The following is a 144,179-nucleotide window of genomic DNA, read 5'->3' as shown; positions in this document are numbered from 1 at the left end:
CAAACCTTTCCCCAATAAGTCTAGCATAGGCACCCTTTGTCCACCTTAGATTTATTACATAGGTTTTTTTTTATTTTGTTCCCCTTTAATAAAATGAGCATTTTAATTTCTAGCATATGATCATTGCATTATTAAAAAAAAAAAAAATCTATGTCGAATTAAACACAAGGTATACCAATGATTTGAGGCACCCTTTGTAGCCATGTCATATCACCTCTCACCCTTCAAATATATAATCCTTTTTTGATAAAACACTTTGAGCCTCGTCTAACGATAGACCTTCCTTTCTTCAACCCACATCTACCTCACCTTGGGATGGGATGGTATGTAACTTATGCAATTTACAAATATGAAAGCTTGAGTGATCTCAAAAGAATAAAATAAAAAAAATATATAAAAATAATAAAAGTGTACAAAAGGGCAAGTGTTCCAATGTCTTTGATATGAAAATATCTTTGATAAGAACATGTCTTAGATTGCGTCTCTTATCGAGTGCTCGGTACCGTGCCTGAGAAACATGAATGCCAAGTGAGTGATAGACCGCATGATCGAGATTGCCCACACTTATAAAAAAAATGCGAATATGAAAAATGCAAAAGCAAAAAAAAGAAGAGCAAAAACAAAAAAAGAAAAAAGCTCAAAAATGAGAAAACTCAAGCATAAAAATATAAAGATTCAAAAGCAAGGTTGCACACCTTGGGGGCTTATCTAGGGTCTTGAGCCTTTATCCCCTTCTTCTCTAAACTTTAGCCTAACCACGTTACAACCCTTAAAAAGACCTTTTTGAGGTATACACACACTTGTGCGAGGTTCGGCTGGAGCTACGTTTGGCCTGATTCCTAACGGATATAGATGCAGGTACATTCATACACTTACACCATGATCATATCAAGGGATTTCCAATGCTCATCCCTATTTACTTAGAGCTAGACTTGGGGGCTTGATCCTTACATCATTAGCCTACCTAGCCTAAGAGTCATCATTATTTGACTCTTATCAAATAATACTTTTCCATACACTTAGCCTTTGCGGCCTAACCTTAGTGTCACTTTCACACACTGCACGGATACATGACTAAATAGACTTCCAATTAGGAACCCTTTGTCATGAAATCTTAACATAACGTTGAAGCATGCTTTGTCATATCAACATCACTCATCACTTATAATCATCATTGTATCAAAGTATGAAGTGTTTAGCCTCCGTGCCTAAGTTACCTAAATACTTTCATAATCGAGTCAACTAAGATAGTTTAGGAGGAATTACTCCTTGCACCTTGAGAGACAACATTGAACGCATATACTAGATTAAGCTCATTCAACATGCACCATTAAACACTTCGATTCTTTTTCGCGTCTTTCTTTTTTCGGGAGAAAGTCGGTACCCTCTACAAAAATGATGGAAATTTTTTTGATTTTGAGTCATGTACACATCGAGTCGAGTGCACACACGAGTCACACGCAGTTGAGTCATCATTAAGTCAGAGTTCACACCTTGAGTCATGCCAAGCCACATGTGTCAAACGCTTTGAGTCGAGTCATGTCAAATTAATGAGTCAAGCAACCCTAAGATAATAAAAGATGAGCAAAGCCCTATAGTCTGAAATATAGATGCAGGTACATTCCAGCGAGCAAGAATATTTCCGGATTTTTTCGAAAAACCGCGAATATAGATGTATGAAACTTTTCCAAGGCAATGAACAGCAGCAGCAGCAGTAGAAATGGAAAAGAAATCTGTCGCCAAACGACAAGGTTTGTCGCCTGGCGACAGAACGATATTGCAGCGACAGAAGGTTCTGGAATGCGCCAGTGCAACGACAGAATGTGTGGCCCCATATTGGATTATGCGGACCTTTTACAGAAATTTCGGGTTCCTTGGTACGCCAGTTAGCCCCTCTAAGCAATTTGACATGATTTAGTAATCGGCTCGATTACAATCACAATGAGTGATCGACCTGACAAAAGATCGTCTCACTTAGCTTAAAGCGCCTAAGTATTGGCTCATCGCAAGCACCGGAATAACGGTTCACAAAGATTTCCTAGGATGGAAGATGATTTGAAGGTTCAAGAAGACGAAGCCTTCAACAGGGGGCTTTAAGATTAAAAGAGTCTATTACTTGGATTTGAGAAGGGCGGTTTGAGATGAAGCGACCTTCAATAGCTTTCCCTATGATTGGGGAGGTTATTATTAGATTTGAGAAGAACGATTCGAGATGAAGCGGTCTTTGATAGCTTTCGCTAAGATTGAGGAAGTTATCACTTGATTTGGAGAAGATAGCACGAGATGGGCGATCTTCGACGACCTTCGCTAAGATTGTGGAAGTTGTCATCAAGATTTGAGAAGATAGCACGAGATGGGCGATCTTCGACGACCTTCGCTAAGATTGTGGAAGTTGTCATCAAGATTTGAGAAGATAGCACGAGATGGGCGATCTTCGACGACATTCGCTAAGATTGTGGAAGTTGTCACCTATATTTGAGAAGAGCGGTTCGTGATGAGGCGGTCTTCGACGACATTCGCTATGATTGGGAAGGTTGTCACCATGATTTAAGGAAAAGCTCGAGATGTAGCAGCAATGATAGACAACGTTCCCTAGGATGTGGAGTGTTGTCTCAAATTTTGAAGATGGCGAAGCAAGGTCACCTTCGACGGTCCCTCAAGGTAAAGAAGAGATTGTCTATAGTGGCGACGTACTGCCGTGGCGACATACTGCCACAACCTGGAAGATGACGACATACAGTTATTTTCGACGATATTCCCGAAATACTGTGGAGGATTGTCACCAAGAATATTGAAGGCGACGACATACGGTTATCTTCAATGATGGCGTTCACGAGGCACTGTGGAGGTTGTCACAAACAACAAATGAAGCAACAGCAAATGGTTACTTTCAGAGACGTGTGCTCGACGGTGCAAGATACGCGTTTCTTAACTCTTTTATCTGTTTAACTAATGATTGTTTTACAGGTATCGGCGTTATAAGAATGATTTGGAATCGCAGAACGTTTTGAATCATTCTCCGTCCCTATAAAAACGTCCATTTCAGTTTATTTTGGTCCATGATAAGGGTCCAATAATGGTATAGTTGGATGGGGCTTGAAAAGATCTTTTCAACGATATATTATAAGCCCAATTCCGATGAATAATGAGGAAGTTATGGCCAAAATACTAAACTGGGCCCAAACCGGATTTTACCTACGACCCAATGATCATGAGGAGGGTCCAAAGGTTTAATCCTGTTCCTAAACTAATTAGGATTGATTAGAATCTTCTATAAGTTTCTAAAATATCTTAATTATCCTTTTTTTGAAAAGATAAGATCATGGAATTTGATTTAAATAAAACTTTCCTTTTTTAAAACTTTACTAATTCTATTCGGATTTAAAGATGTTCAAAGATAGTCAGATATTATTTTCGTGCCTCATATTTTTTATCCAAATTTTATATGGTCGGATAGATCTTGAAATTATCTTTCCAATAATATATTATAATATTAAATCCGAGCTATAACGAAAAAGATATTAAAGATATACGAAACTCTATCCAAAGTCGACACCCTTTCACTATTTCGGCCATATCTTTTTATCTACAAAAGATTTTAATCTGATTCTAATTGCATTAGAAAGTAGACTTCAAGATCTTTCCAACGACATATTATATGACTTATTTGGACTTCTATATCAAAAGATATGATAAAAACAAAATCCGCAAAAACTGTCTCTGTCGCCAAACGACAGGCTTGTCGCCTGGCGACAAGGTCGGTTTGTTAGCGACAGAGTGGAGTTTTATTCCTTATCAAATTCTATGATTTTCCGGACTATTTTCCTATAATTAGGGTCCGAACTTCTGTTTTCATTCATCAACAATCAATTCATCAACTTTCATCAACTCTCATCATCAATTCTCTCTATCAACTCTCATTAAGAATTACTTAATTCTCTCTATTCTCTCTCTAAGCAATATATGCTTTCTTTCTCTCCCTATTTCTAAACCAACCTTTTTATTAAATACAATATTCCGCATTCACAAGACTTAGAGTCTCTTAGCCAAGTTCAAAGTTGCCTTCGCCCTAGACGTGCAAGGTTGATAATTTCTGAGGGTTTGGTCCAAAACTAGTCAAAACTTTATTTAATTTGATTTTAATTTAGTTCTTTAATAATTCTTTATTATTTTCATTGAAGTTTACTAACTTGTGTATTTTGTTATTAGAAAGAGGTACGAGGCTTCAAAGTAAGTAGATTAGCTTACTTCTTATTTCTTTCACAATGTAGATTGCATGCTTATTATTGTTTATGATTCCTAGTATCATGTTAGGATGCTTTTAATGCTTTCTAGTATCATGTTAGGATGTTATTTTATGCTTTCTAGTATCATGTTTAGGGTGCCTTTATCCTTTCTAATATCATGTTAGTACCATGTTAGGTTTAAAGCTTTGATCTTTATTGTTTAGTGACATGCTAGGATTTGTTATTAATCTTGTTAGTATCATGCCTAGGATCTTGCTATTGTATTTAAGCTTTATTATGCCTTATCATGTTATTATCATCATGATTATTATTATTATTTATTGCTTATTATTATGTTGCTTGATATATTTTATTGTTATTGCTTGATTACACCTTTTATGATTGTTAAAGAGAATTTGTACTTGAAATCGTGCTTAATAAGATAATTATTAATTTGGTTTAGGCTAATGTGATTTTAATTCAAGTGATCGCCAATAATAGTTTTGTTTGTGCATTAATATTCAACCAACAAAGATAAACAGGGTAGGTTTAATATAATGTTTGTATGTTATTCGAAAAGCGCACATGAATACGAGCAGAACAAAGTAGAGGCTTATTTTATAGGGCGGGTCCTTTCTTTTGTAGATTGGATTCGTACCCTCATCCCCGGACCCTGTTTGGTTCAAGACCTTATGGAGTAGTTGATGGTCCTTTTGGATTGTCTTTTGGGTTTACAAGTTCCTAAAACTTGTTGGCGACTCTTTTTGCTCTTTTTCTTTCCCTTTGGAACGCCACCGTACTTTAGTGTATGATCACAGTGGGGTTCAAGTTTGGGGTTATCGTAATTCTTGAAATATTCCCTACAGTTTTTGGCGACTCTGCTGGGGAGGATTTCTATTTATATTCCTGAAATTTATTTAATTTTGGCAATTATTTAGAATGAGCGGATGAGACTCGAAAAATTCTAAGTATTTCATGTGCGCGATTTGATTAACATTATTGTCATATGCATTAAAAGGTCCTCATGGGAGCACCCCATGAGTCAATCCATAGGAATTTTATACGTAGGAAATTTGAGAAATATCTTTCATGACTAGAATCGAAAAGATGATGCGAAATCTGGAAAATTCGAAGAACACAGAAACTTGCCAAGGCATGTAGGAACTAGCGTCTAGAAAACAGGGCTTGTCGCCCGTAAAAAGTTTCTGTCGCTTGGCGACAGGAGCTTTTTTGCGGCGACAGTCCCTGTAGTCTGGCGCCAAGTTCTTCCAATACCGAGCCAGGGGTCTGCCTTCTTGCTTTGACCATTTCTAGCATTGTTGGCTTGATTTTGCTTATTGATTGAGTCCTTTTCTCACTTTTCTGAACCCATATGTGTTCTACATATGGAAATAACCCTCTGGGGGTTCCTGCTTCACCTGCCCAATGGAATATCCCACTATCATGTGCAAAGTTCAGATTTGGGTACGTGCAAAGTTTGTGAATCCACCAAACCATGGAGTCGAGTTCGATTTCATCACGAACTCGCGGAATCCTGTCCATTCGCTTCAACCCTCATGGTAGGCTTGTGTGCAATGCATATGGATTCATAACCATGGACCTTTTTGACTTAACCCATATTCTTGAACTTTAGAGAACTAGAGCCATGGTTAGGTTGCAAACTCATTGCATCATATTGCGACTATGTGAACTACTTGTGCATCCTTGCTTGTACATATTATATATGTGTTAACCGTTTGTTTGACTGGTGGTTAAGACTAAATAAACTAACCAATGACTAAAGGACTTTGTTTAATTAATTAATTAATTAATTTGAACTAATAAACAAGCCTAAAGTCGAGTCATAGTTCCTTTGAGTCAACCCGGATTTTTATTCCCGTATACTGCACATGCGTCAACTTGTTTTGGTCATAGCCGAAGTTCTAGGAAGAACCACGAGTCGTATAACCTATAGATCTATAGACCCGAGTTTTATCTTTAATTAGGCGTTGGTTTCGTCCCAATCAGAATCACAGATTAAAAGTTACGACTAAAATACCACAGCCTGTCCAATTTAATGCACGTACGTGAAGTCTTAATTTAGTCTTTGCTTAAGTCTAGTCACATAGTCTAGCCACATGGTCATGACACAAGTCTTAACATTTCACCTACACTCACTAGTCTTAGCACACACTTTGTACATGTTACCATGACCATGTCTTAGGTTCATGCATGAGTCGATTTTAACGTCATTTGAGTGGGGGTCCATTCTATTCCTATTTCTTCAATATTTCTTCATCTACATCTTCTTCCTATTCTCCACACACTTTCTTTCATATTTCTTCATCTACATCATCTTCCTACTCTCCACATACTTTCTCCACACATATCATTTCCTTCATTCTTTCATGATCTCTTCCCATCTATGCATGTTGAATCGAGTTCGAGTTATGTGATTGACAATAATAATAATAAAAAAAGGAGTAATGATGAGACAAAACACAAGGCAAGCTTCTCACTAAGATTTCATGCTTTCTTTTTCTTTTTTCAAACCTTTCCCCAATAAGTCTAGCATAGGCACCCTTTGTCTACCTTAGATTTATTACATAGGTTTTTTTTTATTTTGTTCCCCTTTAATAAAATGAGCATTTTATTCCTTGCATATGATCATTGCATTATTCAAAAAAAAAAAAAAAAAAAAAAAAACGCCGAATTAAGCACAAGGTATACCAATGATTTGAGGCACCCCTTGTAACCATATCATATTACCTTTCACCCTTCAAATATATAATTCCTTTCTTGACAAACCACTTTGAGCCTCGTCTAACGATAGACCTTTCATTTTTCAACCCACATCTACTAACCTTGGGATGGGATGGTGTGTAACTTATGCAAGTTCCAATTTACAAAAGCTTGAGTGATAAAAATAAAAAAATATAATAAAAGTGTACAAAAGGGCAAGTGTTCCAATGTCTTGGATATAAAAATATCTTTGATAAGAACATGTCTCAGATTGCGTTTCTTATCGAGTGCTCGGTACCGTGCCTGAGAAACATGAATGCCAAGTGAGTGATAGACCGCATGATCGAGATTGCCCACACCTATAAAAAAAAATGCGAATATGAAAAATGCAAAAGCGAAAAAGAAGAGCAAACAAAAAAAGAAAAAAAGCTCAAAAATGAGAAAACTCAAGCATAAAAAATACAAAGATTCAAAAGCAAGGTTGCACACCTTGGGGGCTTATCTAGGGTCTTGAGCCTTTATCCCCTTCTTTCTTTAACCTTTAGCCTAACCACGTTACAACCCTTAAAAAGACCTTTTTGAGGTATACACATACTTGTGCGAGGTTCGGCTAGAGCTACGTTTGGCCTGATTCCTAACGGATACGTAGGCAACCTCACATTGAGGTGCGGCCATAATAAAAATGCATTCATTTTAACATTCACACACTTACACCATGATCATATCAAGGGATTTCCAATGCTCATCCCTATTTACTTAGAGCTAGACTTGGGGACTTGATCCTTACATCATTAGCCTACCTAGCCTAAGAGTCATCATTATTTGACTCTTATCAAATAATACTTTTTCCACACCATTAGCCTGTGCAGCTTAACTTTAGTGTCACTTTCACACACATCACGGATACATGACCAAATAGACTTCCAATTAGGAACCTTTTTGTCATGAAATCTTAACATAACGTTGAAGCATGCTTTGTCATATCAACATCACTCATCACTTATAATCATCATTGTATCAAAGTATGAAGTGTTTAGCCTCCGTGCCTAAGTTACCTAAATACTTTCATAATCGAGTCAACTAAGATAGTTTAGGTGGAATTACTCCTTGCACCTTGAGAGACAACATTGAACGCATATACTAGATTAAGCTCATTCAACATGCACCATTAAACACTTCGATTCTTTTTCGCGTCTTTCTTTTTTCGGGAGAAAGTCGGTACCCTCTACAAAAATGACGGAAATTTTTTTGATTTTGAGTCATGTACACATCGAGTCGAGTGCACACACGAGTCACACGCAGTTGAGTCATCATTAAGTCAGAGTTCACACCTTGAGTCATGCCAAGCCACATGTGTCAAACGCTTTGAGTCGAGTCATGTCAAATTAATGAGTCAAGCAACCCTAAGATAATAAAAGATGAGCAAAGTCCTATAGTCTGAAATATAGATGCAGGTACATTCCAGCGAGCAAGAATATTTCCGGATTTTTTTCGAAAAACCGCGAATATAGATGTATGAAACTTTTCCAAGGCAATGAACAGCAGCAGCAGCAGTAGAAATGGAAAAGAAATCTGTCGCCAAACGACAAGGTTTGTCGCCTGGCGACAGAACGATATTGCAGCGACAGAAGGTTCTGGAATGCGCCAGTGCAACGACAGAATGTGTGGCCCCATATTGGATTATGCGGACCTTTTACAGAAATTTCGGGTTCCTTGGTACGCCAGTTAGCCCCTCTAAGCAATTTGACATGATTTAGTAATCGGCTCGATTACAATCACAATGAGTGATCGACCTGACAAAAGATCGTCTCACTTAGCTTAAAGCGCCTAAGTATTGGCTCATCGCAAGCACCGGAATAACGGTTCACAAAGAGACGTGTGCTCGACGGTGCAAGATACGCGTTTGTTAACTCTTTTATCTGTTTAACTAATGATTGTTTTACAGGTATCGGCGTTATAAGAATGATTTGGAATCGCAGAACGTTTTGAATCATTCTCCGTCCCTATCGATACTTTGACTTTCGTTTTCGAAACTTAAGTTTCTCCAAACTCAGTCAAAGTGGGGGCTTCTGTAGACACCAAATTGTGTCTCCCCAAAACCAAACCCAGTGATGAATACCTTTTGCGTCGAACCATAATCGAATAAGGTGAAAGTGTGAAAAGTCAAGTGATGCGGTTAGTTTTTATTAAAATCCTTCTTTCTGTTTTCGAAAACCAATTCTATTTTATAAAAACGTCCATTTCAGTTTATTTTGGTCCATGATAAGGGTCCAATAATGGTATAGTTGGATGGGGCTTGAAAAGATCTTTTCAACGATATATTATAAGCCCAATTCCGATGAATAATGAGGAAGTTATGGCCAAAATACTAAACTGGGCCCAAACCGGATTTTACCTACGACCCAATGATCATGAGGAGGGTCCAAAGGTTTAATCCTGTTCCTAAACTAATTAGGATTGATTAGAATCTTCTATAAGTTTCTAAAATATCTTAATTATCCTTTTTTTGAAAAGATAAGATCATGGAATTTGATTTAAATAAAACTTTCCTTTTTTAAAACTTTACTAATTCTATTCGGATTTAAAGATGTTCAAAGATAGTCAGATATTATTTTCGTGCCTCATATTTTTTATCCAAATTTTATATGGTCGGATAGATCTTGAAATTATCTTTCCAATAATATATTATAATATTAAATCCGAGCTATAACGAAAAAGATATTAAAGATATACGAAACTCTATCCAAAGCTGACACCCTTTCACTATTTCGGCCATATCTTTTTATCTACAAAAGATTTTAATCTGATTCTAATTGCATTAGAAAGTAGACTTCAAGATCTTTCCAACGACATATTATATGACTTATTTGGACTTCTATATCAAAAGATATGATAAAAACAAAATCCGCAAAAACTGTCTCTGTCGCCAAACGACAGGCTTGTCGCCTGGCGACAAGGTCGGTTTGTTAGCGACAGAGTGGAGTTTTATTCCTTATCAAATTCTATGATTTTCCGGACTATTTTCCTATAATTAGGGTCCGAACTTCTGTTTTCATTCATCAACAATCAATTCATCAACTTTCATCAACTCTCATCATCAATTCTCTCTATCAACTCTCATTAAGAATTACTTAATTCTCTCTATTCTCTCTCTAAGCAATATATGCTTTCTTTCTCTCCCTATTTCTAAACCAACCTTTTTATTAAATACAATATTCCGCATTCACAAGACTTAGAGTCTCTTAGCCAAGTTCAAAGTTGCCTTCGCCCTAGACGTGCAAGGTTGATAATTTCTGAGGGTTTGGTCCAAAACTAGTCAAAACTTTATTTAATTTGATTTTAATTTAGTTCTTTAATAATTCTTTATTATTTTCATTGAAGTTTACTAACTTGTGTATTTTGTTATTAGAAAGAGGTACGAGGCTTCAAAGTAAGTAGATTAGCTTACTTCTTATTTCTTTCACAATGTAGATTGCATGCTTATTATTGTTTATGATTCCTAGTATCATGTTAGGATGCTTTTAATGCTTTCTAGTATCATGTTAGGATGTTATTTTATGCTTTCTAGTATCATGTTTAGGGTGCCTTTATCCTTTCTAATATCATGTTAGTACCATGTTAGGTTTAAAGCTTTGATCTTTATTGTTTAGTGACATGCTAGGATTTGTTATTAATCTTGTTAGTATCATGCCTAGGATCTTGCTATTGTATTTAAGCTTTATTATGCCTTATCATGTTATTATCATCATGATTATTATTATTATTTATTGCTTATTATTATGTTGCTTGATATATTTTATTGTTATTGCTTGATTACACCTTTTATGATTGTTAAAGGGAATTTGTACTTGAAATCGTGCTTAATAAGATAATTATTAATTTGGTTTAGGCTAATGTGATTTTAATTCAAGTGATCGCCAATAATAGTTTTGTTTGTGCATTAATATTCAACCAACAAAGATAAACAGGGTAGGTTTAATATAATGTTTGTATGTTATTCGAAAAGCGCACATGAATACGAGCAGAACAAAGTAGAGGCTTATTTTATAGGGCGGGTCCTTTCTTTTGTAGATTGGATTCGTACCCTCATCCCCGGACCCTGTTTGGTTCAAGACCTTATGGAGTAGTTGATGGTCCTTTTGGATTGTCTTTTGGGTTTACAAGTTCCTAAAACTTGTTGGCGACTCTTTTTGCTCTTTTTCTTTCCCTTTGGAACGCCACCGTACTTTAGTGTATGATCACAGTGGGGTTCAAGTTTGGGGTTATCGTAATGCTTGAAATATTCCCCACAGCGTCTAGCAGCTTTTTGACTTCGGCAGCTGCCGCCTGACTTCTTTCCTCGCCATGGTTTCTTTTCTTTTGCCGGATGGGCTTCTTTTTAGGATCCACGGCGAGTTTGTGGACAACGAGATCCGGGCTGACGCCTGGCATCTCTTCCACTTCAAAGGCAAAGATGTATTTTAATTCTTTCAGCAGAAGGTGCAAGCTTGCACCCAGAGTAGCATAAGCAACCGTCCAACCTTCACAGTACGCTCTGGTCGGCTGTCATCCAGAGCGAGATCAATGTTTTCACCAGCCGGTTGGGGACGGAGCTCGTCTGACCGTTCCCCGGTCAGTGATTGCTATTTTTTCTCTTTTTTCACCTTCACCAGCAGAGGCGCTTTTCTTTTCTTACCAACGGCTGGTGGGGCAGGATTGGCATCCTTGACATCGTCAAGGTCTATTGATTCCTTCTCTTGGCCGTCTGAGGCCACAGTGTCTTTAACGGCTGAGAGGTAGCACTCCCGAGCTGTCTTCTGATCCCCGTTCAGGGAACCAACAAAGCCATCATCCCGCTCATACTTGATGAGCATGAGAGACGGGATGATTACCGCCTTAGCTTCGTTGAGGGTTGGCCTACCAAGGATGATATTGTAGGCGGTCAACTCCTCAACGACCAAGAATCTGACGACAGTGTGTCGTCCCTAGCCTTTTTCTCCCAGCCGGATGGGCAAGTCAATTCTTCCGGCTGGGTAGACCATCCCACCCCCAAAACCAACCAAGGGGTGGGTGACCGGATGCATGCAGCTGACATTGTATTTCAGCTTCTGCAAGCACCGGAGACTGATAATGTCCGACGAGCTGCCGGTGTCAATAAGGATCCGTCCAACCAGCTGGTTGGCAACCTTACATTCAATGACGACCGGGTCATTATGCGGACGGCGGACGCTGCCCCTGTCCTTCTCAGTTATGAGGACGTCTGGGAAGGTGGAACCGGCAAACGCCTGCTCATCATCATCATCCCTGTCCATCTTTCGAAGATGGCTCTTGGTGCCCCGGATGGTAGGGCCACCACATGAAAATCCGCCTGCTATAGTGTAGACCGGATCCTTGTCGGTATCCGAGCTACTAGTAGGCTGATGGGTAGTCTTGGGGGACTGACCCTTGTTTTTCTTCTTTGCCCCAGCTGGGGACTTAGAAATGTAGGATTTTAGAAGCCCTTTGTTAGCCAGACGATCCAACGTCCGCTGTAGACTGAAGCAGTCGTTGGTGTCATGGCCAACCTCCTCATGGAACTGGCAAAATTTATTTTTGTTCCGTGACTGGACAGAACTCTTCATTGGATTCGGCTTCTCAATGGACAGCCGGTCCTTTACCTCCATGAGGATGGAGTTGCAGTCTTTGTTAAACTCGTACTTGGGGACGTACGGTTTAAACTCTCTCTTTTTCTTCTGGGACGGCTGGTCAGAATCACTAACCGCCCAGACTTCTTTTCTCTTTTTGCTCTCTTCTTTCTTGTTACCCGGCTAAGAAGACCGGCTTTCTTTTTGTTTGTCAGAGTTCTTGGAGTCTGACTGACTACTAGGCGTGCAGAGGTCGGTAGCTTGAATGTAGCTCTCCGCCTCCCTCAGGCAAGGGCGAAGGTACGCGGGGGGGGGGGCTGGTGGAGGCCCGGCCTCCCCGGCCCAAATTTGCGGCCCTTGATTATTTACTCTTGGCCCCCTAGATATTATTATATATGGTATTGAAGACACATATAATACAACAAATGAAGCCTGTCATATTGGTTAGGTGATGATACTCCTTCCCAAGCAGCCTAGGTTCGATTCCCCTCACTCACATGTTTTTTAGATTTTTAGATAAAGTTTCTTATTCAATTTGGGCTTTGATTTTGATGATAAAGCCCAAAGACTTAAGCGTATTTTTAAAAATTCTTCTTCATTAATTTTTTTTCTAAATTATGTAATATCATTTAATTAATAAATTTCTTATTGTTATTTACATGATTGTGATTAGTTGTTTACTTGGTTAATATGTTTATTTATTAAATAATTTTGGCTAATTTTTAATTTATTGAATGGACCATTAGATCAAATTTAGGGTTATATGCTACTTAATTTGATAGTTGTTGTTTTGTATTGATATAGGTTAAATCATGAAATCAAAAACACTAGATTTTTTTTACAAAAAAGTTAATAATCAACAAGAAGAGGGTTCCACGTCTACGTATCCTCTTGTTGATCGATTGATTCGTCTTGTGCTAACTCTTCTGGTCTCTACAACAACTTGTGAGCGTGCCTTTTTTGCAATGAATATCGTCAAAACTCAACTAAGGAGTAAAATGGAGGATGATTTTCTTAGAGATGTTTTGGTTGTATACATAGAAAAAGAGATTGTTGTAGACTTTAGTGTTGAATCTTTGATTGATGATTTTGCTACCATGAAAATTCGTAGAGTACGATTCAACTAATGTTTTTTGTAACAATAAAATATTAGTACATTTTAATTTTTTTCCATCAATCCCTTGTTTAACAAGTCCGGCCCCCATGACTTGAAAATCCTGGCTTCGCCCCTGCCCTCAGGGCCGCCTGTAGCGTAAATGCCCCCTTTCTGACAAGGTCGAACTTAAAAGCCGACCCGTCTCTCAGACCCTTGAAAAAGTCTGTAAAAGCTACCTCGTCAGACAGTCCCTGGATCTGGATTTCTGACCAGGTTGAACCGCCTGACATATGAGCGTAGCCCTTCCTTCTCACCCTGCTTAACGGTGCTCAAATCAAGGCTCGTTTTCTTAGCAGGGATATTCATTGAGAAGTTGGTGGCAAACAAGAAGGCTAGCTTCTTGAAGCAATCAATTGAGCCGGCTGGCAAGTTGCCAAACCACTGTTGGGCAATGCCCTTCAGTGTAGCCGGGAAACATCGACACCAGGTGGCATCGTCCTAACCCTGTAAGCACATGAGGTTGGTATATGCCATCAGGTGGTCTTCTGGGTTGGTGGTACCATCATAGGTGCCCACCAACACATTCTTAACCTTGGACGGCTGAGCCGCCTCGGTTATATTCTTGGCAAACGCAGAGGGTTGTTCACCAAGCTTAAGCAGCCGGAGCTGCCAGTCCAAAGGCTGGACGGAGGTGTATGCCGCCTGTCCTCCAAAAGGAGGAGGCTGCATGAACTGTAGGCCATATTGCCCATTCTGCGCCTGAGGCGCATATGGGACAGACCCAATCATCAGTTGAGGCTCGGTATTGACGGTTTTGCCGCCTGTCCGACTCTCAAGTAAGGACAGTGAGTTCCCTACAGAAGTTTCTTTGAAGCTGTCTGGAAAGCTCGAAGTAGAGGCTGACTCAGACAGCTGCTGGTTTCTCCTCCGCTCGATAATGTGTCGAGCGTCGGAGGCTGTTTTCTTGCTGGTCCCCGGCTGTTCATGCCGAGGCTGCCTCTAAGGACCAGTAGGCAGTAGAATGTTCGACCAGTCAAGTCTGGAGGCCATCCTCTCCTTCTCCCTTTCTTTGTCTTTGGGATGGGGAGTTGGACGCCTGTCCTTAACGGGCTTTTTCTTCCCAGGAGTGGGAAACTTCTTAGCCGGCGGACTCTTGCTAGAGCCTGCCTTGTTTTTGTTGATCATGGCCTTGATTTCACCCTTGAAAGAGTTCATGAATTTCATGAGCTCATCCCGGGTGACTGGGGCTTGACCTCTGGCCTTCTGGGTTTCCCCTTCTGGCCTCTTAGAGGGGCGCCTGCTTGGGCCCGCCTGGTCAAGATTGTGCTCCAGTTTATCTTTGGAACGCTTGTACTTAGACACGAAGGACCCATCCTTTGTGATGTAGGTCTCCACGTCATCATCATCTTCATCATCAGCTTCATCCTCAGTGACGACCTCAGGCGGAGGCCGAGGGAACGACTGAGGGATTCCAGAACCTCCCGGCTGAGATGCCGGTTGAGGGTTTTCTTGGTTCTCCGTTTGTATAACCGATTGTAAGTTTGTAAGATCAGGAATGGGTACAGACTCTCCAACCATCTTTGAGGTACTCTCCCCACAGACGGCGCCAAATGTTTTGGGTGTTTTTGTCCCTCGGGAGAGTTACAGCTCGAAGACTGGTCCGGTGCGGTATGTACCTGCAAGACAAACGGAGACACCAATTGGTAGGTGCTCCGCCTCTGACGATCAAGTTAGTAACTTGAAAGGAGAGAAAAAGGTGCGGAAATTTAGGTGGGGATCTGCTCGGGTTCCAAGCTCAGTTGTCTCTATCAAAGGGACAGTTTGTAATAAATGGTAGAACGTGCCCTCCAAAAGAGGGGAATCTCCCTATTTATAGGGTCCTTGGGAATTGTGCCCCTGATTAGGTCACAAAACCCTAATCAGTGGTGGGCTGCGCCGTTTTACGGCTTTCTCGGGATTTGGGCCTAAAGGCCGTCATCCTCCAAATATCTGGGATGACACGTGTCAAGCAGGGATAGGTCCACTTTAGACCACCCTGGGGCTGACACGTGTCACCCTCTGGTTGGTCCACATGGCGGGGTAAAATTACCCTAAACAGTTTCCAATGTATCAATTTAACCATTTAGTTTCGTATAAGTAAAATTTATGAAAGTTTAAAACTATGAAAATACAAATAGCAATAAATATTTTTTTCTTAAAATTAATTACAAAATTCAGTCAAAATTTTATAATGACCACATCAATAATAAACCCACTGATTAATTTCTGGTTTATCTAATATAATAACCATTATAAGATAGCATGACTGCAAGTGGGCCTGGTTATTAGGCACTTCAGGTTAAGGTTGTTGCGGGTCAGGTCAAAGAGTGCCACATTTTAAAGGCCAAAAGTGGGTCGCAAGTCAATAAAGGGTCAATAATGGACGGGTCATTAAACTGTCAATTATAATAAAAATAGAACAAAGTCATCAATCAATCAATAATCAATAACTATATACTATTTCGTCAAAAAAAAATAACTCTATACTAAAAGACCCGCCACCAATGTCACGTGTTATCTCCTGGTGTGTCCTTGTGATTTTTTTTTTTTTTTTTTGACAAACTTTTAAAAAAAAATTGACCTTGATGATACTCTATTTCTTTGTAAGGAAATTACAATGTTTTACTTAATTTAAAACTTCTTCCTATTATATTATATTGTGTATAGAAAATAATCACATAATTTGATGCTCCTTACTTAATATATAACTAGGTTAAACCCCGTGCAATGAACGGATGTTAAATAATCATAATTAAAATATTATATATTAAAAATGAATGTATTAAAACAATAAAAACGCGTGAGAGAAAATATTTAAATATGTAATATTAAACATATGCTAGTTATTATTTTTAGAAAGTTATTTTAGGTTTTACATAAAATAAAAGTCATAATCTAAATGTAATCTCATTTTAATAAAATAATGATTTTTTAGAAAGTAATTTTGGCGGGATTTTTTTTAATAATATATTGTCAAGTGTCCCCTTAAATTCGCTTTAAAAAGTATGTACATGATTGATAAATTTGGTTAAGATAGTAATCAAATAATTCATCATAATATAAACGCACAAGGGATTAATTAGTCAAATAGTGAATATATATTTCAAAGAATCCTTGCATATATTTTGTTAAGAAGGTATTGAAATACTTTGTATATATCGTCAACAAAAAAAATAAAAAATTATGCAAATAAGTTACTATGATAATTTTCAACCATGAACATTTAGATATTTTACTTACTATAAAATAATATGTATGTATTTCATGCCCAAAATTTGACATTTTGTAATAGTTATTTTTCTTTTTTATAAAAAAATCTATTGATTTAGGAAACAAATTATTTACAAAAATAATTTAATAATTTTTTATACATATACCATGTTGATGAGCATAATTATTATTATATTTAAAATAAAAAGATTTCACAAATCTTTCTAAAAATACTTCAAAAACTATAAATCCAAAAATCATATTTTTAAAAATAATTTGTGACCTACTTCACAACAAGAAAAAATATTACTCAGATTTTTTTTGTCTACTTTTGTTTTAGTTGTGTATTAGAAGATACAACTAAAAAATGCAAATATCAAACCACCATATCACATACTTATATTATTTCTCGACTAAAGCAAGAAAAAAAAAAAAAAAAAAAAAAAAAAAAAAAAAAAAAAAAAAAAAAAAACCTATAACTATGGATCATCGTGCTTGGCACGGGATCTAACCTAGTAATTAAGTAATATGAGTATGAAAATATTTATGTTATTTTCTTTCATTTTTTTTTCTATTACATTGGACAAACATTTTGGCCTTATAATTGACTCTATTATTAATCTTAACTAGAGTGTACCCGTGCAAAATACACGGGATATATATTTATAGAAAGATATTACAAAGATCTAATAACAAAAATATATTTTAAATACGTGAAGTTGTTTGTGATATAGTAATTTGTTCTTTTATGTGGCTGGATACACCGTGTAGCTAGCTATTATGGAAGTTATTTTGTCAATGTTATAGGGATTATTCAGTCAATATTTTATGGGTTACTTGTTCAGCGTTATAGTTGTTATCCCGCCAGTGTTATAAGGGTTGTGCGTTTTGTGTTATAGGGGGTTACTCTGTCAATATTATAATGGATGATTCCAGTGCCACTGCTGGCTTGTTGGGAAAAAAAAAACGTGTTGTCGCACAAAAAACATTATGTATATATTTTTTTTCGATGATTATTGAATCAATAATAAGGTAGTTAGCTGATTTTAAAAAATATAAATAAAAAATTAGAAGAGTTTTTAAAAATGAAAATAGTGGAACTTATGGTGGCGGTATTATTTAAAAAAAAGTGCACGTAATTTTGAAAAAAACAATGTACCATTATTGTAATATTGGTGTTTCTATAAAAAAACAATTAGACAACGTAGGTAGTTTTTTGGGGTAGTGTGTATTATTAGGAAAATAATAGTGGAAGTTTATTTGGAGGGTTTTTATTTTTTTACAAAAAAAAAGACAGGTGGTAGTTATTTATATGGCAAAAAAAAGGGGGGTGGGGGGGGGGGGTGTGAATGAGAATTGAGAGATTGAGTTTTGGAGTGTTATGGTTAAAAGTAGGAAAAACCACTCTACAATTATAATATAGATGTCCATTAAAGGCTTTGTTCATCAAGAGCTCTTTAACCTTAACCTTGATCCAATTGTCATTAATTGGGCTACTCTACCTAATAACTAGGCCCAATTGCAAGAATGAGTGTGACTCTATTCTCACAAAATTAATTAGTCCAAGACCCATCTAACTCTTTTATAAAATAAATTATAAGTACCAAAATAAAAGAGGACACGTTGATCAAATGAGCCTCGGAAGGTCATTGATGCCACTATGTATGTACCTTAACTCATAATTGTCAATACTCTAAAAGTACACCTTTTTCTAGAGTTTTATTGCTTATCTACTTGCACTTTACATGTTTACAAGTTAATTTATAACTGACTCATTCAATTCAACCATACACATAAAGCTATACAAGCATATCCACTTTTAATCCTATTTTAGGACAATAATGATCACATCACAGATCGATCTTAATTCCTTTTTTTTTTTGAATTATTTTATTCGAAAAGTGTGTAGACACCAAATTTTGATCCCCTATTTTCCATTTTTTTTCCTTTCAATTAACTAATAAAATTTGTGTAATTTCATAATTATAATAACAAATTTAATATTGCTAACGACAATCGCAATAATTAGACATAAGAGACAAATTCAAGTAGTGTTTATTTATAATTTGGAGTATACAAAACCCTTACAATTTGTACTCCTAATTTACGAACAAAACACGAGATTAATTTGTAGCATAACTCGAACCTTGTACAGTCCGTGTCGGAAACTTCAAGTCGTCATTTATTCATGATTATGAAAATCATTAACGCCATTAGTAGCACCAGCCATAATCAAAGCTAAATATAAATTTAGCACTCGAAAATGCTCGTCGAACGAAGATGGAGCTTGACGGTTTTGGTTGCCAAGAGCAATGGAAACTGAAGAGGAAAAGGCAAGGGGTGTGTTTTATTTGGGTAAAGCGTGATTTCGGATAAGGGAAATCTCCCTTTTATAGGAGATAAATCTAGTCCGTATTTTTATCATATCCCAATTGTGTAATCGTTTAATAGTAGTAAGTGTATCTTTTAAAAATAAAATGAAATATAAACAATGTTGTTACGTATGTAACAATTACTTAGTTTGACATATCCTGACCGAGAGTATCAAATATTGACCCTTTGTACAATTTTAAAACCGTGACCGTTCATATAGTATCACTTTCTAACCCCGGATGAAGTTTAGCACTACTGATTTCATGTATCCTATTGTTATTATTACTCTAATATTTTCAATCACCTTTTAAGACATAATTAATTAATTAATTTTAAAAAAAAAAGAATTTAAAAATGTGCATGAAACATTGACTAAGAAACGAAAATGCATGAAAAAATACATGCATATAATTACCAATGCCAAACAGTTCCCCCCCCCCCCCCCCCCCGTCCCAACTTCTTTTTTTATTATTTTATTAATTGTTTACTTTAATTTTTTTTATCTTCACTAATAAAATGCCTTTCTTATTAGATTTCACTTTGTTAATATCGTAATACTACTACTTCATATTTCATCTTGTTCGTTCCTTTCAACTTCCCACCAAAACACCATTACCACTGTACCTTCATGAGTCATCTTTTTTCTGTTTCATACACTCAAAAATAACAAGTGTAAGTATGCATGCTATTTCTCCTCCTGGTTATTGCAATGACGACAATATTTGACAGTGAAAGAGTGTCTCTAAGCAAAGATACTTCTGTCATTACCACTCATTTGATATGTCAAATCTCTACAGAAAAAGAAAACGGTAAGCCTATAATTTAACAACGAAAATCAGAAAATGGTGTGATATGACAATACGTTGTGTCACTGAGTTGTGTTTCTTCCCAAACAGTAAGGTGATATGACCACCCAGAATCAATGACAAACAACATTTTTTCTCCTTGTTATTTTCTGATAAGTGGGTAATAGTGTGATTTTGCTAATGGTAAGTCTAAAATACGAAGAGTAAGTACAAGGAAATACACTCTTCAAAGGGAAGTAGTACCAATTAACCATTGTATTAAAATCATAACAGTATTTTTTTTTTTTTGACACTAATAATGTATAAAGACTTGGCTAAAATTAATCGATCATTTTGACACTACTTTTACTAACTCCTCAAGATAGCTACTCAAAGTCAAAGGTAATATTTTCTTTCTTTTTATTTGTAATTTCATATTATTTTTTACATACATTTACTAACTTTTCTACTTTTGTGTGTTCCATAACCTCCTAGGGCACTATACGCAGGGCGGAACTAGGGAGGTACATGGGGAGACAGTTGTCCCCCCACTTTTATTTATTTTTTTTTTAAAAAAAAAGCAGCTTATAATATGTAGTAGATAAATATAATTGCTTGCACAAAAATGAAACAACAATTTAGAGGACGCAATGGTTAAGCCTCTTTTTATAGAGCTTGTTCAGTGTGGACGCCGGATTGAAACCTGATAATTCATTTCTTACCCCTTTTGCAATTTGCATGCAGCTTTTGTCCGTCTTTTTTTTTATTTTTTTTTTTAACAATAAGTGATGGTTGTAAATTGTAAGGAATCATGCTAAGTACATTTAATTATTTATATTATCTATTTATCTTATGTAGTTATGTTAGAATTTGTCAAAATTGGAACTCAGCCGTAAGTAATTTTTCATAGATTAGTCATTGTTCAGGTACTACTGTACTAGTATTGTATCATCGGAGGAGGAAAAATTAGTATATGAAGTTGGATTTTTTAGTAAGTGTTTCGGATTTTTTTAGTTGTAAACTTTAATTATTTAATTAACTACCAGTTCAAGTATTTTTTTTTTCCTATAAGATGTTCACTTGTCCCCCCATTACAAAATTTCTGGCTCCGCCACTGACTATACGTGTCGGTTTTCTAATTTGGAAACCAAGTAGAATTTGACCGACCGCGAGCGAGTTTGAGAGTGAGTATACATGGTTTGTTTGATTTTTTTTTTTCTTGTATGTATCATCATTATGTAGAGTATGAAATGGAAGAAAAGATAATTGTACAAAATGCATAAAGAAGCTTTAAAGAATGAATGATGAACTCTAGCAAAATACCACAATCGACCACTTTATTTTTTATTATGTTAAAAAATCGTGTTTCATAATAAAAATTAAGAGATAAAATTTTCACAGTAAGCTTATGTATTTAGGAGTGTATGAAACTTGGAATTTTATAAAAATAAATTTTAACCAACCCACAAAAAATCAGACATTAAGGCATAGTACAAATTTCTTAGTGCAGGTCTGTCCATTTTCAATTTCGACTAATATTCTTTTTTTAACAATAAAATTTGAATTGACTACCTAGAAAGTAGATTCCTTAAGCTTTGTAAATTGAGGTCACACGTTCCCATAGGATGAATACTCTATTTTTTTATGATTTTTACAAAACTAGGTATTAAAATGATAAACTGATTTGAGGCTGTTTTTCCCAACCAAGAAAACTTTTTTTTATTTGGCATATCAAATGACTTCTAAAAATGGAGAATTTTCTGAGCATCCCAATTTTTGATATGTTATAGAAGACTTGTATACCTTTTCAAAGACCTATCATATGCTCAAATCCGACCACTAAAACATGAGTTATGGTATCCAAAATATTAGGAAAACTTTAAACCCTTAAGAACTTTAAGGAAAAAAAGAATGAACATTATTATATAATTTGTGTCACCCTATTATATATAACTCTGGTAAATTTTTTTCTTTAAAATATTATAAATTAAGTCATTTGAGAAAGCTATGAATTACTCATGCCTCAAATTAATATTAATCCAAAAAAGAGACACATATGTATCACTTTAAAACTAACACTTTTTTTTTTAAAAAGTCTTCTTCATCCTATGGCTATATGAAAGGAGCATTATAAATAATTCATTTATTTTGGAATAGAATGTCTTATACTTTTTAAATAAATTTTGTTTAAGTTCTAATTCCATCACCGTTCGGAAGAGCAAACTTTCCTTATGCATTTCTTAATAAAGAGACAACTAACTTTTAATTAAGTGAAATATGGCTTTGCATGCTTGTATCATTTTATTAATAAAAAAAAAAATTCTTTCGAGTTATGGTTTATGGCTTATACTTAAATAAGAGGGTAAAATTGAATATCCAATCATGATAGGTTATAAGATGATCTATTTGCCGCAGAGAATTATATTTTTAAAGCTTTATTATCTCTGATAGATCGCTTACGTAATCTAACATGATTAATGTTTTTAATTTACTACCTATCATTTAGATTTAAGCCATATGGAATGTCCATTTTGCATAAGTCAATTTCATACAATCCAAATACGTTTCCTTCGTATCCTTCTCGATTCATACCAAATAAAATCCCCTTTTTAGCACACTCAAATAAGCCCATACAATCTTTTTTTGGAAGTTGGTCAACCCTAAATAAAGTCGTTAATTGAAACGCATTTTGCAAACAAAATCATTCTCCTCAAAGAAACTCCTATGGTATCGCTGATTCTAGTGACTTCCTCAACCTTGGTAAAATGACCTCCATCTTGAAAATAAGATTGCTCAGCCTCATTCAAATGACCTTATACGGATCGACCACCTGTCCCAAAAATATAAACCTTCTTGAAACCTCGTATGAAATTTTGACCATGTATAAATGGACGTTCATAAGAACTACGTAGGATTTTGATCCGGGAGTGGATTCAAATCCCACAATGAACGGTACGTAGGGCAACTTTAATGCCTAAACCTACCATATATCGTAAGGTTTAATTCACTTTTATTTTACATTTGAGTGTGATTGACAATGTGGAAACTTTCGTGTTTTTATGCATTAGTTTAAGGAAAAGTATGTGAATAATCATAACTAATTAACAAGGTACTAGTAAGAGCCTGTTCGTTAGAACAGAGGAAGAGACGAGTTCCAAACGTTCGATCTTCCTAACTTATACCCCATACCTAGACCTCTAATTTTCCTAAGACCATACTTATATAGTGTCTCACCTAATGGAGTCAATGTCGTTTTCTATTTGAAAATGATCATAAACAAAAAAACCGTCTCTATTGGGGTAAAAATAGAGTGACGACTTTAATTTCTTTTTTTAGTCAAATTATTGACTTACGTGGGATTTTGACTTCTAATTTTATTTAGTCAAAAAATGGGTACCACAAAGTGTTTGGGTTTTGAATAAGGGTCTTGAATGGTTCCAACTTGTAAGACTCTATTTGGGATTTGTTTGGTTTGAACTTTATTTGTAATGACTTAATTTTCGCTACAAATTTTGACGTAACGTTTGAACACATTATGGATGTAACACTTTGATAAATCTCTTACACTAGGGTGGCTAACACGCATGATGCACGAGCCATAGTCCCATAGCTAGCAATATTCAAGAATCTCTTTTGGTTTGGCCTTACATCACAACTTTAGCTGCTAGCTAGTAGCATTAATGAGGGAAAATTCATTAACAAATATGTTTAGGAGTATAAATGTCCGCACACAATTCTTAAGAGTTTAAAATATACATCTAATTAACATTAATAAGGTCAATAAAGTAAATTAAAACATTCTTAAGAGAGTATAATTAACATTCTTAAGAGGGTATAATAATTATCAAAACACTATTCATAAGAGTTATCTCATACTTTTTAAAACGTAGAGACTTGTTTAAAGTATTGAGGTGTTAAAAAGTGGTATCAAACCTTAGGTTAGATTTTATTACCACTAAAGCTAATTTATTTAGGGTTTTTCTAAGCTATGTCCCTCAAGTTCTACGGTTTCTAAGTTGTACCTATACTTTTTCAAAGTTATAAGTTATGCCCTCCACCTCACGATATTTTATCACCAATATCCTTTGACAGCCATATCCTTTAACGAAAGTCAAGTTATTTTATCAACAATGGTGTCGTGGTGTTATTAATTTGATACGTGACCCATTCTAATTGGTTTAACACTTTAAAAAAATTTAAAATCAAAAAATAAAATAATAAAAAAGGTTATTAATGTCATAGGTTATTGTTAATAAAAATTAGTGAGGTTGAGGGCACAACTTAGATGTTTGAAAAATCATGGGCACAGCTTAGAAACCGAAAAAGTTTGAGGGCATAACTTAGAAAAACCCATTTATTTATCTATTTAAGCGCCTAACCTTTTATGATTTTAAACCACTTGTTTGAAACTTAAAACAATTTCTTTTTAGAATTTCCTAGATTATGTTTGAATTAAGTTGATTTTAAAACAACTTTAATTTTAGTTTTAGGAAGGGGATGCATATGTAATTATTCTAACAATGTTTTCTTATCTTCATACGTGTAATTATGTTTTGTTGAGCTGTGTAAATTAGTGATAGCTTTACATGTTCTTTTTGTTAAGTTTATACATGATCATATAATAAGGAATACTAACAAGTTTTCGATTATTATGTATGCTTATGTTGTTTTCTTGAATTATGCTTGATTGTGTTGGGATGACGTAGAGAAGAGAAAAGTGACATAGTAATCATGTCTAGGAACGGAAAAGAAGTGGAAAGTGATAATTCTACAGAAACTATGAACAGGATTTTAGTTCCAAAGTTGGATCAATCTGAGGAGGGTGTCAAGACTTGCATGAGTGTAAAACACCTAAAAACAAAAGGCATAAGATTAAGACATATCCAGGATCTTTTTCAATTCTATCTAGACATTCCCACAAATGATGAAGGAGAACATGCATGGTAACTCGATGATCTAGGAACTAGAAGACCCTAATGCAAGAAAGACAACTACTAGGAACAGTGGCGGAGCTAAGTTCAAAATAATGGGCCACGGTCAATCAACCCCACTTAATTTTTGTAAATAAATGCTAACGTTTAAAAGATAAAAAAAAAATGTTACTAATTTAAATGAAGTTGTTTAATATGAGAAAGTCGACATGAAAATTCGGATAGATATGTCAATGTAAACACACACATTCGTATGTCTCATGAATATATATATGCACATAATATATGTGTGCAATATATAATACTGTATATAATATGAATTTATTTTTAGATCTTTAAGTGGTTATGAAAGTTTATATAAATGTTAATATTAATTAAATTAGAATAATAAGTTCATTTATATTTAAAAAAGAATTAATTTAAAGTGATTTGAACCTACTTGTTGAAAAGCTTGATCCACCATTGACTACGGACTCGGATCTAGTTTATAAAATTGTTGTTATCGAGGACTCTGAGGATGAGAAAGACCCAGACTTTAACATAGAATTTTAAAATGAGGAGAAGGACAAGAGACAACATGGTGCCTTGAAGATATTTCATTTAGGATGGAGCTCTAATAGAATTGTTTTTATGGTATAAGTAAAGTGACTTATTTTGGAATTTTAAATAAGTAGCTAGAGCTACAATATTATACTTCATATTAATTTACCACGTGAGATACAATGAAGAAGTTATTATTAACACTATTATAATATTTATGAATTATGATTATTATTTTGTTACCTTACCCATACCAATTTATTTTATGATTACCAACAATTCTTCTTTTGAGGTATTGACCCCTTTACTAACTAATTAAGTTCCATGAGATGGATATTATTTAATTTTAGATTAATTTTTTGGAATGTTTTATTGGAAAATTTGTCAAAAACAATACAAACTTTCACCCGTCTGCTAAATACAAGTCAAACTTTCGATTTTTTCTAAATAATACAAACTTTTGAGGGTATCCGCTTTAAACAACTTATGACCGGTTTGTGACTTAATTAATAGGTCATGCAACACGAGTCATTGTTTTATTGGTTTAATAATTTAATTGAATTTTTTTATTTATTAAATGTTTTAATTTCTTAAAAGATTTAATTTATTATTATTATTTTTTTTTAAAAAAAAAAAAAACAACCCCCTCCCCACCAGCCACCCATTCCCCTCCCTGCCCATCCCCTTCCCCATCGTTGCCCGACCCTCCGACGATTCCCTACCAGCACTTCAACCCCTTCCCTACGCCGGTGACCCATTTCCGGCATCCCCACCCTCCTGCTGCCTTCCCTGACTCCCACCCACCACAAAAACCCTCGAAATCCCCCTCCCTCCATAAAAAAAAAGGAAAAATTATCCGCAATAATCCGACCTTTTGCCCGTCCGCTGAAAATAATCTCACCTTTGGATTATTTTTTAATAATCCCACCTTTACCCCCCGATCTTTTTTATTGGTCCCAACCGGTCACTTAACTTGCTTTAGCAAGTTACTTGACACGTGTCGACACCCGATTAGTCCAAATAATAAAATTAAAAAAAAATAAAAGAAAAAAGTTAAAAAAAAAAAAGTTAATTAATATTTAAACTACCCACCAGCCAAACCACCTTCCCAGCCACCGTTCCCGTGGCCGCGACTTTCCCAGCCACCGTTCCCGGCGCACAGACCTCCCCAGCTACCGTTCCCGGCACGCAGACTTTCCCAGCCACCAATCCCGGCTTTTCCGACTTCCCCTGCCCCCTCTTCCACCCTATTCCGGCCTCGTAACCACCCCCATGTATTTTCCGACATCCCCTGCCACCTCTTTCACCCTTTTCCGGCCACGTCAACCTTCCCCTTTCCCAAATTCAGCCGCATCGAGCGTCCTTGCACGGTGCCTCCCCTACCCTTTTCCACCAATTGCTGAACCACCAACAACCTTCATCGACCAACAACCCTGGTCCTATCACGATCGATCCCATCCCCCTCCCCATTCCCATCCCTTTTACGGCCGTGCGCCCGCGTCGTCCTGCCTAACCTCAATTCCGGTCGCACCGACCTCCTTAACCCGTTTCCTAGGGTCTGGTTTAATGGTTTCGATATTCAAACGAAATTTTGGGGTTGGGTTGGGATATGGATCTGGCGGCAGTAAATTCGGGTCTAGGTGGAGTGGTGGTTTCCGATCTGGGTGGGGTGGTACTCTGGGGTCTGGGTTTGGGGGGAGGGGGGTTGTGGGGGTGGTGGGGATGGTGGTGGCTGGGTGTGGCTTAGGTGGTGGGTTTTTTTTTTAATTTTTTTTTATTTGCTTTTACTTTTTTTTTAATTATTTTTTTTAAATTTTGGACAGATCAAGTTTTTACACGTGTAAATCAAACTTAATTAAAAAAAATTACCTCTTTAACCGGTTACTGGTCACCTGGGACCATTTTGAGCAGATTGGGTATAAAAGTCGGATTATTTAAAAATAATCCAAAGGTGGGATTATTTTTAGCGGACGGCCCAAAGGTGGGATTATTCCGGGCAATTTTTCCTAAAAAAAACCCACCGAAAAAATAAAAAACCTCAAATTTCCCCTTCAGCCACCGCCGAAACCCTATCGGCTAGTGTTTTTGAGGCTGGGTGATGAAGCAGTTGGGGGTTTTCGTAATGAGGGAGGGGAATTTCATGGATTTTCATATAGAGATAGAGTCGTAGAGGGATTTCGGGGGAGGGAGCTTCGGTTATGGTGGTTTGGGGGGGGGAGGGCAATGACAGGGCGGGGCGGCTGGCTGGCGTCGCCGAGGGTGGATTTGGGGTGGTGGTGGACGGAAGCTGCAGGTGGGGGGAAAGGAGGGAGGGATGGTGGTGGAGTGGCTGGTTATGGGGAGGAGGAGTATTTTTTTAAAAAATTGTTAAGGGGTAATCTAATAAATATATATATAAAGTAGGCATTTTTCGGGAGCATTTGGAGCGCCACATAAGCAAAAGCATTAATTCGACCAATGAAAAATAAGATTTGTATTTTATTTTTGAATTAAAATAATCAATCGCCACTTAAGCAAAATGAACGAATGAGATTAGAGATATAAAAATGCAAATAAAAATATAACATTGAATATCCTCTATTTTTATCTTGCAAAAATAAAAATATCAGCTAATCTAGAATAAACTTTATCATATTCAATGATAAAAATTTGTAATGACTTAAATTTATCATTTTTTCAATCCTATATAACCATCCAATGATAATCTCACACACCCACGCCACATAAATAAACATACAATTTTACAAGATTATTACCTCAAGTGCCAACAACTTATATAGCCAAAGAAACTATAAGGAGCCCATCAATAACAAATATAATGGGAATACTCTATATATAGAGAAGGACATGGTCATCTATAGAACATCGGATCAATTAGAATTTGACTCTAATGTGTCTATCGAATTCCTTGATTTCCATTTATTTGAAATGTAAAAATTTAAAGGTTGATATGGCAATGAAATTGTTTTAACGCCTAGAGAATTAGACTAGGGTGTCTTTGAATGCCATGATCACAGGTTTTGCACAAAAATTGGCAAATGGTTATTGTATAGTTATTGATAAATTTGTTTAAATTTTAATGTTAATTTTTTTTTACCTTTTTGTTTCACAATTTTCAATCTTATAATTTTTTTATAAACATTTGAATATATTTAATTTTTATACTTTTAAATCTTTCCCATGCAGATAAATTTACATGATAATTATATGGTTATAGATAAATTTGTTTACATAAATTTTAATTTTTTATATAGTTAAACTTTAATCATAAATAACTATTTTTTTCGTTTTGTAGGTTAAATATTTTTGAAAGAAATAACAATTAGTACCCTCATATATAGTTCACACTCCTATCCCCAATATCTCAACAAGTGACACTGTTTTACATTAAAATCAATTGGAATATCACCCAAAATAGAAAAATACACTCTTGGGATTATTCATTCATCGTATTGATTATTCATTCATCGTATGAAGTTGTATCACAAATAAAATAATGTAACAAATCGCATAGACGCACACAAGTTTTATAACATATAAAAAAACAATATAAATAAAAACCCATGCATCACATAGGCAGGTTCAATTACATAAATTAATAAAAACTATCTTTTCTAATAGTCATAGATAGTTTTATTAAAAGATTATATGGTTTAAATAATAAAATTATTCTTTAAACGATAAAGGCACATTATTACATAAAAATATTTTTTTAATAAACAATAGCATTTTAATTAAATTATTATATAATTTAACTAAGAAAAATATCTTAATGTATAAAAACAATCGTGCATCGCACGGGCTCACATTTAGTTAACTATGGTTTAATTATTGATTATGAGTTAATTAAATTGATAATGAATTTATCTAATCCAAAAAAAATAAAAAAAATTACCGGTTCTTTAGGTTGTAGGCAAAATGTATTGTTTAAAGCGGATACCCTCCAAAGTTTGTATTATTTAGAAAAATTCGAAAGTTCGACTTGTTTTTAGTGGACGGGTGAAAGTTTGTATTATTTTTTACAATGTTTTCTATTTTATTTTAATGTATTGATTTACTTAAGGATATTTTTGTGAAAAACTACCAATTAAAAACAATTTCTTCTGAGAAACTACCTACAAAATGTTGTAAATGACTCCATAGGCCGAAAACGTAGAACATTGTCAAGGGTATGTTTGTCCATTCAAATTTAAATGTGAGCGTTACTTGCGGGGCATCCTGGTTACTAAAGTAATAAAAATTGCAAATAAAATAATCCGTAGTAGAAATGGTGTGAACTTATAAATAACATATTACATTACATTACATAATATTAAAACAGACACCGGGAATGACACATGTCACTTCCTGGTGTCGTTTTTTCCCTCCAAAAATCACTTTCCTGAAATAAATATATTCTAACTTGATTTTTCTTTTTATATCTTTTTGATTGACAACTTATTTAAGACAATAAAATTATATATATTTAATTTACATATTATATTAGAAATTAAAGATTCTTATTAGTAACATCAACATTATTTGCTTAAAATGATTTTTTATATTATATTATAATCAAATGGATTTTATTTATAGTACGAAATTAAAAAAAAAAAAATTACGTTATATTGCATCTAATTAGCTGTAACTCATTAATATATAACTATAACTATATATTGTATTGTATTATATTATATTAAAGGTGAAACCAGAAATGACATGCATGTATCATCTTCTCTTTAAAAATTTCTTGCCATTTAATTTACCAAAGGTTCTTAAAGAGTATTTAATACTATGCAATAATATTATTTACCTTTTTTTTTGAATGGAATAGGGAGGGGTGATTTTATTAAATAATAATAGACATTCGGCACTTACAATCATCCCTTAAGAGATCTAAATTCTCAATACAAGAATTAAATACCCTAAACTAATGGCATCGCTTCTGAACTGCTCCTGAATAATTTTAGATGTCTTTGCATCGCTCTTGACGGAGCTCCATTGATGTATAGTCGCAAAAGAGATATAACTTGATTGATCATCAAGATCTGCAAATTTGTAAGACGGATCTTCTAAATCTGCACCCCTATACCAACAGACGCGCAATTCCACAAATTTACAAGACGAATCTTCTAAATTTGTTTCCCTGCACACACTAAAACCAAACAAACAAACAATACTAAGCCTTACATGGAGGGACTGACAAAACCCTACATAAAGGGACTGACAAAACCCTACATGGAGGGACTGACTATAATCACCATACTGATGGTGATCTTTATTGGCTAAAAACATTAAATTAAAGAAGAATTTGGGGCTTACCATCGATAAAAATCGATGGCAGCCCCTAAGTTTTAATATGGTGGTTAGGTTTGAAGAGAGAGAACAGAGAAAATTTTAGGGTTTTTTTGAAGAGAGAGAAACTACAAAAATATATATATATATTATTTACCTAACTATTTGGTAATTATATTTCATTTATACACACTGAACAAAAATATTATTATTTTAATTAATACTTTGTAATAATAAAACTAATAATAAACAATGAAAGTTACCATGCACGGGACCTAATCTAGAGCAGACACCGGGAATGACACATGTCACTTCCTGGTGTTGTTTTTTCCCACCAAAACCCATTTCCAAAAAAAAAAAATATTCCTAGTTATTTTTCTTTCTATTTTCCTTTATCGTTAATTTCATACATTATATCGTTTCAAATTAAAAAAAAAAACTTCTTACACTATATTATAACAGTAATAAAATATTCTTAGCACATACTAATATTAATACATCTTTCGGGTTAATAAACTAAAATTTTCATTTTTTTGTATCTAAAACCTCATAGTAACTAAATATCTTTCAATTTTTATAGAATGTCTAATGCATTAATAAGCTTTAAACATCGTTTGTATATATACAATTCAAATTTCAAGCTAAGTTAATTTATTTAAGTAAAACATCAAACATTTTTTTCTTTTTGCAAGTTATAAAAATATAATTTTTAAATTACCACCCAAAATGTAACCATTTTCAAACTAACCACCCATTTAATTTTTTATTTTAAATTACCACCCATTTTAAAAATTCCGGTGGATTTTCGTATGTGGGCCCCACCTAACACTTAATTTGACCCTTTTGAATGATTTTTCTTCGATTTTTCTCTTTAAAAACGCTCCCCTAACTTCAATTCACATTTCCATCACAATTCTACCAAATTTCAGTATAATTGGGGTAAATAGGTAGATTGGGGAATTAAGGTGACGCGATGTGGAAACGTAGGTCGTTATCTACCCTCCCCAACGGTCAAACAAAATTTATAAACACTTAACCAACCCTATACTAGTATATGGTAAGTCAAGGGTTGAACCCAAAGGAATGGTGGGCTATTGCCTATCGTCTACAGTCAAGTTATTCCAAAGTCTATAGGTAGGGTTGTGAATTCTAAACTAGGACAAACACGGCAAATAAACTTGAAGTAATCAAATGTAATAAGCACTAGGGCTAGGATCCACATGCATTCATAATGGAATTGACTAATTGGGAGGTCAAATTGGATAAGTCAAACAATGTGAGGGAAGATCAATCATGCAACCAATAGATCGTATCAAACTATTCTCCTAGAGGTCTAACTAGCGTCAACTACGATAAACTCTAGCTAGGAAACATCACAAGACACCTCAATCGTGTAAATGCAAGCCACAAATCAATGATCCGTATCAATGTGAACTTACAATGCAATCTAGTGCAACAATCAAAGTTGGCCAATCTTCAATCAATCACACACATGCACATGATCATCAACCAAATTTAGTCACACTATCAACTCCATCAATTATCCCCAATTAGCACTAATCCATTACTCATACATGCTTCGCCATTGCCCTAGCAAGTAATCTACTCACTAATCATGGTAATTAAGATCAAAACAAAACTAATCAACACATACATTTACCAACATCATATCAAGCAATCTAAAATCAATACAAAAATCAATCAAACTTTAATCAAATATCAATCAAACTAAAACAATTAACCAAGCATATGAAAAACAAATGAAATCAACTAAGATCAAACTATATATTGAATCAAAGAAGAGTAATCCTTACAGTACTTGATCAAAGATCAAATGAAATGAAGAAATCTTGTATCATCAACAATTAACCATGAATTTCTCTCTCTAAAAACCCAGAGTTTCTCTCTCTAAAATATGATCTCAAAAGTTCACTAAAAATTCTCCAATTGATTCTCTCTCTAAAAATAGAAAGAAATACTATATATAAGAAAGATACAAAAGAAGAGTTGGTTAGATCGTCCAAAAAGAGACCCTGGGAGGTGTGGCGCACGAAAAAGGGTACGGAACAGGGAACCCAGGTAGGTGCGGCCGCACCACCCAGGTGCGCGGCCGCACCCTGCTCGTGCGCGCCCGCACCTGGTGGCAGAACATGCTTCCCCTTCTTCGTTCTAGCTCAACCTCGTGCGCTCGTCTTGGCGATGATGATGAACACCAAGGTAGGCAGTCTTGAAATGGATATTTTGGTGGGTTTGTGGCAAAGATGATGCCCCCACCGCATACGTGCACCAATCTCTTGACTTGCTCCTTACGTTCCTTCAAACTTGAAGCTCCAAAAGCGAACACGAGGCATCCAACTTGATGAGAAATGAAAGAGGAAGGCTCGGGAATCCTTGGAAACACGATCATAACCTGAAAACAAACGAAAACAAACAAATAAAAGGGAAAAAGAACAAATAAACAAAGAAATGCACAAAACAAGGAAACTAACTACGAAAAGCACAAACTAACGAAATAAAGAGAAAAACTAAAAAAAACTAAGGAAAAGAGCTATAAAACGGAATGAAAATCATCCTAAAAGAGATCAAATGAGTGCCATAAATGACACTCATCATAAGGTTCATGGAATCTTGGGATTTCAGAGCGCACTAAACATTCTGCCTCTTTTATGAAAATTGGAGCAACCGCATCTTAATTAGGGAGCGTTGGCTTTGAATTCAAATCCAATTATTAGGGCTGAAATTGAAAGTTTTGGCGACTCCAATCACTATTGCCGCACTTAGCTGTTGCAATTAACTCCTTTTTGTGGGCTGCTGTTACGTTTGGAGAGGGGGATGTGAGTTGTTGCGCGGCTGTTTGCGAGTGAAGATGAAGCGGGGTTAGAGGTGGGTATTGGCTGGGTTGAGAGGTTCGGTGCTGCAGAGTTGTTGGTGTGTTGAGTTGTTGTTGTAATGGATTAAATCAATGAAGAGTTGCTGTTACCTTCTCTTCGCCAGCGCCGCCATCTTCAGCTTCGCTTTGTAGCAGAGACTCCATTAAAAAAGCTTCAAATTCTTCAAATCAAAAATTGATTTCAGAATAAATTTGAATTTGAGTTTGATTTCTGGCAATTTTGGAGAGAGAAAGAGGAGAAGAAGAAGGAAGGTTTTTAGTAGTGAGGGGAGGAGAGAGAAAATGAATGAGAAAGGTGACAATGTAATGGTGGTAATATGTTGGTTTTTTGTCTGAAGTTGTAAAATTTTGGGGTTTAGAAATGAAATTAAAGTGGTGTGTTAAATTCAATGAAGGAAATGATGATGGGTTGAGTGAAATATATCGGTGAGAGGATTAAAGCGAGAGAAAAAAAGAAAAAAAAAGAAGGGAATTTAGCTAGGAGGGCCCACAGACGGAAAATCCGTCGGATTTTGGAAATGGGTGGTAATCTGAGCATTTATTTAATTTAAGGGGTGGTAATTTAAAATAAAAAATTTAACGAGTGGTTAATTCGAAAATGGTTACATTTTTTGGTGGTAATTTAAAATTTTTCCGTTATTAAATTAAGAAATTTTCATGATTATCAGTTTAACCGTGCGTGGCACAGGAATTAAGCTAGTCCTATATATAAAGTGAAATGGGATCTTGGGTGATGAATTTCACTTTCCCAAGATACCCCTCTTATTTTTGTCTTTTTTTTAAAAAAAAAATAAATAAAACTACCATCTTTAAAAAAAACTAACATAAAAATAAATCTACCATCTTAAAAAAAAAATCTAACATCTGGAGAAGGAAAAAAAAAACAACTTCCATTTGATAAAAAAACAGAGAACTAAAGCACCCTTGTTCATGAACAAAAAAAAATTGTTCATGTTACTATTCACAAAAAAAAAAAAAAAAAAAAAAATACTTTCTCTGTCATATACATAAACTAAACAAATAATTTCCAACATCCTCCTCTTAACATTGAACCAAAAAACAATATTCACCTTCCGAGTATTATTCATGTTACTATTTACCTTCCCCACCTTCAATTTATCTTTTCCTAAATATTAAATACAATGATAATCATTAAAATAATCAAAGTTAGGCCCCGTTCTTTAGAGCTGCTCTGCCCTGCTCTCTGCTGACCCCTGCTCTGCTCAAATCAAATCTGCTCTACTCTGCTCATAAGAAATCTGCTCTGCTCTACTCTATTGTCAAATAATAATTAATAATAACAATATTAATAATTAATATTCAATAATAATAATTAATATTGTATTGATGATAATAACTTATTATTCTGAATAATTATAATAATTATTAATATTAAAAATAATTTTAATAATTATTAATATTAATAATAATTAATATTTATTAATCATAATAATAATAATTAATGATAATAATTATCAATAATAATATTTAATAATTTAAACTATTAAGAATTAATATTTAATAATATTTTTAATTAATAATTTCTAATAATTATAATAATTCTTTCAAAATAAATAAATAATAATAATAACAAGTAATAGCAGTTTCTTTTATAAATATTTGATATTAGAATCACAATGTGTAGAAACATTTTATGTGGGTATTGATGGTTAGTTCATTGATTTGAATTATTTTTCAAATCTTTCCATATAATTTAGGAATGAAAAAAAGAGGTTGTTTTCAAGTAGTACTTTGTATATCATTATTATTTTTAGTGTTTAAAATATATGATTAAGGGCCTGTTCATATTTACTTAATTTCAGTTCAGTTCAGTTCAGTTCAGTTCCAATCAGTTCAGTTCAGTTCAGTTCAGTTCCAATCAGTTCAGTTCAGTTCAGCTCTTAATTTCCCTCTCACATAAAATATTCATTTCAGCTTAATTCAGTTCAGTTCAGTTCAGTTCAGTTCCAATCAGTTCAGTTCAGTTCAATTCAGTTCAGCTCCAATCAGTTCAGTTCAGTTCAGTTCAGCTCAGTTCAGTAAATATGAACAGGCCCTAAGTCATTTATGAGTAAAATCGTTATTACTCATTAAATCATTTTATTTTAAAATTTTTGTGAAATAAATATAAGTAAACCATTGTCTTTTTTCTTTCTACTATTAACATATGTTAAATATGGTACACATATATTTATGTTTTCATTCACCTAAATCAATGGTATATGCACTTAATAATAATATTGTCTCGACGACGCAAGACATTGGAGCACGTGCTGCAGCTCATATTTTTACTAGGGTAGGCTTTGCTATAGCTAGAGGAGTGGGGGCCCAGATTGTATCTCGGCTTCCCACTAATTTATTGTAGGTTGTATGACTTTTTGTTTTTGAGATAATAATAATAATAATGATAATAATAATAATAATGATGATGATGATGATAATGATAATAATAATAATAATAATAGTATAATGTTGAAATCTGCTCGGCTCTGCTCTACTCTGCTATCCTGAAATCTGCTGTGCTGAGCTGAAATTTAATCTGCTCTGCCGTGCCTAGAAGCTCAAAAGAATAGCGCCTTAGTTTTCTTACAAATAATTTTCACAGATGGTTTGGTTTTCCAAACCATTCACATTTGTTCATGCCACTATTCATCATTCCATCATTTTTTTTTATATTATTTTATTTCAATAGTAACACAAATAATTTTATTTGTTCATTGTTAAAGATGCTCTTAAACTTATAATCTTGTATATTCACACGCACGAATGCGTGTAACTTGTGTTTTATAATTTGATCAGAAATCGAGTAATTTACCTTGAAGCTGCTAAAGTTCTTCAACTCAACTCTATTGTGTGCACCAGAAGAACAAAAATGACTTAACCTCCATTGTCATCTCTCTCAATCGATCTTTCTGCTTTTCCTAATTTCCAAGGTTAGTTATTCTCTTATAATTATCTGCAGTTAATTCTATTTTCTGATGATTTTCAGGTTGTTTTCAGACAATTTATCTTATTTCTATAATTGATCCTTTAATTTGATGATTCGATAATTTTGGAGGTTGATTGATGTTGAATTGTGAGATTTATTGTTAAAACTGGATTAATTTTTGTTGACAAAGTTCGTAATTTGTTATTGTTAATGGATTGAATTGATCCCAAACTAGGGTATTCAAATTCAATATTCTGGTACCATGATTTTGTCTGCATTTTGAAGAAGTATGATAATTAAAGATAGTTCTAGTTGGATTCGACGATTATGCTAGGGTTATTTGTAATTTGATAATTTGGCAACAATATTATGCTATCTCAATGCATGTATTTGACTGGTTATAATTGTTGCTCCATCAATGGTATCTGATAACGAAGAAATCTATAACTACTAGAAATGTGCTTTAGTTCCGGCACCGGAGCTGAGTTCGAGCTTATTTATTTGATCTCATCAACTCGCTTACTCGCTTGCACCCCTAATCCATTGAGGGGACACGGTTGTGACATGAAAAGAAGTTGAAATCATCTAGGATTATCATTTCAGCTTTGTTGTTTAATTTCAAGGGAATTCATTCTCTTTTAATTGGGGGATTAAATAAAAAAAAAAAACTTTGTCACTGCTTTATTACTCATGATGTGGAATTGTGGAGTGAATTATTAGTTTTATTGCTATGAGATAGCCATTTTTGTAAGACTATTGATATAGAGAATGGTTTAAGCTTTCTACATGAGTGAAGTTTGTCATTTTTAATTTTTTTTTATTGATTGTTTCTAGTTTTAGAAAACATCTTTATTTAGGTATGCATCCATGAAGCCATGAAGGAAAAGAAGACTACATCGATATTGCAGCGCATCTTTGTCAATTGTAGTGCACAGGTATTTGAATTTTATTTTTTGTTTGGCTGTCAAAATTAAAGAAAGGCAACCAATCAGACCTCCTCCTCCTTTGAAGTTTTGTTCGGTGCTCTCTCTATTCAGTGGCTACTTTACTCTTTTTCAACCAAGCTGCAACAGTGATGGAAGTTGAATCTGTAGCCTTAGGGAACTGCGGAATTTAGTTTTGATCCAATTGCCAGGTCGGCAGTGCAGTTTCTCCAAATTAACCATGGTCTTTGAAATTTTAATTATTCAACAAAAAATATCAACCTATTTGATTGTGATTTTGAAATTGATTCGGGGATTGATGTTATGTGATTGAGCTAGAATGTGGTCTTACGTTGTTTTGAAGTTGGAGTAATATATGGCAAAATGTGTGATTGTGGAATCGAAAGAGTTAGAGAGGAGGGGGCAGGAGTGAGAGATGTAGGAGAGGAAAGATTGCTGTCTAAAGTGCATGATGAGCAATTGAACTGCCACTTGTTCACTTTACATATGCTCCTGTTATGGCATTCCATGTTTGAAATCATCCTTTACTAAGGCCCCCCCTTGACTAGATAGAGGATATCACCTTGATTATTGTAGGTGGAGAATACTAGGAGGATGGTGGCAGGTGTGTGTGGGTGGGGGGGTGGGGGGGTGGTGGGGGCTCTATTCGGGCAGCTTATTTTGCAAGTCTTTGGTTTGCTTACATTGCCTCCAAAATACACCCTTTCCCCAGTTTATAGAAAACTTTAGAAGGCTTGAGTTCCTCTGAAGATGGCAACTTTTGTGCGGACCTTTGTGTCAGGTAGAATTAGCACTAACACTTTGCTCCAAGGATTGCTATGTTATCAAAAATGTGCATGTTGTGTCATGCCTATAGTGAGTCCTGCTCACTTGTCTTCCTTCATAAATCGAAAAGAAGTAATATTTGGAAGAGCCTTTTTGCTGTCTATGTGGACTGTGGAGTACTGGAGTATCCCTCAATCCCTCATACTGTATTTGGAATTGCTGCAAGTTCAATTTTTGGGCATAGGTTGGGCAAAGGAGATGAAAATGTTGTGGCATAATGTTTTTATGGGGATTTTCTAGTGCTTATGGGCTCTTGGCTAAAAAGACTGCGCATGTTTTCTTAGGTTCTGCGCTAATTATTGATTTTCTTTGGGATTTAATATTTATCTAGCATCTTGTGGGCTAAGGCAGCTGGGTTCTTTAACAGTTAGTCAGTGGGGTAAAATTCAATGTTTCGATGTGTGTTCTGAGTACAATTTGCTTTCTGTTATATTGCAATCTGTTTCTGCTGTTCACTTTTACTATATCTTTGTAATAACAGGAGTTGAACTGCCATCTTTGAGGACACTTCTGGTTCATTAGTAAATGGTACTGGCAGCTTCAGGCTGGGTAGAGAGGCTGGGATGGCTTACAGAGGGTGATGGTGATAGAACACTCTCTGTGAATCAAGTGGTGTTAGATGACAGAATTATGTAAAATCAAATAGCCAAGTTGCAGGGATTAAGATCTTTGAGGGAGGGGAGTGAAGGGAATGCTGGCAATCAGAAGGGATTATAGATGAAGTATAAGTTTATCCCAACTACGTAGTATAGTTGATGTTTAAGAAAAAAAATAGTGAACCAATTATTTAGAGTAAAAAAATTCCCTTTCCTTTCTTAATGATCCTAAACCAAGCGACACGTAATATTTAGCCCTGTGTTTATATCTGTCAAAATCAAGGAATGTTCATTATGTTTTCTCTTAGCTCTTATTGATGTTTTCTGATAGAATCTCAATTTGCATTTATCATATGGTAAAAGTATTCATGTTGCTGTTTCATCTTTGTGTTTGTGTTATTCTATTCTAATCCATTTGCTTTATATCTAGGCAAAGAATTATGGAAGCTGTGTTGCAGCGAAGCTTCCAGAAGTTGAACATAATATGTGCGTGAAAGAATTTTGTGCTCTGAAGTATTGTATGCAGAACGTGGTACTGTTTCCCGTAAATTGTGAATTGGTGGCTTTGAGCATTGTTGAAACCTTAATGTTCTTCTTTTCGTATTCATTTGATGTATTTGTTCTCTTGTAGCTTAAAGGCAAGCCTTAGTGTGGCAAATTGATTGATCAGTGGACAGTGGGGCGTATTTGGAATTGCAATCAGTAGTTTTGATAGTTGATTTAAGAGACCACTTCAAAGGACCTATACGTGATTGTTGTGTATACTAAAATACATACTTAGGTAATTATGTACATGACTTCACTCTATACATTAAAATTAGAAGCTCATAGATATATCTTTGTGGAAAATGTGCTGCAGCAGTGGCTTGTCTATTAAATTTCTGATGTTATTACAATCTTGCCTTTCTTCTTCTATTTTCTTGCTCATTCTGGTTCTTTTTTTTTTCTTTTGTTTGTAGGCTCTCAATTCGTTTCTGTTTCATAGTGATCCTTGGTTATCTTTACACAGCAAGCAGAATATTTTAGGGAACAAGAGAGGGCGTATTAATATGAACAGCGAAGCATCAAGTTCTCAAGCCAGCATTGGCTTAAGTGGGTCAGGTGCTTTGTCACATGTTTATATTCAGTATCCTCCCTTGAAATGCAGCTTCCCAGGTTCAAAGGGCTTATTCTATGATGAGGGGAATAAGTTATTGCTATCCCCAACATCTGATCAGGTAATAATACATAATGAATCAAGATGATGTTGTAAGGATTTGCATATTGCTTTGTCAAATATTACCAGCAGGTTATTATTTTCCCATGATTTAAATTTAAGGTAATTTGATATCTCTTGCTAGGTTATTTCGTGGAAAATTGCACCTTTTGAGCCTAATGTTGAACCTACATCTGATTCCGTAAGCGAAGGTCCTGTATTATCTGTTCGCTACTCACTAGATAATAAGATTATAGCAATTCAGCGGTCAATCCATGAGATTCAATTTTGGGACAAGGAAAAAGGCAACTCATTTAGCCACAGGTGTAAGCCTGAGTCAGAGAAGATACTGGGGTTTTTTTGGACAGATTCCTCTGCCTGTAATTTCGTACTTGTAAAGACTAGGTATGTATATAAAACTTGAAATGTTGTTGGTTCTGAGTGAGTCTATTTTAGAACCTGATGATATTGCTTTGCCAACTTCATCATTACTAAAGTATTAATGAGAAAGGCATGCCCATTATCTCAAGAATCTGTCTTTCTCTCCATGTAAGATACAACATAAGACCACTATTAGATTGAACATATTCTCGCTCTGCAGAGTAAAAAAACAATGTAGAAACAAATAGTTAACAAATCATTTACAGTTGAAACATAAGGAGCTTATCTCAGGCTATCTGTAGTCTTCACAACAAATCTAGGAGTTCAGAAATAGAATCTTTGGATAGCACTCCCTCTTCACCAGTATTAATGAAGTGAATAAGAAATAAAAATTTCATAGGATCTTGTTCGAAACAATTTGCGATTGCAGTTGCAATTTGTGATAATGTTTGCATCTTCGGAAAAAGGTTAAGTTGTAATGTTACACTTCATAATGTGACTTTACAAATTAGAAAAATTTCACTTTGTCATTGTAACTCGAGAGTTTTGGTACATATCTTATACTTTATGCTTGATGTAATACAAAGTATTTTAAAGGTATAAACTTGTAAATTTGTGAAGAAAACTGTGGATTTAAGTACCATTTGTGATGGTGTAAATAAGGGATTATAATGGCTGATTACATAACACAATGATGTGTAAAGGGTGTTTGGCATGAGTGCAAACAATATCATTTCAAACAGCTATTTGTGGAAAGCCAAGTTGGAAAAAAAAAAGGGACTGGTGACTCAAACATCAAATTTTTGTTTCCAATTTCTGTCACGTAGTCATCAATGCTTTGAATGGACATGCTACTCCGTCTCACTCTGCTGTCCTCAAGTTCCTTGTTTATATATTGTTGTATAATTGTTATAGGATAATTTTTTTTTGCCTATTATATTATGCTTTGCATATACCAGAAAAGAAAATCTCTGTAATGCTTTGATCCCTTCGTTCCATTTCTGCGTATAGCACAATTAGAAGAAGTCATATATCTCGTAGATTCTGCATTTGATTTGACTCTCAATTGTCATATGGATGCAAGTGGGATGGACATATGGTAAGAAGACAAGCTGAGAACATTGCAGTATAGACCTAGAAACCGTTTTCACCAAATTACACTTCTTAAGTGTAATGCATTATTTCTCTGGTCCAATATACTACGTATATCAAAATCATCAAATTGCTTAACTACATCCATAATTACCATTGTGGCATCTGCAGTATAACTTCGTAGGATTTGTGTCAGCTTAAGATCTTAGCCCTCGTATAGTCCTTAAGATAGCTTACAAACTGCAGCTTCTTAATCCATTTCATGGGCTTAATGCCATATTACATTTTCTTTTGTGAAAGCTTTCCTGCATGTCTGTAATATGTTCTACAGACCATCATATAATTAAATACTTACTAGGATGCAAGATTTAGTTCCTTTTATATACTAGTATTTAAAATTAGTAGACGCTGATGAAAAATTTTTGAATGCTTCAGCCAATAATCTTATATACTAGTATTTAAAAAAAAATAAAAAATAAAAAAAATAAAAAATAAAATCTAAAATTTACACTTTTTATGAAAGTTGTGTTTAAACACATTTTTATTATCTCGACAAAACGTTTTGAATTGTAGATTCTTTGTTACATCATTTCAAGCCTTCTATGTACGCATAATCATAACTAATTTCTGTTAATGCTCTATGACTGGTCTTTTAAATGTAAAAAAATATCCAGTTGTTGTAGACTGGTGTAAATTGTTTATCTAGATTTAAGTTCTTTGTATGGGGTATGTGTGATAATGATGATGTGAAAGACTCTTGTAATGAAAATGAAATTTTTGGTAATTTTATGTTTGTCTGAGGTTGTTGGTCAAGCTGTAAATGCTATATGGAAAGGCACATAATACTTTTCTGTGATATATATGTGGTTTGATTTATCTGTTGTCTTTTAATTGCAGTGGGCTGGACATGTTAACTTATGATTCTGAATCACAAAATATTCAACTTATTGAATCCAAGCGTGTGAATGTGAATTGGTACATCTACACACATGAAAGTCGTCTTGTTCTCCTTGCTTCAGGGATGCAATGCAAGAGTTTTACTGGATTCCAGGTAACAAATGTTCATAATATGTTTTTATTTTTGGTTTGGAACTTGAGAGAATAATATCATAATCTGTGCTGGAAGGTCTCAGTGCAATATGACAGCTGATCAGGTATTATGGTGTTTGGCAATGCTTATATTTTATATGGTATAAAGGATAAAAGGAACAGTACATTTAAACATGTTCCCTGATATATGGGACTAAAAGTGAAAGTGTATTTGGTATTAACCCTTTTTTCTTTGGATTGGACCGTCTTAGACTTATAGTCCAAGCACTATGGTAAAAATCTCTTGTGATCTATTCTACTCTGCTGGATGGGGCTGGATGTGAGACACTGGCTTCAATCTGTATGCCTTTTTCCAATGGATTTAATGCTTGTAATCTTAAACAGTATGGGCATGATAAGAGGATATAGAATTCTTATAGCTTATTGAGGATATAGATTGTTGACAACTGGGTTATAAACAAGTTAATGCTTTTCTAGTTCTTATTGTATTATTATCTTATTTCTTTCTGTAGGTTTTATTATATGGCTATGGTTGAGATCTTCTTTTTAGGAATTATCAAAATCATCAATAATTAGACCATTCTATTAAATTAGTGCCATAAACTAATTTATAATTTAGTATCCTCCCTTTGTCCCAAATAAACTTCCCATTACCCTTAGGCACATAGTTGTAGGTGGAGCTGTACACAGTTTGGTTTGGACCGTAACCAAACCAGACCAAACCGCATTTCGATTTAGCGGTTTGGTTTGGTTTGGTTTGGTTTGGTTTACGGTTTGGAAAAATATGGTTTGGTTTCGATTTTTGGGGAAATATGGTTTGCGGTTTGGTTAGGTTTTTCGAAAATTATAAACCAAACCAAACCATAAACCGCATTTTAATATTTATATAATTTTTAATTAATTTAAAATAGCTATTATATATTATAAAAAAAATTAAAAAAACAAAAAGAAATGAAAAATCATTAGAAGACTATACGGTCAGTATACAACTATTCTCTATACTCATTCTCAAATATCAATACTTAAAATTCAATAGGTCATATAACTCATATTGCTCTTATTGTGTTAGCACTTATATTAGCACTTGATTAGTTGGTTGTTATGTTTACTAAAACTTTGTAGTAAAATTTAATCCCTTTAGGCTAGTTATTTAAACTTTATTATAAATTTATTAACATTTGACAATTTTTTAGGAAAAAATGTCGTCTCATCATAAACCGCATTGCGGTTTGGTTTGGTTTCAGTACTAATATGGTTTGTTTTGGTTTGGAAAATTGACCAAACCGTATTTACAGTTTGGTTTGGTTTAGACTCAAACCGCACCAAACCAGATCATGTTCACCCCTAGTTGTAGGAGATTATTGATGGTGGGATTTGATGAACATAAGTGAATAGAAAACAAGGTAGTAAGTATTATTGTTTATTCAATTGAGGTGAGAAGAGTGGGGACCATAATGATTAACAGCTTGTTTGGATACATTATCATGTAGGGAGGGGGGGGAGGAAGAGATTCAACTCCCTTGGTTTGGATAGAGGAGAAAAGGAATGAGGGGGTAGAAGAAAGTGGAGAAAGAAATTCAGAAGAAAAACACATGAAGTACCGGAGCTGCAGTAGCCTACTTCCACCACCAAAGTAGACTACCAAAAAAAAAAAACAATAAAAATAAATAAAAAGATGACACAGTCACACGCAAGGAAGAAGAATCAGTTTATATACTACGTTAGTTCCCGCATGCACGTTAGTTTCACTGCAATTAATTGATAATATATAAAACAACTTTTTATCAAAAATAACACAGATAAGTTACAACTATAACATACTATAACACAGATAATATGCACGTTAGTTTTTTTTAGTTGACACCTTTCTATTATCACGCTTGCCAACGCATGTTTTTAACAATTAATATCTCTAATTATCAACATTGTAAAATTATAAAAAGTTGATATTAATAAAAAAAATACATTCAAACGATTCAAACAAGATCCCACATGAATATATTTTATCGTATCTATAAACCACAAAAGTGAGTCAAAGCGTGTTGTGTGAATAGTGTAAAAGTCAAACAGTGTCGATTAATAAAAACGTAGGAAGTATTTATTACTCCCTCTGCCCCTTATTGACAGTCCCTTATGGCCAATATTTAGTCCCAAATTGATAGTCCCATTTACTTTTTTCAAGTACCATTAATATCAATTTTTTACCAAAATTCCCTTCATTTTGCAACAATATTTGTGTAAATTTAACTTTTCCATGTACTTTTATTACTTTCTCTATCTACTTTTTTGCATACCCAAAATAAATTTACCTTTTCAATGTACTTTTACTATTATTTATGTTTATTAATTCCCGTGAAAATTGCTAATAGAGGGAGTATCTTTTTATTTTGTGTATATAATGAAATGAAACATAAACTATAACGAAAGAGCTGATTAGACAAATGAGTATATATTAAAACTACATATTACACTATATGAATGTTTTAAAAATTAAATAATAAATTGGTATCAATATTCTTTTTATTAACTAAAAAGTATTTAAAATTATGTATTACACCTAATGGGAAGCAATAATAACCCTGATTAATGATATTTGATCAATTTTTTTCCTAAAATATAATCATATATGAAAGCATTGAGATACAAATAAAAAAAAAAGAATGAAATTTTAATCAATCAATCTTCTTACATGATTACATGCATAGATAAAGTGTTTATAATTTTAAGCTATGTTGTTATACTTCCTTCATTTGTTATGTTCCTCGTTTTAGAATTAGGCAAGAAACCAATTAAAGCATTTAAAAAATATACACATTTTACATTACATTTATGACAGTTGAATACAATAAATAATACATAAATAGCTGAAATTTGAAAGATAGAATAATGTTATTTTTATCTAAAAAATATGCAATAAGTAGGAAGATTCTTTATATAAGAACATTTTAAAATTTCTTATAGAAAAATGCTGAAAGAACAAATAAGCAAATAAATTAATAATAATAAAAGATACTTATATATGATTTACAATAATATATTATGACAGTATACTATAAAGTTGTAATTCTCAAAGAAGTTTTTGCAAAAAGGAAATGACTGATTTGGAGGGAAAAATAATAGCACTAGAAAATGACATGTGTCATTCCTGTGTATATTTTAGTATTATGTTATTGATTTTTCTTCATATTTTGGAGAATGAAAAAAGCTTTGATGAAGAATTTTAGGAACTATCTCAGTTTAATCAAATGAAAAAAAAAAAAAAACAACCATTGTTTAACTAGTTTTTTCGAAAAATCTATCGAATCGAGTGTGGTTTGGGTGATAATCAAGTGATCAATCAATCAATCAAAGCTTTAATCCCATAAATGGAGTCAGCTACATGAACAAAAAGTGATTATTCCATGTAGTCCTCGACAAAAATCTTCCTCCTCCATCCCTTACGAGCCAATGCCTCATCCTCATGCAAATCCATATACTTCATATCCTTTCAACTCCTTCCAACTCCTTCAAACCAAGTCATTTTCCATCTCCATCTCCCTCTCCCTCGTTTACCCCCTCCATGGTCCCACTCTCCCACTCTTCGTACCAGTGCATCCTCGAGTCTCCGTCTTACATGTCCAAACCAACACATGCGATTTTCCCTTAGTTTGTCTCTTAGAGTGTTCCCTCACATCCACCTTAACATGCACATTTTTATAACCTCTATCTTTTTAATATGTTTTTTCTTAGAAGCCCAACATTATCTACCATAGAGCAACACTGGTCTTATGAAATTTTTTCTTCAACTGCAAGAGAATACTTTAGTCACATGACACTCCCGTGGTTGCTCTCCTCTTAAGCCACCCTGACTTAATCTTGTGGGCCATGTCTTGATCAATGTCACCATTTTTCTAGATGATCGACCTAAGATATTTAAAACATTCACTCATGGTCAAGTCCTTTCCATCCAAACTCTCTACATTATCACTTGTCCCCTTCTTAGTACCAAAGCGGTATACCAAATATTTAGTCTTACTCCGACTTAGCTTAAACCCTCTAGATTTCAACTTTTGCCTCCATTGCTTAAATTTGGCATCAACCCCATCTTTATTTTCATCCACCAAAACGATATCATTCGCAAACAGCATACATCATGGAACCTCATCTTGAATTGGTCTGGTTACTTCATTTAGGAACCATTGCAAAAAGAAAAAGGGCGTAATGCATACCATTGATGCAATCCAATTATTATAGGGAATTCTTTTGTCGACCCTTCATATGTCCTCACATTTCTTGTCACATCCCGATACATATCTTTAACCAGGTCCACGTACCTTCGTGGGATACCTTTCTTCAACATTGCCACCAAAGTACCTCTCTTAGCACCTTGTCATATGCCTTCTCTAAATAAATAAAGACCATATGATAATCAAGTGATATATTGTACTCTCTCCGTTCCCTTTTGTTCTTTACGTTTGGAATTATGCGCGATTGTTAAGAAATTGTGTAAAATTGAGGTGAATTGACATAAAATAATCTTTCAAAGTACAATTATAGTTAAAAAAAAAAAAGGAATATTGTACATGTGGGGTAAAGAAAGTATGAAGAAGGTAGAAGAGAGATGAGAGAGAAAGTAATAATGAGTATTGAAAACCCATTAAAATATTATAAATAGTACAATTGCACATTGAAGGGCAATTGAGTATTTAAATTGTAAAGTAAGGGTAATTTTGTCCAAAATCAATGACTCAAAAATGAAATATCCTAAATGTAAAGAATAAAAAGGAACACCCTAAATGAAAACGTAAAAAACAAAAGGGAATTGAGGGAGTATTAAATTTGAAGGTATTGATAGTAAGTTGCGTTTGATTTATATTTTAGTTACTTTTTTTGTTGTTGTTTTTGTTTGAGATTCAGTCCAATAATCCCTCCATTGTTGACGAGCTTCAGCTTTGAGCAAAAAATGAGGGGATAGAGTGCTTTGTTAAATTTTAGGAAGAAAATAAAAGGGAAAAGTTTTCTTTTCATAATAATTCAGTTTGTATAATCTATTTCCCTTCCAAATCTTTTCAAGTTTGAAAAGATTTTATTCTTAAACCATTAATGGACCTTCTATTCCCCTCCCCTCCATTTCCCTCACCCCCTACAATTGTTATTCAAGGAATGGAAAATGTCCCCCTCCCTTTCCCTTCTCTTCTTTTCCAACTCTTTCCTAGTATCCAAACAAGCTGTAAACGGAGTTGAGAGAAGATGGGTAAAATAAAGATTAAAGAGGGGAAGCAAAACATTATTAGATTAAATGGATCCGGCTTTGAAGTAATGGAAAAGTTTGGACAAATATTCGAAGAGTAATAGTGTGTTTGGATCAAAGGAAATGGAGGGAAAGGAAGGGAATGGAAGGAAAATAGAGGGATGGAGTATCTTTCATTTGAATAATTAATGAGGGATGAAGGGAATTGGAGGGGAGGAAAATGAAGGGATTAAATTGTAAGAAATTGATCGGTCCAACAATGGAGAGGTTTGAAGGAAAACTCATTATTATTCCTTCCCTTTCTTTTCCTTCCCTTTTCATTACCCAAACAAGCTATTAGTTTTTTGTTTTTGTTTTTGTTTTTAATGAAAAAGATGGACTTTTTCACCCCCTTCCCCCTCTTTAATGCCTAACTCTAAAATCAAGATAGAGAATAGAGATGTGATAAAACTGATTAAGGTTTGTAAGAAGCACGATTTGAATTTGTTTTGCTAAGGTTGCACACATACATATATTTAAATGAAAAAAAAAATAGTTAAAATCAATGCAACTAACCAAAAAAGCTTATGCAACCATCATAAAGTTTTTTGTAAACTTAAAAGATTTTTGTTGTTCATCTTTAAGATTTCAAAAAATCACGTGGTTAGGAAAAAGGGTCTCGGCTTTGCAAGTTTGTGGAGTTAGGAGAGAGAAACCTAGAATGGAACGCCATGGTAGTTGTGTTCTTGGTTTGAATTAGGGTTATCACAGGAAATAAGTCTTATGGCAAATTGGTAATTATGTGAGGTGGGTTTACTAAACCAAAACTACTAGCCTTTTGACCCTTTTGATGCACGGGTTAATTTTATAGATTAATTTTCTTGAGGTGAATGTAACACCTATTTTGTTACTTAAATTATGCAAGTTACGTAATCCTAAAATCTTGAATCATTTAACATTATGTAATCTATATTTAAGTTAATGGGAATGTGAAAGAATTAATGTTGATTACATGTAATGAATTGACTTTACTGATGATTTTAATATAAATGTTTTATAAAAAAAATAGGGTAAAAAAAAAGTTAAATGGTGAGTGTGACATGTGGCGCTATTGGTTCGTGTGATGGTTAATCTACATTTAAGTTAAGTGGGAATGTGAAAAAATTATTGTTGATTACATGTAATGAATTAACTTTATTGCTATGTTACTCGGACTCGGGTACCCATGTCCGACACGGGTACGTGTCCAAGTGTCCGACTCGGCTATTTTGTGAAAAAATTCTATGATTTTCCATGTATCATACCCATGTCCGAGGGTCGAGGGTCCGACACGGGTACTTGAGGTAAAATGAAGAGTCCGAGTAACATAGCTTTATTGATGATTTTATAGATAGATTATTAGATTTTTGTTGCAACAAAAGCACCTCATATTATAGGTTGTATTTTGATAATTTGCTTCTTATAAATAACATACTGAGTAAAGGACTTTGCAAAAGAGTGGAAAGGAAATATTGGGTTCTCTAGGCTTTTTTTTTCTTTTTGAATTTTTCTTATTGAATTTGATTTTATTGGTGCTTACTTGTCATGCCAGTGACTGGATACAGTTTATATAGCATATGTTATCATATACACATCTTTAAGAAGAAATCCCTGTGAATTAATGCTCTTTTACCATTTTTATTTGTTTTCATTTCATAATTTGTCTGAAACATGCCCATTTCCTCTATATAGCTCTCATCTGCTGGAATTATTCGCTTGCCAAAGTTTGAAATGCTGATGGCCAAGTCTGAGGCCAATAGTAAGCCAATCCTAGCTGCCCAAGATGTCCATATAATCACGGTGTAAGGCTTGCAGAGCTGTTACTGATTATTCTCCTTAGTCTGAATATATGTGAGCTCTCTGAAATATTTATACCTTTACAGTTATGGAAGAATATATTGCTTACAAGTTGATAGAGTGGCCATGCTGCTCCATTGCTATAGATTTTATCGTGATGCTGTTGTACCACAGGTACTTATTCTTATTTGTTCTTTTTCTTTCCTCTAACCTCTGTGAAAAATTTTAGAATTTTTATTCGGCATTGAATAATGATTTTGATGCTGTTTTTTGGGTGATGGGAACATTTTCTATTGGAAGTCACATATCATAATTAGGGCTGGAATACTGGAATTACAAATTTGAAATGACTGTATCTTCTGTCATGAACTCATGATCACAGATTCGCATTATCACAAACGGACACAATTCTGAAGTTGCAAAATTGAGATGAAAACATGTTATCTTACTCTTCTCTGATTTTCTGCTGGTGGTAGGTCTATAGTTTGTCGTATGTTTCAGTCACTTCACCCACTCTAAAAGTTACAGCCTATTGTTTCCGAAAGTTCTTCACACTTTCTGTTTCGTTCATTTCAGAAAGTACTTGACTCAAACCCCTTCTACTACCTCATCCTCTTACTGTAAAAAACTAACCTAAGGAGGGGTATTATGGGTATTCTAGTAATATTAGTATAAATAGAGAGGGAGAGGAAAGATAAAGGGGGCAGAAATTTGGTGAGAACCCTTGAGAGATTTATGGCCTAAAGCCATTGTTAGAGAGTTGTGAGCTAAACTAACTATTGGAAAGTAATAGCCTGAAGCTATTAAACCTATCTTTTGTAGTCCTTTCTCCACTGTCAAGCAATAGCAATATTAAAGCTTCCATTTTTGTTATTTCATCTTATTAAATCAATTTAATCAAAGCTAGAGGATATATTTCACCATCAATTTACTCAAAAATTTAGATTATTTAGTTAATTAAAGAATCAATCTTTTCTGTGAGTTCGGTATGTGAATTTCAGTCTATTGCACTTACCGAACCATATTTACTTTTTTCCATTCACTCTCTTAATTTATCTACCTTTTTTTATATACACACTTAGCTTTTTACACCTTCTTTTTCTCTATCCACCTTTTTGTTACATCCACTGACCACATCAGCATTCTCTCCCAATTGCCTTAATATGTGTGTGAATGTAACGGATACAATGCTCAACAAGGGCAGTGGCTTGATTACTTATGCAAGAAGGAGGAAGAGAGGTCAGCAAATAGGAATGTCAGGAATGGACAGCAGGGCAGACTCCAAGCAGAGCAGTCACCAAGCAATCAGGGAGGAGGAGCCTTGACAGCTGCAATAACAACTTTTGTTGTCTTCCTTCTTTTGGCAGATTATGTATATTTAAGAAAGGGAGGGTAGGATGTGCTAGTTAGGCAAGATCATTGTAATTTCTTAGAGCTAGAGAGTGGTGCCCTAAAGGTGCTAAAATCTGAGACTAGTAGCCTCAAGCTACTCTTGTGCTTGTTACTCCATTTTCACATTAATCAAATAGCTGCCAATTCTCCCCAAGATTAAGTCTTTATTGCTTAAACTTATTTTATTACAAGTAATTAGCCACTAGAGTGTTACAGTGAACTGTAAATGCTAAGAACTTTCAGAAACGGAGGTAGTAGAATTTTGTTTATCGCTTGATGGGTGGAATCTAGCCGACACATTTATGCTCATGCACCTGCTTCTGATGAAAATAATTTTCAATTACCATCTAGCTAAGTTTGCTTTTGTTCTAATATACTTTTAATTTCAGGGCTCTTTACCCATTTATTCCAGCAAGGTTTCTGTGAGTGTGGTTGATAATGTACTGCTGGTTCATCAAGTGGATGCAAAGGTTGTCATATTGTATGACCTTTTTGCAGAGTCTAGGGCGCCGGTATCTGCTCCACTTCCTCTGCTTTTAAGGGGATATCCTAGAGCAAGTATGTCTTCTACTTCTAGTCCTTGTAGCAAAGGTGATGGACGTTCAGAGCCGCAACCGGTTGATGAAGATGAGACAACAATTTATCGAGATGGATGGACATTTTTGAACCCAGATCTTATCTGTGATACCAGAAGTGGACTATTGTGGAAAATCCATTTGGACTTGGCTGTGAGTACTACTTTTAATTTTAAAATTGTGTTAAGTGCAAAATGCTGTTGTTACATTCAATGCCTTTTATGCAGTCTATATCTGCTAGTAGCTCAGATGTACCCTCTGTACTGGAATTTCTTCAGAGACGGAAGTTAGAAGCCAATAAGGTATACTATATAACCTACTTCCATTTGGAAATCACATTATGAAATAAATTTTTATTCCAAATTTTTGCAAAAGGTTATTCAGTCAGCATTTACTTATGCTTTATTGTTTACTTTTTCCCTGACTCAGGCTAAGCAATTATGTTTGGATTTAGCACGGACTATCATATTGGAGCATAGGGCAGTGGGTATTGTTGCACAATCAATGGATGTTCTTATGACTTCTTATTCCCGTGCAATTAAGACGGGCAGTTACTTTAAGGGGATAATAGCTGATAAAATCCTTTCTTCTGATGTCCAACCTGCCCATAACCGTAGACCTGCCACTGATGAATTCTCCAGAGGAGATTCAAGTGGAGTACCTATTAATATGGACTCCTCTGTGATCCCTGATGAATATACTAGATCTTCAACCATTTCACATTCAGATTTAGAGGAAAAGGTTGGTCCGAGTTCAGCTAGAAGTAAACTGGTTGAAGGTGCTCAAAGTTCTGGTACAAGGATTCGGCAATCATCCTTAAAGTCTGAAGTTCCTGGTCCCAGTAGTGTCCCATTGGATGCTAATAATTTAGAGCAGCAAGAATCTCAGATCACCACTGCAGCCATTTCTCCTGATGAGCTATACCGCTTTGTATTTTCTTCTGTAGATGAAGAGATGACTGGGGATCCTGCTTATTTGGTTGCTATCCTTGTTGAGTTCCTTCGCAGGTATCCAAATTGATATTCTTATACTCTCATAGCTCCACTTCTTATTTTGCTTCTCCAGTGAATTTCCCTCTCCGGTTTTATGTTGATCATCCTTATTGCCTGCGGAATACTAAAGGAGAGGAAAACAGTTCAAATCTTGGAAATGTTTATAAAGAAAATAGTAAGACGAAGTAATTGTGTTGATGGTTCGTAGCAATACTTAACAGTAATTATGCGTACTGTTTAAGAACTTCAGAACAAGTACTCCCTCTATTCTCAAAAGTTCGACTCGCTTTTCATTTAAAGTTGTTTCACCCCTCCTACCCCATACTATTCACCTTAACTCTCTCTTACTTTATCCACCTTTTTCTTACACCCACCCACCTTTTTACCCTATCTCTTTTACTTTATTCGCTTTTTTTTTTTAAACCCGCCACTTTTTCCATGCATTTCTAGGAACAAGATTCTACAGTAAGCAGGTCGAACTTTCTAAAAAGGAGAGAGTATATTAGTTATATAATTGTTGTTTAAAGCTCCACATTTCTTTTGACACCTTGCCTACTTTTTCGTTTTCCCCCTTTGAAAAGAGGTTTTTAATTTTTAAGTTTTTATTTTTAAAGTAATAATTCTAGCTCTATTTTCAACGTTTATCCCTCTCTTTACTCTGCATGAAATTCAAAGTTTATTATCTTACGTCATTTCTATGTTTTTACGTTGATGGTTTAGTTTTCTGAAAATTAGAAGCAACAATGTTAAAAAAAAAAAAATCATGCAAAGAATCTTTTGAAATAGTTGCTAAGATTTTATTCCGTATTTCTGTGAGTTGTGCATTAATTTAAGTTACCTAAAACATTATCAAATGCAATTTGATAACTTAGTATCACTTTGCTATTGGTTTGACTTTCCACAATCAATTATATACTCGAATTAATGTAGGTTGGGTAGTTTTCTTCTTGAGGATGTAGCATGTAATAGTGGGAGGATGAATACAGCTTCTGAGAAGGCCATTGGAATAATTCTTTCCTATTTTATTTTCTACTGAAATTTGCTTGTTGCTTATAGAGTTATAGTGATGAAGAGTCAGAGTAGTTTTTTTTTTCCTGTGATGAAGTAATTTTTCTTGACTACTTGGCTGATCATGCACAAGGTCGTATTAATAATAAGCTACTAAATTCTTGTCAATTCTCTTTATAATTGTTAGTGCTACACTGGAAAGAATCAGAGTGCATCCAAGTTTATATGTTCTGATGATTCAATTGCTAGCACGAGGTGGGCGATTTGGAGAACTGGCCTTGTTCGTCATTGATAAGGTTTTGATGCAAATTCAATTCTAGTTTATTTTATTAGTCTGCAAAGACTCTGTATCAATTTACAAATGAAATTACACTGCAGATTATTGAACCTTCAAAAGAAGTAGCTTATCAACTACTAGAATCTGGCCGTCAGCATCCTCCAACAAGGAAACTTGGAATGGACATGCTTAGGCAGCTATTTTTGCATCATGATTACGTACTGTCACTGCTGCAGGATGGATATTATCTTGAAGCCTTACGCTATGCGCGTAAATATAAGGTATGCTTCTCTCTCTTACACACACATCTGTTGTTACAACTTGAAGCATATTAACTAGTAATTTTGTTTTTGTGTTGCTGAATGCTGTGCACCAATTATAGGATCTTTTTTTATTTCGTCTTCTATGTTTCATAAGAATTAGCAAGATAACAACAAAAGTATCTTCCTTGCGCTCCTCTGCTTTTCTTTCTTCTTTTGGTTGATTTGGTCTCCCTAATAATTAAATGTTCTTTTACGAGGAAAGCTAAGTAGATACTTGGTACTGTGAGCCTGTAATTCCTTCACCTGTTCCTTTAAATTCATAATTGTACTGTGTAAGATGTACCATGTAATACAGAAAAAGATGTATAATCTCAATGTATGGAGTTCATTTAATTTCTTTTAACAAAACGACATATGTGATTTTCAGGTTGTCACGGTCCAGCCATCTTTGTTTCTTGAAGCAGCCTATGTCTCAAATGATTCTCAACATCTGGCCTCAGTTTTAAGATTTTTTTCAGACTTCATGCCTGGCTTCAAAAGCACATCAGATCATGCTACATATGGCGAGATTCTGCGCCAGATGAATGCTCCTTTTGTAGGTGCTTAGTCATTGATGCTCCCTTTATCAACGAGTAGCCCCTGCAACAGGACATTTTGATGTTTAAACTTCAAATTGTTGATGATGCTGTATCTATGTTATACCAAAACGAAAGCTGATGACTTATAGTAGGTATAAGCCACAGGTTTTGGTGGAGGAGCACTGCTCAGTAAAAATAGATTTGAGTTCAGTATAATTACAAGTTTCGTTTTAAGCAATTGTGTGGTGCGTCACTTTCAGTATAGGCATCAGTTATTATTGTTTGTTGCCAGATCTTGTAATTCATACAAAATTTCACGTTTTTCTATGATTAGGTTTCCTCAGAACTAGAAGTGACAGTGAATCATGCCTCTGACCTCTCCTATATAGTTGCGATGAGTATGTTGCTGCAGCTCCACAGAAAAATATTTGAGACGTCAAATGGTGACCTGGTAGGCATCCCGCTGAAAAATTTACTTGTCCACTCTTACAATCCATAATATAGCTCATAGCGGCGTTTTTAGTGTGACTAGCCACACCGTGTTGCCGACTGATACACACCAAAACACTGATCGGGTAACCCCTGCTTGATCGAGTAACATCTAACCGATTGAGTAGCCCCTGTTTGATCGGATAACCCCTAACCGACTAAGTAACCCATAAATAAGTAACTCCGGGCACACGCTGTGACCAGCCATATATGAAAATTATGTGGAACCCGCAAATTAAGGTGGCTACAATTCCGATGTGAAACACCACTATAACTCGAATCTTGTAAACTAATTAGAATCCATTTTGTTGCTAACAAAACCATCAGAAAAAGTAAAGGGGTGGTATTGGTGGAGAAAATACCTGTTAATATGGCATATTAACAAGTATTGTTAATGTAGGGTTACAATGGTCTTTTTGATCAGTTTAGCAAGGCTAGTGGAGTAATTTCACCACCAAGAACTGTACTACCTCACTAGATGCTAATTTGCATCGTTAACTCCGTCATCTCCATATCCACTTCTTCTTCACTCAAAAATGAAACCATTAATGGAGAAATTGGCGGCTGTAATGGACAACTTGATAACAAATTTTTAACCTTTAAGGTTAACCATGCCCATTGTTTCACCCTTTATCCTTAGGGTTTTCGTTTGTTTTGGCGGCGAAGCCGCCGGAAAGTGGTGGTGGTGAACATGCTTGGGCATCTTCAATGGTGGACGAAAGCTTGGGCATCTTCAATGGAGGATGAAAACTTGAATTGGGCATTTACTTAACATTAACGACGAAAGCTTTGGGTTGGGTTACAGTGATAGAGTTATGAGAAAGGTTATGAGAAAGAAAATGTTGGAAAGCTTAATTATATTGATGTAATTCCATGAGTATATATAGTACATAAGTATGCAATATAATACGACTAGACACATTAGAGTACTTGTCTAGGTACATTAACTAAGAATAAGGGATATCTTTGACCATCAACCTAAAGAGTAAATTAAGGAATAAATCAAGGGATCATTATCCTTTACATACAGCCCCTTATAGGTGGTAGTAGAAAAATAATAAAATAATATATTCCACTCCTCATATTTGCAAAATTGCCACCATATTAACAAGCTTGGTTAATATGACATATTAACCGGGCTCTCCTAGTATTGGTTCATTTTGTTTGAAATTTAAAAAATGTAGATTTAAATATGGAATTTTAAACCACCCTCAAATGCACCACCTTTGAAAAAAACCGCCCTTTTTTACAAAATAAAAAAACCACCTGCAAAACCCAAAACCAATAGGAAGCTCCATCCCTACTCTATTTCGGCCTGTTTTTCAACAAAAAGGTCTACGTGACACCACCCTATTGGTTAAAATTAATAAATTAAATAAAAATGAAAAAAGAAAAAACCTCAACAGTCCCACTGGCAACCACCCCCTCCTTCTTTCTCCTTCCACCGCATCGGAACAGCCAACCCAAAACAGCCACCTCCAGCCAAACCTACCCCCTTGCTGGCGAACCCCACCAATACCCCCACAAGTATATATAGTACCTTCTTTTTCTTCTTCTTCTTCCCCTTTTTGAAGTGCTCTCTGAGTTCTCCATTTAAGCGGCTACTGAGCTTTTCTCTCACTCCATTAAAACAACTTTTCTAAGGTAGGATGAATTGTCGGCAGTGGTAAATTTCGGCCGGTGTTGTGGCTGTTATTGCGAATTGTTAACCCACCCCAAAATCTAAGGTTTCACAGAGTGAGAAAAAGGGAAACATCGGGGGCCAAATTGGAGGGGGCTTGGTGGACGGGAGAGCATGAGTGGGGCTTGGTGGGGTTCGCCGGAAGGGGTAATTGGTTGGAGGTGGTTGGTTGGGGTGTAGGGTGGCCCAGCAGGTGGCTACTATAGTTGGAGACGTGGAGTACGTGGCAAAAGGGGGACGGGGTGGCTGCCGGGGTTAGGGGGAATTTCATTTTTTTTTAATTCGTTTTATTTTAATTTTGTTAATTAGGCCGATAGGGCGATGCCACGTGGACCTTTAGTCGGGAAACAAGCCAGAGTAGAGGAAGGGTGGTGATACCTACTAGATTTGTGTTTTAGAGGTGGTTTTTTTTTTTAAATTTGTAAAAAAAAAAAAAAAAGGGTGAATTTTTACAAAAATGGTGTATTTTGGGGAGGTTTTTAAAATAGTTCCTTTAAATCTATAACTATACTAAACCAGAGGGCGCTCTCCATGTGTCACCTTCACAAACCATATTTTCCCGCTCTTTTCCCCTATCTTAAATAAAGTAATTATTCACCATATAATCTAAGACGTTCTATTTTCTATAAATATCACGCATAATATATATATATATATATATATATATATATATATATATATATATATATATATATTTTATTTTTACTTGGCAAAATTTGATACGTCAATCTATACTTGGCAAATAATCATACAAAGCTTACAATTAAATCTTTTTACATGCATGTGAAAAGGCAGAGAATCACAAAAGAATATTCATTCAAATCTCACAAGCTTATGATTATATTCCACTATATTCTTACTAAACCATTATCATCATACTGTGCAATTTAAATCATTAAATTATATTATTCTTACCATGCAATTTAACCCCCAAATAATAAGAATATAATAAGAATCATATTTAACGAATCTATAATTATACTTAAACAAAGGACGCTCAATCTAAAACTAACACATGTCGCTCTTACAATGAAAATTTTCTCGCCTAATTACATTATACTACTTATGGTAGTTCTAAAGTTTATTTTAGTATATTAATATGCAATTTAAAAAAATCTTTTTAGTTACTAATAATCACTCATCAATTTATTAAATTGATACTTAATAATATATAGGGTGTCTTATACAACTAAATATGATATTATAAACAATAAATTGATACTCAATAATATATAGGCTATCTTAACAATATGATTTTTTTTTTTTTTTTTTTTTTTTTTTTGACAAGCTTAACAATATGATATTTTGATAACTAAACTATATCATACAAAATTATATCATATAGTTTAGTTATCAAAATAAGGCATTTGAGCTATACATAAATTCCGAATAGTGATCTTATTAAATTAATAGTAAATAATATATATGCTAAATATAAACAAGCATCATTATGTGTATTTTGCCGACTTTTGAATTTAGTAAAATTTTACAGAGTATTCATTATTTGATTCGTCTAATATTTAATTGCCGATTTTATATTTGAATTTAATAGTAATAATATTCATGAAAATAATACATATGTTAATGTAAAAAATTTCATCTAAACTAGATAGATTATAAACAATCCTCCATCATATGTTAATGTAGATAAATAAGTCCTATGCTGCTTCAAAAAAATAATAATAATAAAATAAGTCCTACGAAATAATCAACAAAAGATCCACTAACTTTAAGATTAAACTTTTATATAAAAAAATTATAAAAAATAAAAAAAAAATAAAAAAAAAATAAAAAAGTGACAAATAGAAGCTTATAATCGCTCATATTATAGTGTAGCCTCTAAGTACAAATTAATCCTCTAATTCTACTCTCTAAGCTTAGTAACCTGATTTAAAATTTTGTAATCACATTATGGGACGAAAAGAGAGTTTTATTTTGTTGATTAAACCGAACGTATACATAGGGCTCAGATAATAATAAAAAAATTAGCCACAGACAAATATATGCTGGGTTTAGCGAGTCTCTACCTTAAAACAGGTTTAAAATGGGTTTAATATTGATTTTTTTAATCACTTATATATTTTTTATATATTATAACTATCATATTACTTGTGTGACTATACTTACAAATATGGTAATCAACTTTGCTGCATAGTGCATGTTTCAAATTAATTTCATATAAATAAAAAAAAAATATACATCAAAAAACATATTACTAAACACACGACAATCGACTTGATGAGTGTAGGAGCTAGGAGTCGTTTGACCTAGAGCCCTTGGAGAAGTGGCGGCTATAGACATAGTATGGAGTTAGGTTCCTTAGGTTTTTCTTTCATCTGATTCTAGATTAGATACCTTATGATTTATGTAATTTTTGATAAAAAATAAAAATCTACAAGTCTATAGGTTGAATTTGAGTCGGGTTTTGGGTCTAAACTTGTAAGACCTGGATCACCCATTGCACTTAGATTCAAACTTTACCCAGATCCAATTAAGACTCATACCCTAAAACATGGGTCGGGTTCTATACCCATTGCCACTCCTAGGTAATATATGATGATATATATATGAATGGGTACGACTTGCATGAGTCATTTTTATTTAAATGTAAAATTTGTTAAGGCCATAAACTCTTAAATATCTCTAAATTTAAATTTCAAAATTATTATGATATGCAATAACATTATACACATTTAGACCTGGTTATTATTGGGTGGGCCAGGCCAGTAACAGTTTGGGTCGGGTCAGGATCGATGCGGGTCGGGTCAAGGAGGGTCACATTTTATAGGGTCAATATCGGGTCGAGCCAATGCAGGTTACGGGTAATATTGGACGGGCCTACAAAATATCAATTAAAATAAATATTGGAAAAAGCCATTTTTTTTGTTTTTGGTGTTTAGAGAGCCACAAGGGTGGGGTTGAGAATCGATTCCAGGATCTCCTGGAACCGAGAGGGAAGCTCTAATCACTTGAGATATCCCTCACTCTCTTGGACAAAGCCATTTTTAAGTATATAGAAATACAAATTTATCTATGTAATTTTTTTTTTTTTTTGAAGAAAAATTTATCGATGTAATTACTTTTATATTGTCTATTTTCTTTATCAATTAAATTAAAAAAACATTTTAACCCTATATTGACCCCACCCAATAAGGACCCTATCCATTAAAAGCCCTTTAAACTTGACTCTGACCCTATTATCATTGAGCTACCCTACCCAATAACCACCTTTATACACATTATTGTAAATGAATCATCAAATAAAGTGAAAAAAATATCACTATTATACATTAAGCTAACTTTGGTTTCGATCTTGTGAAATTTAATATTTGAACTATCAAAATCGTGCAATAGCACGGGTACTATACTAGTTATTCTATCTAAACTTATAATTTGTATTATTTTATCAAAACTTTTGTGTAAACTCGATTTACAATAATATAGTACATTAAACTTTTTTTTGAGGAAAATATAGTACATTAAACTATTTTAGGATAACCTTTAATATAGGATAACTTTTAACCCTTACACCTAATACTCCGTAGGATTTTAATGTAAATGGACAATATGATAAGTTTTTTTTTGACAATATGATAAGTTGTATATACGTAGTAGTTACTTTTTTCGCTCACTTAAATTTGATTTTTACTTGGAGAGTTGTTTTACAATAAATCATAGATAACTTTTGTTTATATAAGGGAAACCTTTATTTATATTGGGATAATTAAATATCACAAACTTTCATATGTGGTGTGGCCAGCCACAAATTTATTTATTTATTTATTTATTTATTTTATTATCTTTGAAAGAATGATTGGGGTTACTTGGTTAGAGGTTATTCAATTAGTCAGGGGTTACTTGGTCAATGGTTATTCACTCGGTCGATCACAGGTTACTCACTCGATTAGGGGTTACTCGGTCAGTTAGAGGTTACTTGGTTGGTGGTTACTCAATTGGTTAGAGGTTACTCGGTCGATCAGGGGTTACTTGGTCAGGGGTTGTAACTCGGTAAGGGGTTACTTGATCAGTGGTTGCTCAGTCAGTCAGGGATTACTTGTGTGTTAGCTAGCCACACACAAAAGTTGCTAATTAACTATTGTACATCCGTTGTAAGTTGCCATAAAGTGATCAAAAGTTACTTCAAAATAAATAAAAGTTATCTCCGATATATTGTAACATGAGAAAAAAGGGTCATTAACCCCCCTTTATCAATATATCAGATCAAGCTTTTTTTTGGTTGGTAAGATGAAGGGTCCTTTCAAATCAAAAACTCTCACGGGTCAATCAACTAAACCCTAAATATCTTGTTATACATTTTGAGAGTGGGGTAGGATAAGAAGATCTCATTCTTTAAACATTTTTAGTTGTTCTTTCTATCTCCGACCTTAAACAGTTATATACACGATACACATATACGATATACCTATAATATGCTTTAAGAAATGATACACTCCATAGAAGTGTTTGTTATGATCCAAAGAAGGTCCATTCCATAATTGCATGCTTTATCTAGATCAATCATTATCAATCATAAAAATACCTACTGCCTCCAAAAGCAATACATGACAATGAGACAATTTAATTGCTATGCATTACAAATAATATAATTTTAAAAAAATTAACAAATAAACAATAAAATCAAATCCAGTTGCATTTCATTTTCGATATGATATGTGATATATAATTCTTCACCAACTCAAAATATCATTTTCCAAGTTGCATGTTATATGAAAGTATATGAAAAGGTCAACCCACAAACCAATAATTAGAATGCAAATATATTTAGTTTGTTTATTTAGATTTTTCTCTGTCATTCATGATAGCTTAAAACTAACTTAAAGAACTATATATGCTTCACATTTGCAGCCTTAGCTTACACACACATTTATATAAATAATTATTATTAAAAAAAAATAATAAAGAATTGAGCTTGGGGCCTCAATGAGACAATGAGTACGCAAGGGTCCCATTGCATGAAATTATTAATCTAATGATGTATTGGCTAAGTTGGGAATCATCAATTAATTGAATATGGATTAAGCCAAAAAAAAATATGCTAACTACTTTTGGTTGGGAAATAATGCATCATTGTTTGATCAACTTTTCTTGAACAGTATATATGTATAATTTTTCTTTTGGGTTGGTAAGACTAGCAATTATATATATATATATATATATATATATATATATATATATATATATATATATATAGACAATGGGTGTATGTATTATATATGAGTATGTTCGCTTGTTTCATCTCACTAAGTTAAGTCCCGTGCCATGCACGGTAATTTTTAATACTTATCATTAGTTTAAGACTGCTATTTAATTATATATATAAAAAAATTATACCTAATTACAAAATAAGATGAAAGTTCTGTAATTACAAAAAAAATAAAAATAATAATAATAAAATTTATCACACTAAAGAAAACAGAGAGAATAAGGGTCTGTTCACATTTACTTAATTTCAGTTCAGTTCAGTTCAGTTCAGCTTCAATCAGTTCAGTTCAGTTCAGTTCAGTTCCAATCAGTTCAGTTCAGTTCAGCTCTTAATTTTTCTCTCACATAAAATATTCATTTCAGCTCAGTTCAGTTCAGTTCAGTTCAGTTCAGTTCAGTTCCAATCAGTTCAGTTCAGTTCAGTTCAGTTCAGCTCAATTCAGTAAATATGAACAGGCCCTAATATATGCACGACTAATAAAAATAACTATGAATTACATTACAAGTTATAGATAGAAAACTATTATTGCATATATAAATAAGATCGAGATATACTTATCAAATAGGAAGTGAATTATTATTGTATAGTTTGTATTAAAAATTTCTGTAAGAAGCTTTGGCCAAAAAAATAAAAATAAATAAATTAATTAAAAACTTTTGGAGGGAAAATTTTTAACCAGGAAATGAAATGTGTCATTCCTGGTTTCGCCTTTAGTATAAAGTTATAGATTTGTCTGAAATTAAATTATAGACTATTATCTAAATTTATATATTTTTTTGTCTGAACTTATTTAAATTAACCCGAATCATCTTATTTTTATCTAAACTTATCAAAGGTTATTATGTCTAAACTTATATTATACAGAGTCATAAACGGTGCATTATCTAAAATGACACGAAGTATGAGATTCTGTTAAAAAAAACTCATTTTTTTGACGGATTTTCCAAATTTATTACCTTAACTTAATTTGTTTGAAATAAGATAAATAAGTTAAAATGTACTTCGTATATCATAAATTGGTCATAATTAACGTCATTTTACGACCTTACTAAACAGGATATGTTATATAGGCTCGTGGCCTCATTTTGCGTGTTAAAAAACCTCGATTTGCGTGAATACGCAAAACGAGGCATTTCCGATCATTTTTTGTCAATTTTGACCTCAAATTGGACTCATAGGGCCAAAGTGCCCCCCTAAACCCATGAAAAACATATTTTGCGCACGAAATTCGAAGGAAATTTTTTTAAGCCGTTAGATTTAACGGTTTTCTTGCCGTTTGGTGGTAAAAAACAATTTTTTAGTAATTTTTTTGGTGGTAAAATAAAAGTTTTAAAAGTTTTGGTGGTAAAAAACAATTTTTTGATTTTTTTTTGTGGTAAAAGTCAAAATTTCCCTTAAAATATTTATGTCAACTTTTTTGTATTGAAATAAAAGTTTGCCATTTGTTTAGGGGTGAATAAAAAGTAGGAATTTTTCACTTTTACTACCAGCAAAAGCACCAACTTTCAGATTTACTACCTGTTTGAAAAAAAATTTTAAATAACTACCACCATAATCCCCAAACTGTAGATATAACTACCATATGTTAACCCCGTTACTGTTGCTGTTAGGGGGTCCCACAACAACGGCTAGTTCAAAGCTCCCCTTTAAAAATGCTCTTCCTCTAATGTTGATGCTCAATCTGTTCTTTGCTCAATCTTTCCCAGAAAAATTCGCCCTCAAAAATCACAATTTCACTTACATATTCATCGACAGATATCAGTGAGGAAGGTAATTGGAATTTGGAGATTGAATTTGCCAAGAAACTTAAGGGCGAAAAAGGTATGGTCGCTGTTCAATTGTTATGTAATTTGCTCAATTATTGTTATTTGATCCAAAATTAACACTGAGATTTGCTAAATTGTTGTTTTTAATAATGTTTTGTGTGGTAAATTGAATTGAAACTAGTGGTAAGATGTACTGAATTGAACAACAGAAGATTTAGGGTTTGTATTTGAAATCGTAATTGGGGTTTTTTGCTTTGGTGTGGTAATTGGTAAATTGACAGGTTGTGGTTGGAATTAATGTGTTTGGTAATGTGAATGTTGATTAAATTTGCTTGATTTGTAGGACAACATGTCTTTAATAAGTAGTTCACCTTCCAAATACAAGAAATGCAACTGTGGCATTCCAATGGCAAGGCTCACCTCTTGGACAAGGGAGAACCCTGGAAGAAAGTTTTTGGCATGCAAGTTTTATGATCCTAACATAGAAACTAGAGGTTGCAGGAGCTTTGAGTGGGTGGATGAAGATGGGAGTGATTGGCAAAAAGAAGTGATTAATCAATTAATCTTGGACAAAAAGCTGATGAAGGGTGAGATGAACTCAATGCGAAGAGAAATTGAAGACCTTACAGGCCAGAGAAGGTGCTTGTTGAGTGAGAACGACAATCTGAAGATTAAGTGCAAAGCTTTGAATGCTGACAGGAAGAAGTATTCAGGAGAAGGGCAACAGAACAGGGCTGGGTGTGGGACTATTGTTGTGGGTGTTATGTTGTGTTTTATGTTGATGTTTGTAGGTGCTGTAGTGATGCTTAAAAAAGTCTAGAGTAGTAGTTGTAACAGCTATGTTTGTATGCTCAAATGAATTGGGCAGCTTGAACTTGTAACAACTTCAATTGTGAATGAAATAAACTAGTTTTATGATATATCAAACACACTTGAGCAAGGTTCCAAGCATATTTTCATAGCATTGCAAAGTTAATTGTTTCATTGCATACAAAAGCAAGATAATGTTGAGTAGTTAAGCAAGATAATGTTGAATAGAAACTAAAAATCATAATTCAGTGTTACAAACAGAGCTTAGAAACAAAATGATTGAACTACAGAAGTTAGGGTGCTTTCTTTTTGCCCTTTGATTGCTTCTTGGGGGGGACTGCTATTGTTGTTGTAGATGCTTGGGACTGTTGTGTGCATGCTGTAGGCTGGGAGGAGCACATAGGTTGGTGTTGGTGCTGTTTTTCTTGTGGGAAGGACCTGTTGGAAATACTCCAAGGCCCAGCTCCTTCAGCAGTCTGTTGAAAAAAAACAGCAGCAATTAGTAATTTTGACAGGTCACAGTACTCAAAGCAATACACACACACACACACAGTCACTTACATTTCTTGCAGCCCTTGCTGCTTTTTTTCTCCTTTGCTCTTGCAGCCAAGGGGTATTCTGGACAGGCTTGCCCCCCTTTTTTGCCTCAGATGTTGATGATGGTGCTGGTGCTGGTGCAGATGGTGGTGGTTGAGTGCTTGGTTCATTGCCACAAGTTTTGGCATAATGGCCAAGTTGACCACAATTCTTGCATCTTTTCTGAGTCTTAGGAGCCTTAGGTCCTTTGCTTTGTCCTGAACTCTCTCCTTTTTGTCCCTTTTCTCCCTTTTCTCCCTTTTCCAGCTTCCTCTTCTTAGATTTAGGCTTCCCTGGCATAACTCTAACTGGAGAGGGGAGTGGTTGTGGCATGTCAATTTTTTCCCAATATCTTGGCCCTGGCATAGGTTTAACAGCCTCTTGATAGGCTAGAATATAGGTTGCCACGCTGTAATATTCATCAACATAGTCATCTGGATCTGTCCTTTTGTCTAGAATACATGCAAAAACATGAACACAAGGAATTCCAGTCAACTGCCAGTGATAACAACTACATGTTTTTTGATGCAAGTCCACCACCACTTTATCCCCATTCAACTCAACCTCATAACTGTCCCCTCTGGACAGTTGGACAATGCAATACCTAGCAGCCTTCTCCATTCTCTCAAAGACCTTTGCCACATATGGAGTGTTCTTCCCTTCCATTTTCTGTATTTTTTGCCATTTCTCACTATTCCTTTTCATCATATATTTCCTCATCCACTCCATTTGAGTGAGAATAGGCTTATCTCTAGCATCCTTTATCACAGCATTAAATGTTTCACATACATTGTTCAAGATCATATTAGACTTGCAGAAATCTGAAAATGCATGCCTACTCCAATGTTGTGCAGGTATATTTGCCAAGTACTCATAGGCATCTTCAGACAAAAACTTTATGGACTCCATGGCTACCTCAAAATCAAACTACCATGACAACAAGAAAAAGTAAAACACACACTTAGAACAAGACAGCATAAGTTTTGGCACAATGATCATAAGTATACACAGGACAGGACATGCAAGAATTGTGAGCATAAGCATAAGCATGCACAATGATCATAAGCATAAGCATAAGCATGAACAATGAGCATAAGCATAACCATACAACAATAAGCATGTACAGGAAACATGCAAGAACAGGACAGCATGTGGTTGTACAATGAGCTGTACAATTTTTGCCACACAACTATTATGATTACATAACAACAACAAGCACCAAGCATACACAGCAACAAGAAAAAAAAAACAAACTAAATACTCAAAATCTGAACTGGACAGAACAGACAGAAATAATCAAAGCCTCAAGCATTTGGTACAAGTTTATAACAATTACCAGAGTGCAAGGCCTTGCTGCATTCCAGAAGAGTTCCTTGAATGTTGAGCCAGTAAACTGGGCTTTAGCCCAGATGTGTCTCACACAATATCTCTTCTCAGCATTTGGAACAAGTTGTTCAAAAGCCTCAAGCGGACCCTTACACAAAAAAAAAAAAAAAAAAAATTTAAAAAAAAAAAATTAAAAAAAAAACAAGTTAAAAAACAAACAAAGTACAAGGAATATACCTTCTGCCTATCTGACATGAACACCAGACCCAACCCCTCATTGGCATCACCAACATCCTTCTTCAAACATTCCAAAAACCAGCCCCAAGTGTCTTTGTTTTCCACCTCAACTGTGGCCCATGCAATAGGAAATATTTGATTATTTCCATCCTTCCCTACAGCCACTAATATTTGCCCAGGATATGACCCCTTCAAATGGCAACCATCCAAACCAATCAAAGGCCTACACCCTTTGTTAAAGCCATTCCTTAAAGCTGCCAGGCAGCAGTACATCCTCAAGAACAATGGTGGTTGGGGTCTATCAATTCCATCAAGAACTATGTACACTTTACTCTCAGGGTTGTATTTGAGAACTGCTTTGCCATAATCCCACACCCTAGCATACTGCTCTGAAGCAGACCCATAGATCATCAACTTAGCCCTAGCTCTTGCTAGCCAAGCTTTGCTATACCCCACTTCTACACCCAAATCACTCAACACCCTAGCTCTGAAACTCTTCATTTTCCAGTCTGGATTCACTCTCCACTCCTCAACATACTTTTCAGCCAAAAATTCAGCTGTGACACAAGTATTCTTCTTTGTCCTCATACACCTATGCTTAACTCTCAGTTCTTTTATTTGCCAAGCACAACTACCATAGATCTTCCTAGCAGCCACCTTAAACTCACACTTTCTCACTTCATCACTGCATGTGCACAGTGGCAAACTACTCCTCTTAGAGTTCCACTCACAATTACACCTCCTTCTACAAAAAGTTGTGATCCTTTGCCCACCATTGTGAAGGTAGTAGAACTCATACCTGTTTTCTATGGCATGTGTCCTCAAAGCCTTCCTTAACACTCCAACATTGCTGAACTTGAGCTTCTCAACTAACACCACTGGCTTCTTGAAGTCTGTGTCTTCTCTGAACCAGGGACTTGTATCTTCCTCTTCATCAGAACCATCTAGACTCCTCAGCTCATCTGAGTCACTGCCCTCAACTTGCAGCTGAAGATCCTTGCAGCCAATGTCTTGCCCTAGTTGTGTAATCCTCTTTTCAATGTTCTCAGCCTTGTCATTCCTAAAACCACTGTCTTCAACAACTTGCAGACTCCTTTCAACCTCTCCAACTAACCCTTTTCTTGTTTGTATATGCCACTCTTCTTGATCCTCTTCACTCCCACCTAAATCTTCTTCACCAGTCTTCCAATCTATATCTAAAGCACTGTCATCTGACTGAGATGAGGATCCTGTTTCTGATCCACTTTCCTCACCCTTAAAAAGCCTCCTCTTACACTCTTTGCTCTCCCCTTTGTCACTAACACCACTCAAACCCTGCTCCTTTGCACTGTTGCTGGTAAATCTGGGACTTCTCCTCACCACAGCCTGAGTTGGCTTCTTAGGTATCAGTTTAGGTTTAGGTTTGGCTTTAGGTAAAGAAACTGTATTTGGCTCACTCTCACAAACTTTGCTAAACCTAGGGCTCCTCCTAGAAACTGGTACAATGCTCAACTCAAGGCTCTTTTGGGGTTTTTCTGGGCCTTTTAAATTAGAGAAATGTTGTGTGTGGGTTGGATTCTGGTGGGATGGGTTTGATCTTGAAGGCCTAGATCCATTAGCATGTGGTTGTGGGTTATTTGGATTTGTATTTGAATTGGTTGGTTGAGAAAGAGATGGGTTGGATGTGGATGGGTTTGACACAGTTACAGTCCTAGGGTGATACCTGTCCCACTCTTCCATCCCAACTGTTTGATACAGCTCCACATGCCCCTCACTATGTTTGGACTCTAAGAAGTCCCTCACATCATCATCATTGTCAATCCTTCTCTTCCCAGTAACCCAAGTCTTCCCTCTCTCCTTAAACCACAAGCTATAAACCTGAGGTACCTCCCACCCCATATTTATAAACCCTTCACTACAAAGATACCTTAGGTAACTCACACTTCTCACAAATGACACAGGAACAACATGTTTCCAATACACAAACCCAGCTTCATAAACCAAATACCTCCTCCCCCTTCTTTGCTTTTCCACAAACCCTCCAAATAATCTCAATTTAATATCAATACACTCATCACCAACCTCCATTATTCTACAATTACAGCAAGTCAAACATGCAACAAATCAATTTTTAATTTAACACCAAATCCAACCAATTAACAATTATAAACACAACAACACAGCATAATACATGACAGTATACACACAAATAATTAATTAATTGCTAATTAAGGATTAAATTATTCAGAGCACGCAATTCTAGGGTTTACTATCAACTTCTTTGCCTAATTTGCCCAAATTCAACACAATATATTGCAATTAAACCACCATGCATGCTTCGCTGGACCACTACAAGTACCAAAAGAGTTCTTACCTGTCAATTGCTGTCAGAAATATCCAAAAACTTCCACTTCAGCAATGGAGAATACGAATGCTCCCACCTGGACCTTCTCTTCCACTCACAAGCTTACACGCACCCAAACCCTAGATCTGAAGATAATTTAGAGAGAGAGACAGACTGAGGTACTAATGTAAGAGAGAGAAAGAGATTCGTGGTCAAAAGGAGGTAAAAAAATTGAAATGGAGTCAATAATGGAGGTTGAAAGAATTGAATGGGATGAGATAGAGAGAGACAGAGCGAAAGTTAGAGAGAGAGAAGAGGATGTTAGTTATTAAGGTGGGCCCCACTAACACCTAACTAACAGAAAACGTTAACTGGTAGTTATTTCTACAGTTAAGGGATTTTGGTGGTAGTTATTTAAATTTTTTTTTTAAATAGGTAGTAAATCTGATTCTTCGTGCTTTTACTGGTAGTAAAAGTGAAATTTTCCTAAAAAGTATGTACAATCAAAGCAAAGTTTAATCTTGTGATAAGTTCGTACGGATAATACTTCATACACCTTCCTACACCGAATTTAATTAGTGTATTTTGGACTAGGGAAAATACAGAGTTGTTTTTGTGTAAAGAGATTAGTGAAAGTTTGGCTCAACCCGCCTAAAAAAAGATAGGTAAAGTGTCAGCAAAAAAAAAAAAAACACTAGTCTGAAGAAGAAACATTATTTCATCAAATCCTCATTGTTAATCACTAATTAGTACGTAGTAATTACTTGTTACGTGGTCAATCACTTTCAAGATAATATAATAATGAAAACATTTGGTAAATTTCTATTTATTGAATAACTGCCAAAGATTATGAACTCGTAGCTGAAAATTAAATCAACTAATTAAAGCAACCTCAACTTATAGGAGTGTTCTAAATATTAAATTAAACTTTGGATTTTATAATGACGTTCGTATGTTAACATTTAGCCTAACAGCCTAACTTTAATCATAAAAGCGTAGTTTAACGATCACTTAGCTTTGATTTTTCTCGATCTAACAACATTTGAATAGTAATTCTTCAACTTATTACTTTTTTTTAAAGCACAATTAAAAACTTTTATATAAATTAAGTATCTAATCTTGTGTAGTACTAGTTTGTTCATACTAGTACGCATAGAATTGACAATGATTAGGCCCTGTTCTCTTACGTTGAAATTCAGTTCAGTTCAATTCAGTTCAGTTCAGCTCCTAATTTCCTTCTCTTATAAAATATTCAGTTCAGTTCAGCTGAGTTCAGTCGATGAGAACAGACCCACATGTCACCTTCGATGTCTTTTGAAATCTAAGCCAATTATCAAACATGTTACAAAAATGAAAAAAGAAATACACAGAACTGTAAACCACATATATTAATTATTAAAAAAAAACACAATTCATTCAAAAAAAAAAACGACAAGCAGGCATTGTTCGTATTAATGATTTAAGGCGGGTATTGAATTACCTTGACAGCTTGACTCTTTATTCCCTACTCTCTTTTTTTCATTATTGTAAAATTGAAGTGCCTGAGCTATCTTATACTTCGTACTTTATAAAATTGATTCAACCATGGTGGAACTAATTAATTATATGAGTGGAGTAACCATGATCAAGAAAATTGGTGTTTTGTTGATGGCTTTGGATTTGGGATATAAGTTGATCGGACTTCATTCACGGGAATAATTAAAAAAATAAATAAATAAATAAAAAAATAAGAGGTTTGGTTTGACAATGTCGATGTCAAAAATCAAAATCCTTAGAAAAAAAAAACCAATTAAACGATTACAAAAGTAGCAACATAGCTATTTCATTCATGTTTACAATGACTTCAAAATTAAACACTCTTTGTTTACCCAACAATAATATTGCAATCACCGAAAAACAAATAGGGAGAATTACCAAAAAAAAAAATGTTTGCCTTGACAAAGACAATTTCAAAATACAAAATCCATAAAATATACAATTACAAAAGTATCAACTCGGGGCAACGTCTGGGCCGCTACTCACTAGTTTATAATAAAAAAAAAAAAAAAAAACATGTAAAATGTTGCATAGAATAGTGTATAGTGTGTAATAATTAGTGTGTAAGCAAACATACCTAGAGAGACCCCATGTTATGCAATGTTGGGCTCTCCTCAGTGGCTGACTGGCTGAGTAGTACTAGAAGCTATTAAATTTTAAAAGAGACAACTAATGTGTAAGATAGATTAAGCATATTATTAATTATAAGAGACAATAATTATGAATGATAACAAAGTACAGTTGATGAGGGATTAAAGCCCTTATTAGAGTATATTAGAGTTTAGCATTATTTATCTGCGGTCAATAATGATTGCAAGATCCAAAGGAGCTCTCTAGTTTATACACAGTACAACGAAATATATACCAATGCACATTAATTAAATACATACTAATGTACTACTGCCACATCTAAGGATAAAGAAATTTGAAAGTGCTTAGAAATTGCTTAAAAGTTGTACAATAGCAAAATGCTACTCAAGTACTCATCACTCCGTTTCTTTTGGTTGATTACTAGTTTACTACTACCTCCGTTTTATTTGTTTATTACATTTGGAATCATGTATGTGTAAGAGAAAATGGTAAATATGGGTTAAGAAAGAAACAATTAAATATAGGTTCACAAACTATTGGGTCAGTCAAGTCTGACCAAATAGTTTGTGCGGCGGAGGAGATGACGATGACGATAAAGACAACGATGACGATGATGACAACGATGGTGGATCTCCGTCTCCCCCTGTAGGTGACGATGACGATGACGACACCAATAATGTCGAAGGAGAGAAGCGGGGTCATTCATGGTGGAAGAGAGAGAAAGTTTAATTCTCGGATTTTTCGAAAAATGCCCAAAAAATCGAATTGGGGCTTTCTTATATGATGTATAATTGTTGAAATTGATTGTCCCATATGATTGTATGTTGAATAGTGAACATTTTGATAACATATGCATGTATTTTGGTTGAGAAATGAGCAAGTTATGGTATACCCATGACCTTAGTACGAGATTTTCAATGGAAGTTCCACCATTGTTATATATATTATCAAACAAATTATACATATCCCCAAACAAGTTATACATATCCTTTATTTGATGAATGATACATATCCTTTATTTGATGAATAATATCATCTATTGGCTATATGATATCATGGTTAGATGATATCCTCTATTTGCTATATGATATCATTTATGATTGTGTCTATGATATCCTTTATTGACTGGATGATATCCTCTATTGGTTATATGATAAAATGGGTGGATGATATCCTCTATTGGCTATATGATATCATCCAGCCAATCGAGGATATCATCGATTTGGTATATGATATCATTTATGATTGTGTCTATGATATCCTTTTATTGGCTAAATGATATCCTCTATTGGTTATATGATATAATGGTTGGATGATATCTTCAATTGACTATATGATATCATCCAACCAATAGAGGATATTATCTAGCTAGTAGAAATATCATTCAGCCAATAAATGATATCATATAGTCAATAGAGGATATAATCCAGCCAATGAAAGATATCATCAGCTAATAAAGGATATCATTTAGCCAATAAATGATATCGTCCAATTAGTAGAAGATATCATCCAACCAATAGGGGATATCATCCAGCTAGTAGAAATATCATCCACCCAATAAAAAAAATCGTATAGCCAATAAAGGATATAATCCAGTTACTAGAGGATATCATCTAGCTAATAGAGGATATCATCAAGCCAATGGAGGATATCATCCCGCCAATTGAGGACATTAAAAATCCACATTTTGTCAGTCCGGACTGACACAATACCTTCTCATATGGGTTATTAATGTAAATTATTAAAAATTAAGAAAAATTGATATTGATAACAAATCTAATAATAAGATCATAAGTTATTATTTCTTATTTATTTATAGAAGTGGCAAAGACGGTCAAAATTTTTATTTAGTTTGACACCATGAATAGTAAGTGAGTAGAACATTAAAGAATGGATGCAGTATATTGTTAGTAATCCAACAAAAGTTTATAAATACAATTAAATTGAGTACGTAAATAGTACAAATACGATCAAATTGAGTATGTGAATACTACAAAACTCTCAAAAGATATAATATTTTCTATTAGATCAAGCCTTTTCAAGGTAGTTCATCAGATACAATCAAAGCTTTCCCTAAAATGAAATACAAATACAAAGCTTTCTCGAAAATCGAATACAAACGGAGTACGGATCGGAGTACCTTAATTTTCAGTGGATTGAACAATTTCTGTAATTGATTAGTTTTTCTATCACACCTAATTTTGCAAAAATATAAAATATTGGTGAAGGTAAAGAAGAGAGAGGGTACGTTGGGAACTTAAGATTGTAGGACAGTAGTAGTAGTAAAATTTTGACTTTACAAGTATTGCCAAAATTAAAATTTGTTCCCTTAGTCACATTCCACATAAGCGAGTACGTCCTAATTTTATAACACTATTGGATTAGGTAAGACTAACATGTATCTCCACGTGGCCATTTGTAATTGGTCATTAAGTCAACATAAAAACACGCGACTTTTGTGAGTCTATGCTACCCCTAAGGCCCTAATTCCGCGCGCCCAAAAACATATCCAAATACCCCACAAATCATATACCGTCTATACAAATTAATTAATACTTTATCCGTATTTTTTTAGTTGACACTGTTTAACTTTTACACTATTCACACAACAAGCTTTGATTCTCTTTTATGGTTTATAGATACGAATCATATGATAAAACATATTCATTTGGAATCTTATTTGAATCATTTCAATGTATATTTTATTAATATCTATTTTTTTATAATTTTACAATGTTGATAATTAGAGATATTAATCGTTAAAAACATGAGTTGACAAGCATGATAATAGAAATGTGTCAACTAAAAAAACAGAAAAAGTATTTGTGTGTGAATTATATGAATTTTTTTTATTAGTTTTGGAGTTAAATTTGAGAATTTATTTCTCTAAACATAAAAATTTGAGGATATTAAAACTATTTATACTATGTACTTCGCAGTTTATAATTTTATTAAGTACGAGTTAATTATAGATGTATAGTCAATGTATAAACAATAATAATAACAGACATACAAAGTACTCCATATCCCCTAAATTAATTTTAGTTGTACTAAATTTTATGTACTTCACATTTAATTTAGTTATTTACAGAGTATGCTTTAGAATTATTAGATTTGATATCACGAAAATACGAATTGTAATAAACCTAAAAAGAGCCTACATGATATCTCATGACTAACTAATCAAAAAAGATTACTAGGTGGATAATGTAATGACGTTTGTACAACTAAAAAAAAAGGAAAAAAAAAAAAAACAATGTGCATTTTTTCTTAAAATTGTGGTATAAAACATAATGAGTAAAAGAAACTGTTTTACAAATTCCTAAATAAGAAAGGATGATTAGAATTTGAGACATATCTAATGCGAATTCGAAGTAAAATCTACTAGACACACACTTTTGAATATTTTTGATTTTAATTAAAGCACTCCATGTCATTATTAACATTTAACATATACATGTTCGAACAATAATATACGAAATAATACTTATCAATTTGTAATTTTCAATAATTTGTGTAACAAGTATTTTAATTACAATATATCACTCTAACTTTTTCACCATCACATATACAGTATATTAGTTTTAACTAAATAATTTTATCAGTTACATCCAAAACAAATGTTATTACCGAATTATATACAATATGTGAAATACTACAAAATAATTGTACTAGTTACATTCGAAACAAATGTTATTACCGTATTATATACGATACGTATAATACCGAAGTACGTATTACTAAATGGTACTCCCTCCGTTTCATAAATATGTTCCTGTTTCGCAAATCAATGCAAAATTTTACCCATCTTTGACCGCAAATATCTTTAATCTCACACTAGCAAAAATTATAAAAGTTAGATATTAATAATCTACTCACCAAGACGAATCAAACTAGATCCCACATGACTATATTTGCTCTTATAGATTAAGAGAAATTTAGAAGATTCTCTCTTTCTTAAAAAAGTCAAAGATTCAAAACAAGAATATCATTGTGGAACGGAGGGAGTATTACTTGGTTTCAAAAAAATAAATATGAAATTGTATTACTTCATATTAGATTTACTACTCCATTTTAGCAATGACATTAACAAACACGTCAATTAAACCAATGCATCTATTAATAAACAAAGCAGAGTATTTAATTAATTCTTTTTCTGTCATTACTATAACAAGTGCAGCAAAAATTTTTTCATAAAAAACACCAGAAAATACTTTCCACTTTATAGTTTATACACTCTTTTTTCTGTAGCTGGACGTTGTTGTTGGCATTCAAGTCCATTTTCTCTCTCCTCAAAAAGTAGATTATTGGGGAAATTTTTTCATTTTCATCAGAGAAAAAGAGAGAGAGAATCGCTTCCAAGGCAAGCTACAAAAGCTGAACAAACCCTAGCCCCATCCAATTTTGCTGTTACAAAACAAGAGAGAGAAAAACTGTCAAATTAACGCTCACATTTTACTCTCATTGATTACGATTGCTTTTCTCACTCTAGATCTCTTTAAATTACCAGCAATGTTCAGATAATTAATCATCATTCTTCAGGTATTTTTTGGTTAATTTTTTGATTTCAGTGTTTTTTTTTGCTTAATTTTAGCTTAAATGCTTGTTTTTCAGCTTAATTTTGCTAATTTTTTGATTGATTTTGTGTTATTTGTGATTTTGTTAGGTTTGAGTAGGTTTTTGTAGTGGTAATGGCGTCAAAGTACGGGTCAAAGACGAGAAAATCGGCGAATTCTGCGTCAACTTCATCTACGACGTCGTCGAAGAAGTTTCTGGAAACTTCGGCGGAGTGTCAGACTTCGCCGGCGTCGTCTTCGGTGAGGAGTAAGAATCAGCATCAGTACTTCTACTCTGAGAGTCCTCCTGTTGAAACTGAGAAATTGAAGGAGAATGTCACCGTCACAGTTCGCTTTCGTCCACTCAGGTGAATTTCCTGCTATTTACTCATTATTAATTTTGTATTTTTGTCAAATATGTTTGTTTAATTGAATTGAATGAACTCTTCTCGCAATTAATTATGTTTACTGGTTTGTGATGATGTCTGTGGAATCAGTCCGAAGGAAATTCGGCAGGGAGAGGAGATTGCGTGGTATGCTGACGGCGAGACGGTCGTGAGGAGTGAGCATAATCCGTCGATAGCATACGCCTATGGTAATTTTAATTACTTGCACGAGTGATTATTTCAGTAATGTAGGTATAATTTACGAGTTTTAGTTAGAGAATCGGTGTTAATTTAATGCTGGAAGTTTTTGTGATATCTTGGGTTGGCATTCACTAACCTCAATGTGGACAGCTGGGACATGTATGAGTGTTTATTTGCTTATGTTTGTATACTTGTTGAATTTTATAATAATTATCGGTGTTGTTGCAAGTTAGAAGTCGTCGTGGTATCTTATGCTGGCAGTTACTATCCTAGGTGTGGATTCAAATAGATGTATGCTCAATACATTGAGTATTAACATGCACGAGTGATCATCTGTTAATGTAGATATAACATTTAAGTCATAGTGGAAGAATTAGCTGTTTTAATGTCACATTGAATTTTATCTTACAATGACTTTTAAGTCTCATATTGTTTTTTTTTGGTGTAGAAAATCATTTGAGGATTTATCAAGTATATGGTGCCATAATTTGAACATCCGGAATATCTATGTTGATAAACTTATGAGACAAAAGAATGCTAAAAAGTTTAATTGTATTCATCATATATTGTTATAAAGCAAAATTAAAGGATAACATAGTCTCTAAGAATATACATGAAATTATTGAGATACACGTTAACTAACAATTATAGAGTATAATATCAAAGAGATTCACATAATAATAAAATATTACATAATAATAAAGTGTGATATGATTATAAGTAGGCTAGCAATAGATATATGATATCTCTTAGTCTCTCTAAAATACTTTCTAATTAACCGTGATAAAAGTTTCTTTTTTTATTTTTTTATTTATATCCAAGACGATTATAAATGCTGGTTGATAATTCTACTTTCTGTTTCTTTATATGGAAAGAGGCTTGTGGTCTTCTTGATGTGCTTCCTTTGATTTACTTTCCTATCTAAACTTTCTTTTAATCTTTTGTAGACAGAGTATTTGGGCCCACGACCACTACACGCCATGTTTATGACGTTGCTGCTCAGCATGTTGTCAATGGTTCAATGGAGGGCATCAATGGTGCGTTAACATCCATATTACGGGCTGCAGTGTATTGTGTTTCTTGAAAAATAATTTGTATCTCTTTTTATTATGGTTTACACGAGTTCACTCTTTTTGTTATTCGATTTTTGAAGCGCCTCTTTTCTTATGTAGCATTGCTATCTTGAAACAATTGTCTCACTAAAATCTAAATGAGTATTGAAATCATCTGGCCAACTAAGAATTCTCGGACGTACCAGCAGTGCATAGAAAACCCTTTTCGCTCTGCTTAGGATTTTATGCACACCATACCTAATTAACACCACATGGCCTAGACATTGTCTTGTTGTTTCCAGATCATGTAGTAATCTGGATTTCTGCTCCATGAAGGGTAATCACATTTCTGATGGGGAGAATCAAAACAGAGACTCTTGTCTGTTGTCTCTGTGTTATTCTGGTATCTGTTGTTGACATATCTGTATCATGGTCAGAACAAACTTGTATTAGTTATTTGTTTCTGTTTTTCACTCCTAGCTATCTGTTTTCCTTGTAAACTTGCTTGGACTTACCTACTGCTATTTTGTTGCACTAGATACCCAATAAATTGTATGAAATCTTTTCTCTTACATTTTGCCGGTGGTTTGAAATTTAAATTGCCATTACGTTCCTTTTTAAATTCGTCTACTAAATTGATTATGCTGATACTTTGGATGATTGGAGTTGACTTTGTTTTTGTTCTATTAGGCACCATTTTTGCTTATGGCGTGACCAGCAGTGGAAAGACTCATACAATGCATGTGAGACCTATGTCTTTGCTTAATTTAAATTCTTAGGATGTATCATTATTTTGATCATTTACCAGAGAAAAGTCTTTTTATATCAGTACTTCAGATTTATTTGAGTTGAATTTTCAGTCAATTAAGTTGCATTCTAGTTTTTCTTTTCTTTGTTTTTTCTTTTTTTTTTTTTACTTTGGTAGCTAAGAAGAAGACACCCTACCTAACTGGAACCTCTCATACCCAACCCGATTTAGCAGGCAAGACTCCTTACGAGGGAGAGGGGGAAGGGTAAGGATAAGGGAATCCCCACCCCCTATTGATCCCACAATCTCATGGTTGTGAGAGATGATCCTTACAACTAGACCAAGTATTACTTGGTAATCAAGTTGCATTCTAGATGCTTTCACATTTTTGCTGAATAGTCATATGCTGGGGTCTTTGCCACTGGTATTTTACTTTTGTTGACGTATGGAAAGAGGTTCCTCAAGGTGTCTTTCATTAGTGTATTTTTCTACGAGGGCACTTAAATTTGATCTATATCATATAATTTTGATCAACCTATTACCTCATTTGTGTAACTTGACATTGTTCCTTAACCTACAACTATCCTACTCCATATTAGTATATATAACTTCTCGTTGGCCAGAATCAGAATCAATTAACTGACTGCACCACACCGTCTTAGCTAAAATATTGTCAGCTGCTAAGCCTTTTTCTTGCATTGCCACATGAGAAATGTTAGCTTCTAGAGGCCTCTTTCACCTGACATTCCAAATGGATTTTTTGTAAGACTTTGATAAAGGAGTTGGACTTACATCATTTCTAGCAGCCTAGCTGGATTTATTTACATTTATGGTTATCTGTTGAATCTATAAATACTGTTTTCATTTTTCTCAACTGAATGGAAAATTAATCATGATTAATTGCTTCATTATTTTTTTTTTTAGTTATGCTAATTTTACATAGGACTCGCTCTCTTCATTTTGTTTCAAAACGTTATCACTTATTATTGTTAGAATCAGATTAGAGTATTAGACCAAACACCAAAATTGAGAACAACTTGGATAAAAATTTCTTTACTTTCTTTGCTCATTACTAAATTTTATTAATAGTGTACTAATAAATTAATGGAAATTAAATATTTGGAAAATGTATTGAGATGAAACTAACAAGATCTAACTTGATAATGATTTTTTTTTTTTTTTTTTTCTCTTTTACATTAGTACTCTCTGTGTTTCTATTTGATTTTCCTATTTAGAATCTTACAACTATTCACATTTTAAAGAAATCTTATAATTATTACCAATAGAAAAAAGGAAAAAAATATAGCCATGTGAGGTCTTAATAAATGCTTTAAGAATGTCAAATTTATATTTTCAAAGATGTAATATTGACAAACATTCATAGTCGAATCAGGAACTAAAAAAAAAGAAAAGAAATATAGGGAATTTTAACTTACTGTGAAAGCTATGTTGGCCAATGACATCTTGATCAGACCAGACCAAACCAAATTTAGACTAGGACAGATTAAATCTTAGTCAGGTCATAATTCCTTACTACAGAAGAAGAGAATAAATTCTTATTATCTCCTGTAAAGGCATTTGGTGGAGCTGTATGGTTTATTGGGTGCTTTATTCAGTGTATATGCTGGATTAACCCTTTAACTGCATTTGTCCTTTTTTTGTTTTGTGTTTTTTTTTAGTTTTAATTTATTTATATACTACGTATTTTTTATGCTTTGACTGTACTATTAATGATTTATTCTAATGGCAGGGAGATCAGAGATCCCCCGGAATCATACCTTTGGCTGTGAAGGATGCTTTTAGTATTATCCAAGAGGTTCCATCCATTCCCCCTTTGTGAAGAGCTGAATATATCGGCTTTCTAAGTTTATTTTGAGTTTTTTCTGACACTTGCATTTATGTTCAGACTCCCAGCCGGGAATTTCTTCTCCGCGTGTCATATATTGAGATATATAATGAGGTATATATTCTCTTGATTTTTTACTTCATTCTACTAATCATTGAAAGATGCATATCAGATATATTATTCTTATGTAACTTTGTATCACGTTGTTACATTCATACTTTTAGCTATAAATAGAGTAATCTGTGTCATTTCTGTAAAATGCTTACAGTAGCTAATAGATTTATCACATTACTTGGTTTGCTTTGCCCTTGTTAATGTTCTACTTTTCTTTATCTAGGTTGTAAATGATCTGTTGAATCCTGCCGGACAAAATCTAAAAATCAGAGAGGACCATCAGGTACTTTCTCATGGTTCTATTGTCGCTACTATTACATTAGGCATATAGAAACCCTTGCTAGTAATGATAGATCAACAGGCTCTTCTGTACTTGCCTTGATGATCTGTCCTTGTAATTTAGTGTGGGTGTATTTATTTATTTATTTTTTGTTTCTAACAACCACAATATAGTAAGGCTCTTTCCAGATTGAAGCCTTAACTTGCAGTAACAGAGAGTTTTTGACAACTTTGGTGTACATACATTTGATACTGCAGGCTATTTAGGTCTTAGAATCAGGAACTTTTATTGAGGTTAGGTTGGCCTTATAAGACCTTTTTGTATGCTATGTGAATTTCGGGTGTTTTTTTATTTTTTATTTTTTAATTTTTTAATTCCTATATATCTTGTATATAAAATCATACGAGCGTAATTTGTGTATTGAAAAAGTTCATTATCATTAATTATTTTACTTTATATAATTGAATATTGTATTGTACATTTTTACATTTATCTTGCACCCCTTATGATAATAGAAATATACAACTTATATTTCTTCCTCCTTTCATGCCTTACTGGTGCATTCTATTATCATTGTTTTGTTTTTTGTTTTATTTTTATAAATAACTTTAATGAATATGCAATATAGAGTATTGCAAGTCATGATCCATCCAATTATAATACGCTGGTTGTCTAAGAGCCAAATTTTGCATTGAAAAAGGTCATGAAGAGCTAGTTTGAAAGTTTCTGGGTCATTTTACAATTGATGCAATTACACTACATTCATCTGTGATGTTAGATGGTCTGTTTCCTTAATCAGTTCCGTAGGCCTCACTCATTAACATTTATTGCTTGATTGGGGGTTGCTCTGTAACATTCTATTTCATTGATTATTGGCCATAAGATTTAAAAATTGATCACTGTAGGGAGTCTTTGTCGAAGGAGTAAAGGAGGAGGTGGTTCTGTCCCCGGCACATGCATTGTCTTTGATTGCTGCTGGTGAAGGTATATTTGAAACTAATTATATGTGTTGCATGCTTGCACTTGTATAGAATGCTCTGTCTGATACAATATTCATGTACCAGGTTTATAACTTCCAGTGTTTAGAATTTTTGAAAATATGATGCCTGCTTTTATGTTCTAGTTGGAATTGTATGAATTTAACTAATTGATTAGCAGCTTAAGCATTAGCTTTGCAACATGTTCGTACACTATATTGATATTCATCTCAGAAAATTTAACTTCTTTTTAAAACATATTAGAAGCTTATTTTAGTTTGTTGTGAAAGCTTATGCTTGATTCAGTTTATTGAGAAAGCTGAAGCTTACCTTGACAAAAGTCATCTTCAGCTTGATCATGAATCTCTCGGACAATGTGGCCCATTTTTGAAAGCTTAGTCTTAATTTTAAGCACTAATTGTAAGTAATTGATCAACATTATTTTGAAACTTCTAACCTCTCTTTGTATACAAGTGACACTCATCTCTAAGTTTCTAGTAAATTCTTTAATTCCCTCTTAATTTTACTTTATTCATGTTCGTTTAATTAGCCTACTTTCTACTATAGTATGCTTCAAAAGCATAAGAATCATAGGGAGGAGAATACGGTGACAGGGCATAAGGGCAGAAGAGATTTAGCTCTTCATTTCCTCCCTTCTATCCTGTGGTAAAAATCAAACTTGGCTAAGAGGACAAAGTCCTCTTTAGAGTTTTAGTTATGGGTAATGGCCTTTTGTTCTGCTTTTCTTTATAAGTAATGCTTATTTCAGTTTCATCATTGGTTTCTACTCCTACTCTAGTACTCTTTTGATAATTATACTAGATCCAGGATAAAAACTCTCTTTTATAACAGAAGTCTACATGCATCGGGTCTCCTCACTCTATCATTGGAGGATGCCTTAAATCCACTGGCATTGTGTCAACTTAGATGTTGTTGGAGAAAGCTGTTTTTGTGCTCAGTATTGGAGGATCTCTTGAGCTGGAGGTTATTAGGGTGAGTCTGAGCAGGGCAAGTGTATCTCCAATATTATTTGTTTTTGGGATGGTAACTCTAAGATATAGGAGAATTATTTGGCCCTGGACAACAATGTCCCTCAAGGACATCCCTTGACCTTTTTCTTTAATACTAAGTAACATTGTTTGACTGTTTTACCTCTCGGTGTGGGTGTGAGGAGAATTTATATTTAATACATGTTGTCCTGTTTACTTTTACTTATCTATATTCTCCCATGCTTAATGTGATTGCATATTCTTTCTAAAAACAACATAGTATTAAATTGGAAAGAGGAGAGCCTAATCTCAAGGGAAGAAGAGCTGTTGAAGAGAGGAAGGGAGAGAGAGTGAGAAAGACTTAGTATACTACTGTAGGTGAAAAGCAGAAAAAATCTGATATCTATGGGATTTTAATTTAGGCTCTAGTAGATGCTAAAATTTCCATCCTATGATTGATGAATATATATGAAGTTGACTGCTATGATGTATATTTTTATATGACCATGTTATCTTTTGCTTCATGAATGCTTCATTTGATAACAGAACATAGACATGTTGGCTCCACCAATTTCAATCTTCTTAGCAGCAGAAGTCATACAATATTTACCTTGGTAAGTTGCTGCTACCTGTTTCTCTTAATGAACTAGTTAATTATGGTATGAAACTTGGAGTGGGGGACATCTTACATCTTGGCCTCTTGGGATCCTTAACCTATTGAATTATCTAATGCTATGGTAGAGGATTAGCCTATTGCTACTATATTTACAAACTTGTGGAAGCTGCCAAGCATTGCTTTATTTATAGTATCTTCCTATTGAGGATTCACTTATGTTTGCATAATTCGTCGCATTAAATGTTGAAAGTGATGAAACTGCAGCGTCATGAGTCACATCTCCTGTTCATTTTCTTTTATCAACAAGTACTTTTCATCGGGGTTTATTTAAATAAATACTAATTTTTCTTATATATTTAACTCAGACTATTGAAAGCAGTCCTTGTGGTGAAAACAGTGAAGGAGAAGCTGTTAATCTCTCCCAGTTGGTATGTATCTCTGTTTCACACACATCTTCTTGATTCTGTGACTACTTACTAATTGGTTCTGGAACGATACCTGTTCCCTTTTTTAACTGAAGCATATGTTGAAGACTTATATATTTGCTTTATCTAACTTATGCATGCAGCATCTCATCGATCTGGCAGGTTCCGAGAGCTCCAAAGCTGAGACCACTGGTGTCCGTCGGAAGGAAGGAGCTTATATAAATAAAAGTCTGCTGACTCTTGGAACAGTGAGGGTCCTGTCATTGTTTATTCTCTATATACATCATGGTTGCTTATGTTAAATTAAGAGTACAATTGCTCATCTTGAAAATCCTCTTTTGTGGAAATACATAATTTTTTGCGGCAATATTGCTTTTTGATGAGATTCTACATAATGATTACTTCTGAATATGATGTTAGGATCAGATTGGATTAATGAGTGGTGGAACCGTAAATGTGAAAGGTAGATTGAAGGCGTTTAAAGTAACTAAGGTTTTTGGCAATGTCAGGTCAAATTGGAAGACACTCTAGAGGAGATGGATCTTATAGATAGGTTGGAATGTATTTATTAGGTTATTGGATAAAAGAGGAATTATTTTGTTAAGAATTTTTATTGGGCTCTGGTGAACATGACAGAGACAGAAGATGGAGGTTTAAAGAAAGGAGATGGATCTTATATTTCCTTCTATATTCTTCTATAACAATAACTTCTTCTATAGCCCATATATTTCCTTTCCACTTCAATTTTGTTGTTAACTTTTCTTATAAGGAAAGAAAAGAAAACTATTTTACAACTGTGTTTTCTTATGAAAAGTGTTTTATATGGAAAATTATTTTTCATTGAAACAAATGGAGTCTTAGTAGAGACTTGAGATGCCCAAGTTAGAGAGTTAGAGAATATTGGTTGGCCTTTCTTGATTTCTGTGCTGTACATCTTTGTATATCTCTATAAACTTGTGCAAATCCCAGCATGAAGATATTGAATTTGTATGGAAATTGTTTTGATTAAGATTAATGTTTTCACTACAATTTGCATGGCCTACTAATGTGCCTTCAGTCGTCGTGAAGTATGGTCCTTGTTTCTTATTCCCCCTGTTTCATAATAATCACAATACTTTCCTTTAACGCGTGTTTCGTAATAATTGATACACTTATTTGGTAGGGACCCATTACTATTTTATTATTTCTCTCTCCTACCAACCCCCACTAACATTGCTTTTATTGTTATTTTTATCATTAGTATTTCTCTCTTCTACTAACAATTAAATTCTAGGTTAGGTCCTCGTGCCATGCACGGTGATTTTCAATATTATCATTTGTTGAACACTTTTTTAACTATAAATATTTATATCTAATTGTAAAATAGGATGAAAGTTATATAATTACAAAATTTAAAAAAGTTATATTACATTAAAGAAAACATATGGAGAAATACATGCACGACTTTATAGATAGAAAAATTATATAGTATTGTAAGTATAAGAGAGCAATATCTTTGTTGAATGAGTAAAAAAGGTATATATTTACCAAATAGGAAAAAAAAAATTATTGTATAATAAGTACTCATTAAATACTTCTCTAAGAAGTTTTGGCAAAAAAAAAAAAAAAAAAAAAAAAAAAAAAAAAAAAAAAAAAACAAACTTTGGAGGGAAATTTTTTAACCAGGAGATGACGTGTCACTCCTGGTTTTGCCTTTAGTATATAGTTACAGATATCCACACTAGCTACACTCTATATTATAGAAATTCTCCTTTGGCCCCTTGCCTATAATTTTCCTTGAATTTTGTGCATGCCTAGTGTTGCAAATTTACGATTATTACAAAATGGAGGGAGTACTACATTGTGAGGTCACTCGAGGAGTTGAGGGGGAATCTTCTTCTGTTCACCCTGTGCTTCTTTGTTGTGAAAGTGTGGATTCCTGATAGTGTTCTGTGGGTGGATTCCTGATAGTGCCAGTGCTCGAGGTTTTGATTAATTATAGCCTCTACCTGGTTTGTTGCATTATGTACTTTCGCCATTTTTTTATTTTTTATTTTTTATGTTTGATGACTGCAGGAACAAAAAACCTTCAATGTCATGCCATATCATTGGTTTCTTATTGTTCATACTTCAGAAATTTCTACATCTAATGGTGCTATCTGCTAAATCTTCTTAATTGTTGGTTACTGGTGATAAAAACAGGTCATATCCAAATTAACCGAAGGCAGGTCGACACATATACCATACAGGGATTCCAAATTGACTAGGCTTCTTCAATCTTCATTGAGTGGTCATGGGCGTGTTTCGGTAAGTTTGAGTTTCCTCTTTTCTTGTGAATCATCATCATTTGATGAGTCTGAGCATTGGATTGTAGGAAGCTATCATATTTTTCTGACTGATTTGTATTAATACTCTGGTTTATTTGTGCAGCTCATTTGCACTGTAACTCCTGCATCAAGTAATACAGAGGAAACACATAACACTTTGAAGTTTGCACATCGTGCAAAATGTATTGAAATCCAAGCAGCACAAAATAAGGTATATATTAATTTATCCGAATTTTGAAATGTATTGTATATTGAAGCTGCTGACACATATTCACCATGAACAGATAATTGATGAGAAGTCACTTATAAAGAAGTATCAGAGTGAGATTCGCTTGCTAAAGGAAGAATTGGAACAATTGAAGAAAGGCATTCTCATTGTTCCTCAACTTAAAGTTGGTGGAGGAGAGGATATTGTATTACTAAAACAGAAGGTATGCATGTCTTTGGCGAAAGGGCTATTTTATTGCCACATACTATCAAACGTCTTCTTGCATTGGACATTTTGGAACTCATTGCAGTAAATAATTCATTTTAGTGATTTTGCTTTGTTTATTTGTCCAAGTAGCTCTACTTTTATTTTTTCTAGGCATGTAGTATTAGCTGAGAAATAGGTTTTTGTATGTTTGAGTTAATTGTGAAGGTCTCTTACTTTTTCATATGTATATACAATTTGAAATCTGCAGTATTAGTTAGAGAAAGTATTTCTCACCAGTGAAATGTGTTTTGATGCTTTCAGGAAAATGCTAACTTTTATTTTGTTTTTAGCCTAGAGGTTGATGTAGTAGCTAGTTGACCAATAATGAGACATTATAGAACAAAGAGACGGAAACAGGAGAGAACAGGTGTCTTCAAAAGTAGTTCAAATCACACATTTAAATTTAATGATCACTAACATTAGAAACTGCTTTTAAGACTGTCTTGCATGCGGCTAGATAGATGCTGAGTACCGTATGGATCCCTAAACAACACTGGTGGGTGGGATGGACTTTTGATAAAATCTTGTAGTGCAATTCTACCCGGGTACATCTTTTAAAAGCCATAGAAGTTCTTGTTAAAATTTCTGAGTATGGAATTATTGGATTTATCACTTGGAACATATTACTATGTTGTGTGCATTAAAAATCATAGGCAATGAAAAAGGCTTCACATTAAAGTTTTTAAAAATCTAGAAAGTATCTGTAGGTAAAAGGAGGAAACTTGTCTGGGAGACACTGATACAGTTGACTTGTTGGGTAATCTGTCATGACGCATTTGTCGATCAGCAATTTAACCTTTGATAGGATTAAACGGGAGGAAGACTCAATTCAAAGTTCCAATCCTTGGCTATCCTGTGTTGTTGTTGTTGTTTTTTTTTTTTTTGAAAGCAAGGCTATCCTGTGGTTGCATATATATATTTTAATTTATTTAATTTTGGTCAGGAAAGAAATAATAGGATCTTTTGGAAATTGAAATGTCCCCACAACACTAGAGTTTTGCGAGACAAAGTAGTCCATTTCTTTTTCTTGTTCTATGGGAGTTTCCTGGGATATTAAATCTTGGTTGGGATACTTTATATATTCCTATTAACCTACTTAGAGGACTTCTGGTCCCCTGCTGCTGTAACGTCTTTGCTGTTCAACAATTTATTTGTTACAAATTTATTGAAATTTTTTAAAAAAAGTGCCTCAAAAAAAAAAAAATTTTTTTATTGAAAATAAGCGATAGTTTTAACGCCTAAAGGTGCTTTTATCTTGTGTTGCTTACTGATTAATGAATGCATTATCTAATTCATTTTCTGTTATGGTCTGTAAAGCTAGAAGATGGACAGGTTAAGCTGCAATCACGGCTGGAAGAAGAGGAAGAAGCTAAAGCAGCTCTCTTGTCTAGAATACAACGGCTAACAAAATTAATATTGGTGTCAACTAAATCTTCACAGTCATCAAGGTTTTCACACCGTCCTGGTCCAAGAAGAAGGCATTCCTTTGGAGAAGAAGAGGTGCAGCTTTCCCTTTCCTTTTCTTTGTTCACTTATTGTATCCACTTATTTCAGTAGCATATGTGAGACCTCAGCATAGATTGAGCCTGATGTGTATAATTTTCAAATCTTATTTAAAAGGTTGCTTCTGTTACTCTTTCGTAACATTTTCATTGATTTGCAGCTTGCTTATCTTCCACACAAGAGACGGGATTTGATTCTGGATGATGAGAACATTGACTTGTACATTGCGCATGATGGAATTGTTGAGTCTCCAGATGACATCTCTAAGGAGAAGAAGTCTAGGAAAAATGGACTTTTGAACTGGCTAAAGATTAGGGTAAGTGCAAATCCTTTTGATGGAATATATCTGTAATGTTCTTATCCTCATGTTGTATATAAATTTGAAGCATGCTACTATTGTGGGGTACTGGGTGTGTTAATGCATGTATAAGGTGTGTTTGCACCAATAAAATGCTTAGAGCTGTAGGTATGAACATATATCTAGTAGTGCCATAATAGATTGTTGTAAGTACATGTGTGCTCACATACCTGTTAAGAAAATGTGTTCACATGGGCATTTTGAGGGCAAGGAGGAAATCACAAGCTCTAGAATGACCTGCTTTAAAATGTTTTGGGCTATGGCTTTAGGCATGTTCTCATCACTAGATACATAATATAGATATAATATGGCATTTGCATTCACAGCATATTAATGTGTGATTTATGCAATTTATTGTTGTGACTTGCCCTGTCTTCTTGTCCTCTGGTTTTGAGTTTCTATTTAGTTGATTAAATATTGTTACTTCATTTATTATTTCTTATTGGTAATTCCATGTATATCCAAACCTTGTGTTAATTGGTTTCATACTGGCTTCTCTTTGCTGAATATAGAGCTATTAAGATTTAAAATTATAATATAGATGGTCTTTAAAAAGGTATGAAGCACCCTCCTGTCCGATATCAAGCATAAGATGTGAAAAGTAGAATTTCTAGGCATTGTTGCTTATGATGTTAATTTAAAGGTGTCATATATATTCTTGCTGTTCTCTCTTATCCTTTTTTTTTTTTTTTTTTTTTTTCCGATTCCAGAAAAAAGATGGTAGTTTGGGTGCTGGCAGTGATAAGTCAAGTGTGGTGAAATCAAATAGTACGCCTTCAACCCCACAAGCAGACAGTGTTAATCTCAATGCAGAATCCCGACTTTCCCAGTCTCTGCTTACTGAAAGGACTAATTCTGCGGAGCTTTCACCTGTAGCTAGACATGATAGAGAAACCCATGAGGATTTTTCTGGACAAGGGACACCTCTGGTAAGTAATTTTTCATTTGGTTCATAAGTTTGTCCAACATTTTTAGAATTTATGTTGCACGTTTCTACTTAAGGAGAGAGAGGGGGGTTGGGGGGGGGGGGGGGGGGGAGGAAGGTGCTTGCATTGATAAGTCAAGTGTGGTGAAATCAAATGCCTTTGTAAACTGTTGTAGAAACTGTAGCTTTGTCGTAGATACATGTTTGCATATCATAGCTTTTGTCTGAAGGTTCATTACCGTTGTGTCAGACAAGTACAAAATCAATCGATCAGATTGATCTTCTCAGGGAGCAGAAAAAGATTCTCTCTGGTGAGGTTGCACTTCATTCAAGTGCTTTGAAACGTTTGTCCGAAGAAGCAGCAAAAAATCCTAAGGAGCATATTCATGTAAGATGCTTGTACACTTTAGTGGCTTTGAGCTGCTTTTTATCAAATGTTTTGACATTGGTATGTTGTTTGTTTGAATTCTAGATTGAGATGGGGAAATTAAGAGAAGAAATCAGAGCTAAAAATGAACAAATAGCTTCCCTGGAGAAGCAAATCGCTGATACTGTGGCTGCCAACTATGACAAGATGGATAATTCTGAGATGTCACAAGTAAGTGGTTTAAATTTTCTCGATCCATGAGGACCTCAAGTTTATATTTTGATAGCTGAGCCATCAACTTTCCTCTCTTTTTTGGGTGGTCTCCAGACGGTTGCAGAACTTGTGAGCCAATTGAACGAGAAATCATTTGAACTCGAGGTGTGATTTTATCTGTTAATATATTATTATGATGTTTTTCTTTTGCTCGTGTTTGAGAGTAAAATTGCCTTTGATAGACACGCAACCTACTCCTTTAGCCATGTTCTTTCTGCGTTCAAGGTTTTGTTTGTAAGTATATGTTTGGATATAAATAGTTTCCTGTTCTTTTTTGCAGGTTAAGATTGCAGATAATCGGATAATCCAAGAACAGTTGGACCAGAAGGTACAAAATCAACTAGTGGCTCCTGCTCTTCACTCTATTTGCTCTGTGTATCTGAACTCTTTTCTAATTTCCATATATGCTGCCTGGCAGATTGGTGAAGTTGAAACATTACAGGCTGAGATTAATTCCTTGAAGCAGCAACTTTCTGAGGCCTTGGAATTAAGAAATGTAAACCAATCATTCAGTAAAGCTGGTAGAATGCAATCCATATCCGAGGGGGTTGAGATGAACAAGGAAAATAGATCTTTGGTTGATACGAATGAAAAGTTGCTATTGCATGCCCAGGTTTGCCAAACTCCTTTTATCTGTGTGGTAGATTTATTATCCTCAAAATATAAGTGTATCTTCTGAAGAAATATGTACTTGCCAATTTGCCATCATTAGGAAAGTTCAGTTTCATGTTGCAGCATACTGTTCCAATTTTTAATTCATGTGTTTATTTCATCTTCCTTTTATAGACTACTGAGATTGAAGAACTGAAGCAGAAATTGACTGAACTTACTGAGATAAAAGACCAGCTGGAGCAACGAAATAAGAAGTTGGCAGAGGAGAGTTCATATGCCAAAGGGTTGGCTTCTGCTGCAGCTGTTGAATTGAAGGCGTTGTCGGAGGAGGTTTCCAAGTTGATGAATGAAAATGAAAAGCTTTCTACAGAGATGACAGCTTTAAAGAATGCCCCCACTCAGCGTAGATCAGTTGTAGCACCAAGAAATGGAAGGAGAGAGACTCAGGTGAAACGCCAGGACCAAGGCCCGAGCACCGCAGATCTTAAGAAGGAGTTGGTCATCAGCAAAGAGCGAGAGCTTGCATATGAATCTGCCCTTCAAGAAAGGGATCAAAGAGAGGCAGAACTCCAAAGGAAAGTGGAAGAATCCAAACAACGAGAAGCATATTTGGAGAATGAACTTGCAAACATGTGGGTTCTTGTGGCTAAGCTAAAGAAATCACAAGGAGTCGAATCTGATATCTCCGACTCTGCGAGCCAGAGAACGGACAATTGGTAATCTGACAAAATCTTTAGATTTGTTTTGGAATGTACAAAAGTTGGGGGAGGGAGTTGTAAATTGAAAAAAAAAGTGGAACTGTGTGGTTAGTATCAGGGTTCTCTAACAAATTCAGATTGATTTTGCGATGAGTGCTTATGCGTGAGCTTTTTGTGTTATTGATACCCTGATTCCGATGTAATTAATGCCAATCAAGTTCCTTTTTGGCTAATTTTCCCATTTGTTGAGTCCTGTTGTGCTTCCTGTCTTTACCGAGTCTTCTCATGGGATCTACTGGGAAATTGATTTTGGCACATCCTTAATTGATTTTGGCACACCCCTATGTGAGAAGAGCATAGAAAACTGTGATCTCACATAGGGGTGTGCCAAAATCAATTAAGGGTGTGCCAAAATCATTTCCCGATCTACTGATGCTACTGTTTTTCAAGCAAACTTCCGCTTTGAATTAACCATTTACAGGGCAGAGTTTCCAATCAATGAATTTCAACGAGTCAGTGCCCCATCTAAACAGACTTGAATAATTAGGCAGTCCAACAGACACTGTTCCAGGCCGATACCAACCAGTCATTTCCATTATATTATCACCGATTTCACCACCAAATCAGCAATAACTCAATGAGGGAAACTGGGGTGTTAGGCCTGTTCAAGCAACTTAGAACTTAACCTAAAACATGATATTAACAATCAAGTTTTACACACATACCATCATGGTATGATTGGCATCATTTCTGTTTCTAATTCTAACCAAACATTGTAACTATTTATGCATAATTCCGATTGTACAAGTCTACTAGAATACGAATGTAGTATTGCTTATCATCAAAAAAATAAAATCCTCAGCGTTTTACATTTTTCACAAATCATAATAAATACAAATTCTTAAATGAACTTGGTTCACACTAATTTATTGTGGATCACTAACATTAGAGAAACTATAGTTGTTTTATTAATAAAAAAAAAAGTCACTATAATAAAATGAAGGTTACTATGTTGAAAATCAAAGTCATTTTGGTAATATATAGGCTATAAGAGGTTAATTTTTTTAATGAAATATTTTATAAGGTCAATATTAATAATAAAGGTCACTATGTTAAAATTAAGGTCATAACGTCGTACATCAAGTTCACAATAGTATTAATCATTATACAACTTTTAATAAAGGTTACTATGTTAAAAATAAGGTTACTATGTTAAAAATAAAGGTCACTATGTTCAATATAATGTCAGTTGCGTGTGTATAAACCTCGGGTCCACAATAATATTATTGTGAACCAGGTCCACGCAAGTATTTCTGCATAATAAATGCGAAAATTTTGCCATCTTAGTTTTTTATTTGGATTTATTACTCATTTACTAAATTTAGTGTTTAATTAAGTTAATTAGTGGGTAATTAGGAGAATAGGTTTCCTTTCGCAAAAAAAATGAATGTGATTTTTTTTAACTAAAAAACTTTTAGGAAATTTTGACTTTTACCACCAAAAAAAATCAAAAAATTGTTTTTTACCACCAAAACTTCTAAAACTTTTATTTTACCACCAAAAAAATTTCTAAAATTGTTTTTTACCACCAAACGGCAAGAAAACCATTAAATCTAACGGCTTAAAAAAATTTCCTTCGAATTTCGTGCGCAAAATATGTTTTTCATGGGTTTAGGGGGGCACTTTGGCCCTTTGGGTCCAATTTGAGGTCAAAATTGACAAAAAATGATCGGATATGCCTCGTTTTGCGTGTTCACGCAAATCGAGGTTTTTTTAAACACGCAAAATGAGGCATTTCCGATCATTTTTTGTCAATTCTAACCTCAAATTGGACCCATAGGGCCAAAGAGCCCTCCAAAACCCCTAAAGAGCATGTGTTTGACACGAAAATCGAAGAATTTAAAAAATTCCGTTAGGTTTTTGACGACAGGCGGTAAAAAACAATTTTTAATTTTTTATTTGGTGGTAAAATAAAAGTTTTAGAAGTTTTGGTGGTAAAAAATATTTTTTTGATTTTTTTTGGTGGTAAAAGTCAAAAAATCCAAACTTTTAAAAGGTTTTTTTTTTTTCGCAAAATGGTGCTTTTAAATTTGTTTTTTTTTTTTTTTTTTAACAAATTTGCCGTCAAAGTAATTCTACTGAATTACAAATACAAAACCAAAGGACATTGTTCTTTTTTTTTAAACGACATTGCTTTTGTCATCTTTTAAACTTCCTCAGTCAAAATACTAAAGACGTCGGCGACTACTATCGCCGGCAAAACAAAGCTGTATTACATCCTCTCACCAATTAAATTAGCATGTTCTGATAATAAACATGGAGTAAAACTGATCAATGGCGATGTTAGCATTTCAACGAGCAGCGCGAAACATCCATATCCCCGCACCCGATGCACCTCGCCTCACCAGATTCTCTCTCCGCCCACCTTATTCTGTAAGCAATTTTTATACTTCGTCAACTTTCTAATTTCATTTTTTTTTTTTTTTTTTTTTTTTATATTTGTTTCAATCATTTGCTTAATTTGCTCGATTTTGTTGTTTTCTTGCTGAGTTTAGTTGACAATTAATCAAAATAGTATGTACTGTATAATATATTGATTCTGCTCCATTAGGCCTGTAGTTATATACTACCTCCGTTTCGCATTATCTGCAACAAAGGAATATTTTATATCTCACAAATAATACCCCTTTGTTGCAGATAATGCGAAACGGAGGTAGTATACTGTTTAAATTTACAATCTGTTTTCTTGTGTGTTTTTAAATTACTATGTACTGCCTGTTTGATAAGTGGTAATAAATGGTAATAATAATTCATCCCAAATTATCTCTAATTCTTAGCAAATTTTCGAATCATCAATTACCAGGACATTTATAAAGAAAAGCACAAGTACAGGGATGACATTGCATCACTCTACACATTAGAATGAAATTTTGTTTGCCAAATAAGACTTAATTCGTTCCCAAAACCGACTCCAGTTTTATATAAGCTTAATAACTGATTATTAATGGTCAAGATTGGTAAAATTTTGATTGTATTTTATTGCAAATATGCATAATGGTATGGTGTCGTATGAGGTATTGTTTGATTCGTCTCGATTCATTATTTTTAAATATCAACTTCTTATCTGTATAAATGCAGTCATTGATATAATTGGTCAAAATCGTGTCTTGGGAATCGTGCTTAATTATATGCTCTAGGTTGAGTAGGTACGCAGGGAGCAGCTTGAGTCTCTTTAACAGTGCATTACTAAGAATGAAGAGGGAATACCATTTGAGTTAGATTGAGTAGGATAAGGATGCTGCAGCCGTGATGTATGCTCTAATCTAGCGGTAGTTTATTTCATAGGTGTCCTCTATTTTCTTCATTGATCAAGTTTAAGATAGGGAAGAGTACATGGTTCTCATTTGTTCATGGGACAATGTTTGGAAGTATGAACAGACCGTTTGTGTGCGCTCCAAGTGTATACCACTTGTGCACACTAGATGAGGTTCCTGCATTTATCTTCCATGTTGACACTTGATAGTGCTTGGGATATTCATGGAGATCTCATCGTGAGGGCATTAGGCTATGGTTCGAGGGAATTTAATGAGTTTATATTGATACTTGAGGACGTTGAGGTGGGTGGTTCGTTAGGAGCTGTATATTTCAGTCTCTTTTGTGTTACTTAATCTTATGACTTAGATATTCTGACTTTTCCTTATTAATCTCATTTGGAAGAATGGCATACCTTTTAAGGTGAGTTTTTGTTTGGATGTTAGCATTTGGTAGGATTGATACTAATTGAATACACCAAAAGCAAAGACTAGGTCACCAAGTTTGGATGTCTCATCTATCAATCTATGGCTGTGTACTTGTGTAGAGTTAATACACTCAATAGTGTACACTGATGTGGTGTGCTATGTTTGTAGGAGATAGGAGAAGAAGTTGGTGTGTTGTAGTGCTTTTCTGTGCTTTTCTGTGCATCTTGTGGTGTGTGTGGATTGGGAGATTATTCTGTGCAATTTTAGGGAGCCACCTTATCTTGCAATTTTTTATGGATTCGGTAATACATTTTACATTGTTTGAGGCTAAGGTGTCCATGCTTTGAAGAAATCAACTGCAAAAATTTAAAGAATCGTATATAAAGTAGAGATAGATTATTTTTCTCAAAAAAAAATATATGAAGTTATTTAAGATATTATGTGCGCTAGAATGCGTATTGGTTGATTCACTCTTGAGATTACTATTTTGGCAGGGAGGGGATCTAAGTTATATTAAGTGTGTTGTTATATCCCTTTTGATTAGTTAATTATGAGGAGTAAAAATGGAATGGGTTAACAACCTTGCCAAGTTTTTTGCTCACAATTTTTTCTTTTTCTGGACTCTGGCAAATGATTTAATCTCACTCACCTACTCACCCAATTTGTTACTCTTCATTTTTCCATCACCCTTTGCTATAAGGTAATGTAAAAGCTCAAGCCGCTGCCAACATTCCATTTTCCTTTGTCTTTTTCTGGCTCTATATTCCCTGCATCATCACCATCACCATCACATATTCACAACTACTTAACAAGCAACAACACAAGTGCCAAAATACTAATTATTCATAAGCATTGTATATTTATGTTATCTTGGTTCTGCAATTAACCTGTGATGTCAGTGAGTCGTGCCAGATCAGCATATCTGTGGTTGATGATGTCGATAAGAGCGTGGAGTTGTGGCCTTCTGTTGGTATTGGGTTTGGAGGCACTAGTAAGATGGGTCTGCTGGTGTGGGCAAGCCGTAGGTGATAACAGGGTAGAGAGGTGAAGGGATGGCTGGGAGAGGGGAAGTATTTTGGTGGTTAAAAAAATGACTTGAACTAGGGAGCAAGATAGTGGAACAGATTGACATTCTGTTGACCATCTATTGAACGGATATTGACATTCTGTTGACCATCTTTTGAGATTTACCGATTTATACTCAAGGAAAAATGTAGTCATGTGAGATTTTATTAGATTCGACTCAATTTATGCTTGATAAACAGAGTTTGATTCTTCATAGTTAGATACATGTATGGAGTATTTTGTTGAAATTCTATCTTTATCAATTAGTGCTATTTGTTTACTAATTGAAAATACATTCAGCCTATATTTTTTTATATGATTTTTTTTCTTATTAATAAATAAACATATTACTGATCAAAGTTTTTCGTTGGAAAGCGAAACTTTACATGGGGCAATATATGTTGATTGTGGAACAAAGGAAGTATATGGTTTTCTGTTTTGTAAACCAGATTATCATTCTGCATTAGGTTGATAGTGGGCATGTCAATATTCTTCTAAGATTTTGTCTGCTTTTTTTTTTTTTTTTTTTCCACCTTTGTCTAGTATAGATTTGTGAGCTTTTTTCGCCAATATTACCATAGCTCGGTGTACAGAACAGCTGCGTAGCTTTTGCTTGCAGTTAAGTTGCATTAACTGTTATTATCTGAAATGTATGTGCTACATAATATACAATGCTTATGCATATATTTGCAATCACATCATTTGCATACATTTGTAATCACCTCTTACTATAGTAACTCTTAGAAATAGTGTGCAGTTTGGGCATGATCTTGGAATGGTCTCTGGATTTAGGAAAGTGGCAGTTTACAGGATCTATGCTATCCCTTGTGAGTTGTGACTGTGTGACGTGGATTGAAAATTTGGATAATTAGTCATTGTAGTTTAAGTGTTTTCAAATATTTCTGCAATCATAAATGTTCAATGCTGGAAAAGAACAGGTAGTAACAGATATCTATCTTGAGATTTTAAAGTATGTTTTCAATTACTTGGTGGGTGCTTCAAAACACGTGTTACATAATGGCGTATTGTGAAGAGCAAGTTTGGAATCTTTAATTGAACAACTTGATTCTAACGGCATTTGTTTGATTTCATGATGATTCTGTTAACCTTCTGTACATGGCAGTGATGCAAAGTAGTTGTTTATCTTCTGTCTTGGACATTTAAAAGGTTATTTGTGTCTTGACAACTGCATTTATTTTATACATAGCATGTTTACTTTTTTCTACATAAGTCATATCACAGTATAGCTTGGGAGTTAACTTGACATTGGATATTCTCTTTCAGGCGGAGGTGGAATTTGCTGATGGCCGTGCATTCAATTTATCAGCTGAGTTTCTGAGAGTATATAGCCCAGCTGCAGACAGCAAGATCCGTTCCATTGGTGGGGAAAAGGTAAAACGTGTGTTAATTTTGTTTGTCTGTAGTTCCTTGGTAACCCTTTCCAATCCCCAATTGCTATTGAGGTTTTATAGATGATTAAATTATTTGCTACACTGCAACTCCGTAATAATACAGCATTTGGGTGTTTATTGTTCACTTGTACGCTTGGTACATTAAGTTTGTTACTTACTGTCAGTGATGTAAGCAATCATGACTATGCTAGCTAGAAAATGAGCTTGCATTTGGAGTCATGGATGACAAGTGATGTGTATTGACTTTGGAGACAATTGTTGGCAAAATTGGATTATTTCAATAGCCAAATGAACCCGACTAGAAGTCCTTGTAAGTTGCAAGTGAATCTTCTCTTTCTGTTCTCTTGCAGGTAATATTTGGTCGGCGTCATGTAGGGATCATGTCTGCAGAACCTGTAGGGAATTATGGGGTGAGGTATGTTTAGACATTTAGTATCTCAAGCTGAAGTAGCATAATAATTTGGAAAATAAAAGCCTATTTGTGAAGTCTTCATATTCATGCATGTTCTAAATGTGTTTATATGCTGTTCAGGTTGCTCTTTGATGATTTGCATAAAACAGGAATATACACATGGAATTATTTCTATTACCTTGGCTCCAACAAATTTTCTCTCATGAGAAATTATATCAAAACGTTGAAGAAGCATAATCTGAGTCGAGATCCTAAAAGGAAATAACTACTTTTACATACCTTCTTAAGAAGTTGCTAGCTTAGTTCACGGGCTTCATATGTACTCTTTGTACTTGTATTGTATGATCCTAAACAATTTTGTTATAATTATCGTTAAAAAGTCGTTATGGTAACCTATATACTTGTTAATGTAGTTTGATGAAAGATCCGACAAACGACCCAAAATAAGAAACTATTTATACAAATAATTGAACTCCAGGAATGCCGCCTAGTGCAGTATAGGTATCATAATTAACAATTTTTAATCGTTCGTTAAATTTGTTGTATCAAATAATGGTTCAAAATTTGTTATATGTATTCAATACCGTTTGGGCATGCTTCATAATAAGGTAACATTCAAGCTATTGAACTCCACATATATCGAATATTACTTATATGCAACATCTTAATAATTAGTTCGTTATAACTATCAGGAAAAAGTCGTTATATTTCCTATTAGCTTTTGTTGTACGTAATTTATAAACCTAATATGTTCTCGTATTAATAGGTATTTTCGCTATATTGTTTGTTAATATGTTTTTGTATTAAAAGATTTGTTCATTATATTGATCGTTAAAAAGTTATTACAAATTAAACTTCGCGTAAGGTTACAATGCAAGAACATAGTTTTCATAATAAATACTGTAATTCGTTAAGTTCGTTACAATTAAATTATTGTTCAAAATTCGTTATGATCTTATATGTCTCATGATAAATAGATCATTAAGCTCATTATGAATATCACTAAGAAGTATATGATTGTCATTGAATTTTTCGTCATAATTTGCCAAATCAAATATGTATAGCAGGTTATTACATTCTTATGATTTTAAATTTAATAAACATTATTGTTGCCTAAAATGATTTTTATTAGTGTATCAAGCTAAATGAACTAATTATAGGGCTTACAAATAATGTAAACTAAATTAAATTGAGTTCAATGAACTTACAAATTCAATAAGATCATAATTGGTAACAAATTGTTGGAATCAATTAATACTTTAGAGATCATATATACAAGATGTTTTTATTTTTTATTTTTGAGGAAAATATAATGTAATAAATATATCTAACGTATATAATATAATATGTTGGTAGTTTCATAATTACGAGTTCATCAGTAAATTCAACAAACTCGACGTAACCCTGATATATATTACATTGATTTTTATCAACTAAATTGTCATTAAATTAGTTAGAATGATCGTTTTATTAACTAAATGGTCGTTAAATTCGTTATAATATAATTGTCGTGTTAATCTTTCATTGTGAATTTTCTTACATGCTTTGCAGTTTATATCACTCAAGAAATACAATTTCAAAATCAATATATATGTGTAATAACAATATATATGTGTGTAACAAACATTTTTTATGATGTTGAGACTTAAAGAAAAAGAACCCTTTTTTAATGAAAAAACAAAGACTTTCTTATACCAGAATTCACAAAAAACTATGATCCAACTGGAAATAAAAAACTGAACCAATATCAATTCAGCATTCTAAACAGAAATTAGTTTTCTAGCATGTAACGGTTGGAAAAAAAAAAAATGCACCAAACAGAATAGTTGGGATATAACGTGAACAACTTACATAAAACTATTTTTTTTTTATTTCTTATATTATTTTAAAGAAAAATTACTTGAATAAAATTATTTTTAAAAACACATAAAATAAAAATAATACAGTAAATTATTTTTTTTAATTTTATTTTTTATCTAATGATCTTCCATATCTTTGTTCATCTCAAATATTAGTCTATGGAAGGGATTTTCAGACATCCATTGTACTAAGTAATAATCATCTATTGATATTGATTTAATCAATACAGTATAAATCAACCAAATCACACTCTATAATATCAAATTAAAATAACACCAACATTTTCAAATTAAACACCAACATTTTCATTACATTAAAACAACGAACGAAAACAAGGACTACAATGTTTTTTTTTTTTTTTTTTTTTTTTTTTTTTTTTTTTTTTTTTTTTTTTTTGTTGGTAAAAAAGGACTACAATGTTGTTGTTGTTGTTGTTTTTTTTTTGTTTTGAAAAAAAAGGACTACAATGTTTAAACAAACGACAATAAAACATTAATTAAAGACATAAAATGTAGACTAAAAAGAAAAACTTAAACCAAAATAAAAAAAGACATAATAAGTTTCATGCAATTTTCCCCTCTTTCACCAAATGATCTGATCCGATATGATATGATATAATGCGTTGAGATCAGATTCCAACTTTCAACTCAAGTTGATCATCAGTGAGAGTTTGAAAAGAGTTGGCCATAATCTCGTCAACATCATTTCCAGCAACACCCACCATTGCACCAACGTTGCCACCAGCAAGCCTCAATTTGTTGATATACTCCTTGAACCATAAAAACCGACGAATAGGTCCAATAGGGCTTAATGGCACCAGGAGACGACGTGGTCGTCCTCGACGAGCCTTAAGTCCAAGCCTTAGGGTTAGATCCACTCTAGGAGTACGACGTCTGTTATTAGCCCTTCTTCGATTGGTTCGATCTAGATAATCTTGCAATGCTGGTGGTACTCTTGGTTCGAAAAAAAACATTTTTGTTGTTAAACCACCTTGAGGATGTGGCCGAGGTTGAGGCTGAGGCAAAGGCTCAAACTCGAGGTTTGGCTCAGGCTCAGGCTCAGGCTCAGGCTGAGGTTGTTGTTGAGGCTGAGGCTGAGGCTGATACCAAGAGTCCGCTACACACTCAGTAAGATGAGGCTCAGGCAGAGGCTGAGATGAAAGTGGATGTTGCGGCTGAGGCTGAGGCTGAGGCTGAGGAGGTTGAGGTGGCTGAGGCTGAGGCTGAGGCTGAGGCTGGATTGGTGGCTCAGAAGGACCCTCATCGAGTGGGGGATCATCGGATTGCCTTTCTCTACGGCGTCTACCTACACTTAAATGAGTTTCCAAATGGAAGAAAAACTCACGTTTTATTTTATATCTTTCATAACATATTGGACACATATAAGGGTATTCCGGAGTAACACCTGGGTGATTTGAGTTAACTTCTTCTCCTTGTTCCACCCTTTCAAGTCGAGATCGGCCGGTACTCTCAAGAGAATAGGATTTGCATGATGGCATGTGTGGAGTTCTTTTCTGCCTCCTAATTCTTGCCATGGTGCACCAAAACTGATGGATGGAGAAACAGAAAGAAAAAAAAAAAAAACTTTTTTTTTTTTTTTGGGTATTTACTTAGCAAAGTAGAAGTTTTTTGTGTGTGTGAAATGAAAGGAGTTTATGAGTTTATATAATGGGAATGTTGAAGAACTAAGGATGATAACACATTATCAAAACAATGTTTTTTTTTTTTTTTTTTTTTTGAAATGATTCAATGAAAGATGACTACTTTTTAGAGTGTGACTTAAATGGTTACGTTTGAAATCACACCAATATCACAAGCAATTGAGATATTACAGATTAATTTTAGTTGTCTAGAGGATTTTTTTGAGGATATCATAAGATTTTGCTTATATGCTTCCTTATTTACCTTATTGCTCTTTGAGAAAATGGTAATGAATCATGGTCTTTAATAGTTTGGTAATAAATCATACTTGATCGTAATATATTTAAAGGACACGTGTATGGTGATATCCAATATTGTGAGAAATAAAAAAAATAATTAAATAAAACCAAATTAATTAACACACAAATACAATTGAGGCCCAATTCAATTGATCTAAATTTCATTTATTTCAATAAATAACTTTAGAGTGATTTAAATAATGGTTAGTAAGTTGTTTTAAAAAAATAAAAATAAATAAAGGTTACTAAGTCTAAATAAAATAAGTTCAAGAAAATTAATAAATTCAAATAAATTTCATATATGTTTTAATAAGGATTAGCCATGTTCAATTTACAATTAAAATAAGTTCTTATAAGGTCTTATTGGTTCAGTTAAGTGTAATTGAGTTTAGTATAAAATGTGTACTACATATTCATATTATTTTCACTTATTTTATTGTTCTAATAAGTTTAATTTAGGATAAATAAGTTATGATAATGGGTAATTTTAAATCACCCCGAACATTTGCTTACCCGCAAGCGATCCAATCCAAATTGACCCGACCCAAACCTGACCCGTTTGCCAGGTCTAGATGTAATTAGTGCAACATTATTGTTCCTTCCAAAAAAAAAAGTAAACAATAATTGTATTAATTACAATTAAATTTTGACCATGGACTGGATAGAACAATAATAATAGTAATTCAATAGAAATGAATTATTTTTAAAATTAATAAATGTTAGCTCTAGTAAAAAATCAAATGAATAAGACATGGCCAAAACTTCTCAATTTTTATACAAAGTCCCTAATTATCGCTCCTTGTTCTGCATCAATCACCCAACTTTCATTTATATAAACTTAATAATTAATTTATTAATACTTACAAGTAATTACTTCATATATCAAATGATCTCTAGCTACAAACCTTGAATAACTAGCCTTGGTTTTAATTTTTTTTAAGATCAATTTAACTCATTGTTCTTGATCAAATTAATTAATTAGACTCTAATTTAATCTTATTTAAATAAAAGAAAATAGAGATAATAACGAAATAGACTCTTTCATTAGTACATAACTGGAAGTACATTTAGACTTCTTTCTTCGAAACCACAACATAAACATAATTAAAAACATAAACATAAACCAACTTAAGCTATTACAACAACTGATTACATAACTATGTTGTTGCTACGCAAGACTAACACTTTTACTACATTTTGTTTTAATTTAATTATTTTAATAATTAATTTTAATTATTTTTAGGGAGTTACAACTCCTACAACTGACACAACACTTCCATTAGCATCCTTCTCCGATGGTCTTAATTAGAGCCTTAACTCCAAGTCGAGACCATCAGGGTTACCATCATCTTCAAACTGCAGATTTCCAAAGTTTTGAGGGATGGAGGGCTGAGCCGGAACAACCTCCTCGATGATCTCGACCTTAGGTTCGACAACCGCTGGCGGTGGTGGTGGTGGTGGTGGTGGTGGTTGTCGATGAGTGGTTTCTGGGACCCCCTCGTTTTTTATTTTGACTTGAGTGGGGACCAACGTAACGTTGAAGGTTGGACGACTCGGTGGTGGTGTTGGTGTTGGTGGTGGTGGAAAGTTTGACACCGCCCTTCTAGGAGCAACGTAACGTTGATTTCCTTGGTTGCGATTAGGGGGTTGTGGACGAGCTCGAGCACGTGAACGTGAACGTGAACGTGAACGCGCACGTGGACGTGGACGAGCTCGAGGTTCGCTATGATGATTTTCTGCTCGCATCCTTAAGGCACGGTATCTGGGTTGACCATTAGGAGCGTCGCCACCATGGCGGGGGGCCGGCGGGTTGGGTTCAACGTGATTCTCACCTTGAAACCCCCTCAAATCCACCACTAATTGGATGCCTGGTAATAAGAGTAGTCTATCTCTTCTATGGGCATTTTGATGGCCTCTTAGAGCATGAATTGAGGGATAAACCTTAGGGCATAGCTGACAAGGGTAAGTCACATTATTTGGGGTAGGTTGTGTAGGCCTATTATTGGAGATTCTAACAGGAATTTCTTCCTCAATGGAGTTTTTGTTTTTTGGTTGTTTTGGTTTTGAGGAGGATGGACCCTTTGAGCTTCCGGCTGAGTTGGTACCCTTGGAAAACAGATTTCCGGACATTTTGAAGGAAAAAGAAGAAAATGGAAGGGAGAATTTTTTTGGGAGATATGTTGGGAGCTCTTGTTAAGAATGTGAAGAAATGAGGGGTGTGAGGGTGTTCTTATAGGGAAAAAAAAATGTAGGGGTAATTAAGAGAGTAGAAGGATAGTAAGGAAATTAATATTAAGTTTAAAATTAAAATAAAGGTTTTATTTAATTTGTTACATAATTGAAGAAAAAGGTCCTTATTTTTGGTATAATGAATAATGGCATGGTTGTTACTTGTTAGTGATGTTTCCTAAGTTTGTAAGGATTACCAATCGAAAGAGAAAAAAGCTTAAACTTAAAGTGTTAAGAGTGTTAAGACTCGCCTAAACTTTTATCTAAAGTTGATTTAAGTTATTGAAAAAAAAAACAGTTATTGAAAAAATATACAAGTATTTCTTTCAAAAAAAAAAGAAATTGAAAAAAAACAACCACGCACTTTTGAAAATACTAATTCATACACATATAAGAAGATAGTGTTATATACATACTAGAAAGAGAAAAAGCATGTTCATGAGTATACTTGATTTAGATCACTATACTAACTTTCGACTATTATTTGAACATTAATTGAAGTAAGTTTATGCGCAATTAACGGATTAGTGTCACGTGTATAGATGCACGCATGTTTACATAATTTCGTCAGCATTCGATACATATATAAAAGGAGTATATCGTGCATATACAGAATCATATCAGATGCACGTACGTTCTACATAATTTTGTTTGCACTCGATACATGGAAGAAAAACCTTAGATGTTCTATATATTACGACAAGATTAAACAATTTGTAAATTGTCATTGTTATAGCATAAGTACATTATAGACCGCTAACTAGTGATAGTTACTAACTGATAATTATAAAGCTCATTGCTATATATCATAAGACACGAAAATATTTTACCTATGATCTGTTTTTATGAAACTTATATATCCCTATCGTTTATGAAATTAATTGAGATTGCATTATGCCTCATCTCTAAAATAAAATGAAAAAACATTAAATTGAAGATAAAATAGTACTCTAACTTAAATATAACTCTTAACATCTAAACTAGAGAGGGGTGACGATTGAAGTAACTAATGAGTTTACATGTCTTCTATGTGTCAGAAATTATTTTTCGCATGTTTTACATGTGTATTGTATTAATGTTAGTATACATAGGGTGTATTTATAATATGTTTTTTTTTTTTTTTTTTTTTTTTTTTTTTTTTTTTTTTTTGGGTTATCCACCCAATTCACCCTTTTGGGCTAATTTGGTTCGGGATACAGTTTTCGGTATTTAGGTTCCACTCCCCTCCCAATTGTTGTTGTGGTCAGTAAATGTTTTAGAGGAAAGATAAGATATTATTCTTAATGACCTCAGTCTAATGTATCTCACATTAAATGTACGTATCTTCACAAGAAAATTAAGGTGCATAATGTGGTATATCCGTATATGTTTTTATGGAAATTAAAATTATATATATGATTGATATCTTAATGTGACCAGCATTAAATGTGCTCTTCACAAGAAAAATAGGGTGTATAACGTGGTAGATGTTTTGTATAGAAAGATAAGATTACCATTTCATATAACTGATATTTTACCTCATGTTATATGTAGGGGTGAGCAAAAAATTAGGGTACCCTGAATCGGAACCGGACCTGTACAAGAAGTTCCGGTTCCGGGTAGCAAATTGGAGAACCTGTTGTAACAGGTTCCGGATCAGGTTCTCAATTTTTTGGAACCGGAACCTGTAGGGTACCCTGTACCTGATAAAAATATCACTTAATTTTTTATTATACACTAATTTGTACTCAATTTTTAAATAATATATATCAAAATTGCAATTATAAAAATATATACATTAAATTTGTAAGACAACTATTATTAGTTTGTCTTATTTGCAAGTTGTAAACATTATAAATTAGTGACTAACCAGTTTTTTATTAAAAAATCTACAAAAAGTTAGTGAGTATCTTATAATACAGGGTACCCTGAATCGGAACCGGAACCTGTAGGTTCCGGTTCCGGTTCCCAATTTCTAGGAACCTGTTCAACAGGTTCCGGTTCCGGTTCCCATTTTGAGGAACCTGTTGCAACATGTTCTGGTTCCGGTTCCTGGAATTTTTACAGGGTACCCTGTTATGCTCACCCCTAGTTATATGTGCACTTCACAAGAAAAACAATTGGTCATGTTAGAGTGGTGTAAGGGGAAGAGAGAAAGGAAGCAAAATTAAAATGTAGGTTATTACTGAAATCAATCCGGATTTTAATCCTATAAAGAAAAATTAAATGAATTTTTTTTATCTTTTTCCTTAAAATAATGTTACACATTTAATACCCTCTATTTTTTGTTTCAAAAAAATAAGGGAGGGGGAAAGCAAGTGTTTTAAGGGTGTATTCTACATCAGTAAATTTTGAGTAGCTTTTAATGGTTGACTACTACTTAATAGTTTTATAGCAACTAGAAAAAGTGTTTTAAATCCAATCCATTAATTTTTAAATTTTTTTTTTAAAAATTTCTATCACCGGAATAGTTAAATAGATTTTCTAATATGTGGTCATTGCATGCTATAAAAATATACTTCGTATATTTTAAAGTGATCAATATTTAATGACAATTAATTAATATATTAAAAACTACACTCATCATCACCCTCCTCATGTCCCACTATATTCCACTTGTTTAACTTAATACTTCATATATATCATAAAAATATCCCATCAATTTTAATTTAATTTAAAGAACTAAATAAAATCAACTGACAATCAAACAAAGGCACTCGAAAAAAAAATATAGATCAAACATCTAAATATACATGAAGGAAGTGGTAAGAACCTACTAGAAAAGGGTAGAGATAGTAAATTTTAAATTTTCGTTCTTTCTTTTTATTGATTTTAATTTTATTTTCATCTAATTTTTTTTGAATAAATTTAATCTTCATATTTTGACAAGGGAGTTGTGCTTTCGTGAAACATATATGTAGCTTGTTGTTTATTTTCCAACATAATTAAGTATCAACCTAGCCTTCAAAGACTTTCAAATAATTAAGTATTAAAAATTGGCTTGAAAGTTGAAATATGGAGGGCTTATACGAATGCAACATCAATAAACTAAAGTAAAAGAATAAAAATAAACAGAAAAAGGTTGAATATGACATCATGCATGAGTGCATTTTCTCATTTTCTTCTTCTTCTAAACTAATCCGTAAGTTCTTCTCCCACGTTGTAGGCTTGCTGCAACATATTTCTGCATGGCTTATGTAATACGGTGCACGTTATTTATTTATTTTTGTTAGTTTTTACAACTGATTGCTTCTAGAGTTCTAGGTAATTAAGATGTACTCCGAGTCTCCGATAGTCCGATCCATATTCTATAAAAATAAATAAATAAATAAATAAGGGTTCGTTTGACATCACTGTGATTTTCTGTTTTTTGGTTTTTTATTTTTCAAAATAATATGATATATGTCACATAATGAATCAAAAATTAGTCAAACTTATTAAAACCATGATAATTATGAAAACTGACAACAGAAAAGTGGAAACACCTTTTTCTTGTTTCCTGTTTTTGGTTTTTTGTTTTCAAAAAAACTGGAAACTGAAAACAAAAAACAATGCCAAACAAGCCCTAAATAATTTGATTTCTGAATTTTGAAAAATTTATATATAGTATAAATATTCCATTTGTCCACAAATAATCTTTAGCTATTTTGTGTGTGTGGTGCCACATGGTACATGATGGTGAGATCACATTTGTTTGCATGTAATAAGGGTAACATTTATTTATTCATATATATCAATAATTTAATTCTTTCAATTTGATTCGTCTTTTGAGACTAAGGTCCTGCTCTCTTCAGCTTAAGTTCAGCTCCTAATACCAACCTCTCATAAAAAATTCAGTTCAGTTCAGCTCTAATCAATTCGGCTCAGTAAATCAGAACAAACCCTAAAACCTAATATATTCGATTCAATAAAATAGGAAAATTTACAATCTAAGAAGGGGTCTATTTGATGTTGATTGTCCGTTTTGTATCCTAACAAGGCAACATAATCTACAGCGTTGTTGTTTTCTCAATAGGCATTATACTGAAAGGACTGAAATTGTTTGTTAGAGTATGTTCTTAACTTCATCCATAAATTAAATTGTTGAATCTTCCAAGAACAATAAGCTTGGGTACCCCATGATATTTCACCACAAACTTCAAATGGGCTTTTTCCAACTGATCCATGGTCCAAGTACTTCTCATGGGTATAAATACTAAGAAAGGGGTCAATAATTGATTTCCACCTTAATTCAAAAGACAAACTAAAAGCAAATAGGAGAAAAGAGAGTACTGATGAAGAGAAAAGGTGAAAAGAAGGGAGGAGATGAGTGAAATATAAACCAGATCGAAGTTTTAAAGTTACAGTATATACTTGTATATGAATACCATGACATGAAAAAAAAAAAAAAAAAAAAAACTCTGAATTAAGCCTGCCATTAGCAGAACCTAGAGTTATATACTCCGTACGTATAAGTCGTACATGAGGTATAACAACGCCATCAATAAGACAATAAACTGCAGAATTTCTCTCATGCTTCAATTGATAGCAGCAAGCAAAGACAGCAACACTATAATACCAGTCATATACCACACCACAACTCTTTATACGGTACCTTGATTATGTAAGAGCAGACTGCGGGTAACACAATCGTCATCTCTATTCATGCAATGTTTGCTAATTGTCTATTCTATAGCAGTATCAAATTGTCCTAGCCGTACATGATCTTATGGGTTGAAATACAGAGTCCTGACCTGAGTGACTGCCTGGACTGACATAGCTTTGGCCTTCAAGCAAAAAAATGCTCAAATGCTATGAAGCATATCTAAGAATCTAACAAGAATGAGTTTTTCAGCAGAACAAACTTTCGTTCTATATGGTTATTAGATCATCAAACAAACATCAATTCCTTAACATGAAGGTACTATAATTACCACAAACACACAATAACATAAAGTGACAGGATGACAAATTGAATCTCGCATCACCTAGAAGACAGACACTGCCAATTACTTCTACAAATAACTCGTACAATTGGATAAGAACAGCACAAGAAAGAAATACAATAACAACTAGAGTCTAAATTCCATCTCAATATAGAAACATAGAAATAATATACTCTGAATTCCATCACATACAGAAGCAACAACATTCCAACATAGGTCTGTAATAATACTAGAACTCAAATCGCTATGGAATTTAGTTAGGTCTGTAAGTATCCAAGTAATAGCAACTGCAAACCAGTCGCAGCTACCAGATTTCAGGTCATTATGGAGCCAAGTATAGTCCATATGTATGCAATTATGGCAGATATCAGGTCATTATGGATCCAATTTAAGTCCATTCATATGCAATTACGAACCAAACGAGGCTAATATATCGATTTCAACTACATATAACAACTACAACCACTCAAAACATAGTCCACATTATACCAATAATATCTAAGAATCTAACAAGAGTTTTTCAGCGGAACAAACTTTCATTCTATATGGTTATGAGATCATCAAACAAACATCAATTCCTTAACATGAAGGTACCATAATTACCACAAACATACAATAACATAAAGTGACAGGATGACAAATTGAAACTCGCATCACCTAGAAGACATACACTGCCAATTAATTCTACAAATAACTCGTATAATTGGATAAGAACAGTACAAGAAAGAAATACAATAACTAGAGTCTAAATTCCATCTCAAAATAGAAACATAGACAAATTCTGATTTCCATCACATACAGAAACAACACTCCAAAGGTGATAATGGAGTCAAGTTAGATCAAGTAGAACTCGAATCGCTATGGAATTAAGTTAGGTCTGTAAGTATCTAAGTAATAGCAACTGCAAACCAGTCGCGGCTACCAGATTTCAGATCATTATCGAGCCAAGTATAGTCCATACTTATGCAATTACGGCAGATTTGAGGTCATAATAAAGCCAAGTTAAGTCCATTCATATGCAATTATGAACCAAACGAGGCTTACTATATCGATTTCAGCTACCTATCAACTACAACCACTCAAAATTTTCACATGATTCTATAAATTTGTAACTACTAATGCAATCATATAATATAGGTTCAATTGAATAAGATCCTCAAATTCAATCAACCTTCGACTACAATCCAGCAAAACATACCCAATTAATCGATTAACCAAAGATCAACAAAGTCAACCCTCAAACAAATCAAAATACCAAAAGATTCAATCAAAAACAAACAAATTTCAACAATTTAGAGCTATAAATATCAATTAAATTACCAGAATTCATCGAATCCTCATAGATTGATCAACCAAAACCAGCTAATTCCGATGATTAAATCAGTACAATACATTAAACCACAAATTTAGAAATATAATGTTACAGCAGATTAAAATCAGAAACTAACACAATCAAAATTCCTAACTAGTTTTTTGATCAGGCATAGGGAAAAGTCCCATACTAGGAGCACCACGAGGCGGCGAAAACCCTAGAAACTTCTGCAAATTAGTACGAATACTAACCGAACAAAGCAGGTACAAAAACGCCATTGAACAATCCGTCATATCATCACCAGGCAAATTCCTATGACTCATCTTCTGCACAAGTTTGATCGGAACGAATGGAATTTTAGCGACTGCTTTACCGTCGAACAATGAATTGAGAAATCCAAAAACAATGAACAATACAACCGCAACAACAGCACCAGATTTGAATTTGAAGAGTGAGAGATCTCGGCTTGCGTCTTTGAGACTTGTTTCGACTCGATCTTTCTTCTTGGTTTTGTTCTTTGAGATTGAATCTTGGGTTTTCATGGTTTCGAGCTTTTTGGAGGATTTATCAATGGCGGATTTGAGGGATTTGTAGGAATTGGTACGGTAGATTAGGAGGTAAGAGATTGTTTCGCAGATTACTGCAGTGCAGATTGAGATTCCGACGATTGTTAAGCTGTCGGAGTATCTGAATGAAGATAGAAACTGGGTCGCCATTGTTGTATGATTCAGAGGTCTTCTCTTTTTTTTTGGTTTTGTTTTCTCTCTCCTGTTTTCTGTGCTGTGTGAAGAGATTAGTGGGTTTTCTACTAGCAATCCTCAGGGGCTCAGGTTGGTGGGATTCCAACGCATATAGTCTCCTCGTCACTCTGGAGTCTGGGATTGTTCCATTTAATTTTTCACGGATTTTACGATATACTCCGGTACTCCCTTACTGACTCCGTTCCTTATTGATAGTCTCTTATGGTGAATTGATACCTTAAAAATTCTAAGTCTAAGAATAGAGGACATAAAAATTCTGGTCCGTTTTAATATTATATCTTGATCCTAAGCTTGTAAAATAAAGACAAACTTGTCAGATCAAAATGGGTTTTTTGGGCTTTTTTCGACTGGGGCATGGGTTTGTACTAAAAATATTCTTATAGGGTTGTCGTCGGTTTAGGGGGAGGGGGAGGCCGACGCACCGACGAGAGAATGGCTGAGCTCCGGCGTGGGTGGGGCGGAGAGTGGTGGCAGGCTGGTGGGGAAAGGGTGGCTTTTTTGTGTTTTAATTTTTATTTTAAAGTAAAAAAAAATATAATAAACTAAATAAATAAATTAACTATAGTTAAATATTTAACTAGAATTTATCATTAATTTTGATTAGCTTTATATAAAAAAAATTCAAGTTTACCAAGGAAAATTAAAAACTAGTGCAATGTTACCAAAGAGAATTTCCCAATTATTTAATAGTAATAATAATAATAATTTTTTATTTATAAAATGAGGAAAGGATCGAAAAACTATTTAACGCCTATTTTATTGAATATAGACAGCCTATTTTAAGATGACTGTTCTCTTTTCCTTGTTTTTTTAGTTAATTTCTACCTAGAATAAGAAGCATCTATCTATCTTTTTTTTTTTTTTTTTTTTTTTTGAAAGAGAAGCATCTATCTATCTTAGTTAGGCGTTGGTATTATGTTAGATATAGAACGCCTCAAATAGGTGTTTGTAGACTTTATAAGGCACCCCACCAGAAGAACGCCTTATTTATTGTTTTAGGTGTTCAATATTCCCCATTTTTGTAGTAGTGAAAGTTGTAGCCAAACACCAAATGTGAAGCATTCAACTTCGCTTGAAGGGCCGAAGTTGGCGAACCAAAGGAACCCCTAACCCCCCGCTCCCGGAAACCCCCTACCACTCTGCACCAACCCATTACTGATCTGTAAGTGATTTTCTTCCAAGAAACATCGACTAGAATTACCACAGGTAAGCAATCGACTCCCATATCTATTAAGATTGCGAGCATAAATTAAACTCTGACGGATATTTAGACGAACCCTTTGAAGAATGAAGGTACCTAAGGTCATCCTCTATCCATGTCGATAACAACTCCTGTTGGCGTAAACCTTCCGAGATGATAATAGGAGTTGAAAGGGAAGAGGGAAGGTGTTCCCTGAAGGTGGAAAACCCTTTTATTCCTTGCCAACCATAAACCCCATAGAGATGCAATGAAAATAGTGGTCCTATGACCATTGTAACCATCATGGCGTATGTAAAGCCGGATATATATAGTATAGAATCCAATCCAAAAACAATTGGTCTGCGTACGCTTGTGAGTAAATTTGAAGAATTTCACCCCTCCATGCATCATGTGCACGTACAGTTGCAAAATCTAAACAAATGTTGCAAATCCTCCTCATGTGTCCGCAAAGATCACAAAGTGTAGCAACATCCACTCCTCCTTTACGTAAGTTAACCTTTATTTGTCGCTATTCCAATCTGTAAAAGCTTCCACATAAAAGCTTCCATTATGGAATTGAAGGATATTTAGCGACCACATAATCTTATAAAGATCAATGTTCCTAGCAATATCGGGTTCCTGGTCAGATTATATAAGAAATGCATACCCCATTTCACTGTGAATCTCCTCGATTAATGTAACTTCTAGTACATGTAGTCATCGAACTGAAGATCATTAAGTAAGGTATTAGAAAAGTGTATATAGGGTGTTTAATTCATTAAGTAAGTTTTGTTTTCTTATTTTACAAGACTTTTGGAGTATAGTTAGATACCCATTTAACCATTTAACCTAATTCAAATTTCAAGTGTTGTTTTCTTATCCATAAATATCTAGTAGGGTATAAAGCATATTTTGGGGCTTTTACGAGTTAACCTTTTGAACGAATTGGATCATCAACATGTTTTTTGAGCCTGCGTGACAGAAAGGTCACAAGTTTAAATCTCATCCCGACCACTTTTAAGTAGAATATTTCATGCTAGTTTGGGCATGAAGTCATGAAGATAGAGGGCCCATGATGCATCTACACTTCGAGCCCAACTGACTCTCCTGTGAGTGGGTGTGATAGAGTATAAAACATATTTTTGGGCTTCAACCATCAGCTAAAACATTTGATTAAATTAGTCCTTCACCAATCTCTTAAACTCTCTTTTGTCTTTATTTCTTCTTTAAATATTTGTCTTGTTACTTTTATCATTATTTGTCAGTAGTTACATAATTCAAGGCAATGTTAAACGCTAAATATGGAAGCTATGGATTAGGTACAACTCACAATTCTTAATTTTACTAATTTCGTATTTCTTCTTTGTTAAAACTAATTATAACCAATAAATAACTAGAAATAGTATTATTGAGTGTGAATAGGTCTACAATAAAAGTTGATACTTAATTAATTGTAGAACCCTAAGCTAATAAAAAGTAAAGACATGTAGAAAATAGCTAAATGTTCTTGCTAGAGTTTATATGTTATGATATTGTGTTTTAAAGTCTGTAATAAATATAATTCCATGAAAAGAGGTATAATTGCCGTTTTTGGGAAGCCATAAGTTGGTTGGAGGAAACTTTTGGAATTGCTATATGGAACCGTCTTGTAGAAGGTTTACATTGTAGCTAAGTTGAGAAGAAGGGATCAGATAGTTTTAATGAGTTAATCCGTATTTTATTTTATTGCATAATTTTTTTTTCTTAGGTCGATCAATCAATTATCAATAGTTCAGTTTTTCTAACTATATAAAGGTTTTTCAATTATTGATTTTTGTATGTAATTATCACTTTTTAACTTTTTCACATTGTAAAAAATAAAGTGAAGGTGGGTAATATCACTAGTTCATATTTTTGACACCAAATGTTCACTTTTCCTTACATCCTTCACTTATATACGGTGTAATAAAAATAATCTCATTGTTTCATATGGTTAGAATCTGTTAAGTTATTTTTTTCTCTTTCAAGAAACCCCATACGAGGGTATTAATTATTAAACCATCAAACGAAACATCAACAATCCGAGCCGGAATAACATCGGACCAAAAATGTTAACCAGTATTCGTTCCAAGGTTGGAAAATGGGCCAACTCATGAGCTACCTTGTTCCCTTAGCTTCTCTCTTAAAGAAAGACCAAACAATACTATCAAAGAAAGAACACAAAGCAAAATAAAAAGAACATTAAAACTCAATTTTTACTTTCGGCTTCTTGTTTAGTTTTAATTATAGTTAATTAGATTTGTTTAGATCACTTAGTCACTTGGGATTCATCCATTGCTTGCCTACTACGTATTTAAGAGTTCTAGTTAAGTATTGTTTTTTTTAGATACGTAATCGACTATTAGATATATTATTCTCATTTAGGAGGCAAATTTTAATAGCTAAAAAGGTTAACCTCAATCTAGTCCAAAATATATAAGACCATATATTACCCCTTTAAGTCCATAACACAAGCGCCTCTCAATCACATGTATTTTTGAAATAATAATTATGTGTGAACAGGTGGCAACAGTAAAATGAAATATCATTGATTATGTTCATACATATAAACTGCAACAAATTGCTATAAAATGGAAAGAAATTAGAGTACATCCCAACAGATTGTTTAAGTAATGGTGGCAAGTTGGCAACAGTAAATGAAATCTCATTGATTATGTTCATACATATAAACTGCAACAAATCGCTTTTAAATGGAAAGAAATTAGAGTACATCCCAACAGATTATTTAAGTAATTATAGCTTCATTTTTTTTTTTAAATAAAAGTATTATAATTAAACAGAAACAATCATAATAAAATCAAAGGAAATCAGAGTACATCCCAACAAATGTTTATTGTTAATAAATACTCCACTTTTTCTCTTATTTAGTCATACACTGGTTTTTCCTCCATTTTCTTTTAGTTGCAACACAACCTTATAACACGTAAGTAAGATAAAAATTAGATGATGTTAATGAACTATACTTTGTACGCATAAAACCTAAATAAATTATAATCAAATATAATTAACAACATAGGGTACGTGTGTTTCATTCACTTGATTTCCACCTATTTGAACTTATCTGAACTAATTAGATTCTAATAAAATATATTATTTCAATTGTAATTTGAACTTGAGTGACCCTAATCAAAACTTATTTTTTATGAATTTATCTTATTAAAACTTAACTGAAATTATTAAATCTAAATGAAAATGAGGTGAATAGATCGAACAAACCCTATACAATTTTTACTAATGCAATCGATAAGCTGTCGGAGTATTTGAATGATGATATTGGGTCGCCATTGTTGTATGATTCAGAGGTCCTCTTTTTTTTTCACTCTTCTGTTTTCTGTGCTGTGTGAAGACCGGAGAGATTAGTGGGTTTTCTACTAGCAATCTTCAGGTCGATGGGATTCCAACGCATATAGTCTCCTCGTCACTCTAGGATTGTTTCATTCAACTTTTCACGGATTTTACGATGTATTTCCGCCGTCCCTTAGTGAATTGAAGAGATAAAAATTCTAAGGCTAAGAATAGAGGATATAAAAATCTTGGTTTGTTTTAATATTAAATCTTGGTCCTAAGCCTGTAAAATAAAGATAAACTTGTCGGATCAAAGTAGGTTTTTTGGGCTTTTTTCGGGCGAGGCTTGGGTTTGTACTAAAACTATGCTTTTAGGGGGAGGGGGACGCATATTCAAAGGTGCACACTCATGCACCTAGAAATAGGTGTAACAATACCACAATATGAACATTAGCTTTTCAGAAAGAGAATATAGGCATAAAAAAATATGAACATTAGTTTTTTAGAAAGTGAACATAGGCATAAAAATGTGTGATTTTCGATTTCTTATGTGGTGACTTTGTGATTAACTTCGATTGATTAGGTTATACTACCTCCGTTAATATTTAGTTGCAACTTTGGGGTATTATTTGAGAGACGTAAAATATTCCAAAGTTGCAACTAAATGTTAACGGAGGTAGTATATGATTTTCTTAATTCTAATGAATTGAATTTTATTTGATTTTCTGCATTTTTTTATCAATGAACATAATAATGCAAAATATGAACATATGCATAGGTTCCCTTAAATGTAAACATTAGCTTTTCATAAAGTGAACATAGGCATAATAAATATGAACCTATGTATTTCAGAAAGTGAACATAACATTTCAAAATATGAACGTAAGCATTGGTTTTCTTAGAGTGAATATAAGCATTTAAAAGGTGAACATATATGTAAAAAAATATGAACATAAACATTTAAGAAAGACAACATATGCATAAACAGATTTAATTAATATTTCATGAACAACACATATTTACATTATGAATATTTGAAATTATATATGAACATATAAAATCTTATTATGAATATAATGCATGTAATTATGAACATAAAAATTTGAAGAAATAAAAAATAATATGATTATGAAACATATGCATTATAAGTATTAAATGTTCATTTTTTTATTATTAAATGTTCATATTTTTTTTACTAAATGTTCATTTTTAGAGCGTAGTATTGATTTTGGCGGATCGCGGATATATTGTCTGGGTTATTAATTTGGGCCGCGCATTTTGGGTCTTCCCTTGTTGCACCTATCTTAGGTGCATAAGGATGCACCTAAGACTAATTGGGGGGGGGGGGGGCGGTGACGCGCCGACGAGAGAAAGGCTGAGCTCCGGCGTGGGTGGGGGCGGATAGTGGTGGCTGGCTGGTGGGGGAAGGGGTGGCTTTTTGTGTTTTAATTTTTTTTAAAGTAAAAAAATATTAATAAAATAACTAAATAAATTTTTTTTTTGAATGGAATAGGGAGGGGTGATTTCTTTAAATAATAATAGTCATTCGGCACTTACAATCATCCCTTAAGAGATCTAAATTCTCAATACAAGAATTAAATACCCCTAAACTAATGTCATCGCTTTTGAACTGCTCCTGGATAATTTTAGATGTCTTTGCATCGTTCTTGACGGAGCTCCATTGATTTATAGTCGCAAAAGAGATATAACTTGATTGATCATCAAGATCTACAAATTTGTCAGAGGAATCTTCTAAATCTGCACCCCTATACCAACAGACACGCAATTCCACAAATTTACAAGACGAATCTTCTAAATTTGTATCCCTGCACACACTAAAACCAAACAACCAAACAATACTAAACCCTACATGGAAGGACTGACAAAACCCTACATGGAGGGACTGACTATAATCACCATACTGATGGTGATCTTTATTGGCCAAAAATATTATATTAAAGAAGAATTTGGGGCTTACCATCGATAAAAATCGATGACAGCTCTTAAGTTTTAATATGGTGGCTAGGTTTGAAGAGAGAGAACTAAGAAAATTTTAGGGTTTTTAATTAAAAAAATAACTAAATAATAACTATAGTTAATATTAAAACTACAATTTATCATTAATGTTTTTTTTTGACGGAATTTATCATTAATGTTGATTAGCTTTATATAAAAAATTCAAGTTTATCAATAATAATAAGAATTTTTGCAATTCACCACTGAGAATATTAAAAACTACCATGTTACCAAAGAGAATTTCCCAATTATTTAATAGTAGTAGTAGTAGTAGTAGTAGTAGTAGTAGTAGTAATAATAATAATAATAATAATAATAATAATAATAATAATAATAATAATAATAATTTTATTAAACAAATGAGGGAACGGAGAATTGTTGAACGCCTAAGTTATTGAATATAGACCGCCTAATTTTAAGATGAATGTTCTCTTTTCCTTATTTTTAGTTAATTTCTACCTAGAATAAGAAGCGTCTATCTATCTTAGATAGGCGTTGGTATTATGTTAGATATAGAACGCCTCAAAGAGGTGTTTTGTAGACTTGATAAGGCACCCCACCAGAAGAACGCCTCTATATTGCTTATTTTAGGCGTTCATTATTCCCCTTTTTTGTAGTAGTGAAAGTTGTAGCCAAACGCCAAATCTGAAGCATTCAACTTCGCTTGAAGGGCCAAACCTGGTAAACCAAAGGAACCCCTAACCCCCCTAAACCCCCCCGCTCCCCGTAACCCCCTACCACTAGGCACCAACCCATTCCCGATCTGTGAGTGATTTTCTTCCAAGAACCATCGACAAGAACTACTACAAGTAAGCAATCGATTCCCATATCTAGTAAGAGTGCGCGCATAAATTAAACTCTTGCGGATATTCAAACGAACCCTTTGGAGGATGAAGATACCTAGCTAAGGTCATCCTCTATCCTTGTCATGAAAAACTCATGTTGGCGTAAACCTTCCAAGATGATAATAGGAGTTGAAAGGGATGGTGTTCCCTGAAAGTGGAAAACCATATTATTCCTTGCCAACCATAAACCCCACAGAGATGCAATGAAAGTAGTGGTCCTATGACCGTTGTAACCATCATGGCGTATGTAAATCCGGATATATATATATTATAGAATCCAATCCAAAAACGATTGGTCTGCGTTATCTTGTGAGTGAATTTGAAGAATTCCAACCCTCCATGCATCATGTGCACGTACAGTTGCAAAATCTAAACAGATGTTACAAATCCCCTACATGAGTCCTGCAAAGATCACAATTTGTAGCAACATCCACTCCTCCTTTACGTAAGTTAACCTTTATTTTTCGCAATTCCATTCTGTAAAAGCTTCCACATAAAAGCTTCCATTTAGGAAGGATATTCAGCGACCATAGAATCTTATAAAAATCAATGTTCCCAGCAATGTCGGTTTCCTGGTTAGATTATATAAGGAATGCATACCCCATTTTCACTGTGAATCTCCTTGATTTATGAAACTTCCAGTATATGTAGTCATCGAATTGAAGATCATTAAGTAAGGTATTAGGAAAGTGTATATAGGGTGTTTAATTCATTAAGTAAGTTCTATTTTCTTATTTTACGAGACTTTTGGATAAAAAAATCATTAGAACCCCATTTAAGCATATAATCTAATTCAAATTTCAAGTGTTGTTTTCTTATCATAAATATCTAATAGAGTATAAAGCATATTCAAGGGCTTTAACGAGTTAACCTTTTGAACGAATTGGATCATCAACATGTTTTTCATGCCATCGTGATAGAAAGGTCACAGGTTTAAATCTCATCCATGACCCCCGACCACATTTAAGTGGAATATTTTCATGGTAGCTTGGGCCTGAAGATGGAGGGCCCATGATGCATCTACACTCCGAGCCCAGCTGACTCTCGTGTGAGTGGGTGTGATAAGGTATAAATCATATTTTTGGCTTTCAATCATTAGCTAAAACAATTGGTTAAATTAGTCCTTCAACTATCTCTTCAATTCTCTTTTGTCTTTATTTCTTCTTTAAATATTTGTCTTGTTACTTTTATCATTATGTGTCAGTAATTTCATAATTCAAGGCAATGTTAAACCCTAGATATGGAAGCTAAGGATTATGGTATAACTCACAATTCTTATTTTATTTAATTCATAATTCCTCTTTGCTAAAACTAATTATAACCAATAAATAACTAAAAATAGTATTATTGAGCGTGACTAGGTCTACAATAAAAGTTGATACTTATTTAATTGTAGAACCCTAAGCTAATAAAAAGTAAAGACATGTATAGCTAATTGCTCTTGCTAGAGTTTATACATTATGATGTTGTTTTTAAAGTCTTTAATAAATCTATTTCCATGAAAAAAGGTATAAATAATTGCTATTTTTGTTGGGAAGCCATTAGTTGGTTGGAGGAAACTTTTGGAATTGCTACATGGAACAAATCTGTCTCGTGGAAGGTTTACATTGTAGATAAGTTGAGAGAGAATGGATAATTTTAATAAGTTAAACCGTATTTTATTTTACTGCATAATTTTTTTTCTTAGGTCAATCAATCAATTACCAATAGTTAAGTTTTTCTAACTATATTAAGGTTCATCAATTATTGATTTTTTATGTAATGATCACTTTAACTTTTTCAAATTATAAAAAATAAAGTGAAGGAGGGTAAAATCACTAGTTCATATTTTGGACACCATATGTTCACTTTTTCCTACATCCTTCACTTATATACGGTGTAATATAAATAATCTCATTGTTTCATATGGTTAGAATCCATTTAGTTGCTTTTTTTTTCTTTGAAGAAACCCCACACGAGGGTATTAATTTTGATGATCCAATTCATTCAAAAGGTTAACTCGTTGATGATCATTGGAATATAAATATCTAATAGAGTATAAAGCATATCATTGATGATCATTGGAATAACATCAATAAATATCTAATAGAGTATAAAGCATATCATTGATGATCATTGGAACCCCATTTAAGCATTTAATCTAATTCAAATTTCAAGTGTTGTTTTCTTATCCATAAATATCTAATAAAGTATAAAGCATATTTCGGGGCTTCAACGAGTTAACCTTTTGAACGAATTGGATCATCAACATGTTTTTTGTTATCAAATGAAACATAAACGATCCGAGCCGGAATAACATCGGACCGAAAACGTTGACCAATATTCCAAGGTTAGAAAATGGGCCAACTCATGAGCTACCTTGTTCCCTCCTCTCTTGACGAAAGACCAAACAATACTATCAAAGAAAGAACATAAAGCAAAAAAAACAATAAAACTCAATTTTTTATTTTGGCTTCTTGTTTAGTTTTAATTTTAGTCAATTAGATTTGTTTAGATTACTTAGCCACTTGTGATTCGTCCATTGCTTGCCTACTACGTATTTAAGAGTTCTAGTTTAGTATCGTTTTTTTAGATACGTAATCGACTATTAGATATATTATTCTCATTTAGGAGGCAAATTTTAAGAGCTAAAAAGGTTAACCTCAATCTAGTCCAAAATATAAAAGCCCATACATTACCCCTTTAAGTCCATAACACAAGCGCCTCTCAATCACATGTATTTTTGAAATACTAATTATGTGTGAACATGTGGCAACAGTTAAATGAAATCTCATTGATTATGTTTATACATATAAACTGCAACAAATCGCTATAAAATGGAAAGAAATTAGAGTACACCCCAACAGATTGTTTAAGTAATGGTGGCAATAGTAAAATGAAATCTCATTTATTATGTTCATACATATAAACTGCAACAAATCGCTATAAAATGGAAAGAAATTAGAGTACATCCCAACAGATTGTTTAAGTAATTATAGCTTCATTTTTTTAAAAATAAAAGTATTATAATTAAACAGAAATAATCATAACAAAATCAAAGGAAATCAGAGTACATCCCAACAAATGTTTATTGTTAATAAATACTCCACATTTTCTCTTATTTAGTCATACTCTAGTAGTCTAGTACTTCCTCCATTTTCTTTTAGTTGCAACACAACCTTATAACACATAAAGATAAAAATTAGAAGATGTTAACGGACTATACTTTGTACGCATAATACCTAAATAAATTATAATAAAATATAATTAACAACATTGGATGTATTTCATTCACTTGATTTCCACTATTTGAACTTACTTGAACTATTATATACTAATAAAATCTATTTCAATTGTAATTTGAACTTGAGTGACCCATATCAAAACTTATTTTATTTATTTATTTATTTTTTTTTTAGAATTTATCTTATTAAAACTTAACTGAAATTATTAAATCTAAATGACAATAAGGTGAATAGATCGAACAAACCCTATATGATTTTTACTAATACAATAGTTCGGTAAATTTAAAATTCAAACAAATAAAGATTTCATTGTAAAACACCATTAGGAAAAAAAAGAAAAGAAAAGTTAAAAATAATTTTTGGTTCATGCTACACCTTAGAAAATAGTAACGACATAATGTGGCATGGTGATGCCACCACACCACATCCAACCTAAGACTTCACTCACCATTTTTAACCTTATTATATCTTTCCATTTTAGTAAAAAATTACAATTATTAAAACTTGCAAATATGAATGTGCACCTATTATTTTTAATACCTTATATTATTTTCATTTCATTATTTTTTTTACCGCGTAGATTTTGGTTCGTCAAATCCTCTTTCTTTTTCCTTCTTTCTCTCTCTACTTATTTATATTTAATTTCTTCAAGAATTACATAATTACATTTACATAAAAACATTATAAACATTTTTAGAGAGAGAAAATAAAATTATACAAACATCAAACAACACCCAAATCTCATCACCGCAACGAAAACCCCTACGCTCTCTTCGTCACCCCGCCCCCTCTTTCTCATTTTCTCTCTCCTTTTTTCTTAATCATCAAACGATTTTCCATTCATTTGATTTTAATTGATCATTTTGAATTCTAAATCTTAATCCCTTTTTTTTAATTTTAATAATTTTGATTTTTCCCCAATAATTATCGATTCATTTTGATTTTTATTTTTGGTGATTTTATTTTGAGAATCGGAAAATTTTGGATTGATTGATTATTGATTGATTGATCCAATAATTTGTTTTGGATTTTAAGCTTTAAGGGGTTTTTGATTTTATTGGATTTTGATGGGTTGTTTGATGAAGAATAATCTGGGTTGTTGTAGATAATAATTATAAAAAATTTTGAATTGAGAAAATTTTAAAAAAATTATTTGAGGATGCCAGGATTAGCTGCTGCGCAACGAAATGATCAATCGTTAAGCAATGCGAATTCGTCGTATTATTCGTTATCGATTAATAATAATGGATCAATTTCATCTTGCAATGGATTTTGGTCCAAACATCGCGATGATATTAACTACAATCAGCTCCAGAAGGTAAAATTTACCTTCTGTTATTTTAATCTTAATTTCTGATGATAATTATTGAATTTTGATGAAATGGGGTTTACTTAGACTGGATCTTAGTATTGAAACTAATGATAAGTATGAATGTAAATTTATAATGAGTGTTGTGATTTTGTCATTGATAATTTTGAGTGATTTTTTTTTTGAGAATTTAGATCCATTTTCTGGGTTATTTATTGTTTGGTTGTATTTTTCCATTCATGTTTTGGAATTGTTAGTTTGTGTGAATGTGTTATGACTGAGATATTTTATGGTTTCGGTTTCGAGCTTGATTGTTAATTTGTTATCATTAGTTTTCGGTATTATTTCGTTGCTGGATATCTGATATCATATTGAATTGCTGGGTATCTGATAACGATATTGAATTGCTGGGTATCTGATATCGATATTGAATTGCTGGGTATCTGATATGGATATTGATATCGAATTGCTGTTTGAGGTGGTGTTTCTTTATCATGTCGGAGAATGTGTGTTACTGTGTGATAAACTATGTAGTAGTGTAGGTTTATAATGGAGCAGGAATGCCGAATTTAATTGTCGTTTACCTTCCATATGTTGTAAAGTGGAATGCTAGTTGAGGGTTTTATAATGTAGTCTTAATTCAGAAAGAGTGTTGCAATGGAGTAGGATGGTGTGAATTTGACCTTTCTATTCAACCCTTTTACTTTAGGCGGCAGCCTTATGATAGGGTTTAGGTTAATGGCTTGGGTTTTGGTTTACATGCTTAGATGTTAATTCACAGTTGAATAATGGCTTATATGTTTTTTGTTGTGACGTAGTTTTGGAGTGAGCTCTCTTCGCAAGCTCGGCAGGATCTCTTGAGGCTCGAAAAGCAAACTCTATTCGAGCAAGCTAGGAAAAACTTGTACTGCTCCAGATGCAATGGGTTGTTGCTTGAAGGTCATGCGCAAATTGTTTTGTATGGGAAGTCATTGCAAAATGAAGGAGCAGGTGGTCTGCTTCCTTGCAGTAGGGTTGGGATCTCAAAAGATCAAATGCATGGCGGGAGGGACACTACAGCAATCTTTCAGGACGAATCTCAAGACCCCTCTGTCCACCCATGGGGAGGTCTAATCACCACTAGAGATGGGTCGCTTACGCTTTTAGATTGCTATTTATATTCAAAATCTCTCAAGGGTCTCCAGAATGTGAGTCTTTTTTTAAAGTTTGCTTAATTTATTTCAGTGAACATAGTAATTTTCCATGTTAATCGTCTTCCACATATCTTGGAGATTTAATTTCCTGATATTTATCAGGTTTTTGATAGTGCACGTGCGAGGGAGCGAGAACGTGAATTGCTTTACCCTGATGCTTGTGGTGGAGGTGGTCGTGGTTGGATAAGCCAGGGAATACCAAGTTACGGGAGAGGACATGGAACTAGAGAAACATGTGCTCTGCATACTGCTAGACTCTCTTGTGACACATTGGTAGATTTTTGGTCAGCACTTGGAGAAGAGACGCGCCATTCTCTTTTGAGGATGAAAGAAGAAGATTTCATTGAAAGACTCGTGTTCCGGTATGTGTTTGAACTTTAGATTGTATTTCTAAATCTAACAATATTTCACAAACTATAATCATGTGATATAATCGGATTGTTTTGGATAATTCATAGGCTTAGTGAGTGTGAGTTTGAGCATAGGTCAAAACAAGGGCTTGATCTCTAGAAAGGTCCCACCCAATAGTTTCAGGAAGCTCTTTTTTGATATTATATATTCGAGTATGTCATACCCTTTTGGAAATAAATAATTCTAAATTATCAACTTACATCTGATAAGCCATTTATTGCGCATCTGTAGTAGCATTAATTGTATTAAGTTACCCATTTAGCGGTATGTTTTTGAACTTTGAAGTGTGTTTCTAAATCTACCAAAGTACAAATGTTTCACATTCTGAACTTATTTGAATCATATGATATAAATCATATAATTCATAGACTTGGTAAGTGTGAGTTTGAGCTTAACTAAGTTGAAGGTCAAAACAATGCCTTAATACTAGAAAGGTCTCAACCAATAGTTTCAGGAAGGTCCTTGTTCATATCTTATTTCGAGTATGGCATGCCCTTTAGGAAATAAAGACTGTTGTAAATCAGTAACATACTTTACTAAAGTATCTGATAAGCCATTTATTGTGCATCTTTAGTGCATAAAGTGACTCAAAAACCTTACATTCTTTTTTTTAGTCAATAATTGCTCATTTCAAGGATTAGAATATTCATCCTCTATTTACTCAAAAGAGGCACTATTTGTTTGCAATCTCTGTATTCCTGAACATCTCATTTGTTCTGACTTGTAATAGAAAGAAAATACCTAATATTTGTTTACACAAGCTGTGATTAGAAATAACTTTTTTTTTTTCTTTCTTTTTACACAAGCTACTAAGTAAACTAATTCGGAGTGTATGCCTAATTTCAATAATGTACTTCTATTTGTTATCGCCGCGTTTGGAATTTCACATTTTTCACATACACTCATTTGACCGTATTTTGTGATTATATACATTAGGAAAATATAATCACTTGAGATCTTGTTAGATTCCTCTCGATATATACTTTCAAAACATTGACTTTTTATAGTATTTAGTATTATAATGTTAGAGATATTAGTGGTATAAGAAGTGCATTGGCCAGCATGAAACACGTAATGTGGAAATTTAAAAAAGAATGGAAATAATATCTATTTTTGATGCAACATTGAATGTATTATGTTACCCATCTACTAGTATGTGTTTGAACTTTGAAGCGTGTTTCTTAATTTACCAATGTTTCACATCCCAAAATGATGTGATATAATGGGATTGTTTTTTGTAATTCACATGCTTGGTAAGTGTTAGTTTGACCATAACTAAGTTGAAGGTCAAACAAGGTCTTGACCACTAGTATGGGTCCCAACCAATTTTTTTGGGCGGCTCTTTTTTGATATCCTATTTCGATTATGCCATGCACTTTTGGAAATAAGATCATTGTACATTAGTAACTTACTAACTTACCTTTTTCTTATCTAATAAGCCATTTATTGTGCATCTTTAGTGGATAAGATGACTTAAACACCTTAAATTCTTTCCTTTAGTCAATAATTGCTTGTCTTAAGGACTAGAATGTTCGCCAAAGCGGCACTACTTGTTTGGGGTCTTTGTATCTCTCTACACCTCTTTCTTATCTAATAAGCCATTTGGTTCATGTTAGCCAACCCCACTTATGGGATAAAGGCTTTGATTGATTGAATTGATGACCTGGTAGCCCTCTATTGGGTGTGTAGTAGGCTAATTAGCTGAAGGAAATTTTGTAAAGATAAAATGGAATAATGGATTCAACCTCATCAAAATTTGGGCTCAAGCTCAAATGAAAATGATGATTGTGGCCTTGTGGGTCTTTTGACTTTTGCAAGTGTTATAGAAGATACTCAATTGAACAAGGTGATTAGAAATGTTTTAAAAGCATCAACTTTGCATAAGTCTGCAAATGATCTTGTTTGTTTTTATGAAGCATATCCGTGTGTTTATTGATTGGTATTTTTTTTTTTAAAAAATGTAAGAGTAGCCACAGTACGATGTCTTCTGTTGATGGATATTGACGTCTTTTTTGCTACCTCTGTCATTTGATAGAAAAATTATCATGATTATCTTTAGCTTATGGTATGTTTGTTATATTTGGGCTTGTATATTGGACTAGATTGAGGTTAACCTTTTTAGCACTTAAAATTTGCCTCCCAAATGAGAATAATATATCTAAATATCTAATAGTTGATTACGTAGGTTAATATGTTTTTAGTATCTAAGACGAGCTTTTTTTGTGTGTATCCAATGAGGATTTTGCTGTGCTAGAATTGGGCTATGTCTTACAGATTACTTTGAAAAGATCAGTCAGGGTGTGTGTTAGATCAGTTAGACTGCATTTTTAAGGCAGGCTTTTGTCTTTTCAATAGATTACCAAGGACTGCGAACACTAGTTTTCAATTTTGTCTAGAAAGGGTAGGCATAATGTATCTTTCACAAAGTGTCATCTTATATTACAACTGATTTCTTTCTGTCTAAGCAATCAAAAGTGTCTATGCATGTAAGTTCTTTTGCTGAATTATTTCAAGTGCCTTTTCTGCCATTTTTTTTATGTTTATAGAGCCATTGATGGTAGTAAATTCGTGAATCTAGGGGGTCTTGACTATGCTTCTCTTGAGTAATGAATTGAATTGTATGTAGATAAAGGTTTTTTTTTTTTTATGGAATCATATTCATCTGTTAGCTGGATTAAAGTTTTTAGTTACTGTGTAGCATTTCAATGTCTAGGTTTTTTTTTTTTCCCTTTGACTTTTTGTTAAAGAGTTCAATTTAATGTCACAGGTTTGATCACAAGAGATTTTGTAGAGATTGCAGAAGGAATGTCCTTCGCGAGTTTAAGGAGCTGAAGGAATTGAAACGCACTCGAAGAGAACCTCGGTGCACAAGTTGGTTTTGTGTTGCAGATACTGCTTTCCAGTATGAGGTATTCTCACCTCCAAATCCACCTTAGCAACTGAGCTGTTTATGACCAGATGCCCACTCCCCATGCTCTCTTCTGTCTTATTTTTTGCTTTTTGGAATACTAGATAGGGTAGTTGTTTATAGCAAGCTGTAGCCAATGACGATCCTTCTCAGATGTCTTCTTTTTTTCCTTTCTTGTGCAGATTTTAAGTTTGTAAACAGCTAACATGCTTTCTACTTTGAATATATCAGGTATCTAATGACACAATCCTTGCTGATTGGCACCAAACATTCATCGACTCTATTGGAACGTATCATCACTTTGAATGGGCAGTGGGTACTGGGGAAGGAAAATCGGACATTTTGGATTTTGAAAATGTTGGGATGAATGGAAGTGTTGAAGTAAATGGACTAGATCTTGATGGTCTGAATGCCTGCTACATCACCTTGAGAGCATGGAAACTTGATGGCCGTTGTTCTGAGTTTTCTGTGAAAGCTCATGCGCTGAAGGGAAGGCCGTGTGTTCATTGCAGGCTGGCTGTTGGAGATGGCTATGTAACCATCACTCATGGGGAAAGCATAAGAAGATTTTTTGAGCATGCAGAAGAAGCTGAAGAAGAGGAAGTATGTTCTGTCTCCTGCTTGTAATTCTACTTAAGGGATCTTGATGTGTTGGCGCATTTGTTTAGTATTAGCTCCTCTATCCCTCTTAACCTTCTGACTGATTTTAAAAGAAAAAACCTACTTGGAGGATTTTGTTATATGCATTTGTGTAGTGATGGTTTGTTTACTTCCTTTACCCTCCAACAGTTCTAAAAGAAGAAAACACCTTATTCATAAATCATGAACATATTTATCCATCTTAACTCTGTTTTTGATGACCTAATTCTAAAAGGAGCATGGCATGTACTTTCGTGTCTAAACTCAGGATGATGATTCTATGGACAAGGATGGAAATGATTTAGATGGTGAATGTTCTCGTCCACAGAAGCACGCAAAGAGCCCTGAACTTGCACGAGAGTTTCTTCTTGATGCTGCTACTGTCATTTTCAAGGAACAGGTATGTTCTATTTTCTTATCTACTTATTTTCTCAACATTGGTAGCTTGTTACTTGTACACATGATTTGTTGAGAATATTGATGCATTTGCACTTGTTTTTAGAGATGGTATTGCAAGTATCAGCATATTGTCATTTGTGGCACCACTGAAATTTTAGTTGCAACATTTTATTAGTGTCACCTTGTGTGGTGGGTTTTTATGATGACCGTTTTTATCTCTTGGATTCTTTAGCAAAGTGAGGAAGTTAATTTTATAATCACCTTTAACACGAGAAAAAAGAGATAATAAAAACCATCTGGAATTTTATTACCATTTTTAAAGAGAGATATTTTCATGATTTGCTCTTAGTCTTTTACAATATTTGCTTAATTTATCCATTGCTGAATCTTCCTATTCCTATCCCTTTGTGTTCCCCTTCCTTTTATGCCTTCACTGCCCATTATGACCAAATATTGTGGTCTCCAAGCTCATGCCCTGCTTGGTCTTTAGCTCAGCCGAAGGTGAACAACAGAAACACCAAGTAGCCGACTTCACTTAATAAAAAAGTCATCCTGGATTTAGATGCTTTTGCCTACCAAGAGTAAACTTTGAATTACTTTGTAGTATATAGTTGCATTTTTAACTGACATTTCTGAACAGAATTGGACTTGCTGTTAACTCTTAAAAAATCTTAATGATCTTGGCGTTGGAAGGCTAGCTAATTGACCAAGCAAGCATTTCTTAAGACTAAATTTAATTTCCCGTGTCATGTTAAATGAGACGATTATCACTGATGTTCTAGGTGTGACTCCTCCTATTCTCCCCACTAAGTAGAAGCACTGCTACTTCTCTTCCTTTTATAAAGGTACAAAGAACATCCTGAATGCCCTTCTCATCATTCATTACCACTAAAATTGGACCACCCTGTCACTCCTTGTAGGCTTTGCTAACACCTTCCATGATCAAGAGATTGGAGAGACATGTAGGAAGCATGTCCTTAAAAAATAATTGAGGGTTTTACAAATCCATTGCCACAAAGGTTAAGATCGATTGACTGTTTTCTAGGTCATATTTATTATAGAACTTCAATTGGAACCTCAATGGTGAATTCTAACCAATCAAGGCCTGAAGGATGAGAAGATGGGAGCAGAGAAGTGGTGAGATTGGTTATGGAGGAGGTTCACAAGAAAGGATCAGATACAAGTTTAGGAGAGTACAAGATCAGTAGATTGAGAGGAGGGTTCAGGTTATATTTCCTTTGTCTATAAATTTTATTAATCCCTATCTTATTGAGGAGAAAATTAGGAAATCCTCACTAAAGTTTGCTGCTACAAATTGACAAAAGTAGGCTAGGGTGTTATTTTGGAGATGGCATATGAGATTAAATTAGAATCCTCAGTAGTAGGTTATGTTGAATTTTCCACGGGAATATCTGCTGATTGTTGTACATTTGGTCACGTCCTCGTTGCTATGTTGTTCCCTTTTAGTCTTTGTCAATAGATTTGAGGCTCACACTCTTGCTTGACGTATCAGAAGTATGTTTTCATGGAAACCATCTTTTAATTTGCAATAATATTGTTCCAGGTTGAAAAAGCTTTCAGGGAAGGTACTGCCCGCCAAAATGCACACAGCATTTTTGTCTGTCTTGCGTTGAAATTGCTTGAGGAACGTATACATGTTGCTTGCAAAGAAATAATAACACTGGAAAAGCAGGTTTGTATACTTGTTTGTAATATTTACTTTCCGTATTTTGTTATTTCAAGTGATGTAGAAAAGAAGAGGGCTATATAGACATATACCCAGCTATGCCTATTTTTTAGGCTGTTTCTGATTACCTAGTATGTGTACAGACGAAGCTTCTTGAAGAAGAAGAGAAGGAAAAGCGTGAAGAAGAAGCACGCAAGGAGAGGAAAAGAAACAAAGAAAGAGAGAAGAAGCTTCGTAGAAAGGAGAGATTGAGAGACAAGGATAAGGATAAAAAATGTAGTCAATCAAGTGAAGCTTTTATTGCTCCTGAGATTTCAGAGGAAGCTTTGTCATCATGCATTGATGAGGAAGCCACTAATAGCATTAGAGACTCAGTAAGTGAAAATGGTGATACCAACGTTTCTGAGTCTGCCTCTCCTGAATTTCTTGATGAGTCGTCTTCGAATGATTATGCTGCTTCTGATTTTCTTCACAATAATTTGGATGGTACTGATGGAGAATTAGCTGATGTCAAAGGGGAAAATGATTCATTCTCAATTGACAGTATGAAGGGCTCACATTGGAAATTGAAAGCTCACAGGGACTTTCTGCAAGAGTCGTCTGGGAAATGGTCGGACAGACGACGGAGTTCGGATAATGGGGCCGTGGTACATGAATCTGAGTCTAGATATTATGACGACCCTTCTGAAAATTTTACAAAAGGAGGTAATTATTTTACTAGGCAGTCCAGAGCTAGTCCTGTGAAGTTCACTGCTAAAAGTAATAGTCAGAGGTTAAGTCACAAGGTTCAGTGTTCCAACGTCAGGATGACTGACAGGAGTGACCTACATTCTTGTGGTTGTAACCAACCGAATGACTATAGGGCAAAGGTTGAGCCACACATGTCTGGAACACGATTTAATCGGGAGAGCAGATCTATTACAAAGACAGAAATAGCATCTGATGTGGCGAAGCCAGTTCATCGAATCAACAAGTTTAGTCAAACGGATTATGCGCGAGATAATTGTGGAAGAACTAGGAGCAAGATTTCAAGTTATAGTAGTATTCCTGGCAGAGATTCACCTCACACCAAGAAGGTCTGGGAACCTGTAGAACCGCAGAAGAGGTGTCTGCGTAGTAATTCTGACTCTGATGTTACCCTGAGATCATGTGATTTCAAGACAGAAGAAAATGAGTCTACATCAAGGGTGGAGAGGAGCACCCAGAAAGGAAGTCAAACAGAAGCCTTGTACCACCCTAAGGATGCAGCTGAAGAGGAAAATGATTCTTGTTTGATGACTAGCAGTAACCTTAACAGGGTATCTGATTTTTCTGCCAGCAGCAGCTCAAGTTCTGATAATTGCTCATCTTGCCAAAGTGAGGGAGATAGTAATACACCATCCTCAAACCACCAAAATGTGGAGTCGTCTTCAATAACAGATTCGGAAGATAGTAGTGAACAATCGGAAGGAAGAGATATTTCAGTTTGTGTTAATGGCTTATCTGAAATTCATGATGCTGGTAAAGACAAAAACCAGAAGATAGAGCAAGAAGCTATCCACTTGATGACACAATCATCAAGATTTTTGTCTGAGGGTGTTGGTAATAATTATCCTTGGAACACGCCGACAAATACATCCACGCAGGATGTGGAAAATGGGAAGCTTGTTAATGGCTTAGCACCCGTTCAACAAGGTTTGCTTCCATCAATTCATAACCCAAGCATTTCCTTTCCTGTTTTCCAGGCTCCATCTACTGTGGGTTACTACCATCAAAACTCAGTTCCTTGGTCAGCAGCTTCGGCTAATGGGATGATGGCATACCCCCATCCGAATCATTACCTCATGACTAGTCCCATTGGCTATGGTCTGAATGGGGACTCGCAATTCTGCATGCCGTACAGTCAAGTGCAGCATCTACCATCTCCTTACATGAACAGCCATCAGATCCCTGTCTACCAGCCAGTTCATACAGCTAATATTATGAACCAACAAGAGAAAACCAATGCCCCTGAAGTAAATGGGGTGCGAGACACCTCTGGTGAATCAAGGAGAGAGAATGTTGTTATTGGACAGCATCCAGGAGATGCACCTTCAAAGGGAGGCTCACGAAACTTGACTAAATCGGAAACAAGAAAGTCGAGCTTCTCCCTTTTCCAATTTGGTGGTCCTACGGCTGCTCTCCCAACTTACAGAAACAGTGTCCAGTTGTCAGATGATCAGAAAGCTGGCGACCTTTCTTCCTGCCATGTTGAAGGTGATCATGGTCGCAGTAAGAAAGAAAGTACTATTGAAGAATACAATTTGTTTGCTACAAGGAATGGGATACAGTTTTCTATCTTTTAGTATAGCTGAGAAAGGTATCGAGATTGCAGTTTGAAAGTCAGTCTCTGCCATCTTATAGGTGAAGTTTGAGTTCTTTGTAGTTTGAAACAGTAATAATGCTTTAAAGATATCTCATAAAAAGTTCTTTTTATTTTTCTTTTTTTCCTTTGTTCGCTCGATTGATTTGAATTGTACTATCAGTTTTGCTATTCTAGAGAGAAATACAGATTGAGAGTGCCGTGATTGTTCGAATGATTTCTTATTGTTTTTTTTTTTTTTTTTTTTACTTTTTGATAAGTCAGTTTTGAGAGGAGGATATATGCAAAAAGCATAATCATTCCGTTATTACATATTCTTGGTGTTATGATTTCTCAAAAATAAAAAAAATAATCTTGATGTTACGAGGTTTTTTAATAGACTTCATCAACTGCTATGTAAAATTCAAGAATGTATCACAGATTTCCCACAGTTTTGATGATTCTATGGTGAGAATAGAAAATATGATCACCATAAGGCCAAAGTGGGCCCAATGAGGTGTCACCCTCATGGCCACAAAAAAAAAAAAAAAAAAACTCCATTTTTAATTTTCCAAAAAATATTTTTGTAATTTTCAAAAATACTGAAAATCAATTTCAATTTAGATTTTCTTATTTTAATATTTCAGAAAACGAAATAATTAGAAACTTAAAAAAAAATTTAATTAGATTTTAAGATTATTGATGTTAATTACTCTCTCTCCTAGGGTTTATCTAATTTCTTTCTCTCTCTTTTCTCCTGGTCATCTAGGCATTCGGCGTAGGCGGAAACCTCTTTAAATTACCGCGAATCGATTTATGGAAACGGATAACCCTTGTATGGACTTCGATGGAGTTCATCGTATTCCATGTGTTTTGGGTGTGATAAATATCGACAAACAGACTTTTACATCACGATTTCATATGTTGTTCAATCAATTTAGTCTTTTTCGAATAGTGAATTACAGTACTTATGGCGTTTTATGTGCAATTTTAGAAATTTCTACAATTTCAGAAATTTCATTAATGGTGGTCGATTGACCTGAGGGAGATGATGAACAGTAACAGTTCCTCAGTTGGAGCGAGGCATAAGTTAACGGAAACTTCCACCTCCGGACTAGGACAATACCAACACCCTACAATTTAGGGTATAGTAAAAATACTTTAAATTATTTGGACATGTCCAACTTTGTACAAAGTATTTTTTAAACAAACATTACGTAGGATCTATCTATATTACTACGTGGTAGTTACCTTACTATATATTACTTCCGGAGATCACAATTATCAAAGTAGGTGGTTTGTCCACAAACCAGAAAAACATCCCCACCCCTAAGAGGAACATAAAAAAAAAAACAGCAATCACAATAAATCTACATACAAGTAGATAATCACACAAGGCTACAGGGAATTGAAACAGGATTATAATGCCTCGCTCGTGTATGTATGTTAAGTGAATATGTCAGTGAAGAGTTCATGGTAAACTCGTGTATGTATGTGTAGCAGCCTAGAAACAGAGGTGTGAAGCATGTGACTGCCATCTTCATGTAGGGAAATTGCAGGTAAACAGCTAAACATATATACCCCAGTAAATTAAATGTAGCAAGTAGATAGGATGATGCATGGTTACTTATAAAACAATAATCATATCCAAACTGCCATTTGTAATAGCTGGAGTACGTATTATGGCACGGTCCAAACATACCGAGCCCCTTGTTTCTCTTGGAAACATACCATACCATGAAGAGTCTCCCTAAATCTAACGAGGAGTAAATGCTGCGTGCCTTGTAATTCATTCCCATCTGAGACAACAAGCCAAAACGAAGCACAAAGTAAAGAAAAATACTACAGGGTATGGAAACCTGCGAACCTAAAGTGTGATAACTCATGTTGCTGGGGTAAGGGGAATAACCAGAGTCTGGTGGGGAGATCTTTCCCACAATACGAGCCTTTTCTTTTTCTTTCGATAGCCTTTAGTAACTGCAATCACATACCCATCTCAGTTTGTATTTTAAAATAAAATTAATAAAACGAAACACAAACAAATCTACAGGATGGTATTCACAAAAAAATGGCCGGCGGCAGTACGATTTACCAGTTTTAAAGTCTTAGAGCATAACAAATCTGTTCACCACAAACCAAAGCAAGCTGAATATATAAATTATTCCCCTGCGGTGCACGGTCAATGAATATATATACCGACGTATTCAAAACCAAAATACACACGCGATTGGATAATAAACTAAAGGGTTAGTGTCTGCACCGTACAAGTAATAACCAAAGGCAACACATGCTTAAAAGCAAACACAACATAAAAAAAATGAAGTCTCGTGTGTTAAAACCCAAACAAAATTTAAATTACCTTACCACAAGAAGCAGAGGACATCCTCCCAGTAATTAAGGTCTCTCTCGAGCCTTGAACTCGGCTGTCGCATCAACCGTACTATGAAGCGCAAGTTTGGCAACATTACAACTGCTAAGACCATCATCCCAAACAATGAGATTCAGCCTTTTCACCTTCTCATCGGAATTCAGGCAGCAGAAGACCGTCAACCTATAAGTACCCGTAACTAACTACATAGCCATGGAACACCAATTTATCATCTAATAGAGCAATGCCGCTTTCGTTTTTTGTAAAAAAAACTTGCAACACTTCCCTAAAATGGAAATGTCACAATACTACAATTTCTCTTATTTTAATCTTCTCCTCCTCTTAATTTACATGTACTTCATTACTAAAATGATTCTTGCAACGAACATTGCAATGTAACATGTATCCTTGAGCTAATTAAGTTACAAAATTAACGATGTAGGTAAAACTTTGTCACTTTGTTTAAGGTGCAAAATTTAGAACTCCCTTATAAAAGGTAAGAATTATAGCTCCAACAATGACTATAATCGTACCTAAAACTCTATATATATATCTCCAAAGCCAGCTATGTATGTTTAAATCCTCCCTCTTAATCAAAAGAAACTCATTACAATAAATTAACAAGCCTTTACTAATAAAAATATTTAAGTAAATTTCAAATTAATTGCAATTGCCTTTGACTAATGATTTCGAAATAGTATGGGAGTTAGTATGGTATTGTAGATTAGGGTACTCAACTTTCATTCTATGGTGTCTAACTGTCAATTTTTTTAACACCTCATTTATACAATTTTTCCTTTTATAAAGCAGAAAAGTTAAACAAATAATCATTTTTATACTCAACTTTTTTGAGTAATTTTGTTATTGTATTATTTTACCCATTTAGCTACAAGCCTACAACTAGATTTGTATCAGAGGTTGTTCATGGAAGGGACAGTGGGACATGAACAACGGTACAGTGGACAACCCACTAAGCCCACTAAATTTGGCCTGTTAACTTGGCGGACTTGGACAACCATTTTTTTGAAAGAAAAGTGTGCGTCTGGTGGGCTAGGCTCAGACCATTAGTGTAAAGGGGTGGTCATGGACTGATGGACAAGACATATTTACCACGGGCCAGCTTGTTCACCTCGAGACCTCGAGTAGTCGAGTTAAGGTTAATATTTTCAGGGTAATTAGTTTTAATCCCGTACAATACACGGATGAAGTGAATTTTTAATTATGTAAGTATATATAATGTTATGGAAAATTCTACATTATAACCCTGAAGACTTCGAAATTCTATGTTGTGTCCATGGTTTTTAAAAAGTCTACATCATAACTCCAAGGTCCACTTAGTGACTCTATTGTAATCTTTAAATCTCCGTTTGTATGTTCCGTTATCTTTAACGAAGGAACGTATGATTGGCTTACATAAATAAAAAAAATTATATAATTAAATAAATAAATAATAATAATAATAATAATAATAATAATAATAAAAACAAAACCACCCATGCCCAGCCCGCTGCCACCGCCAGCCCATCCCCCTTCCCCCTGGAGCGCCGACCACCACCCAGACTCCTTCCCCTCCTTCGATGTTGGTGCTGCCTCGACCACCTCCCCTTTCCCCTTCGAACACCACGAAATCCAGTGAATTCTCCCAAATCCCAACCCCCAAATTCCAAACCCTAGCCCTAGCCTTCTGTTAACCTTCGATTTCTGGTAGCAGAAGGATATGGCTGAGAGAGAGGGAAAAGGAATAAGAGCGGACGGCTACGACGGCGGTGAGGAGAGGTGCAGCTCGATGCTTTCCGGCGATCGGGGAGGTTATGTAAGGTTTTTTCAAGGGGAGGGGGAGGGGTACACGAGATTTTATGGGGAAAGGGGAGGGTGGTCAGGGCAGCGCTGACACCGGGGGAGGGGAAGAGGGTCTGGGCGACGGTCGACGCTCGAGGGGGATGAGGGTAAGGCAGGTGTCGGTTGCAGCGGTTGGCTGTGGGTGGCTAGGGTTAACAGTTTTGATTTTTTTTTTTAAAAGATTACGGAACATGCTAACGGAAACTTAACGGCAAGGGCACAATTAGAGTTACTAAGGGGACCTTGGGGTCATAGTGTAGACTTTTTAAAAACCATGGACACAGTGTAGAATTTCGAAATCTTCAGGGTTATAATGTATAATTTTCCTTATATTATTAATATAAATATTTATTCTCAAATATAAATAACTTAAATCCACACATTATACCTTGTTCATTTAAAAAGAAAAGTGATGTAAATCATATATAATGATTTGGAAGGTTAAGGAATATTGAGAAATTAAAGAATTAATAAAACTTAAAAAGGGATACTAACACCCTTCGGAAAAAAAAGGATTTCTGTAATTTTTAAAAAATACAGAAAATTTAGAATATGACATGTGAAGCTTAAATTATCGGTCATGGACTCATGGTTATCAATAATGTAAAATAAAATTTTTAAAACAATGTAAGATGATGAGTTTTAGTTTGTTAAAATTGAGATGAGAAACTAATAAAGTTACAATACCTGTAAAAAATTGTAAATTTTTTTTTTAAAAAAAAGTTATAATGAAATGACATGATGGTTTAATTATAAAAGGAAATGAATTTATTCCTGTAGAAATAATTATAAAGGGGAAGTTAAAGATGATTAAGGGAATAAAATGGCATGAAGCTAAGGTAAGAATCAAATAATTTTTTTTTTCAAAGCAAAAAAAAAGGAATATTTATATGGTGACACATGGTAGTTTGTATGACTTGCGAATTTTCCTGCTATTATATATTAGTATAGATTTATACGTAGCCCTAAAGGCTACAAGCTGTCCATGGAAACTACATCTTCTTATGGTAGATATCAAGACTCTTTTGGATTCTTTTTCGAGCTTTCAGGCAAGACATATCTATCGGGAAGGAAATCGGGCAGCAGATTATGTTGCCTCTCTCGACTATTATTCCACTCCGACTCATCAAGATATAGATCCGTTTTTAGATAATAAATTTTCTTATTTTTTACTCCTTGATAGATTAGGTCATGGTCTTGCGAGAAGACGTACCTAATCTCCTTCATGTATCTTACTTTTCAAAAAAAAAAACCAATTAAATATCTTTCCTCATTTGGTATTAATTTAAAAATGTATGATAAAATCACTCGTAAATCAGGGTACTTATTAAAGATATTTCACTAATACTTTCCTCTTTTAACTTTATACATATAGCATTTTTCATATTATAATGCATAATTATTTTATGTTAATTAACTATGTAGGAAAATAACTGCAAACATAAAATTATTAGACTTTAAACTTTTTTTTGGTTACAACATTTTATTTTTGTTGTTTATCTTATCACTGAAAACTTACTAAATGATTTTCCTCAAACTTTTTACTAACATATGACACGAATCACGATCTTAACTTCTTACTCTTTAAAATTAGTTATTAAAAAAAATTGAATTAGTTAAAGCAAAGATATTCAAAAGATTAATTAGCATCATTGAGAAATTAAACAAAGATTATAGACCATTAGCCTCCTGTTTATAATGACAAATTTGGACAATTTGTCAAGCCTACATAAAAATATAAAATGACTTGTTTTTGCCTAGTTATTCATACCTACACCCTGCAGCAACTACTACTCCTACTAGACCAGGCAAATGGGTCATTTGGGTCGTGTCACTTTCGGGTCGGGTCATTTCGGGTCAGCTAATATTCGAGTCGGGTCGGGTTGATTCGGGTTTCGGGTCAAGTCCGGGTCGGGTCAATTTCTGGGCCGAGTATGTTCGGGTTGGGTCAATTTGGGTCAAGTATATTCGGGTCAGGTCAAATCTGGTCGGGTCATGTTCGGATTGTTTCATTTGTGGATTAAGCTCAAATCAATAACTTTATAAAGAGTAAATTTCAGTTTATGAGCTTAGCTACGGTTGAAAATGATCAATTTGAGTTATTTTTGGCACAAGACATTTTTTGTTTAATTATAAGGTAATTTTAGTTCGGGACATTTCTAGTATTGGGTTTGTTCGGGTCAAAATCGGGTCTGTTCGGGTCAATTTCGGGTTTTGGGTCTATTCGGGTGAAACACTTTGGGTCAATTTCGGGTTGGGTCAACTTCGGGTCGGGTCAGTTCGGGTGTCGTGTCAGGATCGGGTCAACTCCATTTTCGGGTCGGGTATGGGTCGGGTAAATTTCGGGTTTCGGGTCATTTTCGGGTCAATGTTTTTGGGTCAACTTCGGGTCATGGGTCGGGTCATTCGGGTCGGGTCAACGGGCTGGGTCAGGATTGCCAAGTTTACTCCCTACACCCCCACTAAAACGATATGCTTAGATTAATATTCACGCCCCCACTAAACCATACTCCTATTCAGAAACAAAAAATGAAAAATAAACACGTCACTTTCTCTCTCCTAATATCAGAAATCTCTATTTATTTTCTCTGTCATCAACATTTGCTAAAAAAAACTGGAACTCTATACAATAATCAAGAATAACGTTTAATAAAAAAGAAAATTAGCATAGATAGAGGGTGGTTAAGGTCTTCAGTTGTCATAGAACATCCCTTAGCTAGTTTCTCATTTTACTTTTAGTGTTTTTTTTTCGTTTATTTTAATTAGATTTTGGTGTTTGTTTTCTGCGATTTATTATCTCTTTAATCATACTTACATTTCAAGCTACAATACTTAAAGGGAAGAAAAAATGGAGTGTTATTGTCAAATTCTTTTGGAGGGAGAGAAGCTAAAATGTTATGGTACGATTATATACTTATATTATGATTTATTAAATAAATGGATGGTATTAGTTTTTGTTATATATATATATATATATATATATAGGGAGAGGCTCATGTGAGAACACCTCTCTTATATGAGAACACTTTATATGTGAGAACACATGTATGTTCTAATATGTTAAGGTACATGTTCTGAAAATAAACTATGCCCATCATCCTCAACCTCAACCTCAACATTCTCTCTCCTCACCCCAACACCACCACTGCCACCATCACATGTCTCACAACTTCCCACGCACATTTGTGATAAAAATATGTTAATTTTGAGGTTTCAATTTTAAACCCAACCTACCATCTTCAACCTCAAACATTCTCTCTCTTCTCCCCACCAACACTATCCAATCTCTAGCTTCTCCGTCACCACCACCGCATGTTATATAGCCTTTACGTCGCCACCTCCACCACCAACACTCTTTCTCTTCTTCCCGCCATCATGGCTACCAATCTCTCTTCTCTCCCACGACAACCACCATCACCACATGCTTAAGAATTTCGTGTATTTTGTATCAACTTCTGAAATAATTACAATCGAGAATTCAAGTTGTGAAGCTTAATCAAAGGTAAACCAAGCTTAATTGACACTTTAATATGTAAAATCAATTTTTTTTTTATTCATCCAAATCAATCAAATTGGGCAATTGATTTAAGAAACAAAACAACAATTCAGCAATTTTATGTTACATTAAAAATCAATAATAAATTGATTTCAAATCAATTCGTAGTAAAAATCGAATTTCAATTCCTGCTCAATATTAACGAATAATGTTCAAGAAAATTTAAGTATGTTCTAAAAACTATTACAGATGTTCTAAAATACGTTGCATATGTTCTAAAAAAGATTGCATAGGTTCACATTTGTTTTTGAGTTCAAGGTCTTAAAATTTTGAGTATCGTGTTCAAATTAAAACTATATTCAGTAAAGCTAAGTTTATTCTTCTAAGAAATATTACATATGTTAAGAATCATTGAGTCTAGGTTCTAAATTTGTAGGCATTTTGTTCTAAAACCTATGCTACAAAAAGTTAAGTGTGATGTTCTAAAAGATGTTGCATATATTCTAAAAAGTTCTTCTAATGTTCTAAATATTAAAGTGTTCTCACATAAGTATAGTATTCTCACATATAAAGGTGTTCTCACCGGATCCCTCCCCTATATATATATATATATATATATATATATATATTTATTTATTTATTTATTTATTTTAAGCATAACATATGGTTTTTCTAAATAATTATACAATTTTTACGTAATTCTTCAACTTAAAATTAAATCGTATTAAATATGATGTTCATTTAGAGATTAGCTAATGATCTTTTTGAGGTAATTCAATGTGCAAATTTATTGAAGTTTATCTAAAAACAATGAAAACTTTTTTAAAATATTTGATGTTCATATCAAAGTTTTGCTCATCCACTAGTAGATGCATATTCAAGATATTATTAAGAGACTAGAGAAGCTTATATAGATTGAATGTTTTTTATGATAATAAATTTTCATTTTGAAATAAGAATTTATTATGTTAGAATACTATATAGCTGGAAATGAAACATAAATTCTCAATTTAAAATTATGTATTTGAGAATTAAACTAGTTTTCGGTGAATTTCGGCTAATAAATTAAATCTATAGTAAATATTCATTTTAGATGAACTTCATATTCATTTGTGGAAGGATTAATGTTCAAATTATATAACGAGTACTAATTTTAAAGATACATTTCATTTTTCATTATGGAATAGATGCATCAGTTATCAATTAATATTACTTATTGATTATTAAAACTATAATTTGGTGATTTTTGGCAAGTAAATTTAAACTATTGTAAATGTACAATTCAAATAGAATTCATGCTCAAAAGTAGAAGTAATATCATTTAAATAATAATTACGAAGTTATAGACAAATTATCAATTTAATTTATGGAATTCAAACATCGAGAATCAATTAATATTATTATTTTTCTAATTAAAATGTTCTTTAGTGAATGTTGGTTTGTAATTCAATTAATCATAAATGTTCATTTTAGTTTGATTTCATGTTCATTTTTAGAAGGATAAATATTCAAATTAGAATTAACAAATTTTATGACAAAATTATTATTATTTTTTAATTATATAGCTCTAGTAATCATGATCTTAAAATATTATTGCATTCCCATTTCATATAAATATATGTTCACTTAAATTTGTTACATGTTCATTATTCTCTTTACGTTAGATAACATATTAAGGGGAATGATTGTACATACCAAATATAACAGAGAATGTTCATTTTTACAAGACACTTATGTACTATAGGATTTAATGGTTCACTTTCATGTTTATGAAACAAAATTAAATAAAATTCATATTGGAAATTATTTTTTAACAACGTTTTATTCAAAATAAATAGAATTCTAATACGTAAGTTATTGCATCTTACTACACTACTTAAATGAACAAGACACGTAACTCTTGAAATGAACATTTGATGATACAAAAATGAACATATGTTGAACACATGAATAACATAAATGAACATTTGATGATAATACTTCTTATAATAAAAATGATTTGAAAGCAATTATCCTTATTAGTAAATGAATTTAATTGCTCTCATTTTTATGAATATAGAAATTTTTTAAAATATAATTCAGAAAATATATTAATTTGAACAAGAAAACTGCATGTTATAAAAATGAACATCTTTGGTTTAAAAAAAAAAAATGAACATCTAATGATACAAAATAGATCATATACTAATACAGAAATGAACATATAATAAATTTTTTTTTGAAAATTCATAATTGAAAAGGGGAGGCAACGGGACACGCGCGAAGGATGTGTGTGTGGATAGGGGGTGCAGATAGTGTTCCCTGCCATGGGGTGTAGGTAAAATTTTGTAGTTTTTGCCACATTAAACCCTTGAAATAAAAATCAAGTTTTGACCCAATCCATTTCTAGTGCAAGCCCGTGAATGATCACCACTATTATTGTATTCAATTAAATACCCGCACTCTAGGAGTCTAGGATATAAATAACTCTGTACTACAATATACATCTTACAAATTTAATTACTAGCTCCATTACACAATTAGAAAAATTAATCATTTAGTATAGCTCACAATCTTTTGTCTTATTTGTGAAAAAAATTTAAGTATTTTTGTCTAAGGCATGCACTTATTTCAAGGTTAAAGTAGTTTCAACTCGAAAAAGTATGGGCAGATGTTATTAAGAACTTATGACCAATGTTTCAAAAATTTTATTAACTAAAATAGAAAATTGAGTCAATTACAAAAAGTGAATTAGTTATTTCAATTCAATTATAAGAAGAGCCCATAAACATCATGCAAATATTAGATTAAATAATAGTTGTTTAGTGATGATTAAATAATATAGTATGGGTTGGTTAGTACGTACCTGAGTACAATGGCAAAGATAATAGTCATTGTTGGGTACAAGCTTGATATTGCGGCAATTTTTAATACAAGTACTAATCATAATGAGTATTAACTTATAGCCTTGCGATGCATGGTTTATAAATCTTAATACTTATATTCATTTCATAAAAATTTTAAAATATAATGATTTAGTGAGTAATAATGAATTTACTTATAAATATGTCTTACTTGAGGGGTTCGATCATGGATTGCTCGAGGGGTTACTCACCGGTCAAGGGTTACTTGAGGAGTTACTCGGTCAGGAGTAACTCAAGTAACCCCTGACCGAGTAACTTGAGTAATCCCGACAACTTGAGTAACCCTTGTCGCACGGTATAGCAGGCCGCATACAAAAAGTTGTGATAAACATATCAAATGTCTATAAAAAGATGTGACTATATTCATACTATATTTGAATATATAAATTTCTATTTTTAGAAGTTACATGTAAAATTTCAAGTGTTTTAGAGGTCATAGAGAAAAAAAAATATGACTTTATTTGTGATATACGAAATACAATATTAATACAATAATCATGTTGTTTTATAATAGAAATTATTTTTCCATCCAAGCATATATTGAGTTCATAAAGTTCCATATGTGGTTGGCTACATCGTGTGGCCGAGATTACTTAGTCAGGGGTTATTCGGTCGGTCATGGGTTATTTGGTCAAGGGTTATTCTATCGGTCAAGGGTCACTCAGTCAGTTTGGGTTACTCGGTTAGGGGTTACTCGTGTTTTGGTGTGTGTCAGCCGTGCTAGTCACACTGAAAAAGCGTTGTATATATTGAGTTAGTGGACAGAGTTTAATCATTTTTAAAATGAGGTGGCTAGTGACTCAAGTAGAAATGAGAAAAAATAGTGACTTAATGTTGGGATTTATCAGTTCATTGATTGAGTTGAATTATATTTAAAAACTTCACATTCAATTTAAGAATAACAAAGTTGTCTTTAAAGTAGTATATCATTATCTTAAGAAATTAAAAATGCATGATTAAGACATCTATCATCTATGTAAGTAAATTCATTATTACTCATTAAATCGTTTTATCTTAAAATTTTGTGAAAGGAATATAAGTAATAAGATTTGTAAGACGTGCATAGCACCCGTAGTGCTATGCTATATATATACATATATACATATACATATACATATATATATGCATATGCATATATATGCATATATATATATATGTATATGTATATACGAAGAAACCAACATATTAATCTATTTAAACATAAGGTTAATTTAATGAGATTCGAACATCCAACCTCTTATAACAAAGATGACTAATTTAATCATGTAAGCCAATCATCAACCACATTATCGATATGTAAGAAAAATTATATAAGTTCAAAAAAATACTTAAATTATAAATTCAATATGTATTCAATGTAACTATTATCCTCATATCACTTGGGAACG

General features: G+C 33.8%; 4 protein-coding genes and 1 pseudogene across 6 annotated transcripts; 4 read left to right on the top strand and 1 right to left on the bottom strand.

The window, feature by feature from the left end:
* The first annotated feature begins 36,328 nt into the window (after window positions 1-36,328).
* LOC145607970 (uncharacterized) lies at window positions 36,329-55,176 on the top strand. 3 transcript variants are annotated; one of them, XM_081663572.1, is made up of 15 exons: window positions 36,329-36,621; window positions 37,475-37,552; window positions 39,413-39,514; window positions 39,614-39,763; window positions 39,942-40,199; window positions 40,323-40,582; window positions 42,548-42,701; window positions 49,641-49,750; window positions 49,832-49,919; window positions 51,527-51,865; window positions 51,940-52,014; window positions 52,142-52,719; window positions 53,900-54,008; window positions 54,091-54,270; window positions 54,680-55,176. In XM_081663572.1, the coding sequence occupies exons 5-15, from the start codon at window positions 40,032-40,034 to the stop codon at window positions 54,857-54,859; spliced, it is 2,241 nt and encodes a 746-aa protein (XP_081519698.1). In that variant the 5' UTR covers window positions 36,329-36,621; window positions 37,475-37,552; window positions 39,413-39,514; window positions 39,614-39,763; window positions 39,942-40,031; the 3' UTR covers window positions 54,860-55,176. The 3 variants fall into 3 exon arrangements, with proteins under 3 accessions (XP_081519698.1, XP_081519697.1, XP_081519696.1); XM_081663571.1 differs by having other exon boundaries at window positions 37,458-37,552; XM_081663570.1 differs by having other exon boundaries at window positions 37,452-37,552.
* Window positions 55,177-75,628: 20,452 nt separating this feature from the next.
* Window positions 75,629-91,329, top strand: LOC145609742 (kinesin-like protein KIN-7K, chloroplastic). Its single transcript, XM_081665205.1, has 24 exons — window positions 75,629-75,931; window positions 76,056-76,313; window positions 76,443-76,540; window positions 77,480-77,569; window positions 78,275-78,327; window positions 80,083-80,148; window positions 80,239-80,292; window positions 80,516-80,575; window positions 81,478-81,556; window positions 83,085-83,152; window positions 83,520-83,582; window positions 83,723-83,827; window positions 85,761-85,865; window positions 85,989-86,096; window positions 86,170-86,316; window positions 87,678-87,860; window positions 88,024-88,179; window positions 88,932-89,150; window positions 89,397-89,534; window positions 89,619-89,744; window positions 89,841-89,891; window positions 90,067-90,114; window positions 90,205-90,399; window positions 90,573-91,329. Exons 2-24 carry the CDS (start codon window positions 76,081-76,083, stop codon window positions 91,116-91,118), a joined length of 2,991 nt encoding a protein of 996 aa, XP_081521331.1. The 5' UTR covers window positions 75,629-75,931; window positions 76,056-76,080; the 3' UTR covers window positions 91,119-91,329.
* A 1,958-nt stretch (window positions 91,330-93,287) lies between these two features.
* LOC145609508 (uncharacterized) lies at window positions 93,288-98,095 on the top strand. The gene is made up of 4 exons (XM_081664974.1): window positions 93,288-93,529; window positions 97,186-97,293; window positions 97,664-97,728; window positions 97,846-98,095. The coding sequence occupies exons 1-4, from the start codon at window positions 93,431-93,433 to the stop codon at window positions 97,988-97,990; spliced, it is 417 nt and encodes a 138-aa protein (XP_081521100.1). The 5' UTR covers window positions 93,288-93,430; the 3' UTR covers window positions 97,991-98,095.
* Window positions 98,096-109,964: 11,869 nt separating this feature from the next.
* LOC145608886 (uncharacterized) lies at window positions 109,965-110,781 on the bottom strand (annotated as a pseudogene).
* An 11,218-nt stretch (window positions 110,782-121,999) lies between these two features.
* On the top strand, window positions 122,000-132,420 carry LOC145607983 (uncharacterized). The gene is made up of 8 exons (XM_081663585.1): window positions 122,000-122,637; window positions 123,447-123,815; window positions 123,924-124,183; window positions 127,000-127,141; window positions 127,372-127,743; window positions 128,048-128,179; window positions 129,743-129,871; window positions 130,009-132,420. The coding sequence occupies exons 1-8, from the start codon at window positions 122,479-122,481 to the stop codon at window positions 132,187-132,189; spliced, it is 3,744 nt and encodes a 1,247-aa protein (XP_081519711.1). The 5' UTR covers window positions 122,000-122,478; the 3' UTR covers window positions 132,190-132,420.
* Window positions 132,421-144,179: the final 11,759 nt, after the last annotated feature.

This window comes from Chenopodium album, chromosome 23 (genome assembly GCF_948465745.1).
Source record: "Chenopodium album chromosome 23, dcCheAlbu1.1, whole genome shotgun sequence".
NCBI lineage: Eukaryota > Viridiplantae > Streptophyta > Magnoliopsida > Caryophyllales > Amaranthaceae > Chenopodium > Chenopodium album.
This window is presented reverse-complemented; position numbering and strand designations above follow the sequence as displayed.

Coding starts and splice junctions, on each gene's coding strand:
- LOC145607970 (XM_081663572.1), top strand. CDS start 40,032: ATGAACAGCGAAGCATCAAGTTCTCAAGCCAGCATTGGCTTAAGTGGG. Junction 51,866..51,939: donor AAATCCATTTGGACTTGGCT/GTGAGTACTACT, acceptor CCTTTTATGCAG/TCTATATCTGCTAGTAGCTC. Junction 54,009..54,090: donor CCTTGTTCGTCATTGATAAG/GTTTTGATGCAA, acceptor ATTACACTGCAG/ATTATTGAACCTTCAAAAGA.
- LOC145609742 (XM_081665205.1), top strand. CDS start 76,081: ATGGCGTCAAAGTACGGGTCAAAGACGAGAAAATCGGCGAATTCTGCG. Junction 76,314..76,442: donor GTTCGCTTTCGTCCACTCAG/GTGAATTTCCTG, acceptor CTGTGGAATCAG/TCCGAAGGAAATTCGGCAGG. Junction 80,576..81,477: donor AAATCAGAGAGGACCATCAG/GTACTTTCTCAT, acceptor TGATCACTGTAG/GGAGTCTTTGTCGAAGGAGT.
- LOC145609508 (XM_081664974.1), top strand. CDS start 93,431: ATGGCGATGTTAGCATTTCAACGAGCAGCGCGAAACATCCATATCCCC. Junction 97,294..97,663: donor GTTCCATTGGTGGGGAAAAG/GTAAAACGTGTG, acceptor GTTCTCTTGCAG/GTAATATTTGGTCGGCGTCA. Junction 97,729..97,845: donor GTAGGGAATTATGGGGTGAG/GTATGTTTAGAC, acceptor TATGCTGTTCAG/GTTGCTCTTTGATGATTTGC.
- LOC145607983 (XM_081663585.1), top strand. CDS start 122,479: ATGCCAGGATTAGCTGCTGCGCAACGAAATGATCAATCGTTAAGCAAT. Junction 124,184..126,999: donor ATTGAAAGACTCGTGTTCCG/GTATGTGTTTGA, acceptor TTAATGTCACAG/GTTTGATCACAAGAGATTTT. Junction 127,142..127,371: donor ATACTGCTTTCCAGTATGAG/GTATTCTCACCT, acceptor TGAATATATCAG/GTATCTAATGACACAATCCT.